The sequence below is a fragment of the Polypterus senegalus genome, chromosome 1 (assembly GCF_016835505.1).
Source record: "Polypterus senegalus isolate Bchr_013 chromosome 1, ASM1683550v1, whole genome shotgun sequence".
Taxonomy (NCBI): Eukaryota; Metazoa; Chordata; class Cladistia; order Polypteriformes; family Polypteridae; genus Polypterus; species Polypterus senegalus.
This window is the reverse complement of record NC_053154.1, coordinates 78,729,198-78,838,876: the sequence shown is the minus strand read 5'-3', so window position 1 is coordinate 78,838,876 and position 109,679 is coordinate 78,729,198. Positions and strand designations below refer to the sequence as shown.

General features: G+C 38.4%; 2 protein-coding genes across 5 annotated transcripts in view; both read left to right on the top strand.

Annotated features, from left to right (window-relative positions):
* LOC120527731 (membrane-spanning 4-domains subfamily A member 4A-like) overlaps window positions 1-3,109 on the top strand; it is a 52,336-nt gene extending 49,227 nt beyond the window's left edge. Inside the window, exons 6-7 of the mRNA XM_039751490.1 lie at window positions 41-151; window positions 1,931-3,109. Of these exons, the coding sequence (XP_039607424.1) occupies window positions 41-151; window positions 1,931-1,990 (171 nt within the window). The 3' untranslated portion in view covers window positions 1,991-3,109. The remainder of the gene's footprint in view (window positions 1-40; window positions 152-1,930) is intronic.
* A 28,219-nt stretch (window positions 3,110-31,328) lies between these two features.
* LOC120527699 (membrane-spanning 4-domains subfamily A member 15-like) lies at window positions 31,329-83,147 on the top strand. Of its 4 annotated transcripts, XM_039751438.1 has the most exons (8): window positions 31,331-31,502; window positions 40,030-40,312; window positions 48,710-48,897; window positions 52,825-52,932; window positions 53,935-53,991; window positions 71,315-71,470; window positions 77,193-77,303; window positions 81,146-83,147. In XM_039751438.1, the coding sequence occupies exons 3-8, from the start codon at window positions 48,733-48,735 to the stop codon at window positions 81,197-81,199; spliced, it is 651 nt and encodes a 216-aa protein (XP_039607372.1). In that variant the 5' UTR covers window positions 31,331-31,502; window positions 40,030-40,312; window positions 48,710-48,732; the 3' UTR covers window positions 81,200-83,147. The 4 variants fall into 4 exon arrangements, with proteins under 4 accessions (XP_039607389.1, XP_039607372.1, XP_039607364.1 ...); XM_039751455.1 differs by lacking the exon at window positions 40,030-40,312 and having other exon boundaries at window positions 31,329-31,502; window positions 81,150-83,147; XM_039751430.1 differs by lacking the exon at window positions 40,030-40,312 and having other exon boundaries at window positions 31,332-31,502.
* The last annotated feature ends 26,532 nt before the right edge of the window (window positions 83,148-109,679 follow it).

The following is a 109,679-nucleotide window of genomic DNA, read 5'->3' as shown; positions in this document are numbered from 1 at the left end:
TTTTTCTTACTAAAGTTTTCTTCTCATTCTGTTTTGGCAGATACTTCATAATGGAACAATAGGCTTGATGCTAGTTTTCACTATTTTAGAGTTTTTTGTGACCATCATCACATCTAGTTTTGGGTGCAAAGTTATTTGTGGCCAGAATTTGGTGGGTATATTTCAGTTTGCTTTGTCTGCATTTCTAATACTATACTATTGAAATTGCAAACTGTTTTACATATTGTAAGTATTTATATTGGTGTCATATTTTGAGGTTGGAGCAGATCAGTAATAAAAACATTAAAATACTTTTGTCAAGAAAAGGCCATTCAGACCAGCATAGGTGAATAGGCTTTGATGAACTAACTTTTGCAAAATATCTTCGAGTTGAAATTTGAAGGTCTTCAGAGGACTATTATTTACTATACCACTTGGTAAATTACTGCATGTACCATAGCTGTGTTTTTTTTGTATTAATAAAAACTTTTGCTAGAGTTTATGGAAAATGTGCCTTAACCTTATACAACTTAACCTGAACATCAATGTTCTAGGAGAGGAACACATTTTAATTATCAGATTCATCTGCCCTACCAATTTCCATCATACTGTTTACTATTTCTGTCATTTTAAATTTTTTTCCTAAATGCTTAAACTAAAAAGGGGAATCCTTATCTCTCATTATAGCTCATACATATTGAGAGCACAAATATAGACTTTGAGGAATGCATAGTATTTTAGTGACTTCTTTTGTTGTTTTCCCTAGATAGCATTGTCTTTTGACAGCAGACTCCAGACTCATCGCTCCACAATAAAGGAATAACAGCTTAAACTGAGAAGTGTCTGAGCTTCAGCAAACAAAATAAATTCCTTCAGAATTAGAGTACATGCTTAGAGTCTTGTCTTGTTGTGACCTTTGAGTCTAATTTTTGTCCTTATAAATAAATTAAATAATGATGATTTATCAGAAATTATACTGGTTAATAGCAATTCATTTAAACAGTTAAACTATAAAAGACATACTAAGTTCAGAATTTAATGCAAACAAAAATGTGACTTCAAAACAAATCCATAAGATGACTATCAAGTAATACTTGCTGTGAGAGTTTGGCTGCTACTTTGAAAATTGGAAAGGAAAAACACAAATCCATCTTGTTTAGAACTTTAATTCACCAAAATGTGTATATAAGTTCTTCTGCTGATCTTTCATTGGCTAATGGTCTTTAACATTTGATGTTAAGATGCAATAGATAAAAAAACCAAGGCATTCCCATATTCTACAGGATGTCGGGTTATAAATATTGAACATGTTTAATATTCACAATTTAAAATCAGGGAGACTACAAATGGATTGACAGTAAATTGGCAAGGTTAAGATTAATCACTACATACCTCTCATTACATGATAATCAGGGATGTTAGTTTGGGACCTACCAGAAATTTAGACACATTTTACAATTGCTGAAAGGGTTGAGTATTGACCAAAATCCAGTAGGTTATCCTGCAACTTGTGCTTAGCATTATATATATGTGTGCAATTATGTAGATCTTAAATGCTGATGTGAAAAGGCTCTGTGTGAAAATGAAGTCTGTAGCAACAAGATAAATGCCCAATACACACACCATAGAGTTATATATTCCCTTTATTAGCTACTTTCTGGTAAGCATGAATAAGAACTATGACCACGAATGAAAAAAAAAAAAACTGATCTCTATTTTTAGAGAGGTATGGGCACATGCATTATTGTTGCTACATAGCATTTTCTTATATAAGACTGCTTTATGTTTTGTAATAAACAAACATGGTACTATTGCCACTATAATTTAGTTAATTTAGTAAGTTATCTTTTATTTGCATTAATGCATTCATAAGCATTTTAATTTTGTGTGACCTCTAAAGGAATATATTATTCTAAATAGCTTATTTAAATATTTTTGTTTTTATTTCCAGCCAGTGATTATTGTCCAGCAAACCATCCATTCAAACACAGATCCTGCACCCAATGTTTAAATGTCTAAAAAGAGAAGAAATATTTTTGGATTATTTTCTTTTCCTACTTGGAGAAAACTCATTTACAAGAATCATATTTAATGGATAAAAATGTATTTTTTGGAGACTGAAATGATTATATTCAATTTATTATGTTTACATTGTGTATTAATCTTCTTATTTGTTTTAGCAAATCAAGCAGATATGCATCCACTGTCTGTTATGACAGCTTTATGAGGACCAATGCAAAAAGAAAGTTGTGATGTACAATAATAAAGCTAGCTTTAAAAAGAAAGAACATTATGTGTGGATATTAAACAGGAGAGAACGCACACAAGAATGTGTTTCTTTCTTTTCTTTTTTTTAAGTGTACAAATGAAGGACAGCAAAATATCACAGAAAAAGATATCAAATATGTGGAAATATCATCTATTACATTGTTTTGGAAGGTAATTAACTAAGTATTATTGATATAATTATTCTGCTTAAAAATGTTATAGCCTTCCTTAGTTGAGCATATTGAAGATTCTACAATAAAAATCTAATTATATGTGTAGATTTTCCATTAAACTAGGCAGACCATGTTGGCTGATATTCATTCAAAATTCTTTTATTTTTTTAAGGTGTAATTTTACCAATAAAATACCATAAACTGAGATGCATTGTGATTATCTGGAAAAGTATATCCTGACCTATAGAATTGTTAAGACTGTAAAATAAAAAAAAACTATATTATAAATACAAGAACCATTACCTATTCCTCTAAATTATCCTAACACAATATTTTTGAAGTCTCTTTCCTACCATGAAATATCTCTGGGTCAGCGGAGGCCACAGTTTTAGTTCCAGATATTTAGTTATCTGTTTATTTTTACAGGTATCTAAAAAGCTTTATAATGTAACCCAGTGGTCCATGGAGGGTCTATAGTTGAACGTTTAAAGTCAGGTCATTCAGCATTGTAAACCATGAGAAATTGTGGAGGTTAATTATTGAACAATACCCTGAAATGCTGTATTAATCATTTTAAAATAATCTCTGGGTATTCTGATTAGGCTGTTTCATTAAAACCACTCTGTATTATAAATGAAATAGTATTTTTCTGTGTTGATTGTTTCACCATTAAACAGAACTGCAATAAATATAGTTTGAAATTTTAATTTAGTTTGTATTATTTCAAAGTTTACTTTATATATAAAAAGTCACTGTATATTATATGTAATTACTTTAGATAATATTACTGATATGTGACTTACTGTATATTTCCCCCAGTAAGTGACAGCTTCTGCTGAAATTAAGTACATTATAATATTATTAAACTATATATATATATAGTATATATATATATATATATATATATATATATATATATATATATATATATATATATATATATATATATATATATATTTAAAATCCTAAGCCTAAAAGTGCAACAATTTTGTGCAACGATTTTATGTGATGTTTTTATGTCACTTTTTTGTCACGCTTTAAATCAGGCTTATTTTAAAACCTACGTATATATGTTTGGTATGATTCTTTTCAGAATTTATCAAACTTTAATGTGATTATGTTAGATTTTCAGATTCTTATTCCATTTTTAAATTAATTAAACTAAAAAATATCAAGAACTCACGTCAGGCGAGATGAGACTTTGTGCCAAGAGATTTAACAACGCCCAGGGCCAGAAATAAAAGACAAAGACTAGGATAGCTGCTGTACAGGCTTTTAAATGTTTGAAGCGCCGTGCGAGATGCAGATCACGTGAAACAGCAACAGCAGCAGCTAATCGAGCAAAGAGGAGGTAAAAAAAAAACGGTATTTGTTTCCCACTGTATCACTGTTTAAGAGGGGGTTTCGGAGGAGCAACCGTGTCTCTTTGGGGTCCGTTCAGCACCCCTCTTCACAACACGAGCAGCAGAGATGTGAAGTGGCTGGCGCGTAACGCAGGCCAGGGGGGTTGGTGAGCGAGCTGGGGGGCCCCCTAGTATATACTGTATATTATTTGAATTTGTTATCATTCTGACTGTTAAAAATGTATTTAAAGGCATACAAAATATATTTCAACTAAGAATAAAATTAAATGATTTTTGCTGAAAAAGGAACAGTGGATAGTGTTGCTACCTTATCCCAAGAGCTGTTAAGAAAGGAAATGACTTCAAAGAATATACAGCAGGATTTTTTTTACTGCAAAAATGCTTCAACTTTGAAAAAATCAGCAACAGTAGCAACTGTGAGTGAGGTTGACGGAAGCTATAGCAAATTCAGTGATGACTCTAGCTTTATAGCCATCAAGTTCATCCTGTGTCAGTTTAGAGTAAGGAGAAGAAATTGTCACAAGTACTACGCATCAGACTGCATGCTCAGGTTGTCTATTTTCCTAGGAATTCAGGTAAATCTGTTATAAGTAATACAGCATGAGTGGTTACAAATTGTTTCATTCTCATCTAATCGGCTCATGCATTTATTGTTAAAACTAGCTAAATAGCTATTTGCCGTCCATATATCCAGATGTTCCTGTGATATTTTATGTTCTGTAATTTGTGTTTGGCTTTTAAATGGTCATCAACAATTTCTGACAATTTTTGCATGCCCGTGTCAATATTGATTATAGTCCCTGTACCTGTTTCCTGTCAGTTGACATGGGAGTCATATAACATGTCTTGATTCTAAAGGTTATCAGCAGCCTCTGATAACTTTGTATTGAATTGCTTCCTTTCAGACCTCCAGTCTTTCTTGTTGACGTTAGAGGAAGCAAAAAGGTGCTTCCAAGAAGACTGTAGTGCGTGGACCTTTTGCTTATTCTGACTTTTAGTCTTCTTTTCATGCAATATGTTCTTTTTATGACTAAAACTTCTACTTGCACTTTTTCATTCCAGCATGCAGGCTATACCTTGCAATTCTTAACAGGTTATATCAGCCCATTCATGTCAGGATGATCTATACAAACCCAACACAAACTAATACCATATCTGTATCATTTTAAAAATGATGGATTAATTTGAAAGCAAATACTTTAATACTTACTGCAAAAATGTATTTATTACTCATATGCTGTTATGTAACACAATCTTAACAAAAAAATGTGTTTAGTCTTTTTAATCAGAATCAGAATAGGTACACTAATGTGCTCTAGGAATTTTTCTTGATAGTATGGGTGCAACATACAAGGACCAGACTGGTTACAAAAGATAAATATAAAATGATAAAGTATAAAATATGATGCAGCATACAAAGGCAATGCAAAAAACAAAGAGATAAAGTAAGATTTAAAATGCTCAGGTAGTCTAGTGTGCAGGTATACATAGATACTGGGTAGCAGCTTAGACCTAATCGGTCAGGATAACTACACATGGTAAAAAACTGTTTAGGTGATGTGTTATTTCAAAGCACAAAGGAGTTTCCCGAAGGGAAGTCTTTGGAACAGTTGATGCCCTGGGTGAGTTGGATCAGCAATGATCTTTGCAGCCCACCTCCCTACCCCGGTCTGTTGTAGAAATTGAATGCGCAGTAAATTACAGCCTGTGATACTTTCAAAGACTTTGATGAGGTCAGAATGGACTTTATAATGGCTGTGTAGAACTGGACTAATATTGCTTAGGGAAGATTGAATTTCCACACAAAAAAGAACGTTTTCTCATGGGCTTTATTAATAATAAATGTGATGTTACTGTCCCACTTGAGGTGTTGTGGCAGCACAGTGCCTAGAAACTTAAATGACTCTGTCATCCCAATGGCTGAGCCATTTATAGCAAGTGATAGGTGAGCAGGTGACTGTTTCCTGAAATCTATAGTCATCCCTTGTGTTTTTTTAATGTTAAGGTCTAAATAGCTGCATCGCAATGTCAGATGTCCCCCCTCTTGTCTGTAAAAGAACTCTTCATTGTTTGAAATGAGGCTGATTAGTGTGATGTCATCTGCATATTTAAGATGTTGACAGATGAATTACCAGAGGTACAGTAATTGGTATATTGTTAGAACAGTAGTGGGGAAAGGATACTGCAGTGCACCAGTCCTATGAGTTAATGTGCCAGACATGTGTGTTCCCAATCGCACATTCTATTTCCTATTTGTAAGAAAGTCTGTGATCCAATGGCAGGTTGGACTAGGTAAGTTCCTTATCTAGGAGCTCTACGATGATTATATTTAAACCAGATCTATAGTTCATAAACCAGATCCTCACATATTGCCCTGGCTTATAAAGGTGTTCTTAAATAAAGATCAGACCTAAATTCATTGCATCATCCACAAACCAGGTGGCTCTGTATACAAACTGAAATGAGCCCAAGATGTCTTTTGTAGCATTCTTGAGATAACTCAAAGATCTTCATTATCACAGAGGGTAAAGCTACTGCTCTGTCGTCATTCAAGGCTGTGACCTCTTACAAAGCATCAGAAAGTGGTTAACTTCACTTAGGAATGGTCAGGTGGCTCTAAGTGATATTGCATTTCTCAGTATGACATCCTTGAGTCCTGCATATTCACAAGTAATTTTACAGCAGATAAACCATACTGAAGTGGTAGTGCTGCAAGGCCTAGCATTACTGTCACTCCTTAATCAGTTGAACTGTCAGGTACCCCATAAAAACATTCGGATACCAGGGTCATAAAATAGTAATAATGGTATTTTATGTTTTGCATTATATTGTGTATTGTATTTTAGTGATGTTATATACTGTAGTTCATTCTATTTTTTATTTGTCTTAATCAGACTCTATTCTAATAACACTTTAGAGTAGGTACTAAATGCTAAGCACCTATTGTATTAGTTACATAGCAAGATATTAACAAAGGTTTCTTTTGATTTCATTATTACTCACAAGGTATTAATAAAGATTCTAGCACTGTAGGAATAACTTGTATCATCACCACACCATTGTTAACGTTACATTTCCTATCTACTGTTATAATGTATGATTAAATTTTTGATGAAAGCTTCACAGTTCTTTCCTAAAGTTTTGTTCTATTCTTAGTCTGCATTTTCATTTTGTTTTAAGTTTTTTGGATCTTACTTAATATTATGTTTTGCTTTTCTGTGTCATGGTTACAGACTTACAAGAAACAACTGATGGACACTTTCCTTTTTCCATTACATTCTTTCTATGGCACATTGCTGGCAACACCAATTTTTGCTGGTATTTAAAAGCAGCATTGCAACACTTTCAGCAGGATAAAAAAAATAAAGAACTATAAAATGAATAAAGAAATAATATCATTTAATGCTAGATTTCCTTGTAGTTTTGACTTTCATTTTTACTTCGTCAGTTCCTTCAGATTTTTGTCATTTTCAAATTAGACTCTCGGTCTTTCTGGCTTTGATCCTCACATGGCTCGGACTTTTCTTTTATTTAGTGGCATTGAAATTTATCTCATGGTCAGTTGTTCAGTTGTCCTCATAACAATTGTTGGGCTTTACATTATAGCCCTTAACACCAGCCATGCCTGACCTTCTCAATATAATGATGAAGCAAATGAATGGAGGGTTTTCTTGGGGTGGAAAATCATCCATTTTTAAAATTGCAAATTGCTTACATAACGTTTTAATTATTTTGCTCAAAGAAATCAGGATGAACTCAGTTTACAAGACTTTAATTACAGGCATCTTTTCTTTTACATTCTTCCAGTATTGCACCAGTAATTTATATCCTTAAGTCATCAGTTTCAATTAGTTTATAATCTGAGAATGGAAAATAACTAAAAACTAGAATCTGTTTCAAATAGTGTATAACCTGGTAAAGGAAAGAAGTACAGTACGAGGTTTGTGAAAAGATTAAAATCTTTGAGCAGGGTCATTTATTAAAAAAACAGCATGTCAATCAAATGTGTATAATATCATGTCCCAAAACCCCATGTGTGTATTTTAACATAAATATGGCTTGTCCAAGAGAGCAAAGAGGACAACAACTGAAGGACATCAACAGAGAAAGTGATGTCAGAGGTTGAGACATGTGCAACTATTTCATCTGGACTTCAGAGAACAGGGCGGCACTGTGGCGCAGCGGTAGCGCTGCTGCCTTGCAGTAAGGAGACCCGGGTTTGCGTCCTTCCTGCATGGAGTTTGCATGTTCTCTCCGTGTCTGCATGGGTTTCCACCCACAGTCCAAAGACATGCAGGTTAGGTGTATTGGTGATCCTAAATTGTCCCTGGTGTGTGTGTGTGTGCCCTGCCTGGGGATTTGTTTCTGCCTTGCACCCTGTGTTGGCTGGGATTGGCTCCAGCAGACCCCCGTGACCCTGTAGTTAGGATATAGTGGGTTGGATAATGACTGACTGACTGACTTTGGAGAACATAACCTATGAATACTGTAGCTACAATTGCTAAATCAAAAGCCACCCAGGAAAACATGCACTTCTTGACATTGCTGATTTTCAATAAGCTTTTCTAAAGAATATGTCTACACTTCTGCTTTCTCTTTTATTTTATTTTCCATTATATTTTTGTCTATTTGTTATTGTTATATGTTAATAAATACCATGTTGCTTTTATATTTTCTATAATTTGACTTTTACCTGGTGTGATAAAAATGAATAAAGGGAACTTAGTTTAGGAAGATTGCTGCTTTCTTGCCACCAGGGTTAAACAAGGCTGCGAGGTTGCTCCTCAATAATTAGAGCAACTGCAGGAAAAGTAAGACATTGCTGAGTTGAGCTTTTACGTGTGTCACAAGGATGTCCCTATGTAGAGAGTCCTGTGCGGAATATTGCAGAGTAACTGGCAATTGGACCACTCGAGACATTGTCTGGATAGGATTGCTTTGTGTATGTGTGTGTATCTGTGTGTGTTAATCTTCAAAGAGGTGAGTAGATGAACCTTGTAAACATACCTTCTGTAATAAATCTCACAAATTCTGTGATAATACAAGGGCTTCCTAATGCAGTGCTGAACACTGGAATACTGAATCTTGCAGTCATATGGAAAAGTTTGGGAACCCCTCTCAGCCTGCATAATAATTTACTTTAAAAAAAAAAACATAACAGTGCCCTTGTAATTTTGCTGATTTGAATGCATGTAACTGCTCAATACTGATTACTACTTGCAACAACAAATTGGTTGGATGAGCTTGTTAAGCCTTGAACTTCATAGACCGGTGTGTCCAATCATGAGAAAAGGTATTTAAGGTGGTCAATTGCAAGTTGTGCTTCCCTTTGACTCTCCTCTGAAGAGTGACAGCATGGGATCCTCAAAGCAACTCTCAAAAGACCTGAAAACAAAGATTGTTCAGTATCATGGTTTAGGGGAAGGCAACAAAAAGCTCTCACAGAGGTTTAAACTGTCAGTTTCAACTGTAAGGAATGTAATCAGGAAATGGAAGGCCACAGGCACAGTTGCTGTTAAACCCAGGTCTCGCAGGCCAAGAAAAATACAGGAGCGGCATATGTGCAGGATTGTGAGAATGGTTACAGACAACCCACAGATCACCTTCAAAGACCTGCAAGGACATCTTGCTGTAGATGGTGTATCTGTAATCTGTATATCGTTCTACAATTCAGTGCAGTTTGCACAAAGAACATCTGTATGACAGGGCGAAGCCCTTTTTGCACTCACGCCACAAACAGAGTCGCTTGTTGTATGCAAATGCTAATTTAGACAATCCAGATTCATTTTAAAACAAAGTGCTTTGGACTGATGAGACAAAAATTTAGTTATTTGGTCATAACAAAAAGCACTTTACATGGCGGAAGAAGAACACTGCATTTCAAGAAAAACACCTGCTACCTACTGTTAAATTTGGTGGAGGTTCCATCATGCTGTAGGGCTGTGTGGCTAGTTCAGGAACTGGGGCCCTTGTTAAAGTCGAGGGTCAGATGAATTCAACCCAATATCAACAAATTCTTCAGGATAATGTTCAAGCATCAGTCACAAAGTTTAAGTTACGCAGGGGTTGGATTTTCCAACAAGACAATGACCCAAAACACAGTTCGAAATGCAGAGGGAGAAGTACAATGTTCTGGAATGGCCGTCACAGTCCCCTGACATGAATATCATCGAAAATCTATGGGATGATTTGAAGCAGGCTGTCCATCCTCGGCAGCCATCAAATTGAACTGAACTGGAGAGATTTTGTATGGAAGAATGGTCAAAAATACCTCCATCCAGAATCCAGACACTCATCAAAGGCTATAGGAGGCATCTAGAGGCTGTTATATTTGCAAAAGGAGTCTCAACTAAGTATTGATGTAATATCTCTGTTGGGGTGCCCAAATTTATGCACATGTCTAATTTTGTTATGATGCATATTGCATATTGTCTGTTAATCCAATAAACTTAATGTCACTGCTGTAATACTACTGTTTCCATAAGGCATGTCATATTAAAAGGAAGTTGCTACTTTGAAAGCTCAGCGAATGATAAACAAAAATCCAAAGAATTAAGAGGGGTTCCCAAACTTTTTCATATGACTGTATATATAGGCATGTGTTACTTAGAATAATTTCAAGAGTATACACTGACTATACTTCTGCAATTTTTATCAATTTCATTAAGGCTTTTATGTTCACCTTCAACATAAAATAATAACATGCTTTTCTTGGCTAAATTGTTTTTTCCAGTTTTTTTTTATTTGGCTTATCATGAGTGATGCCATTTTCTTGTTATGATGCAGTGCATTGCTAGATGAATGAATCATACAGCGTGTGATGTCATGGTGGTCTGTTAAATGCAGATCACATGTTAAATTGTGCTCAAGTTTCATGCAAATAATGGAATAACTTCACGAAATAGCTGTATTTTTGAGTAATATAGTTAAAAAAGAAAAACAGGAAATTTAGACCTTTACTTTGCCCTTGAATTAGTCTGCTAAATATTGAATGTACAGGACCAGTCTTTCCCTTTCAGACTGCTCTCATCTGACCTTTAAAAGTGATTTTCTTATACTGAATCATAAGAAACAATTTGTAAAATTTTGCTGACTTCATGGCTTTCATTATAAAATCTGATATCCTGTATTCTCCAAGACCTTTTTTGTTTTGTGCCTCCCACTAAAGTTATGGATGAATTACCTGTAAAAATGTATATTTTTCTTTCCTTGGTTTTCCCATTTTATCTGGAAGGTGCCGTCAGTTTGCTTCTAGACTCTGGAAATCCTTTTGTAGTAAGTACGCTTAATTTCTCTTCATGTTATCACCCTCAGATTAAAAGTCAAACCAAACATGCAAACCAGGAGTTAGAAAAATATCTACACGGTTATACACTATATTGCCAAGTATTGAGACACCTGCCTTTACACACACATGAACTTTAATGACATCCCATTCTTAATAGGCTTTAATATGGAGTTGGCGCACCCTTCACAGCTATAACAGCTTCAACTCTTCTGGAAAGGCTTTCTACAAGGTTTAGGTGAGCGTTTATGGAAATATTTGACCATTCTTCCAAGAGAGAATTTGTGAGGTCAGGCACTGATGTTGGGTGAGAACGCCTGGCTCGCTCGCAGTCTCTGCTCGAATTCATCCCAAAGGTGTTCTATTGGGTGGTGGTCAGTGCTCTGTGCAGGCCAGTCAAGTTTCTCCACACCAAACTCACTCATCTGTTGCTTTACAGACCTTGCTTTGTGCACTGGTGCGCAGTCGTGTTGGAACAGGAAAGGGCAATCCCCAAACTCTTCCCACAATGTTGGGAGCATGAAATTGTCCAAAATGGCTTCATATTTTGTAACATTAACAGTTCCTTTCACTGGAACTAAGGGGCAAAGCCCAACCCCTGAAAAACAACCCCACACCATAATCCCTCTTCCACCAAATTTTACACTTGACACAATGCAGTCAGGCAAGTACCGTTCACCTGGCAACTGCCAAACCCAGACTTGTCCATCAGATTGCAAAACAGAGAAACTTGAGGGTAGAGGACACGTCTCCACTGCTATAGAGTCAAGTGGTGGTGTGCTTTACTCCACTGCATCTGCCGCTTTGCGTTGTACTTGGTGATGTTAGGCTTTGATGCAGGTGCTCGGCCAGGGAAATCCATTCCATGAAGCTCTCTGTGCACTGTTCTTGAGCTTTTGGAGGTCTGTAGCTATTGACTCTGCAAAAAGCTGTCGATCTCTGCACACAGTGTGCCTCAGCATGCACTGTCCCCGCTCTGTGATTTTACGTGGCCTTCCACTTCATGGCTGAGTTGCTGTTGATCCCAATTGCTTTCACTTTGTTATAATGCCACTAACAGTTGACTGTGAACTATTTAGTAGTGAGGAAATTTCACAAATGGACTTATTGCAAAGGTGGCATCCTATCACGGCAGCACACTTGAATCCATTGAGCTCCTGAGAGCAACCCATTCTTTCACAAATGTGAAAAGCCGTCTACATGCCTAGGTGCTTGATTTTATACATCTGTGGCCATGGAAGTGATTAGAACACCTGCATTCAATGATTTAGAGGGGTGTCCCAATACTTTTGAATATATACAGTATGTAGTTTCCACTTTACAGACCAATAAGAGTGAATATTTATTCTGGGCAGAATATGTAATTCTAGTGTCTGGCCTAAAACTATATAGGCAGTGTTGTCAAGTCTCCGTTTTTCCTGCCTAATTGGGCTATTTTTGTTCTTTGGCTGGAAATTTTTTCAGGATTCAGCAAACCTGTATATAAACCCTTATTAAATACTTAAGCCTATGGGTCCAGTTACCTTTAAATTAACATTGCTCAGCAGTTTAAGAATCCATCCCTTCTTCTATGTTTCCTGGGTGTTTTTCTCCCAGTACTGATATGTCTCCACCTGATGGTCAACCCAATTATACAATACAAAATATCCTGTATTCAAGAAGAATTGGTGGCCAGGTGTTTTATTTTTGGACAATTCAAAGGTTGTTGTCTGGTGGAAAGGCATCAGGTTTCTGCTTGATACTTGTGTTTAAAGTCCATGATTTAAGGGAGAATTTGTGTCAGGCTTTGCAGCCAAATATTCTACCAGAGCTGTAAAAAAATGGCAAGCCACATGGACAAGTAGGAAGGACAAGAAGATGAAATCAATAAACTAAACGGGTCAAAACCAGTAAGCCAAACTGGATTGTTTTACTAACTGGTAAATAAAGTAAATCTGTTATTCATTCTTTAGTGATTATTATGAAATAATAACACTAAATGGCAAAAGCTGTGTTGTCTGCTTTTTTGATCTTTTTACTGATCAGTTTTTCTGATCTAGTTGCTGTCTTTGTGGTGAAAGCTATTTGTATCAACAAGTTCACAATTTGTAAATGTATTATTTTGTGTACACTGGAGCTTGCCTCATTCAAGTTGAGATTACTTTCTGGCTTTGCTCAAGCCAGTTTACTTATGTAAGTGCTAGTAAGCTCAACTGCAGAGTTACTACTTTACCCCCTTTTTGCAAGCAGGCATAAAAGGCTTTGCAACAACAGAGGTTTTTCTGCTTCTTCTCCATGCTGTAGTTTCAGGAACAGCTAGCAGCACATCCTGTGCTTCAAGCCAACAATATATCTTATTGTGTGTGTCCTAACAACTTACCAAGTGCCTACAGCCCTTCTTTGTACTCACTGAGCATTATGACTACTTACCAGTTCCTTGTGGATTAGCTAATGACAGAGCTGTTTTCAAGTTATTTGTGAACAGCTCTATAGTTTTTACATATTAAATACTAATTTTTTTCAAAAATAAAACTGATCGTTTTCAACATACTATATTTGTGTTTTCTTTCTGTATCTTATTGTTATGAAGAAACAGACCAAAAAATACTTTAACACTACATTCAGTGTATCATTTATTAACATCCACCACTGCACCAATCTGACAGTCAGCCTAGTGATCATCTTTACCCTCAATCAGATCCCAAATTACTTGAACTTTTAAACATGGGGCAAATGTTTCACCCTAACCCCTAAACACCCTAATTGTATTGTGGGAATGAACCACTACGTAACGTAACGAAAAAGGTTATTGCATTATTTTGCAGAAGTGTTGCATTATTTCACAGCAATTATTGCATTCTTTAATTACAAATGTCATTATTTTGCACTAATTATTGCATTATGTCTCAAGAGAATTGCATTATTTTGCAATAATTACAGTAATCCCTCCTCGATCGTGGGGGTTGCGTTCCAGAACCCCCTGCGATAGGTGAAAATCCGCGAAGTAGAAACCATATGTTTGTATGGTTATTTTTATATATTTTAAGCCCTTAGAAACTCTCCCACACTGTTTATAAATATTCTCCGCACAGTTATACAGTAAACACTCGTTTATCACGGTTAATCCACTCCAGACAGATAAATGAATTTCCACGAAGTAGGATTCTTTATTTATAAATCTAATATTTTTGCAGTTAGAGCATAGAAAACCTGTTTACAACCTTCTAAATACGTTTTTTAATATTATTAGAGACCTCTAGACAGGAAATAACACCCTTTAGTCAAAAGTTTAAACTGTGCTCCATGACAAGACAGAGATGACAGTTCTTTCTCACAATTAAAAGAATGCAAACATATCTTCTTCTTCAAAGGAGTGCGCAGAGAATGTCAGAGAGAGAGAGAGAAAAGTAAACAATCAAAAATCAATAGGGCTAATTGGGCTTTTAAGTATACAAAGCACCTCGATAAAGCGGCTGCAATGAAGGGATCAATGTGAAGGTAGTCTTTCAGCATTTTTTACAGGTGCATCCGTATCTTCTAAGCAAACAGCCTCTGTGCAAACAGCCCCTCTGCTCACACCCCCTCCATCAGAAGCAGAGAATGTCAGAGAGAGAGAGAGAGAACGAGAAAAGCAAACAATCAAAAATCAATATGGTCTGTTACAGCTTTTTTTTATTTTTATTTTTTTTACAGAGACATTTATATCTATACTAATAAAAGGCAAAGCCCTCACTTACTCACTCACTCACTCACTCATCACTAATTCTCCAACTTCCTGTGTAGGTAGAAGGCTGAAATTTGGTAGGCTCATTCCTTACAACCTACTTACAAAAGTCAAACAGGTTTCATTTCAAAATTCTATGTGTAACGGTCATAACAGTCGACAATGTTCGCCATGTTGAACTTTCTTATTTATGGCTCCATCTTGACTAAATTTGGTAGGCGGCTTCCCTGCGCTAACCGAAACCAATGTACGTACTTATTTTGGTGGTATGATGCCACTGTCGGCTGCCATATTGAACTTTCCAACGGTCTTTGTTACTTATGGGCCTATCTTCAAGAAATTTGGTACGCGGGTTCCCAACGCTAACTGAATCCTACTTACGTACATATATACGTCCATAGCCTGCAGCTCGGTCACCGTGAGAGGCGGTGTTGGGTCCCCCATCCCAACGCCTCCCACGTTGTTGGCTGCCTGCCTATATAAGGCTGTCCGTCGCTCCGATCTCTACATTCCCTTCCTTGCTTCGCCACGGGATTCACGTGTCCCTGCTGATAACTACAGCCTTTTTATTTAATCCACGGCTTCTCCGCTGTTTTATTGTTCATTTATTACGATTATAGTTATTGTGTAGGTATTTTAGACTTACTTTACATTGTTCAGGTACCCATTTCCTTTATCGTTCCAACCATACCCCCATTAACATGTCTATCGAGGTGATCACCATCGATCAAAGAACTATCACTTACCGAGTGGTTTCCATGCCCAGAGATGCCGCCTGCCTTTTCCATTCTCTTTGTTACATATTGCACGGCTGTATCAGGCTCACTCTTGATATCCGGAGAAACATTGTGTCTTATGTATTGAATGACTGGGACAGGTTCAAGGTGTGGACTGATAATGGTACAGGAGAGAATTATACTACACAGGAGCACTATAAGATTGAAATGCTTAAGCCCTTCACCTATGGTTCTGCATGTGAGGTGATGGCTGCCGCTGAATTGTTCAGTTGTCGCTTTCAAGTGTACAACAACAACAACAACAACATTTATTTATACAGCACATTTTCATACAAACAGTAGCTCAAAGTGCTTTACATAATAAAGAATAGAAAAATAAAAGACACAATAAGAAAACAAAATAAATCAACATTAATTAACATCGAATAAGAGTAAGGTTCAATGGCCAGGGGGGACAGAAAAAAAAAAAAACTCCAGACGGCTGGAGAAAAAATAAAATCTGTAGGGATTCCAGACCATGAGACCGCCCAGTCCCCTCTGGGCATTCTACCTAACATAAATGAAACAGTCCTCTTTGGATTTAGGGTTCTCACGGAAGGGCTTGATGATGATGGTCACGTAGAGTTCTGCCTTTTAATCCATCCATCATTGTTGGAGCATCATGAAGCTTTGAGTAGGTGGAGGTGGCGCAGGCCACCACCACAAAGAAACCGGAAAAGAAACAGAAAAGAGAGTAGGAGTCAGTACGATTTTAGAGCCACCATGAATAGTTATTATGATGAATTGAACATACAGAGTATCAGTATTAAGCTAAAGTGAAGTTATAAAAAGGCCATGTTAAAGTAATGTGTTTTCAGCAGTGTTTTAAAGTGCTCTACTGTATCAGCCTGGCGAATTCCTATTGGCAGGCTATTCCAGATTTTAGGTGCATAGCAGCAGAAGGCCGCCTCACCACTTCTTTTAAGTTTTGTTCTTGGAATTCTAAGGAGACACTCATTTGAGGATCTGAGGTTACGATTTGGAATATAAGGTGTCAGACATTCCGATATATAAGATGGGGAGATTATTTAAGGCTTTATAAACCATAAGCAGAATTTTAAAGTCAATCCTGAATGACACAGGTAACCAGTGTAGTGACATCAAAACTGGAGAGATGTGCTCAGATTTTCTTTTCCTAGTTAGGATTCTAGCAGCTGCATTCTGCACTAGTTGCAATCGATTTATGTCTTTTTGGGTAGTCCTGAGAGGAGTGCATTACAGTAATCTAGTCGACTGAAAACAAACGCGTGAACTAATTTCTCAGCATCTTTCAGTGATATAAGAGGTCTAACTTTACTTATGTTTCTTAAGTGAAAAATGCTGTCCTAATGATCTGATTAATATGTGATTTAAAATTCAGATTACAGTCAACAATTACCCCTAAGCTTTTTACCTCCGTCTTGACTTTTAATCCTAATGTATCCAGTTTATTTCTAATAGCCTCATTGTATCCATTATTGCTAATCACTAACAGAATGTCTGACTAGTATCTCAGTTTTCTCTTTATTTAACTTGAGAAAGTTACTATTCATCCATTCTGAGATACAAGTCAGACATTGTGTTAGTGAATCAATAGAATCGGGTCATCAGGTGCTATTGATAAGTACAGCTGTGTGTCATCAGCATAGCTGTGGTAGCTCACGTTGTGCCCTGAGATAATCTGACCTAACGGAAGCATGTAGATTGAGAATAACAGCGGACCCAGGATAGAGCCTTGTGGAACACCATATTGGATATCATGTGTCTTGAGTTGTAATTCCCACAACTAACAAAATATTTTCTCCCTGTCAGGTAGGATTCAAACCAATTTAAGACACTGCCAGAGAGGCCCACCCATTGACTAAGGCGATTTCTAAGAATGTTGTGATCAATGGTGTCAAATGCAGCACTCAGATCTAAGAGGATGAGAACAGATAAATGGCCTCTGTCTGCATTTACCCGCAAGTCATTTACTACTTTAACGAGTGCAGTTTCTGTGCTGTGATTTGTTCTAAAACCGACTGAAATTTATCAAGAATAGCATGTTTATTGAGGTGGTCATTTAACTGCATAATGACTGCCTTCTCCAGAACTTTACTTAAGAAAGGCAGGTTAGAGATGGGTCTAAAATTTTCAAGAGCCGAGGGGTCAAGATTATGTTTCTTAAGAAGGGGTTTAACTACAGCAGTCTTAAGACAGTCTGGGAAGACCCCCGTATCTAATGACGAATTTACTATGTCAGAACATTATCAATTAGCGCCTGATACTTCTTTGAAAAACCTTGTTGGTATTGGATCAAGGATGCAGGTGGAGGATTTTAATTGAGAGATTATTTTTTGTAAATCAGGTAAATCTATCTTAGTGAAAGAGTTTAATTTGTTTATATTTGTTTATATATGCTGACGACTGCCAAATTTATTTCTCCCTCAAGCCAACTGACTCCACCAAACCTCTCCTCGACTGCCTATCTGACATTAAGGACTGGCTGGCTGTAAACTTCCTTCACCTGAACGATTCAAAAACCGAGGTCATTGTTTTTAGTCCCGACTGCAAACAGGCTCCACCCCTTGGCCTCGTTTCTCTTCCCATTCCAGTAACTTCGTCTGTCTCCAATCTTGGAATCAAAATGGATACGTTCCTGAAAATGGATGCTCAAGTCAACAGCACAGTAAAATCCTGCTTTTTCCATCTAAGGCGAATCGCCAAACTCAAGCCTATTCTTTCTAACCACCTCCTGGAATCAGTAACTCATGCATTCATTACGTCCCGGCTTGACTACTCTAATTCCTGCCTTTTTGGTATCAGTAAAGCCACACTTTCTAGACTCCAACTGGCTCAAAATGCGGCTGCAAGGCTTCTAACTGGAAGTAGCAGAATCCAACACATTTCACCAATTTTGAAAACCCTTCACTGGCTGCCGGTTAGATTCAGAATCGATTTTAAGATTCTCCTCCTAACCTATAAGGCATTAAACGGTCTAGCCCCGCCTATTTGAGTGTCTTGCTCCATTGTCACAATCCCCCTCGTGTTCTTAGATCCACAGATCAGCTGCTCCTAACCGTTCCCAAGGCACGTTTTAAAGCTCGTGGTGAAAGGGCTTTCTCCGTCTGTGCACCCAGGCTCTGGAACTCCCTGCCCTTAGTGGTTAGGCAAGCCGCTTCAGTCGCCACATTTAAATCTCGCCTAAAAACGCACTTCTTCACATTGGCTTTTAATTCTTAACCTGTTTCATTTTCCACTTGTCTTTTGCTATTTTCTCTATTTTATTTGGTCCCTTGACCTGTTTTTAGTATCTCTGTTTTAATTCTCTCTTAATGTTTATTTTTAATATTTTGCTTTTAGTCCTGCTTGTTGTAACTGTACAGCGCTTTGGTCAGTTGTAATGCTGTGTTTTTAAGTGCTCAACAAATAAATATGGTATGGTATGGTATGGTATAATAGGATGCTGGGGTTTAGGAGGATCCTTAGTGTTGGATGGATATACAGTACTATGTTATTTCTAATATCATAAATTTTTTGATTGAAAAATACAGTGATAGCCTCACAGGTTTTACTGGAAGAACTTTGGAGGCATTCCTTTGAGTTACCTGGGTTTAGTAGGCGATCAATTGTAGAAAGTAAGACTCTGGGATTACTAGCATTGTTATTTATAATCTTGGAGAAATAACAGCGTCTCTCAAGACGGACAGTGTTATTGTATTCTGTTATTTTGACTTTTAATATTTCGTGGTGGATAGTAAGTTTACTCTTCCTCCATTGACGCTCAGCTCTACGGCATGTTCTCTTTAAATCAGACACCCTTTGGGTCTTCCATGGTATAACAATGCTAGAAGATTTTTTCACTGTCTTTTCAGGTGCTACTATGTCAACAGCAGCTCTCACTTTAGTATTAAATCTTTCCACCTTACTATTTACATTATCCTCACTATTATAGTTGGCACTATAAACGGACTGATTGCTTAAAATGTTTGTAAGTTTTAAAGCTGCTGCCGAGTCAAAGAAGCGTTTTTTAACAATATGCTTCTCATGAGTGTTTTTTATCATTATTTCTATATTAAAAAGTAGAAGAAAATGGTCTGATAGACCAATATCAATGATCTGCTTTATATCAACTTTCAGTCCTTTAGTAATCACTAAGTCTAACGTATAACCTGCTTTATGTGTAGGCTGATTTATGAGTTGTCTCAAATCAAAAGAATCCAGAAATACCGAAATGGCCAAATATTTTACACCTTTTGACAACCGCCAATGCCTCTTCAACATCTGAGATTCACAGGTGACGATTTCAGTAGTGGACACTTTGATGTTTATGAATGTTTAAACTCTCAAAAGCTGGATGTGAAGTTATCGATGAAACCGGTTGTATGCTTACAACGCTTGACAGATGCTGAATGTCACTTCAACACAAGTCCTACAAATACTGTCATAACTGAAACAAACCATGAAACTCAAACCGATTATGACAGCAGCAATCCAAGCTGTGAGATTTGAAACAAGATTACTGTTCACATGGCCAACTGTACGTTGCATGCTCAAGAGTAAGCTCAGCGCACAGCTTGGTCATATTACAACCAGAGGGCCGAACTCACAATGTTGTATACAAAGAGATCCTTAAGAAATAATTATTGGTATATTTTCCCTCAGTTTAAAAAGGTTTAATTTTCTTCTTAATAAAAATATTAAGGCAGTACTTCGGCGCTGCGAAGTGCAGGTATTTTGCTAGTATTTACTGTATTTATGATTTTTAATTTATGATTTTACAACTGGCTTGGGTTTTTCTGCTTAGAAATAGCTTTTACCATTAAAATAATATGAATTGTAACAATGATTATAAAATTTTGCAATATAACAAAAATATAAAATGATCAAAATAGAGTTGGCGAAGGTAGATGAGTTCAAATACTTGGGATCAACAATACAGAGTAATGGGAATTGTGGAAGAAAGGTGAAAAAGAGAGTGCAGGAAGGGTGGAATGGGTGGAGAAGAGTGTCAGGAGTGATTTGTGACAGACAGATATGAGTGAAAGAGTGAAAAGGAAGGTCTACAGGACAGTAGTGAGACCAGCTATGTTATATGGGTTGGAGATGATAGCACTGACCAGAAAGCAGGAGATGCTAAGATTTGCATTGGGCGTGACGAGGATGGACAGGATTACAACTGAGTACATTAGAGGGCCAGCTCAAGTTGGACGGTAGGGAGACAAAGTCAAACAGACAAGTTTGCATTGGTTTGGACATGTGCAGAGGAGAGATTCTGGGTATATTGGGAGAAGGATGTTAAGGATAGAGCTGCCAGGAAAAAGGAAAAGAGGAAGGCCTAAGAGGAGGTTTATGGATGTGGTGAGAGAGGACATGCAGGTGACGGGTGTAACAGAATAAGATGCAAAGGATAGAAAGATATGGAAGAAGATGATCCGCTTTGGCAACCCCTAACAGAAGCTGCCGAAAGAAGAAGAAGAATAAAATATTATAGAAAAAGCTGTCATTACAGTTATTTTATATTTATGAATATCACGTCTCTTATTATATGTTTTCAAAACTGTATTTGCTGTATTTTCATATTATGTTATTTTTTTTACAATTTCTTAGTGATTTCTTTGTCAGTGCTTCAACTATCCTTTCCCTCTTTTGTGTCCATGTTCTTTAAAAGCTTTTTTAGACCAAATTAATGACATTATGGTCTTCCTCCACGTGAGTAGGAGTTCACTTTTTGAATAGGTAATAATAAGAATGAGGTATATGTTACAGTGGGGGACATTATGATTTTAGAGATGCCTAGGTGGGGCATGGCCAAAAAAAAGTTGGGAACCAGTGCATTATAGGTATATACTGTACATTTACAGTGGTGTGAAAAACTATTTGCCCCCTTCCTGATTTCTTATTCTTTTGCATGTTTGTCACACAAAATGTTTCTGATCATCAAACACATTTAACCATTAGTCTAATATAACACAAGTAAACACAAAATGCAGTTTTTTATTGATGGTTTTTATTATTTAGGGAGAAAAAAATCCAAAACTACATGGCCCTGTGTGAAAAAGTAATTGCCCCCTGAACCTAATAACTGGTTGGGCCACCCTTAGCAGCAATAACTGCAATCAAGCATTTGCGATAACTTGCAACGAGTCTTTTACAGCACTCTGGAGGAATTTTGGCCCTCTCATCTTTGCAGAATTTTTGTAATTCAGCTTTATTTGAGGGTTTTCTAGCATGAACCGCCTTTTTAAGGTCATGCCATAGCATCTCAATTGGATTCAGGTCAGGACTTTGACTAGGCCACTCCAAAGTCTTCATTTTGTTTTTCTTCAGCCATTCAGAGGTGGATTTGCTGGTGTGCTTTGGGTCATTGTCCTGTTGCAGCACCCAAGATCGCTTCAGCTTGAGTTGACGAACAGATGGCGGACATTCTCCTTCAGGATTTTTTGGTAGACAGTAGAATTCATGGTTCCATCTATCACAGCAAGCCTTCCAGGTCCTGATGCAGCAAAACAACCCCAGACCATCACACTACCACCACCATATTTTACTGTTGGTATGATGTTCTTTTTCTGAAATGCTGTGTTCCTTTTATGCCAGATGTAACGGGACATTTGCCTTCCAAAAAGTTCAACTTTTGTCTCATCAGTCCACAAGGTATTTTCCCAAAAGTCTTGGCAATCATTGAGATGTTTCTTAGCAAAATTGAGACGAGCCCTAATGTTCTTTTGCTTAACAGTGGTTTGCGTCTTGGAAATCTGCCATGCAGGCCGTTTTTGCCCAGTCTCTTTCTTATGGTGGAGTCGTGAACACTGACCATAATTGAGGCAAGTGAGGCCTGCAGTTCTTTAGACGTTGTCCTGGGGTCTTTTGTGACCTCTCGGATGAGTCGCCTCTGCGCTCTTGGGGTAATTTTGGTCGGTCGGCCACTCCTGGGAAGGTTCACCACTGTTCCATGTTTTTGCCATTTGTGGATAATGGCTCTCACTGTGGTTCGCTGGAGTCCCAAAGCTTTAGAAATGGCTTTATAACCTTTACCAGACTGATAGATCTCAATTACTTCTGTTCTCATTTGTTCCTGAATTTCTTTGGATCTTGGCATGATGTCTAGCTTTTGAGGTGCTTTTGGTCTACTTCTCTGTGTCAGGCAGCTCCTATTTAAGTGATTTTTTGATTGAAACAGGTGTGGCAGTAATCAGGCCTGGGGGTGGGTACGGAAATTGAACTCAGGTGTGATACACCACAGTTAGGTTATTTTTAACAAGGGGCAATTACTTTTTCACACAGGGCCATGTAGGTTTGGATTTTTTTTTCTCCCTAAATAATAAAAACCATCATTTAAAAACTGTATTTTGTGTTTACTTGTGTTATATTTGACTAATGGTTAAATATGTTTGATGATCAGAAACATTTTGTGTGACAAACATGCAAAAGAATAAGAAATCAGGAAGGGGGCAAATAGTTTTTCACACCACTGTAATCCTGCATGTGCAGTGGATAAATTTAATCCACGCAATTTACGTGCACAGGGAGTCAGCGATTATTGCAGCAGTATTTTGTGTAAGGCAATAAATAACCACAGTTGACAGTATACCAGTCTTTTGCAGGCCTCAATCACATAGCCAATCAGAAAAGAACATGCTGTGTGCAGTCCAGTCCCAAAACCTATAAAGAAAATAAAAGTTTTGTTTTAACTCAGTTATTTGCTATAGATACTGTCTTGAAACAGTGGCGCAACAGTGTTCATACATTGAATCTGCAGGGGGCTTAAGTTGGTAATAGAAAAAGAGGATGGATATTTTTTACTTCACCACACATGAAGGACTCAGTGTTTTTTTGGTAATTTCCAGTATTCAGTGTTAAAACTGCCAATCAAACACACTCACTGATACCAGTCAGTCCAGAAATGTGCAGAAAGAATGTACTAAGTGTACTGTGAAGCAGGAATGCTAGCTCTGCACTACCACTATGCCTATGTTTAAACATCTATGCTGAACTTACTACACTTAATTTAACCTGATTGAAATTAAATGTTTACCTATAACATCTGTTCACTTTCTCTTTCATTGTCTGTCACTAGATGACTGAAGCACATGCATGAACAGCCCAGACAGCAGCAGGCATTAACTTTATGAAATAACGCAATACTTTGTAAAATAATACAATAATATTTATGAAATAATGCAATAACATGGCAATTAGTGGAAAATTAAAGTAATTCTTTTCCTCCTCACTGTTTTCTCAAGTCCCGGGCAGAAGAATAGAGTTCAATAAATTTATTCTTCAATTAGTGTCATAAACTAAATCAAAATACATTGTGGCAATTCTCACCATACTCCCTTGATTGTCATTTAGTTCTGAAGATCAGCAATATATCTAATATGTGTAGCATTATCCCATGCTGTTCTTTCTTGCAGCTGCTTGAAGCTTTGGCAGTGACTCAAGGCATTTTGGTTTGACTTCCTTCCTGATCAGCTCATTGTTTGACTTTATGTAGTTATACATTGGTGTGATGATGTTTCCGACCCTGAGGTAATTCACCTCTCCAACAATTTTCACAGCATTCAAAATGAACATTTAAACAAAAAACCTCAGTACTTATAGCACCCTACAGTCCTGACAATTTTTGATTAAAGTAATTACCAGATTATTCATGCAGTTCTTAGAGCAAATCTGAGTTTCCCCATTATCACTACTTCTGTCTTTCTGGTTTTGAGGTAACCTATTGGGGCTCCTTAAACCCACAGAGACACCACCCACTTCCACAAAGTCTTCTAAATGTTCAAACACTTCCACCTCTGGACAGTGTGCACTACTTGCTTTCCACTTATATCTGACTATGACCCACCTACTGGACCTCTGTAACCACCTGAACTTACTGTTAAAGATACTCTCACTAATATTACTACATTTTTTTTTTTGTGGTGGCTCTGAGACCAGGGATCTGCAACGGAAGGTTGCCGGTTTGAATCCCGTAAACACAAAAACTGACTATACTTCATTTGGCCCTTAAAGTGCAATTGCTCTGTCCTGGGTATTATGTTAATCTGCAACCAGCCCTGCATGTAGGCCCTCCAAACTGCAGGAGAAAATCTGGGGGTTGGTGGCAGAATTGGCAGTCCAGCTACCATAAAAAACCTCACACTGGTTCCATTCCATCTGAACTGGTGGGGTGCTGAGGTGTCAGCCATTGAATGTCTGCACTCAGGTCCTAATCTGGTATCCTGAGTTGGTTTGTCATGTGGTGGGTGTGACAATGCACTGTATCAGTGTGTGCTCCTAACCTCTCTTTCTTTCTCTAACCCAATGCAACAATCAATACACTACCTGTTTAAATGCCACCCTTTTAAAAGTAAGTAACCTTTTGCTTCCTTCCTTACAGTGAAATTCATTCACTTATTTAAAGACATTATATAAATAGAATAGCTCTGTTACATTTTATAAGAGAATGGACCACAGGTATAGTGCCCTTTGTTAACTGTGTGTGTCAGAACAGCTATGTAACTAAGAAGTTTTCTGTATACAATGTTTGGCAATGTTTGGCTGTAGAGCAAATATTATTAGCAAGCAGTGTGGTGTACTGGTTAAGGCTTTGAAGCTAGGGCTTTAAACCCTGAGGTTGTGGGTTTAAATCCTGACACTATATGTGACCATGAGCAAGTCACTTCAACAGCAACAACATTTATTTATATGGCACATTTTCATACAAATGATGTAGCTCAAAGTGCTTTACATGATGAAGAAAGAGAAAAAAGACAAAATATAAAAAATAAAATTAGGCAATACTAATTGGTATAGAATAAAAGTAAGGTCTGACTTCACCTGCCTGTGGTCCAATTGGAAAAACAAATGAAATGTAAAGTATTATGTCTCAGATTATATAAATTGCCTTCAATAAACGCTTTATTCAAATAATGGTCCATAATGCCCTGCTGGTCTTCTGGGGACCTCCATGCTGCTAGGTACATGGCCGGCCATATCTTACAATATACATACATATACACACATACATACACACATACACATACTAAGGAGAAGAGGCCGGAAACACCTGGGGCTCATCCGGGGCATTATTTAAGGGCCGCCTCCCTCCAGTCATATATATACACATACATGCACTGAAGAAACGGAAATATGACTGAAACAGGACCTCAACACGTGCTGCACACACACACACACATATATATGGAGGCGCTTGGAAACTCAGGGATGCCAGGGGCCATGACCCTTGCCGGGACGCCATGAGGGACTGGATGAGGACGGCCACCCGGACGTGTGGCAGGGTCGCCCCTTACTGGTTGCTTTGGGGCCACGAGTACAGGACCTCCCAGGAGGAGGCTCTATAAGCTCCTGTAGGGGATCCTGGCGCACGGCCAGGAGGCAGGTGAGTGAATGGGGACTGGCATGACCCGAAGCGGTCCGAGCCAGGAACTCTGGGGAAAAATGGGACGGTGGCTACGGCCCGAGGGCCTCAAGCCCGGAAGGTCATTGAACAGGTGGCCTGTGAGGGCCGCCGCACTGCCCGCCCCTGCCCAGCAGGTTGGCGCCACCCCTATACGGACATACCAGGACTCCTGGAAGTCCCGCCAGCTCAGCAGTCTTCCGTGCCGGGGGCAGAAAGCAAGCTCGCGGAACCGGCCGGGACGGGCGGCCACCCCGAGCCCTCTGCCAGAAGCACCTCCCAGAGCCCAAGAAAAGCCGGACTTCCGCCACACTGGGGTGTGGCCAGAAGAGGAATGCCGGGAACACCTGGGGCTCATCCGGGGTCTGTATAAAAGGGGCCGTCTCCCTTCATTCGAGGCTAGAGTCGGGTGGAAGAAGGACAAGGCAAGAGAGGAGAGTGGAGGCGGCCCGAAGAAAGACATTGTGGCCAGGACTGTGACTTTGGGGTTTGTGCACTAATTTGGGGTCTGAGTGACCAATTATTATTGTATATATTTGTAAATAAACATGTTTGTGGGTGACATGAACGGGCCGTCTGCCTGTCTGTGTCCGGTCATACCTCCACAATATATAAATATATATATATATATATATATATATATATATACATATCTACATATATACACACATATATATATATACATATCCACATATATATATATACACATACTAGCAAAATACCAAGGCCAGCGGCCAAGTACTGCCTTAAAATTTTTATTAAGAAGAAAATTAAACCTTTTTAAACTGAGGGAAAATATACCAATAATTATTTGTTAAGGATCTCTTTGTATACCACATTGTCAGTTCGGCCCTCTGGTTGTAATATGACCAAGCTGTGCGCTGAGCTTACTCTTGAGCATGCAACGTACAGTTGGCCATGTGAAAAGTAATCTTGTCTCAAATCTCACAGCTTGGATTGCTGCTGTCATAATTGGTTTGAGTTTCATGGTTTGTTCCAATTAAGACAGTATTTGCAGGACTTGTGTTGAAGTGACATTCGGCATCTGTCAAGCGTTGTAAGCATACAACCGGTTTCATCAATAATTTCACATCCAGCTTTTGAGAGTTTAAACATTCATAAACATCAAAGTGTCCACTACTGAAATTGTCACCTGTGAATCTCAGATGTTTCAGAGGCATTGGCAGTTGTCGAAAGGTGTAAAATATTTGGCCATTTCGGTACACTTGAAAGCAACAACTGAACAATTCAGCGGCAGCCATCACCTCACATGCAGAACAATAGGTGAAGGGCTTAAGCATTTCACTCTTAAAGTGCTCCTGTGTAGTATAATCTCCTCTACCGTCATCAGTCCACACCTTGAACCTGTCCCAGTCATTCAATACATAAGACACACTGTTCCTCCGGATTTCAAGAGTGAGCCTGATATGGCCGTGCAATATGTAACAAAGTGAATGGAAAAGGCAGGCGGCATCTCCAGGCATGGAAACCACTCGGTAAGTGATAGTTCTTTGATCAATGGTGATCACCTCGATAGACATGTTAATGGGGGTACGGTTGAAACAATAAAGGAAATGGGTACCTGAACGATGTAAAGTAAGTCTAAAATACCTACACAATAACTATAATCGTAATAAACGAGCAATAAAACAACGGAGAAGCCGTGGATTAAATAAAAAGGCTGTAGTTATCAGCAGGGAGACATGAATCCCGTGGTGAAGCAAGGAAGGGAATGTAGAGACCGGAGCAACAGACAGCCTTATATAGGCAGGCAGCCAACAACGTGGGAGGCGTTGGGAACCCGCATACCAAATTTCTTGAAGATGGGTCCATAAGTAACAAAGACCGTTGGAACGTTCAATATGGCAGCCGACAGTGGCGTCATACCATTGAAATAAGTACGTACATCAGTTTCGGTTAGCGCAGGGAAGCCGCCTACCAAATTTCGTGAAGATGGGGCCATAAATAAGAAAGTTCAACATGCCGGACGTTGTTGACCGTTATGACCGTTACGTGTAGAATTTCGAAATGAAACCTGCTGAACTTTTGTAAGTAAGCTGTAAGGAATAAGCCTGCCAAATTTCAGCCTTCTACCTACATGGGAAGTTGGAGAATTGTGTGAGTGATTGAGTGAGTGAGTGAGTCAGTGAGGGCTTTGCCTTTTATTAGTATAGATAAGTAATAATAATAATATTAGGTCACTGGACTTGCTTTCTCTTAAACATGCTATACACAGTTGTCCAAGAGTAAAACATTCCTGCATTAGATCAATTCCTACTACTAGTGACTTGGCTTTTGTAAATGGTCACTGCAAAATATAATTTTACAGAAAAGTGTACTTTTGGAAATAAAAAAGGTGAATCAATAGGAATAATACAAAATTTGAGTAGGTATTGCGATGATAATACGCCAAAGACATCATAAAGGTTTGGGGCAGCCACCATATATTGTTTTTCCCAGCTGCAAAAGGGCTTGTATCAGAAATATGAAGTTCATTTCACAGAGTCCAAACTAGAACTGGCTATAGTAGCCCAAGATGGAGGCTTTAAAGGCCTGGAGAGGAACTTATGTCATCAAAATGGCCAGAACCAGAAGTGATGTCAACAAAGGGGCCGGCTTCGGAAGTGATGTCAGCAAAGGGGCCGGCTTCGAAAGTGACGTCAGCAAAGGGGCTGGCTTCGGAAGTGACGTCTTCTGAGGCGCCGGAACCTTGCAGGATTTCCCGGAAAAGGTCTGTAGGGAACTGAGAAAGACAGTCAGCACACTCCTCCGCCCCCGGTCAGATGTTTCATTAAACTTACTCAGGCCCTTTAGCTGCCTCCTACTTGCAAGTGTGTCACAGTATGTATGTATTATTATCATGATGTTTGCATTTTTTCATTTGTTTATATCATTGACATATATATATCGTTTTGTTTTTTTGTCAATTGCATGTGGTCCCACTTTAAAGTCTGCAGATCCCAATTTATATGTAAAGTATTTTGGAGTAGGGGGTGGGGTATTCATGTATGCAGATGCACATGGATATGTAAACAAATTATTTTTTTTGTGATCATTTACTGGATGGTAGTTCATTTCAGAATAAAGCAGGAACTTGACTACATTTGGACTTGGGCATGTCCTGTCATTGTTCTCTGCATATACTTACTCTGCCTGATATTAGGAATAGACAGAAACCATGTGGGCTAATGTTTTTCCAAAATACCGAGCATACTCGCAGTCTCTGCATTTTCCAGAAGTCCAGTAATTCTGATATTCTCCCTTCTGACTCTGTCTTCCTGTTCATTAAGTCTCAAAGAGATTGGGTTTTGGCATGTATGGAACATATTTTAGCGTCATGCTGCTCCACCTGAGTACAGACCTGCATAAAAACTGCAGAAAGCACTGTTGTTCATTTCTAATTACAACAATGTCAGTATACAAGTCCAAAACGCTTCTCTGTATTGGTCCATTCAAGGTTGCCTTAGAACTTCACTTTGCTCTAAAATGAAGGCCTTCAGTTGGTCAACAATTGAGACTACTACAGTGCTATCTGCTGCCATGCCAGCTTCTACCAAAGTTCTTTGGGATTTCTTCACAGAAATGTGGAGAACCTCGGTAATTCTTTCGCTGTGCAAGATAAATAACAACCTGGAACAAGTAAGAAGGTATGTTGAGGCTTTAATTTGAAAAAAAAACATGGAAATTGCAGGGTTGGGTCACCGAGTACTTTCAGAACACAGTCATACTCCACTGAGTGTCACATGATCCCCCCAAATGTAAATGATTTTGAAGGTGGGGATGAGTGTTTCCCTTTCAAAGTTCATATTAGAAAATGCATATTACAATGGAATAGCTTGTGGGGGCCCCATTAAGTTTAAATTAATGCTATTGATACTGGCATTTCTTGGATCTTTGAACACCAATTCCACCTCTACTTCACTCTGACTCCTTTTCCCTCAAGCTTTATAACTTGCTTGCTAACATTTGTCTTTCTTGAAGTTTGCCAAACTGGTCAGATCACCATTTTCCTGTCCAGGACACTGTCCTGTCTTCAGTTTTCCATCCACACTATTGGTCATTGCTACAGTTCAAGTGGCCTTCTTTAGCATAAAGGCTCCTGTACGAACAGTGAAGAGCATGTACATTAATATTAATGAATATCAATAAAAAAAAAAAAAAAATTCACAAATTAATACATGAAGGTCAGCTAACTTTCTTTTTCTATAACATCTCCAAATTTCAATCAAGTGAGTCACATTATTTTTGAGATTTCGGTGTATTTAGAATTTCTATTGGGGGGCGGATACCCCCAAATATTTATAAGGTCAGTTTATTGTCTGATTACTTCTGCCATAGTACACCTACTACTTCTGCCACTTAACCCACAGTTGCTGCTAAACTGCACACACACCCTTCATTCACAATACTGTTTGCTCTTGGGCAGCTAAAAAAACAGTAAAAAAAAACCCTTCTAAAAAGCAAAACATATAAAATAGTAAAACATATTGTCTAACCACTCAGAGGTAACAAGAAGCTAGCATTACGAGCAAACAACATGCAGCATTCAGTTCTCAGCACAATCCATCACACAGGTGTGACACCATTATGCTGTACATGCCCTGGACATCAGCAAAGCAAAGTCTCTCTCCTTATCAAGTATCTCCTTATCAAGCCTCTCCACTACTGAGGATTAGTTCCAAAGAAAAGGCCCTGGGCTTGTCTGGGACACTTACAAGCAACTGGCTGGTTCCTGTACAGATAAGAGTTTATACAGGTGGATAAGAAAGTTATTCTTACAGTGTGATGCTGAGTTGCAGGGTGAATATTTTTGACATGTATTAGTGTGTATGTGCCTAATAGCTATTCTAGAAGTCTTTTTAAAGTCAGTGGATTTAGTGCTTAAAAGAGTAACATATTCAGACGCTGTAGACTTACAGTGAGAATTTAGCATTTAGGATGCAGTTCATCAATGCCTCCTATCCTGGACATTTAAAGCAGAAAGACAAACAGACTAACTGACAGACAGACAGACAGACAGACAGACAGACAGACAGATAGATAGATAGATAGATAGATAGATAGATAGAACTTTATTTGTCCCCAGGGAGAAATTTAGCAATTTATAATAATAATAATAATAATATTTATAATAGTAATAATAATATTATTTTATTATTACTTTATTATTTTTATTTTTCATTTATACTGGTAGAGTAGTTACATGTAAGACTAACAATGCAATATCAATGCATTCCAGTGTTTTAACTGTCTAAGTCACTCAGTCATTTTCTAACCTGCTTAGTCCTTAAGAGAGTCCTGTGCATAAGAAGCAAATCATAAAAGCATACATTCAGAAAAATGAAGAAAAAACAGACATCATACTCTTGCAGGAACTGAATATTACAGGCAGTGCTGGAGCAGGGTGGCTGTGCGGGGGTCGCCTTGGCAGGTACCCAAGTGCAGTGAATGTCGGCTGCTAGAAAGGAAGCAAATGGTTTCGGAGCGCAGCTTCTGCCTGTGGAGTAAATAAAATCGGGATATTTTCTTAAAAGGGTGCAGTTACGATGCATCTTCCGGCTGTCGAGTAAATAACATTCAGAATATTTTATGAAAGGGTAAGTGTAACAATCTGGGTTGAGTTATTAGTTGGTGCTTTCCATGCAGTTTTGCAAAGGGGGAGCATTCAGGAGAGCCTCCGTGATTTAGTCTGTTCTTATGTTTGTTCTACATTGACTGTCCTATTAAAGTTTTTTTGGGGGGTTCCTTGTGCTGTTTAAAAAATGTCATCCATGGTTATATTACAAAAATAACGTATTAAAAATGTTCATACTTACCTGCATTTAAACAGCTAACTTAAAAATAATTAAAAAAATTGGATCATTAATGTGTTACATTTTTTACTCACTTAAACATTTTCTAAACTCCGCACTGCAGCATAGTGATGCAAGCGACATACTGTTAGCAGTTTAGAAGGGTTTTCATTATCTGTCAAGTCCGCAGGCAGACAGCAAATTGTGGGTGTAGTTTGGAGTAACAACCAGCTTCTTATCTTAATTGGATTCTTTGAATAATCAAGCTGTTATATTCCAGTTTCAATCATTTTTATGGATGTGTGTTACTGAGGGAAAATTGAAGAAAATCAACTATAGACATGGGGAGAACCTGTAGATTCCATACAGACAGCAGCTAGGCATGTAGTGCAGGGTCAAATAAGCAGCAGTCCTGTTAGAATGCTGTCTATAAAAAGTGGTATGTCAAATAAAACTATTTGTAACATCAAAACCTGCTGTGATATTGGACAGATGCACAGAGCTTATGGCTATAAGCACAAAGGAGGGATGAGAAAATGAAAAAATACCTTGTACGCTTACATGCTTCTGTGTACTGTATGCACATAACCAGCAGGCTTAAATGCTTGTTGTATGTATACTTGTATATTCTTACATAACCTCATTGAATTAAATAACATATTTAATCAAAAATACTTAAACACAATAATTTAATTAAACACTCTTTCTTTATTAGAAATTAGTTTTCCGTCCTTTTCTGTGTCAAGAACTGTAACTTTTGCTCTCTTTGCTTTAACTTATGCTTGGACATGTACAAACACTAGTGACAAAAAACACAATACTTATTTAAAGTTTGCTTAGTGATGGAAATGGAGGAAATGGCACACATGGTTGCACACTGAAATGAAGTTCAAAAATGATTGCAGTAATATGGCTATAAGCAGATATATTTTCATGAGCCTTAAAATGTGTATTCTGTACAAAGAAATTGGAGTTTCTGGTGAGTGTCTGTTACTAACCACTGTTCATATTCACTGCATTCATTTGCATATGTTGCACATGCCATTTATTTCCAACTATTGAGTGTGGCATCTGATTCCTTTCAAACCAGATTGTGCATTAAGATCTCAAGATGTCAGCCTACTGATGATTCTCAAAATTAAGAAAATAACACCGGAAGGTCAAGCTTTTAGCCAAAGCTGGGGAACAATCTGCTTCCTTACAAAAGAGATGCCCTTCTGATCTCAACTTTTACTCAACTCCTGGGTGTAGCACAGTGGTCCTCAACCAGTGGTACACATATCACTGGTGATATATGAGGAGTTACAGAGTAATACATGACGGAACACCAAAAAAAAAAAAAAATTGGAACCATAAGCAAGTGTGAAGGAAACAGAGAGAACTCAGCTGTACGAGAGTGAAAAAGAAGCTGTCACAGTTGTAGTTTACCTCAGGAAGCATATAAATTCTGCTGCATTTTTAAGACAAAGAGGTTTTTATTAACCACTCTTTTATCTGTGTATAAAACTGGTTTAGAAATAATAAAATACCTGATTTGTGCTTGCTTTTATAGCACATGTGTTCAGTCACCTGGTAGATGTTGCTGTTTTAACTTCTAATGTTCACATTCAAATAAGGAAGTTGTAATGGTGGCCACTTTAATCATCTTTTAATTCAGCACTACACATATTACAGTACATCAGGCTTGGCATTCATTATCTTATTGTATAGTTGTACATAAAACTACACATCCATTTTTTGAACAATTTTTCCAGTTCAGGAGCTTTGGGAGTAGATGCCTATCTTGACTGTAGGATGCATTGGACGTGTTTCTACCTTTACACATATGAGTGATCAAGTGAGCTGCTACATAAGTTCATTCCAAAATAAAATGTGTTTGTTGTTTCAATGTCCACATTGAATACATTTGTGTGGCTGTGCTTGAAATGTTTTGAAGCACAAGGCAAAGTATTGTGTTAGCAGAAGTGCATAACCTTGGAGATACGCAGTCAGCAGGACTGCTAAAATGGAATGTTTAATTGCTGAAATTGCAAGCAATTTTGTTCATTGTTTTTTTTTTAAATCAAACTAAGGTTCATTACTATAACAATTAAAATATGCAGTAACGACTCATATTTGGATGCTACAGATGTAACTGGGATACAGCCTCCAGTTAGTAGTAGTTATTGCTGTCCAGTTCAGTGGCAGATGCTGGATTAGTATACAGGCATGAGTGACAGCAAAATCTCATCAATTATCCGAGGCATTTTGAAAGAACAGATCAAAGGCTGTTTTACAGGAATTCTGAAGTAACAATCTTATATTGGCAAATTCTGTTTGGTTATGGGGCGGCATGGTAGCACAGTGGTAGCGCTGCTGCCTCACAGTATGGAGACCTGGATTCGCTTCCCAGGTCCTCCCTGCGTGGAGTTTGCATATTATCCCGGTGTCTGTGTGGGTTTCCTCCGCGTACTCCGGTTTCCTCCCACAGTCCAAAGACATGCAGGTTAGGTGCATTGGCGATCCTAAATTGCTTGGTGTGTGGGTGTGAGTGCCCTGCAGTGGCTGGGATTGGCTCCAGCAGACCTCTGTGACCCTGTGTTAGGATAAGCGTGGTATTGCTGGCAAGTGCTTAGTGGCTGTTGAACAAGTTTATCCTAATTAGGCCTAGTTTAAAGAAGCTGCATAGAGTTGTCAAGCATTAAAATGATAAGATAAGAATGAACTAGAAGGTTCCAAAGGAAACTGAATCTTGAGACTCTTGACTCTATAGTCATAATGGGAAACAATGGAGGGATTTGGAAAAAAGGGTTTGTCTGATCAAAATCAAGCATTTTTGTGCAAAGTCTAGATTGTCCCTGAAAAGGACTGTTGAACTGAAGGCCAGTGATTATTTTTGTAGCTGTGTTATCTATCTGTAACATATTGTCAAAAGAGAAGAATCCATGCTGCTTCTTTGTTTGCAGTAACACAAGTTGTTTTAAAAACAGCACAGAAATTATAAAAGAGTTAGGAAATATTAACTTCATGCTGTCACAGGAAGCACAGTGGCAGCTCTGTAGAATGGTGACTAGACTCTCTCAGATAGTAGGCATTCATTAGAATTCAATAAAAGTATTGTTCATCCAAGGAAAACTGAGGAATCCTCAGGAGCAAAATTCTAGCACAATCCAAAGAAGAGAAGCCTGATGGAGAGTTCAAGAGAAGAACCAGCCAGGAAGCAGAACAGAAATAATGCCATTGTGCCCTTTAAAAAAGCTAAATTCATCATGAGAGCGTGGAGTTGTTAAAGGTTGTGGGAATTATATGCACCTGATACAGCAATGTGTTTTTTCTTTTAGTTATGGTTCTCTTTAAAAAAGTTTCTACAAAACCTGCCATGCTGCCTTGCATAATCATATTAGGTGAATGAGGAAAAGAGTTTGGCCTTCTGGTTATACACGCAACCTCACCCACCAACTTTGCTTTCTTACTGAACGAAGCAATATTCAGTTGTCGGTTTAGCAAGACATGGCAAAACAGCATTAATATGCTGTCAAAACGGAAAGTGTTGCAGCAAAGAAAAGGTTGGAGTGATAGGAGCAACCTATTAAGTCTGAAGTTTGAGTCCTTATTCCAGTGCAGCCACTGTAACAAGAGTGAAACAATTGTCCCATTTGGCAATAACAGAGAAATTCAATTGCCCGTTTGATTGCAAGACATTTCTTTTCTATAGCTGAATACCTCACTTTCCTAGGCAACAGCATTCTGCTTAGACATGTGATGTTTGTTTCTGTCCTTCAGATATTTGCAAAAACTCACCCCAAATCTGTATCTGTAGGCATTGCTTAGGGAAAGATGTGAGGCATGATTTTGAGTGATTTTTTTGTAAACTTAAGTTATATGATTGTCTGGTCTTTTGTTACATCACTTGGTGGTATTGGTCACATTGCAAAAAATTGGAATAAATCTTATATAATAGCCACCAAAACCTTAATATACAAGTACTTGTTCCTGAGTTTCAAGAAAGAGATACGCTAGTGTTTTCCTGATTTCTTCATCTGTGTTTTTTTTTAAACCAATACCAATCAAATTGTCTAGACAGTGAGTTACTTGCATGCCAAGCTTGTATTTGTATGTGCTTACCCTCCTTTAGACTATTTAACATGGCCTTCAAACCCATAAGGTGCATATACCAGTTGTTAATACAATTAATGCATCATCCAGATTGTGTCATTGTACAGCCAGGGTGGTTGACCTCAATAAAGTTTATTATTTGTTTATTTAGTATTTTAATCTCCCAAATATTATTTTTATGTTATGAATTGTTTTTTGGTTTTGTTTTCTCATTATTATTTTACATACTATTATGATTTTTATAGCGCTTCTGTGAATTATTTTGTAATTTGTATGTTGTATTACTATTATATGTAGAAGTATTATTTGTTATCTGCCCAGTCTCCTTTATGTTGGAACCTAAGGATACAGATGCATCTAAGCATGCACCTGAGGAACTGGCCCCAGCAAATATTTAAAATGAAGTTGCAATGTTCAGCAGATAATTAAGGTGATGTTGCAATGTTCACTGCAACTTGGACTTTACTGGTTTATAATTCCTGATTTTGATTTGTGATTCTTTCACAATTGGTTGCCTGATGTTGACTTCTGCTTCAAACTTTCGGTTTGAGATGCTTTTCATTTGAATTTGGGTCTAGGCTGCCTGGGATGAGGCTCATTCATTGGGTTCAGTCCTTCAGAAGAGGGCAGGTTCAGGTTTTGTTTTTGTTTTGAGGGTAGATTCCCCCTATTTTACTATTTTTGATTGTAAGGAAGCACAACAGATAGGCACCCAAATATTCTATATAGGATTTTAAAATCTGTCCTACCATTCACTTAAGTGTGAAGAAGCTTCCATGAAGCCCACATAGCAATCTAAAGAATAAATATGATTCATCTGGTATAGAAAACTTTCCCATAGATTTGCTCCTCAAGTGTCACTTGTCATTATTGCTTTGTTAAGTTCAGGATGGAGATATAGTTTGCTTGTCGAGGCTTTTCAAACAGTTCATCAACTACAAGGGGTAAGCATCTAATTTGGACATTTGTTTCAGTTACCCAAAGTCTACAGAAATATATCAGGTTTGGGAACAATTGGTCATTCCCATTTGCAATTCCTTTTATCATGTCCAGGAGCATCTATGTATTTCACTTCTGCACAAAGAGGTATCTGAATTTTCACTCAGGGCCTTGTGTTCAGAAAATAGTTTTTCCAGGAAATCCAGAAAATATGCTTTTACTTTTTCACTTAGTTTCCTTCTGTACAACAGTGATAATATGGTTTCATCAGCAGATATATCTCACACCTGGAAGCTTTCTTTTAAATTACAGTGCATCTGGAAAGTATTCACAGTGCATCACTTTTTTCACATTTTGTTATGTTACAGCCTTATTCCAAAATGGATTAAATTCATTTTTTCCTAAGAATTCTACACACAACACCCCATAATGACAACGTGAAAAAAGTTTACTTGAGGTTTTTGCAAATTTATTAAAAATAAAAAAAAACTGAGAAATCACATAAGTATTCACAACCTTTGCCATGAAGCTCAAAACTGAGCTCAGGTGCATCCTGTTTCCCCTGACATCCTTGAGATGTTTCTGCAGCTTAATTGGAGCCACCTGTGGTAAATTCAGTTGATTGGACATGATTTGGAAAGGAACACACCTGTCTATATAAGGTCCCACAGTTGACAGTTCATGTCAGAGCACAAACCAAGCATGAAGTCAAAGGAATTGTCTGTAGACCTCCGAGACAGGATTGTCTCGAGCCACAAATCTGGGGAAGGTTACAGAAAAATTTCTGCTGCTTTGAAGGTCCCAATGAGCACAGTGGCCTCCATCGTCCGTAAGTGGAATAAGTTCGAAACCACCAGGACTCTTCCTAGAGCTGGCCGGCCATCTAAACTGAGCGATCAGGGGAGAAGGGCCTTAGTCAGGGAAGTGACCAAGAACCCGATGGTCACTCTGTCAGAGCTCCAGAGGTCCTCTGTGGAGAGAGGATAACCTTCCAGAAGGACAACCATCTCTGCAGCAATCCACCAATCAGGCCTGTATGGTAGAGTGGCCAGACGGAAGCCACTCCTTAGTAAAAGGCACATGGCAGCCCGTCTGGAGTTTGTCAAAAGGCACCTGAAGGACTCTCAGACCATGAGAAACAAAATTCTCTGGTCTGATGAGACAAAGATTGAACTCTTTGGTATGAATGCCAGGCAACATGTTTGGAGGAAACCAGGCACCGCTCATCACCAGGCCAATACCATCCCTACAGTGAAGCATGGTGGTGGCAGCATCATGCTGTGGGGATGTTTTTCAGCGGCAGGAACTGGGAGACTAGTCAGGATAAAGGTGAAAGATGACTGCAACAATGTACAGAGACATCCTGGATGAAAACCTGGTCCTCAGACTGGGGCGACGGTTCATCTTTCAGCAGGACAACGACCCTAAGCACACAGCCAAGATATCAAAGGAGTGGCTTCAGGACAACTCTGTGAATGTCCTTAAGTGGCCCAGCCAGAGCCCAGACTTGAATCCGATTGAACATCTCTGGAGAGATCTTAAAATGGCTGTGCACTGACGCTTCACATCCAACCTGATGGAGCTTGAGAGGTGCTGCAAAGAGGAATGGGCGAAACTGGCCAAGGATAGGTGTGCCAAGCTTGTGGCATCATATTCAAAAAGACTTGAGGCTGTAATTGCTGCCAAAGGTGCATCGACAAACTATTGAGCAAAGGCTGTGAATACTTATGTACATATGATTTCTCAGTTTTTTTATTTTTAATAAATTTGCAAAAACCTCAAGGAAACTTTTTTCACGTTGTCATTATGGGGTGTTGTGTGTAGAATTCTGAGGAAAAAAATGAATTTAATCCATTTTGGAATAAGGCTTTAACATATCAAAATGTGGAAAAAGTGATGCACTGTGAATACTTTCCGGATGCACTGTATTTCAGTATGTTATAAATCCGCTGAAAGTGGTTTAAGATGTTTAATTTATACTGTAATCCAATCTCAATTAAATCATGACTGCTATATAAATGGTTAGAGTGACACAACTTGACGATCAAAAGCAAAACCAAACAAACAAAAGCAGCAGACTGGAGAACACAAAGCCGCTGCATCAACTGAACCGCCCAATTACTTAGCGTAATCCAAATTTATAATTTATTGGGCTTTCTTCCTAATAGTAGCAGGCAGGTCCATACCATTTTGATAAAAAAAAATATTCTTTTGATCATATATAGCCATTTTCAAATTAGTTTTTCCCCTGATGAGTGCTTCCTCACAAGGTAATGTAGACAGTTTTTCTCTGTAAGCTTAAGGCTTTTGTCACTTTTCTCCATTTGTCCTCTTTTTGAAAGTTATCTTCCCAATCCCTGTTCAACATCATACAAGGCTTGCCTCCCAAACAGCCATGAGAACAGATTGAGACCCGTAGGGGTTTCATTGAATTACAGTTTTTCTCAATTGCTAAAACACTAAAACCCATTGGCTGAAGAAAGTTCTCAGTTGCCTGACCTCATTTAGCTAATTGTGCAGTCTGTTGTCAATACCTTAAACCATTTCACATGGTAAAACACAATATGCAGATCTTACTTAGACTTTTCAGCAAAACTCTAAACACATTCTCATTCTCAAAACACATTCTACACTCTAATGCACACGTCATCCATACTGGTAAACACAAGTAGCAACGCTCAAATACAATTAGAGAAAACATGTCATTGATTGAACACAACCACTCAAAATTGATGTCACCTGTTTCAAATGATGTGACACAACCAATATAAGCCAGTTCAGAGAGCAAACAGGTTGTTGAAGGTAGAAAGGAGAAAGTCTGAGCATGGATAGAAGAAACAATGTGAGTGGATGAGTGCGTATGCGAGGTGGGCGAGGAGGAGGAGGAGGAGGAGGAGGAGGACGACAAGATAGAGGAAGAGGGCGAAGGCGAGGAAGAGGAAGAAGAGGAGGGCGAGGAAGAGGAGGAGGGCGGCAAGGAAGAGGAGGAGGAGGAAGACAAAGAGTGGAAATATCTGATGAAATTCAAGCAACAGTCATAGACCATGTTCATGTCCCTGGACTGACAATGAGGGAAGCAGGACTAAGAGTGCAACCCAATTTGAGACGATTTTCTGTGTCCACCATAGTAAGGACGTTCAGAGAAGAGAACAGGTACAGTATACTACTCTATTTTTGTAATTGCAAATTTACTGTACTACACTATATGCAACTGTTTCAATAGACATTTGTAAAGTTCATCACTGTATGTATAGTACTGCATGAATATTTGTTGTAACTGCACATCTACTTTTTGTAGAATTGCGAGGCTGCCACATGCAGGTGGAAGGACGGCTTTATTCACTCAAGAGCAAGAGGCCGTTATAGTGGGCATGGTCCTTCAAGATAATGTAATACGACTCAGAGAAATCCAGGAACGAGTGATACAAGACAACACACACTTCCAGGGAATCAACAGTGTGTGCATTTCTACAGTTGACCGTGTCCTCCATCGTAACAGGATGCGAATGAAACAAGTATACAAAGTACCCTTTGAGCACAACTCACCAAGGGTGAAAGAACTGCGAGCTCAGTATGTGCAAGTAAGTGTACATTCAGAAACATTTACTGTAATCCAGATTTTCTACAGTACTAACACATACTATGTGAATGACATTACTCTTCAGTACATACAATGTATGTGAATCAGAAGTGCATACAGTAGGCTTAATTGTACTCTACAGTATAGCACTGTCTCTGTATGACTTACAAAATTCTAAATGCAGTATATTGTATTTCTACACAGACAATATTTGACTTGGAATCCTTGGACAGACCCCTGTTGCCTCAGGAGGGACAATATTGCTTGTGATGTTGACAAAGTGCTCTGGCCTAACCCAGCCCAAAGACGAGAAGAAGCAAATTGATCACGTTTACTCCTTTGATTTTTGTCCCTTTTAGTATTGTATACTGTAGTACAGTGCATTGTATGCTGTTTACTGTACAATGAACAAATTGTATGGCCCAAAACATTGAGATTAAAATTTGCTTCTTCCTGAGAACTATTTGTTTTGAACAATGTTTTCTGTTTCTTGTTGTATTGTTTACTGACTGCTTGATAGTGTATCATTTTGATCACTTTGTTTTTGATTTGAGAGCAGTGCTTGATTTTGAACACAGGTAAAACTGTTTTTAGGCGAAAGTTTCATTTTGCAAGAGGAGTCAGAGGTTTTGTAAATAGTGCTTGAAGATAAGGTTTTGCATTTAATGGTTTCAGAAAATGGAGCAAGGTTTCAGAAATTGTGTTTTAGCAATTAAGAAACTGTAATACATGAAAAAAAATAAACTGTTTTTGGCTATTCATGAATAATGCATCATATTATTTGCATCAACAACTTGTGAAATTATTTAATACTGTAATTTGCAAATGTTAGACATGTGGTTAATGTTCTTATAATAGAGTGTTTCATACAAATTCTTCCATTCATTTGGAAGAGTTTGCCGTGTGATATGAGGTGACCTCAGATTCTTGCATAATCTACAGTATTATTATCAGTATGTACTTGCAACCTTTCTTACTCCTTGAAAGTGGGCCTATGGTGTATATTCCCACTTTTTCAAATGGAACCTTGCTCATTTGAATTGGCAGGCTCTCTGCAGACATTTTCTGACAGTCCAGGCAACTATTACAAAACATGTCCATGTCCTTAGTGAGATTCATTAAATAAAAACACAATTCCAAAATGGTATCCTGTGTGAGTGAATGAGGTGCAAGACTGCTTCTCTAACAATGTGTGGCACAACCAGTTGTTCAATATAATTAGCAGTAATTCAATCAGCTACCACCTGATTGAAATGTCAAGAGCAGTAGAAACCTCAACTTCCAATCCCTGTTTCATTTTTCATCTGTGAAACATGCTTGCCTGAATGCAAAGTTGGGGTTTTATAATTTCTCAGCGTGTCTGACTGTCTTTGTGATACTGAATTGATACATCACCATAATTGGCGACGAGGATTTAAAGAGTCATTGTCGGCATATGTAGAATGCATGGAGCAGTTTTTTGTCGCTAACAGTGTAGCACAAGATAAACAGATCGCTACTCTCTTAAATCTTTGAGGGCTGAATATTCTTTCCGAAAAACATAGTTTCTGAAAAGCAATAGTTTCACACAGAAATCAATATAAAATGTCTGTTGCTGCATGCTGCGGCTGCCACTTTGCCAAGAATGTGCAGCAGTCTTGCTGCCAGACTGTCTTCTCGTGACTGGGGCAGCAGCAGCAGCGGTCACAGTCGCAGTGCATTGCAATCTGGTTTCTACCTCTTATCATTGTTAAGTGGCAGTCCTCCTGGCGAACATTGCTGTAGGCGTGTCAGCTACATGAACCCATTCAGCACCATGATTAGCTGGGGACCAGTCAGCTGAAGCTGGAACCTCACATTCGTTTTCGATCACTTGTATCAAATTTGGAGTCCGACAAGTCATAGTCCAGTTCAGAGATAACAGGCAAAACGTCGTCCATGGGGCTTTACACATTCGCTTTGATCTCTAGCCATTATGTCGGTGCCATTTTTGCTCTTGTTTGTGCCTTACTACTTACACAAGTGCAGGAAATCTCGGTCAAACCAATGAAACAACCTTTCCAGCTAGCAACGAGAGTCCAACTAAAACATAATGGTTGGCTTTGTCACAGTTTACAGTTGATTACCATCGTCAACTTCTCCTTTTGACAAAAGTCAACATCAGCCCTGAAAGAGTTAAGTGTAATGGGCGCTAGCACTTATGGATTACTGAGGAATTTAGTGCCGAGGACAAAACTTTTGTGCAAATTGTGGAAATACTAAAGGATCACTTTGAGTCCAAACCGCTGATAATTGTGGAGAGATTATTGAAAAGAGCACGTCTGAATACTCAACAATGCCATTGAATGTGTGAATGTGTGAAGCAAAAAATAAAACTCAAAATCATCCAGACGTGCTTTAAATCCATCAGCACAGCGCACTGTGTCCACATCATACTCGTCTTTATGCTCCAGAATGTGATGAAACAGTTCCTTTAGAGCATTAGTGATGGGTTGTTCTTGAACGATTCATTCATTTTGAACGAATCTTTAATGTGACTCGGGAAGAACGAGTCGTCTCGTGGGAGTGATTCATTCAGTCGCACATGTGCATTTGCACAACTTCCTATAGTTTCTGTATTGGAATAAGCTTAACCAACTCAGTTTGAGCCGGAAACAGAATTGATTAGTTCATCTCTCGAGTCTTCGGGTTCGAGTCGTTCGTTCATCACGTGAAAGCCCCATATGCTTAACCTATTCAGTCTGAGCCAGAAAGAGAATTGATAAGTTTATTCCTCGAGTCTTTCGAGTCGTTCGTTCTTTTGTCACGTGACCACTTACCAGCTCAGTACCTCAGTCAAATACTAACGTAAAATTCCATTTGTTGTATGTTGGATCATATTTAGAAATTATCATAAAATTATCAAAAATATCTAAAACGCATTTTCTTATAAATAAAAAAGGTCTGTCAATTTCTGTCACTATGAATTTGTTACTATTTCTTGAGGATCTGTGGTGTGTTATTTTATAAATAAATAATCCTGTTACAAATAAATTATTGATTAATTATTGTGATCAACATTTGTGTAAGCAGTAGATGTGTTAGGGAGGTAACAGGTAACATTTTAATTATATTTTGCTAAAATGAACGAAATCACTTGAAAAAAGATTTGTTCATTTTGCTGAACGAGACTCAAAGGTCAGAATCGGTAAAATAATCCGAACTTCCCATCACAATAGAGCATCTCTCTTCTCAAAGACCGTATTGACCATTCTGGATGTGTACTGCCACCATGTTGGTGCCACATGAGGGAGATGCCGCTGGCAGATTTCATCCAGTAGTTGCGTGCGCCGAGGCGATCTAGAAAAAAATGCAGCAAGGCCATTGAAGTGGCCGAAAAAGATCTTGCATTCTTTAAGCTTTGAGGCCCCTTGAGTCAGTACTAAATTTAGCCGATGTGCATAGCAGTGTATGAATAAAGCCAAAGGTTCTTTCTCTTTAACTTTAGCCTGCAACCCATTTAATCCAGAAGACATGACCGCTGCACCGTCAAAACACTATGCCACAACTTTACCCAGACATTCATTTTCCAACAAAAAACTGGTAACATCTTCTAATCTGACAAATCACTCCTTGACACCAGTGCCAGTTATGTAACACAGGACCAGTGCTAGCTGCGCTGCGTTACTCGCATCTGTCGTCTCATCCACCATAATAGAGACGAACGGTGCTTTTTTAACGTCACTTCTTATCTCTTCTCCCATCACTTCAGCAATAGCAGTGATCAGGTTGTTTTGTATTTTACCCGACATCCCACTAAACACTTTATTGGTGGACAGGTGGTAATGTAAATCCGTGTTGCTCTCAACAATGAGAGAAAGAAGCTTCACATAGTTCCCTCTGTTATTGGATCCCGCGCTTTCATCGTGTCCCCAAAATGAAAGTTCCTGTTTGCCCAAAAAAATAATAGAGTCTATCAGTCTTTTTTAAGATTTCTCTGTTTTTCTTCACCTTTTCGTTGTGGAGCTCCGTTTCCCTGCACACTTGCTCTTTCAGCTGTAGATCCGCTCTGGTTTCCCCAAAAGTTTTGGAAAGCACCGTTGCTTGTAAGTGTCCGGCAGTGCTTTGATGTCTCGTTGCTGCCTTGGTTAGGCAAGTCAAATTTACAAACCCAGTGTGGCTCCAAACACCACGTCAATCAGTGGCAAATAACAAGCACTCCCAGCAATACAATTTGCAGTGCTCCTCGGACCCTGTGAGTCAGGGGTACTGCTCGTAGTTGGTAACCTGAAAGTGGCGAACAAATCCTCTTCCTGGTTGTGACAGTTTAGCTAGCTTCGGAGTTGTCCAACCTTTCTTAACAATGTCCAGCTTTTCTTGAAAAGTCCGTCTTGAAAATGGCCTTGAAAGTAAATCTGCCACCAAATCTATTTCTTCTCCTCCTTCAGCCATTGTGGGGTGACAAAATAGCTATTACACCATCCTATCCAATCAATGGGTCTGAATGCGGTGACGATGCCATACACCTGCCCTACTGACACCAACTCAAAATCTGATTGGTTGAAGCAACTCGACATTTATTTTGTGTTAGAGGGCCTGCAGAACGGATTGGGAAGGCTTCTTTGATTTTGACTCTGCCTGGCAACAAATGATGGCTGAAATGTGATTGGTTAAATGCTTTAATACGAAAATACATGTCTGGAAGCAGCACAACCATCGGAAAAGCTATGAAAGGAAGCGGACAGACTATTTGGAATTATTTAATAAGTTAATAATAAAATATAATTAACATCAGTTTGTGATTCAGATATTTTTTTAGGCCAGCAGAGAAGGCCTTGCAGGCCCCGACGGCCCACCACTTTCTCAGAAAGGACATAAAAAGACAACCAGATAGATAGTTTTGATGTTAATGGGAAGGTGATCAGATGTTATGTTTTCAATGGGTAACACTGTGAAAATCTTAAATTAAGTTTTTTTTGATGGCATAATATGTTTACTATCATACAAAATGGGTATTTTGAAGGGTTGGGGGGGTGGTGTGGTATATTAAGATTGTATGTTTGTGTTTTTTGGTATTTTGGAGTTGCCGTAGTTGGAAGCTTAAAAGTAACAAAAAGGTGTTTTGGGGCATGGTTCAATAAAGAAGTAAGTAGAGAACTTAAGCTTCAAACAGCAGCGTGGCTGACTATCTTTGTGATATTGAATTGATACATCACACCGGACAAAGGGACTATTCTGCTCAACTATTATGATTGGTCTAGTTTGTGCATCTGAGACAGCAGTTCATGGTTTTACAATTTCCCCATAGAATTTAATTAGAAGAAGCTTGGTGTTGTATCTCTTCGCATTTTTACATATGCAGTGTATTTCTAACTATCTCCTACACTTACACTTGTGTCCCCCTTTCCTTTGAGCAGGAATGTTGCATCTCATTAACAGATCGTTTACTGTATATAAAAACATTTTTGGTTTTTTTTTCACACTTTTTGGTGAGATAGCATTTCAGTTTCCATTGATTCAGCTAGATAACATATAAAAGTCATGAGCAATATGCTCAGGTTTTCTAGAGTGTGCTAAATCAAGACTTCAGTATTGCTACAACATCAATGTCTATAACGGTTATTGGAAATGTGACTTAGAAGTCTCCCAGGAGACAAATCCCTGCAGAGAAGGAGAGTTTAGTGGAGAGCCAATCAGTGGGGCAGGCCAGTAAAGTATTACTGTACTCTCTTTTAAGGGCTTAGAATGCCTGAGTGTCAAATACTGTAACTGGTGAGTTATGCTTGTAATGAAAGACAAGCTCTCTTACATTTTCTGGTATGAAAAGTTGACCAGCTGGAAACCATTTTTAAAGGAGGAATTGCTTCATTATCTAAAATTAACAGAATTGACTGTGAAGAAAAGTCAAGTTCTATACTGAAGTTCAACATTCACACTTACAATGTATCAACTTTGTTGGTGTCAAGTCTTTATTTCATTAACTTGAGTCAGAAATTGATTGGCTCAGATAGCATTTAACCTTCTTTGCATTATGTTAGGTATATAAAATACATTGAAAAGTACAATCAGTTTTTGAGATACTTACTTTTATGTGAAAAGGATTATATTCTTTCTGACAAATATAATCATTCTTACAATGCTGGGCAATATTATCATGTCTCATAACTATATGTAGTTTACATAATGTATGTGTTGTTAATGGCACTGCACACACTAGCTGTCTGCGGTCAAGTGTCATATACAGTATTCCATCTTCAGTTTTGAGTTTAGAGGCTTTTTTATATTTATGAATTAAAATGTGTCTTTCAGATGCTCATTATTTTTAGATTTATACTTACTCAAATTTTGAAACAGATAAATATATAAATTTAAGGAACTTTTAAATATCATGCTGATTTAGCTTCTAATTGAAAGCTTTTTTCTTAACTCAACACATGTAAGAACATATGTGTGGATGATACGATTTCCCTCACCCTGTGTGGATGCTATTCATTGACTATAGTTTTGCCTTTAACACCAGTCTAGTGCTGAAGCTGAGAAATCTTGGTCTGAGCAATTCTGTCTATGCCACAGTGTTTGACTTCATGTCAAATAAGCCCCATTAAGTGGGGATCAGCAACAGGAACTCCTCCACACTGTTCACAGACACTGGCATTCAGCAAAAGCTGTTACCTCAGCCCTCTGCTATACAACCTTTTCAACTATGACTGTGTAGTAAAGCATGTGGGTAACGGCATTATCAAGTTTACGGACAACACCACCATGATTGGCCTCATCATTGATGATGAAGAAACCATTTACAGGAGGGAGATAAAAGACCTGATTATGTGGTGTCATGATAGCAACCTCTTTCTGAAAAAGACAAAGGAGGTCTCTGTCACTTCAGGAAGAACAACACAAACATGCTTCATTTTATATCAACAACTATGGGTGTCACCAACTGCCTTTTTTCTGCCTGCCAGCACCATCTGTGTCCTCAAAAATGATCAGCAAAGGGTGTTTTATCTGAGCTTTAGAGTAGAAATTAAAATCCTTACTAACTTCTACCGCTGTACATTTGACAGCAACCTTACTAGATGCATCATGGTATATTTTGGTAACCTGGCTTCATAAGCTCCTCCAAATGACTGTCCACACTGCTCCCAAACTCATGGGAGTTGATCTTCCACAGCTCCATACCATGTACTTCACCTGCGGTCTGAAGAGGGTTGAATTCATCATTACTGAAGCTGGCCATTCAGCCCATTACCTGTTTTCACTCCTGCCCTTTCCTGAACCTTATCGTATGTTCTACCTGCTTTAGGGACAGTTCCCTTAGACCTTAATGTCACTTAACCCTGGTTAAATCCGAGCTTACATTTGCTATCTGTACTCCACCTGTATACTTTATATGTTTGTATTGTTCTGTTTTGCACTATGTCCTGTAAATTTCATGTTATTTAATATAATTGTTATTACTGTCTGTATGTATTTCCCTACTCCTCCATCCCACCTGCAGCTGTGACTTAAGAATTTCACTATGCTGTTGCAGTGTATTTGACAATATATAAAGATAAAGTAAAACCAGAAAAATCCTCTCCTTTGTATCAGTCATTTTAATTTTATTTCTCAATAAACAAATGATATTAATCACTCTGCAGTTACAACACTAAAATCAGTGTTACCTGGCTTATTTTACAAAAACTGTATACACAATGCTTCCTTTGTTTCTAGTGGAAAAGATACATTGGGAGAAGAAACTATCCACAATGCTATCCAGAATTTGTAAACCTGATTATTCTCATGGTATGTAAACAGGGTTCCTGTTTTTCTGCTGTGGAACTTGTTAAGAATGTCTGAAGTAACAATATAAGTACAAGCACTGTTTGTTAAATTCTATGTTCAAGACACTGACTCAATAGATCCCACATAATATTTGAAATACCTAGAAAGTTCATTCTAAGACCATTTTTTAAAAATATCTTTTAAAAAGTAAGCATACTTGACAAGGAATCTGTTAAAGTCTGCGACTTAGTGTGTATGTCAAGAGGAGATATTTTTTAGACTAAAGATAACCTTAACAAGCTACTTCTTCTTCTTCTTCTTCTTTTGGCTGCTTCCATTAGGGGATGCCATGGTGGATCATCTTTTTCCATATCTTCCTGTCCTCTGCATCTTGCTCTGTTACACCCACAACCTTCATGTCCTCACCACATCCATAAACCTTCTCTTAGGCCTTCCTCTTTTCCTCTTGCCTGGCAGTTTTATCCTTAGCAATCTTTTCTCGATATACCCAGCATCTGTCTTCTGCACATGTTCAAACCAATAACCTTAACAAGCTACTAAATACTTTAAAATGACTGGTTGAAAATTTACTGGGCTATATCATGGAAAGGGAGTCCATAAGTGTTTTATAATAAATACATACATATCATCTTGCCTGGTTATTTTTTCTTTACAGAATATTTCTACTAACTGAGAAGGATGGAGAAGAGAGTAAATGTCTTTCAAGCCCAGCCACCTAAGACTACTGAAGATCAATCGGTTTCTCCTGTTGTAACAGCTACCTGCAAGTCTGAGAACTTACATAAAATTCAGCTCCCCAAAGTGTTTAACACATTTCAGAAAGGAGAACCTTGTATATTGGGGGTAAGTTTTATTTACTATTACTTCCAAAACTCAAGTAAGGAATTGCTGGTATACTGAGTAGTGCAAACCAATTTTCAAGTCCCTATGGCTGCACACTGGGGTGATAGCTAAATGCATACACAATTAGCCATGAGCCACAGTACCTAGTCAAACCTATTCTTAATGGAGCCTTCCATCACCCAGAGTCAAAAACACATGAGACCCTGTGAAGTAATAGTTTTAAAAATTATTTATTATTATTATTTACAAGGTGTTTCTATCGTTTTTGATGGAAGAAAACAAGTGAAAGGTATTTGCACAGCCTCTGCACATAGATTGAAAACAAAAGCAACATGCCAGCAATGTTGTGCCCCTTTCCTTATGTGGATGTGTGACTGCTGGAACCCCAAGATCAGTTTACAGTACCCGCTTTATGGCAATGTCATTCAGTACCATGAAGATTAGAACTCTATGAGCTCAATAATCTATCTATCTATCTATCTATCTATCTATCTATCTATCTATCTATCTATCTATCTATCTATCTATCTATCTATCTATCTATCTATCTATCTATCTAGTTTGTGGACATTCATTGTATTTTGTTTGTGGTTATCAATTCGTCTGGATCTTTTGCTTTTGATGCATGGGGGCACAGTGGTTAGCACTGCTGCTTCACAGCTCAGATCACATTTGCGATCACAATCATTGGTCCAGCACTATTGACAGGCATGGTTTTAGACCTCAGGGACACTTAAAGGACCATCACACCATTATAACCCTCTCTAAACTAGTTTAATTCCACCTTGTCCATTGATTTCAAAGAATTTCAATGAGCTCCTAAAAATTTTTGCGATTTCACCATATTCAAAGTAAAACTAATTCAGTCATCACCAATGAATGTCTACATCAGCCATAAAAGGAACAAATCTTACCTTGTCTGCTATCATAGTTTCATATATGCAGTATGACATGGACATATCATTTCTTGCTGGATAGAATTTCTGGTTAAAAATCTCTCACCCTTATCAATTTTTTAACCAGCTGCAGAGCATCAGTACAGATGTGTCATGTTTCCCGACACAACTGTAGCATCAGATCTTCTCCCCATTACCACATCCTGCATAATCATGTTACTTCATCTTTTCTTCTTTCAACATATTGCTACAGCATTACCATTCTTTAAACAATTTTAGTATGTAAGCAGTGGTGACACATATATCAAGATTTCATAGCTCATAAACCTTTACATAATTTATAACTTTGAATTAATATTGACTGATATACATTATGCACTGTATGTATTCCATCCCAATATCCATAAAATCTTCTGAATTCAATGCTTTCAGGTTCTGTTATATCTGCTCAATTGATATATCCAACTCAGCTCCTGAAAAAACTCATTACCAGAACTCATTCAACTATATTAGTATCTTCCAACCACAAGCAGACTTCTGAATCAGTGCTCTATCTCTCTTTACCGCTTCATTATGACCACCAATTAATTATCACTGAGAGGCTAGACTCTAAATATATCTCCCCATGCACCATATTAAGATTAGATTAATAAAACTACTAGAAGCTAAATCAAAATTCAGCATTGCTCCTGCTTTTGCTTTTCATGCATCAATCTGCTTAGCATCATTACTTACTCTTTTCCCTTGTTTATGTTGCCTCTTCCCCCTAAAGGGAGAAGTACTGCTTAGAATAAATAGGCTGAAATCTAACAAATCACATTGACCAGATAATATTCATTCTTGAGTGCTGCAGGGTGTTAACGATACATATATAAACCCTTGACACATATTTCTAGAAAGTCACTGAGCACTTGGGAAATTCCCAATGACTGCAAAATGGCAAATATTATCTCATTATATAAAAAAGGTGATTGGACAGATCCAAGTGATCATTGGCCAGTAAGCTTAATGTCCATCCAGGTAAATTAATGGAAGAAATTATTAAGGAAAGGATTAGGCAACAAATGGCAAGAACGGGATTGTTAGGGAGCAGTCAGCATGGATTTAGATGGGGGAGGTCGTGCTTTACTAGAATGCTAGGATTCTATGAGGAAACTACACAGAGATACAATCAGAGTAGTGCATATGATATTGTTTATCTTGCTTTTCAGGAAGCATTTCGATAAGGTTCCAAAAGAGGTTGGGCATTAAACTAAAAGAAGTAGGGATTTCAGGTTGCAGCGTGTAGATGAGTGCAAAATTGGCTAAAACACAGGAAGCAGAGATTTACGATGCGAGGAACCTTATCAGAATTGGGTGATGTTAAGAGTGGTATCCTTCAGGAATCAGTTCTGGGACTGCTGCAATTTTTAATATACAGTATATAAAAGATCTGGATTCAAGATGATAAAGTCTGCAGATGATACCAAACTAGGTAGACTGGCATATAGTTTAGAATTATTACAAAAGGACTTAGACAGGGCAGGTTTGTGACAGAGAAAATGTATTGTAAGTAAATGTAAGGTATTAGGTATATGAAGTAAAATGTTGGATTTTAATACAAAATATGAGATGTGAAAAGTGAAAGAACCACTTATGAAAAGGACTCGTCACCATCAGCAGGCCAGACAGTGTTCAGAAACCATTAATAAGGCTAGCACAATATAAGGTTATATAGCACCCTGATATGTAGATTACAAGTCAAAGGAAGTTATGCTTAAACTTTACAATGCAAAAGTAAGGCTTCACATGGAACACTGCATGCAGTGTTGGTCAAACATTACAGTACTAGGAAAAGTCCAGAGAAGAGTGACTAGGCTGATTCAAGGACTGCAAGGAATGAGTTTTGAGGAAATGCTAAAGAAATTAAACCTTTTCAGTTTAAACAAAAAGGAGATTAAGAGATGAAATGATTGAAGTACTTAAAATTATAAAGGAATTAGTACAGTAGATCTAGATTATTACTTTAAAATGACTTCAACAAGAACACAAAGACTCAGAGAGACTTGTTAAGGGTATATTTCATACAAATATTAGGAAGTTTTCCTTCACATTGAGGACCACAGACACATGGAATAAGTAACCAAGTAGGGCAGTAGACAGTAGAACTAAGTGGATAGGATTAGTGAGGTTTGTTGAGCTGAATGGTCTGTTCTCATCAAAATTTTTCTAATGTTCCAATGTTCTATGACCTCTGACTTCCTGCAAACAACATCCTGAAGCCCACTCACTTTTTATCTAACCATCACTTCCTGCCATCTCCACTTCGGTCTTAGCTTATTGCTGCTATCCCCCAGCCACTAATTCTCTAAGTCACTAAGTATAGATGCTTAAAAAGATTCTAGCAGTTTTCTTGGGGTCTTTGTAGAATTTAAAAAGGGATTCCACCTTAGCTGCTGTATTGCAGGTGTTGTAATTTTAATATCTGGCTCATAGCCTTGTGTATTTGTAATAGAGAAATTATTGCCCATGGGAATTTATCAATCAACACACATTTGTCGTTGTGCTCTTTTTTCCTCTATTCTTTTGTCATTGTACTATTTTGTTCTGTGTTCTTATATCGTTGGTGCATGTTTGTCCTTTGTGTTTACGTAATTCCACAGCAGCAATAGTGGTCCTCAAAGACCATGGTTCCCCCACATATGGGCTATAGTAAGTAAGTGAAACATTGCTGAATTAAAGGAATAAAGTGGCCTGTGCTTCTTCTGTAGTTAAGCAAATATCTATTGTGTTAGTCATTTGCTTTTAATACATACTGCCATCCACGCTGCTGTATGTGTGTTGTACACAAATACAAAACCATTTGTCAGATTTTGTACACAAATGAAATACACCGGCTACTATATATGTCGACTGACTTTTTTGTTCGAGGATTATTGTGTTGAACATTTGCAATAGGCTAGAGAATACATACATGCATTTACTAATGTCTTTGAATTTAAATCTACAAAGAACATACTACTGCAAATATTTGTACTTTTTCTTTTTACAGATATTACAGTTGACATCTGGCATAGTTAACATAGTGTTTGGTTTTATTTCTGTCTTATCACCATATACTTTGGCAGAACTTGCACTTCCTTTTTGGACAGGTTTGCTGGTAAGATATCTATATATTCTTTCTTTCTTTTCTTTTTTTATAATTTTATTGTAATCATTCCATACAGATAGATAAATTTTTACAAAAAATAGGATTGAAAACAAATCAACCCCCACCCCCTGAGAATGAGAGTATGGCCAGCGGAGTAAAACTTAAAGCTTGTAAAAATACATAAACTGATGAGTTTAATAGGCGGATAAAGATAAATGGAGAAAAAAAAAAAAAAGAAATGGGAAGAGAATCTATTTCCTCAGTGCTTTAAGACCTTATTCTAAAATATTATTGATTAGAACCTGCCAGGTTTTGAAAAAGTTCTGCACAAATCCTCTAACTGAGAATTAAATTTTTTCCAATTTCAAATAGTATAAAACATCAGTTATCCACTGACTTAAAAGAGGAGAGTTAGGATTTTTCCAGTTTAGCAAAATAAGTCTGCATGCCAATAGTGTAGTGAAGGCAATCACTACACTATATATACACTACATATATTCTTACTTTCTTTTATATTGTAAGTGCAAATTTTCTACAGTAAATTCAATATTCTTCAATCATTCTAAAAATCTTTGAGATTACCCTGGCTTAGTTTATGGCTGAAAATCAAGACAAAAGTGTACCTGCTAGACAAAACATTATTTCTCAATCTGTATAAAGCACAACATTAATTATATTATCAGAGAAATGCTAATTTGTATGCATCTGCAAAAGAAATAATTTAGGTGAAGTTTAATGTAATATATAAAGAAACAAACAGACTGGAACTTCTGCTGGAACTTTTTTTGAAGTAGACGTGCAAGGAAATTCCACACAGAAAGAGATTTTAAATTGACATTGTGTGAGTGCAGTTGTAGACTCATGTCCCTCCTAGTGTTGGTTCAGCCATTCAGGTATGCTGCCAGGAAAGAAGCTTCAGCCCTGTGAATCTGAATAGGGTGGTGTTTGAAGATGTTATGAGATATGTTTATTTTTGTTAAAAATTAAAAAAAAAATTTTATCTTTTAACAGTACATAGTTTCTGGATCCCTGACTATTGAGGCTGGCAAGAATCCAAAGGCATCACTGGCAAGTACAACAGTCAGTCACTGGTTGTAGTTCGGGCAATTTCTACTTTAATAACAGTGATGTGAAACCAAAATTTGTTTTTTTTAATGTACTGTATGAAATATACACTCTATATAAATATATTTTACAAGTGGTTGTTATGTTCAGTCCATGTGAGCCCTTTGGTTCAAGGTTTTTATTACAAACAATTTCACAATCATTGTATCATTTTTACTTTGTATTGGTCTCTGTGGTTGGTTTTCTTGCCAACAAATATTTCTAAACCGTTTATAAATATGTGTAGGCTTTGCCATCGGTTTCAGTGCTTACAGTTTGTTTTCCTTTTTCTGTTTAGTTTACACTTTACTGCAGATTGTACACCCTCAATTATATCCAATGTCGATGGTTAGCAATTAACACTGCATTGTATGCTAAATGAAAGGAATTACCTCATAGCCATGTGCACTTGTATGCTGCACTGTCACAAATGAAAAAGGCAGAGAGGGAATAACTTTAAAAAAAAGCAAGATGTAGGGGACTAAGATCAAAGTCATGAAAAAACATGCAAAACATTGTATAGCACCCCTTCCTAAGGCAGAAACCCCAGATAAAACCATCTGGATTGGAAGGATCCCACAACTGAAATTATTGCACCAGTCTCAGGGCCTGAATATACTGTGTATCCTTAGGACCATACCCACAGCAAAGCACAAGATAATATACTCCTGGACAGCACCAACAAGAATCCAATAATTCTTTAACCTCAAACATCTGTTCACCATCAACTTCAATCAAGGAAGAAGGGGAGGGATGTATCCTATGAGAACTAATGTGAACTGGCTTGAGCTGTGAAACATGGAATGACAAGTGAATGTTAAAAAAAGGCCAGATGAGCCAGTTTATACATAAAAGTTATACTTTTCTTAAGAATCTTGTAAAGCCCTATTCATTTTGGAGCAAGTTTTTGGGATGGTAACCTCAGGTGGATGACCATCTGACTCTCCTGAACCTCTAGGTCAAAGCAGTTCACGTGACATATTATGTCATTGCTCTCCACCTATATAAGATGGTGGCACAATACTTTCAGTGTCCAGGTTTGTGGATAGTATGCAGAAAACATCATTAATGATTTGATGTATAGCATTTTCAGGGAAATTAATTTTGGCATGTTTATTTATTCAGCTTATTTACAGTTAGTGTTTACAGCTTTGGTTTTTAGGTTCTTATGGTCTTTTGGCCTCTGGCCTTGTGCTCTTATTGATGTTTATCTCCCCTTTCCTGTTCCTACTGCTTCTTTCTGATTGTAATTTTCTATGGCAGAACAGTGACCACATAATGATTAATGGTCACATTCCCCTGCTTGATATTTAATTTTACTTTAAAGTTTACTGCCACGTCACTTCTTACTGGTTGATGAAATTCTCCTCTAAATTCTATGTTTCATTCATTTATATTGGGCATAATAAGTTTTGAATCTTGAAGTTTTTCAGTTTATCTTTATAATTTGAATTTAGGCATCTTGTTGCATTTTAACATCAGGTTTTACAAACACAATACAATTTTCAGGTCCCCTTACACAATGGCTGGTTGTTAGAGTGCGATTCCCAGAAGATGTGCCATATGATGTCATCAACACAACCGTATTTAAACCAATGTGGCACTGATACACATCTACCAATATTCTGGATACTTACTAAAATTTTCAAGTGCTTAGTTATATTGTCTGGCTACAAAACTCTGGAAGTTGAATTTTTGACTTTGATTATAGGGATTTCTTTTGGCTTCGATGCATAGCTGTTTAAGTATTTGGAGAAATACTTTTGTTGCATCTTCAACACTTTTTAGGATTACTGGAAGTCTATGCTGTATTTGGCAGACTTTGCCAGTAATGTCCTTTATCACTCTTCAATCAAGTTTTCTATTATTAGTGTTTGTATTGAATCAAGCCTCCTTTCTTGGAACTGGGCTTCATTTATTCCTCAGGAATATTATAGAAACATTATTAAGGAAAACCTAAAGACAGCAGAAACATCTGCCAAGTAGTTTATGGACTGCAAATGTCATAAAACCTCAGATTTTCAGGCTATGTAGAAGATTTCTGTTACTACAAAGGACATCTGCCTAAGGGTTTCATCTTCTAAGTTAGCTGTGTCCAAATACTGTTAGTTTGGACTGGTTTACTGTTGGTGTCTCGTCACCAGTCCTATTGGGATTTTTATGGACAGGATATCCTGGTGAATCTGAGGATGTGAGGATGTCTAGTTGGGAAGGCTAGGAGTAGCATCATTACTTTAAGTAAATTATATTGTCCTCTTTGTCTCATCTGACTGTGACCTTTGCCATGCACTTGAGTGTTTTACTGCAGAGTGTAAAATGGCTGTGATGAGAATCAGTACCTGCAAGTTTGACTTCATGGTTCGCTCTAAGAAAAGAGTGATTGCTCACTTCAGATGAGTGGACAACAACTGCCCTTAGTGGAGTAGTTCAAGTATCTTGGGATTTTGTTCATGAATGATGGAAAAAGGGAATGTGGAGCAGCAGCAGCTGTTTTGCAGACACTGTACTGGTCCATGGTGGTAAAGTGGGAGCCAAGTCTAAAGGTAAAGCTCTTGGTTTACCAGTCGATCAACATCCCTCTCCTCACATATGGTCATCAGCTTTGGGTAATGACAAACATAAGGAGACCAACAGTACAAGAGAAAGAAATTAAGTTTCCTTACAAGGTTGCTGGTGTGACACTCCATGATAGGATGAGAAGCTCAGCAATCTGTGAGAGGCTTAGAGTAGATTTGCTACTCCTCTGGACTGAGAGAGCCAGTTTAGGTACATTGTATATGCTTTAAGAATACCATCCTGAGGGGCTGCCCCTGCTCCAAGGATGTCCTACTGAGTGAAGACCCTGTGGCAGGCCCAGGACACTCTAGCTGGAAACACCATGGGAAATCCCCAGGTAAGAGCTGGAATTTGTAGTTTAGGACAGGGAAGTCTGATGTAAATATAACAAGACCAAAAGTGTTGTGTGTCACGCACGCATGTTACTCGACTCTTATGACTCTTGTTCAGCTTGATAAATGTTATTTGTTAATTAAATATTTTATGTATTATTTATACCTCTGACATGAAGTTAAGAAGGGTTGAAAGATGGAAATATAATAATCTTTTAAAGGAAACATAGTTTTTTCAAGTTAGAAGTAGTTGTTGTATAGTTCAGTAATTCATTATAGCCAAATAAATAAAACCTACCAGCAGATTTCATTTTTAGAAGAAGCCAATAAAATGTAAGAGGTTTTATCCTTGATGTTCTCTACATTGTACATCAGTGGTTCCCAACTTTTTCTATGTTCTAAGCCCCTTGAAATTTTTAACTCAGTGCATAAAATTAAAAATATAAATTGAGCAATTTACCTTTATAAATCTCAATAATCTTGTAAATTTGTCCTATGTGAAGATTAGATACTCGTTTTACAATTAGATGTTGGGGTATCCAAAGAAGCATCAAGCACTGTGACACACAAAATAACATATGATCAATGATTGAGGGGTTTGGGAGATCGAAGACCTGTAACGCAACAGGTGCCCACATGCCACTAGGCACTCATATTCACACAGTTGGCAAGCTTTGTCCCTCGATAGCACTTACACTGAAATTTAAAAACAGATATGCCGCTCAGTTAAAATTGCTGTGTTACTTCCAGCACCACCAGCAAGAGAGTTGGGCTGAGTGTAACCACCAGGCAAACATGTCAATCAAAATCAATTATGTTTCATGAAATAGGCTTGCACAGAAATCAATATTAAACATTGCCTTTCTCTAAGGATCATTTCAATTCCATTCTATTAAAAAAGGTTTTTCGCATTTATGAACTTTCCAACCGCAGCAAAGAACCCATGAGAACATGCATTTCTAAAGTTCATTTACAGCTGACAGTTGTGTGCATAATGTTTGATTCTTTTCATATTATTGAACAGGAGCACTAACTAATGCAGTAAATGACCAACAAATGATGGCACACTGCAAAACACTGACTGCACCATGATAAAGATTAAAAGTAATTTCTAAAAGGAAGAGGTAAAATTATATAAAATCCCTGGTCCCTAGTGACAGCAAAGTTCTTTTAAATATGCAGCATTAGTCACAAAAGAGAATTCAAAACAAGAAAGAGATGAAAAGATATAAACAGGGATGCCTAGAAGGCAATCCTCAAAGTGAACTCAAAGTTCATGATCCAAAAAATAAATCCAGAAATACAAGCAAAAACAACAATCACAGAATCCAAAAAGTACTTCCAAATTGGAAATTCACAAAAAGCAAATATTAAATGTTTCAATGATAATGGAAAATTGAACATTTGCGGTGGTTGAGGCTTACAAAGTCCTGGGGGCAGCAGTAGCATTAAACAGTCCTGACTCCTTAGGCTCGACATATATATATATATTCATGAATGCCCAACTCCAGGCCCTGCAGCAGGCGCAAGCCAACACCACCCGGGAGTTAGAGGGCCACGAGGCCAGGCTGGCGGCGCAATGCAACAGGCAAGAGCCGACCAAAGCAAAGCCTCCCCACTGGTGGTTCCAGTGACCGAGGCGGACGACATAGAATCCTACTCGGGATATTTGAAAGGGACGGCCACCCGAATGCGAGTGGCAGCGGTCCAGTGGGCGTCCATTCTGGCGCCCTACCTCAAGGGACCCGCATAAAGCGGCCTACTATGACCTCCCGGAGGAAGAGGCAGCGGACTACGACCTCTTGAAGCCAGAGATCTTGGCCCGCTATGGCATAACGCCGGGCCAGCAGGCGTAGAATGGCGGAATTGGCAGTTCTCCCGGAAAAGCCTGCCCGCGCCCAGGCGTTCGAGTTCTGGGGCAAAATGGGGCTGGCTACGGCCGGAGGGACCCCAGGCTCGGAGAGTCATGGAGCAGGTGGCCTGTGAGGGCCTGGTGAACGCTATGCCCAACCTCGCCCAGCAGGTCCGGGCGCCAACCCTATAAAGATATGCCAGGTCTCCTGGAAGTTCTTGGCGACAGCTGCGGTCCTCCGACTTGGGAGGCAGAGCGGTCCGCCCGTGGGAACCGACAGGGGCCAGGCGGCCAACCCGAGCCTACTGGCGCTGCGAGCAGCTTACCACCCAGACCTAAAGACAAACCGGGCCCGCCGGCGCTGTTACAAGTGCGGTGAGCCCGGCCACCTGCTGCCAGCCTGCCCTTTAAACATCTCCGCGGAGCCGATGGACTGCACCTTGGCGTTCACGAAGGTACTGTACCCGCCCCGCACTCCTTGGCGACTTCGAACATGGGGTGGTTTTTGAATGGGCACATGGTGATGGCTTTGTTTGACTCCGGCAGCAACATAACCATTGTTGCTCGCCGTTATGTGTTGCCGCGACAATGGCTGACTCGGCATTTGCAGGTCACTTGTGTGCATGGAGGGACCAAGTCTTATCGTTCCGCACAATGTTATATTACCTGGAAGGGGACCCAGTCAAACTGGCGGTCACTGTGTTGCCCGAACTCCCCTATCCGTGATATTGGGACATGACTGGTCAAAAGAACATGCGGTAAAACACTTACCACTCGGGGCCTCGCTGGATCTAGTAATGAGGGGCAAAGGCCCCTCCCGTCTCCACGCGTGCTCTGGGGCACGCGTCCTAATGGTGTTGCACCCAGGCGATGTTTCCTCTGTGGCGGGCCCTGACCGGACGACTCTCCGGGAAGGGGCGACGCCAGGGAACACTCCGGTGCCCGAACACAAGACCCTCTCGATAGTTTGGGATCACCAGTTTCGGGTCCACGCCGGCATCATTCAAGAGGAGCAGTGGAATGGCGATTCCTGCGGGCTGCCGGAATGCCGTGGTTTTGCCTAACAGCTCACAGGCGACGGTTCCTCACCACGAACCCTTCTTTGTCCTCGAGAATGATCTGGTGTATCGGGTGGCGCACGAGGGCTTAGGTGCGGAAGTTGTTGCTAGTGCAGCGTACCTTCCGGCGCGGAGGTATGCAAGCTAGCTCACTCCACCTCCTAGGCGCCCATCTCGGCGCCGAGAAAACTCTGGAGAGGATTAAACTCCGGTTTTACTGGCCTGGGATTAATGAGGAGGTCGGCGTTTCTGCCAGTCCTGTCCGGACTGTCAGATTCGCCAGATTCCTAGGAGGGACCGCGCCTCTTGTCCCTATTCCCTCATTGATGTCCCTTTGACAGAATAGGGTCACCTAGTAGGACCCTTGGAACCCTCTACCGTGGCTACAAATATATATTAGTCATGGTGGATTGGCACACCGCTACTCCAGAGGCGGTTCCCTGCGCTCCGCTAATACTAAAACCATCGCGCGGGAGTTAGTTAATGTATTTTCAGAGTGGGTATACCCAAGGAAGTCCTTACGGACCAGGGTACACCCTTCACCTCGGATCACGTTCAGGGAAGTGGCCAGATTACTGAGAATAAAGCACCTGAAAGCGTCTGTCTATCACCCTCAAACTGGCGGGCTGATCGGCGGTTTAATCAGGCGCTTAAGCAGATGCTTCGCAAGAGGTAGTCAGCGGACGGTAGGAACTGGGACCAGCTTCTACCGCTCGTGCTGTTGCTTATCGGGAGGTACCTCAGGCCTCCACAGGCTTCTCCCCATTTGAACTTTTATGGACGTCAACCCGAGGAATTTTGGACATACTAAAAGGGGCTGGGAGGCGGAGCCCTTCCTTCCTCCAACATATTGGAGATACGTGGCGCAACTGCGCGACCGCTCCAAAAATCAGGCCAATCCTTAAAGATCACGTGACTGCGTGCGTAGCAGCGCAGGCCGGTGTTACAACCGAACTCCGTCCTCAGGGAGTTCCGCCCTGGGGACCGAAAGTTATGGTGCTCGTTCCTACCTCCCACTCTAAATTGCTCGCTCACTGGCAAGGACCTTACGAGGTTAAGGAGAGAAAGGCCTCGTCGATTATCTGGTGAAACAACCCAATGCGTCGATCGAAAGTGAGAGGATCTATCATATCAACTTGTTGAAACCTTGGAAAGAAGGGAGGAGCTTCCCGACTCCCATAGGTCACTCTCCCTTTTACGAGCGTGAACTTTGAATCTTGAAGTTTTTCAGTTTATCTTTATAATTTGAATTTAGGCATCTTGTTGCATTTTAACATCAGGTTTTACAAACACAATACAATTTTCAGGTCCCCTTACACAATGGCTGGTTGTTAGAGTGCGATTCCCAGAAGATGTGCCATATGATGTCATCAACACAACCGTATTTAAACCAATGTGGCACTGATACACATCTACCAATATTCTGGATACTTACTAAAATTTTCAAGTGCTTAGTTATATTGTCTGGCTACAAAACTCTGGAAGTTGAATTTTGACTTTGATTATAGGGATTTCTTTTGGCTTCGATGCATAGCTGTTTAAGTATTTGGAGAAATACTTTTGTTGCATCTTCAACACTTTTTAGGATTACTGGAAGTCTATGCTGTATTTGGCAGACTTTGCCAGTAATGTCCTTTATCACTCTTCAATCAAGTTTTCTATTATTAGTGTTTGTATTGAATCAAGCCTCCTTTCTTGAACTGGGCTTCATTTATTCCTCAGGAATATTATAGAAACATTATTAAGGAAAACCTAAAGACAGCAGAAACATCTGCCAAGTAGTTTATGGACTGCAAATGTCATAAAACCTCAGATTTTCAGGCTATGTAGAAGATTTCTGTTACTACAAAGGACATCTGCCTAAGGGTTTCATCTTCTAAGTTAGCTGTGTCCAAATACTGTTAGTTTGGACTGGTTTACTGTTGGTGTCTCGTTACCAGTCCTATTGGGATTTTTATGGACAGGATATCCTGGTGAATCTGAGGATGTGAGGATGTCTAGTTGGGAAGGCTAGGAGTAGCATCATTACTTTAAGTAAATTATATTGTCCTCTTTGTCTCATCTGACTGTGACCTTTGCCATGCACTTGAGTGTTTTACTGCAGAGTGTAAAATGGCTGTGATGAGAATCAGTACCTGCAAGTTTGACTTCATGGTTCGCTCTAAGAAAAGAGTGATTGCTCACTTCAGATGAGTGGACAACAACTGCCCTTAGTGGAGTAGTTCAAGTATCTTGGGATTTTGTTCATGAATGATGGAAAAAGGGAATGTGGAGCAGCAGCAGCTGTTTTGCAGACACTGTACTGGTCCATGGTGGTAAAGTGGGAGCCAAGTCTAAAGGTAAAGCTCTTGGTTTACCAGTCGATCAACATCCCTCTCCTCACATATGGTCATCAGCTTTGGGTAATGACAAACATAAGGAGACCAACAGTACAAGAGAAAGAAATTAAGTTTCCTTACAAGGTTGCTGGTGTGACACTCCATGATAGGATGAGAAGCTCAGCAATCTGTGAGAGGCTTAGAGTAGATTTGCTACTCCTCTGGACTGAGAGAGCCAGTTTAGGTACATTGTATATGCTTTAAGAATACCATCCTGAGGGGCTGCCCCTGCTCCAAGGATGTCCTACTGAGTGAAGACCCTGTGGCAGGCCCAGGACACTCTAGCTGGAAACACCATGGGAAATCCCCAGGTAAGAGCTGGAATTTGTAGTTTAGGACAGGAAGTCTGATGTAAATATAACAAGACCAAAAGTGTTGTGTGTCACGCGCATGTTACTCGACTCTTATGACTCTTGTTCAGCTTGATAAATGTTATTTGTTAATTAAATATTTTATGTATTATTTATACCTCTGACATGAAGTTAAGAAGGGTTGAAAGATGGAAATATAATAATCTTTTAAAGGAAACATAGTTTTTTCAAGTTAGAAGTAGTTGTTGTATAGTTCAGTAATTCATTATAGCCAAATAAATAAAACCTACCAGCAGATTTCATTTTTAGAAGAAGCCAATAAAATGTAAGAGGTTTTATCCTTGATGTTCTCTACATTGTACATCAGTGGTTCCCAACTTTTTCTATGTTCTAAGCCCCTTGAAATTTTTAACTCAGTGCATAAAATTAAAAATATAAATTGAGCAATTTACCTTTATAAATCTCAATAATCTTGTAAATTTGTCCTATGTGAAGATTAGATACTCGTTTTACAATTAGATGTTGGGGTATCCAAAGAAGCATCAAGCACTGTGACACACAAAATAACATATGATCAATGATTGAGGGGTTTGGGAGATCGAAGACCTGTAACGCAACAGGTGCCCACATGCCACTAGGCACTCATATTCACACAGTTGGCAAGCTTTGTCCCTCGATAGCACTTACACTGAAATTTAAAAACAGATATGCCGCTCAGTTAAAATTGCTGTGTTACTTCCAGCACCACCAGCAAGAGAGTTGGGCTGAGTGTAACCACCAGGCAAACATGTCAATCAAAATCAATTATGTTTCATGAAATAGGCTTGCACAGAAATCAATATTAAACATTGCCTTTCTCTAAGGATCATTTCAATTCCATTCTATTAAAAAGGTTTTCGCATTTATGAACTTTCCAACGCAGCAAAGAACCCATGAGAACATGCATTTCTAAAGTTCATTTACAGCTGACAGTTGTGTGCATAATGTTTGATTCTTTTCATATTATTGAACAGGAGCACTAACTAATGCAGTAAATGACCAACAAATGATGGCACACTGCAAAACACTGACTGCACCATGATAAAGATTAAAAGTAATTTCTAAAAGGAAGAGGTAAAATTATATAAAATCCCTGGTCCCTAGTGACAGCAAAGTTCTTTTAAATATGCAGCATTAGTCACAAAAGAGAATTCAAAACAAGAAAGAGATGAAAAGATATAAACAGGGATGCCTAGAAGGCAATCCTCAAAGTGAACTCAAAGTTCATGATCCAAAAAATAAATCCAGAAATACAAGCAAAAACAACAATCACAGAATCCAAAAAGTACTTCCAAATTGGAAATTCACAAAAAGCAAATATTAAATGTTTCAATGATAATGGAAAATTGAACATTTGCGGTGGTTGGAGGCTTACAAAGTCCTGGGGGCAGCAGTAGCATTAAACAGTCCTGACTCCTTAGGCTCGACATAAAGACGACAACATATATATATTTATATACTGTATATATATATATATATATATATATATATATATATATATATATATATATATATATATATATATATATATATATATATATATATATATATATATATATATATATATACTGCTCAAAAGAATTAAAGGAACAGTTTTTAATCAGAGTATAGCATAAAGTCAATGAAACTTATGGGATATTAATCTGGTCAGTTAAGTAGCAGAGGGGGTAATCAGCTGCTGTGTGGTGTTAATGAAATTAACAACAGATGCACTAGAGGGGCAACAATGAGATGACCCCCAAAACAGGAATGGTTTAACAGGTGGAGGCCACTGACATTTTTCCCTCCTCATCTTTTCTGACTGTTTCTTCACTAGTTTTGCATTTGGCTACAGTCAGTGTCACTACTGGTAGCATGAGGCGATACCTGGACCCTACAGAGGTTGCACAGGTAGTCCAACTTCTCCAGGATGGCACATCAATACGTGTCATTGCCAGAAGGTTTGCTGTGTCTCCTGCACAGTCTCAAGGGCATGGAGGAGATTCTAGGAGACAAGCAGTTACTCTAGGAGAGCTGGAGAGGGCCATAGAAGGTCCATAACCCATCAGCAGGACAAGTATCTGCTCCTTTGGGCAAGGAGGAACAGGATGAGCACTGCCAGAGCCCTACAAAATGACCTCCAGCAGGCCACTGGTGTGAATGTCTCTGACCAAACAACCAGAAAGACTTCATGAGGGTGACCCAAGGGCCCCATGTCCTCTAATGGGCCCTGAGCTCACTGCCCAGCAGCATGCAGCTCGATTGGCATTAAGCCATAGAATACCAGAATTGGCAGATGCACCACTGGTGCCCTGTGCTTTTTACAGATGAGAGCAGGTTCACCCTGAGCACGTGACAGAAGTGAAAGGGTCTGGAGAAGCCATGGAGAACATTATGCTGCCTGTAACATCATTCAGCATGAGCAGTTTGGTGGTGGGTTAATGATTGTCTGGGGAGGCATATCCATGGAGGGTCACACAGACCGCTACAGGCTTGACAAAGGCACCTTGGCTGCCATTAGGTATCAGGATGAAATCCTTGGACCCATTGTCAGACCCTATGCTGGTACAGTGGCTCCTGGTGCACGACAATTCCTGGCCTCATGTGGTGAGAGTATGCAGGCAGTTCCTGGAGGATGAAGGAATTGATACCATTGACTGGCCACCACACTTTCCTGACCTAAATCCAATAGAACACCTCTGGGACATTATGTTTTGGTCCATCCAATGCCACCAGGTTGCACCTCAGACTGTCCAGGAGCTCAGTGATGCCCTGGTCCAGATCTGGGAGGAGATCCCCACAACACCATCTGTCATCTCATTAGAAGCATGCACCGATGTTGTCAGGCATGTATACAAGAACACAGGGGCCATACAAAGTGCTGCGTGCAATTTTGAGTTGCTGCAATTAAATTTTGGCAAAATGGACTAGCCTGCCACATAATTTTTCACTCTGATTTTTGGCGTCTTTGAATTCAGGGCTCTGTAGGTTGATCATTTTCATTTCCATCAAACGATGTGGCATCCTTTTGTTTCTAACACATTACCCAGTCTATATCAGTATAGATATCCAGGAGGATTTCTTTTTCCCATTGAGATCTGATGTGTTTTCAAAGTGTTCCTTTAATTTTTTTGAGCAGTTTATATATATATATATATATATATATATATATATATATATATATATATATATATATATATATATACACTAGCTGTTCCCTGTGGCTCTGCCTGCGTAGTAGTGAAACAGGACAACTTTTAAAAATCAATATAAAAAAAGGTATAGCTAACTAAGCGGATGCGAGTTATGCTTCAAAACACAGAGGTAGACTGACTCCCCACTTCTGACGTCACACTTCCCCATCCCCTCTGTCTCAGATTAGTGCAAATAAGTCATTACCTCAAGCAAACTATGATACTAAGCGCAATGAGAGAGGTCGCAAAATCATCTGGAATGTTCAAGTAAATTATAGAAAAAAACAATCTAAATCTGTTTAGTTCTCTCATGAAAAGTGGACAGACATACAAACAGACGTTGAATTTCATATACATACTGTACATATATATATATCTTCTTATACAATATGCTACTGTGGTTGCCCATTTGTCTGTCCAGGATTTTAAATCACCTGTAGCTCGCAAATTGTTTGACCTATTGACCTGAAATTAGGTCATATTAGGTCATGGTACACATATATTACATGACGTCTACTATCTGCTTTCGGGGTGATGATTGAACTCCAAGGTTATTCGCCTTTTTATTTTTATTTTATTTTATTGTAGAATCAACTTTTAGCAGCGGCCAAGCATACATATGGGCGCCATTCTCATCCCTACCACCTTCACCATCACCTCCCCTACCTCTTCATATCTTAAATCATTCTTGAGGCATCATTCTTAAGTGAAAAATTAAAGAAAACTTACTAAGTAATTGCAACACAAACACTGACTTAATCAGTTTTAATGCGAAAAGACTGCAATGAAAGAAGAGAAGAAGCAGGCTGCTAGGGTGGAGGAAAGAAGAGCTGCTCAGGAAGCAGCAAGCACATCAACCTCTGAGCAAACGAATGTTTAACAAACAGAGAAAGAGTATGAAAACCATGAATGCTCAAGTCAAGTGTATTCACTGCATGTTATCGTCCCGTTACTGGTATATATATATATAGTCAATATTAGACATTAAATAAGCAAAAAAATTCAGAAAGAAGTAATATAGAAAACAGAAAACAAAGCCATATTCTATAATGACATATACAAAATAATTTTTAAAAGATAACAAAAAGTTAAATAAAATTATAAAATTTAAACAATCTAAATACAAATCCAATTGATATAGATGCTTTCCTTAAATATTTTATAGACAGTTTGTTTGTTTAAGCCCTGCAATGAATTGGCATCCCGTCCTGGCAGGATTTCTACAGAATACTTGTGCCATATGACTTAACTCCATGGTTCTTGTAACTCAAAGTTCACATACAGTAAGGAGCTAATAAAAATGTCAAATTTAATGGAATCTTCCATTCATTTGTATCTCCTACTCTGTTCAGTTTTGGTTTGTGAGAAAGAGTCTAATGAACCATTATGGATAGGGCGGCAGTCTATCACAGTGTTGGCACTGTGCAGGAAAGTTTTAATGGATGACCAGGAGCCTCATTTATAAAACTTTGTGTGGATTTGGATTTGAAAATATGAGAATATCAAAAATTCAGGAAAATAGATATGCCAAAAAAAAATCAGATTTTTAAAATCATGTGCAATTTACCCTCTTAAATCACAATCTCCTTGTAAATGTGTGAAATGCACCTTGATATCCATCCCAAACCATCCATATATGGAATATGCTAATCAGGGTCAAACACACGCATTTACAATGCTGCAGAACTTCATTAGCTGGTAGAGCATCATCCACCCAGGTGAGGTATTGACACCCCATCACCTGCATTCAACAGCATCTACCTGTGCTATGCAACTGAGGGCACAGGTTAATGCACAGGATTACAGTGCCTCTCCTCTGCATTCTAGGAGTCAGGGAAAGGCATAAGGTCCCAGGACCTGAGTGGGTAGCCTCTGTTACCAGGCACATGTAATGACATAATTGATGTTACAATTAATAGTACAGGGCATATGAAACACTACGGGTTTAAGCCAGTTACCTTACCAAACAGACAGCGACCAAGTACAGTACTATCACGTATATCAAAGCTACTTTGCCTCAAAAAAAATGAATCATGGCTTGACCCAGGCCACTGAGCAATGACGTTTGTCAGTCTAATCTTGGCATCACAGATGACTTGTGCATTTTGTAAATCCTGACATTTTCATGGGACGTTGCATGCATATACACTCACCTAAAGGATTATTAGGAACACCTGTTCAATTTTTCATTAATGCAATTATCTAATCAACCAATCACATGGCAGTTGCTTCAATGCATTTAGGGGTGTGGTCCTGGTCAAGACAATCTCCTGAACTCCAAACTGAATGTCAGAATGGGAAAGAAGGGTGTTTTAAGCAATTTTGAGCGTGGCATGGTTGTTGGTGTCAGACGGGCCGGTCTGAGTATTTCACAATCTGCTCAGTTACTGGGATTTTCACGCACAACCATTTCTAGGGTTTACAAAGAATGGTGTGAAAAGGGAAAAACATCCAGTATGCGGCAGTCCTGTGGGCGAAAATGCCTTGTTGATGCTAGAGGTCAGAGGAGAATGGGCCGACTGATTCAAGCTGATAGAAGAGCAACTTTGACTGAAATAACCACTCGTTACAACTGAGGTATGCAGCAAAGCATTTGTGAAGCCACAACACGCACAACCTTGAGGCGGATGGGCTACAACAGCAGAAGACCCCACCGGGTACCACTCATCTCCACTACAAATAGGAAAAGAGGCTACAATTTGCACGAGCTCACCAAAATTGGACAGTTGAAGAAAAATGTTGCCTGGTCTGATGAGTATCGATTTCTGTTGAGACATTCAAATGGTAGAGTCAGAATTTGGCGTAAACAGAATGAGAAGATGGATCCATCATGCCTTGTTACCACTGTGCAGGCTGGTGGTGGTGATGGTGTAATGGTGTGGGGGATGTTTTCTTGGCACACTTTAGGCCCCTTAGTGCCAATTGGGCATCGTTTAAATGCCACGGGCTACCTGAGCATTGTTTCTGACCATGTCCATCCCTTCATGACCACCATGTACCCATCCTCTGATGGCTACTTCCAGCAGGATAATGCACCATGTCACAAAGCTTGAATCATTTCAAATTGGTTTCTTGAACATGATAATGAGTTCACTGTACTAAAATGGCCCCCACAGTCACCAGATCTCAACCCAATAGAGCATCTTTGGGATGTGGTGGAGCAGGAGCTTGTGCCCTGGATGTGCATCCCACAAATCTCCATCAACTGCAAGATGCTATCCTATCAATATGGGCCAACATTTGTAAAGAATGCTTTCAGCACCTTGTTGAATCAATGCCACGTAGAATTAAGGCAGTTCTGAAGACGAAAGGGGGTCAAACACCGTATTAGTATGGTGTTCCTAATAATCCTTTAGGTGAGTGTATTTCAAGGCTCTTTTTGTGTACACAAATGCTGCATCCTTTTTGGAGAAAAATATCTCTTTGTAGTGTTATCAATACTTTTTAGAATGACTAGAAGGGTAAATTGCATAGAAATATGCATAATGTATTTATAGTGTACTCAATTTCCTGTTTTTTTGTGGTGCTGCACATATTTTTATGCTCAAAACCATGCAAAGTTTTATAACTGGGGAACCTGGAGAGGAAACATAGAAAGCAGAAAGCCAAAACCAAAGATCAGTCCTACTGAACACCAATACCAAAATCTAAACCCAAGAAACACTGTGACACCCCGTGTATTGGCAAGGTCAGAACCAGGTTACACAGTGGACCTACCAGGATCAGACCTGAGAGAAGTCAGACATGGAGACACAAACATAAAAAGGTGGTATTTTCCAAAAACACAAGTGGGCTTTATTTACAGGTACATAAAAACAATGTCCCAATCAAAAATAGTGAATCATATTTACATTGAATTTGCAAGGAGCAAAATGAAAAATAATGACAAAAATGTATATACACAAAATGGCTGTCTTCCAAAAGAAAGAAAAAAATCAGGAAGAAACTACACACAAAGTCCTAAGAATACCAAAAATATTTTCAAGAAAAAAACCAAAGTGCACCACAAACCCAAAATATATATTAATACCTCCACCAAAATAATTCTACAACTAGAAGATATCTATATCTATTTATATAAAAGAAAAATATTTAAAAATAAAGGCACAAGCCACTGTTTATTATACTAAAGTATGAGCTATACCACCACAATATCCATACCACTAAGCCAAAAAAGCACCCCTAGAGACAGGAAGTGCCTCTTATACTCAGGGAACAAATCATCACCCAATCCTGCAATATGCCATTCTCTTCCACCTATAGCGGATGACACACAGGTGCTACATTCAACCCCTGCTGCAATGCAGGTATTAAACAGGCTAGCGGCCTTGCATGCACACGAGCGGGCATCATGCGCGCCATTTGGACGAGCCGTTGCGTTGTATTAAATTAAGTTAATTTTTTCTTGAGACTTTATTCTGCGACCCCCTTCTCAAAGGAATGCATACACCAATTTAATTAAATGCTCCACACCTTTCTCTTTGCTAATGGCACGTGGCCTTTATGAAAGGGTACCGGCAGCATCCTCCAGCAAGCCTGACCTGGAGGCACACCCGACCTATGGCTGGCGTCCCGCCACGTGCACCTGCCTTAGTTAATAATGATCTTGAAAGCGCACCCTGCACTTCAACAATTTAAACAGGTAAGTACTTTTAACATTTTATTCGGTAAAAGTCATCTCTACCCTATTCTTAGGCCTCTTTTCCCTTTACAGTGGTAAGGCCTGGTAGGCGGATTACCACAATAATAAAAAGAGAAAATCAAAGCAAAAGTCAAGAACCAGGAAATCCTAATAGCACAACTGGCAACAGTTGATAACAATTTCTATGATACAAATAATACAAAAATCTGATTCAGTGCCTCAAAAGCCCATAATGAGAAGTAACCATAAATAAAAAGATTTAAATAAGAGTACAAAAATATTCCAACATTCAGATTCATAACACACATGTTCAATTTAGAATTGCAATTTTATGCAATATGCATATGTCTTTAATGTGGGACAAACACAAAAGTACATGGATTTCAACTAACATCCTAGTGTTGTGTATAATACTACTTCACCACCATACTAGCAATGGAAAAACCTAGGCTGAGAATTAACTACCCATTTAAGATTCCATTATAGCAACTGAAATAAACTGTGGAGTGTGATATTTGTAGGGACAAAAATTAACTCATTGTGAGTGGATATGGGTTCAGGCCTGAGAATGTCCTCCAAAGAAGTGGCATCCCATTCAGGTTTAGTTTCTACATTGCTTGTGATGCTGTCAGTGTAAATGTTAATCTCTTTACAAGCTAAACATGGATTAAGTGGGCTTATGTAATAAATAGATGGGTGGATGTTTTAACTTCCAAGTATTAATTAAATCCACAAGCATAGCTCAGCTTGGTCCTTTTTCTTCCAAGACAATCAATTTTAATAAGCATAAAGCAATCAAAATAATTTTGTTCTGCGAACATCATTTAAAATTCAGTTGTCAATGTGCCTCATTTAAAGAAACCAATATTTAAAGTACTGCATTTATAGTACTAGTTATCTAAACATATTGCTAACAATTTCTAAATAATTTTATTTGTTTCAGCAGATGAGGGCCATGTTAATCATGAATATCATCAGTACTGTTGCAGCTGTGATTGGAATATCTATGTATTCCTTCATTTTAGTTCTTCAGATTTATACCAGTGTGTGTTCAGAATACGATGATTTAACTAATTCTGATTTTATACAATGCAAGTTTGAGGTAAGTACTTTTTTCAGATTCTTCTTCCTAGTGTTATTTGGTTAAATTTTGCTTTGGGTTTCTAAATAAAAGCAGCTGATATTAGGTACAAATTGCTGATTTTTTTAAAGTTAAGTTATATTGACCCTTTAAATTGATATTGAAACTACAAAAAACAAATAAACAGCTACAGCATAAATTCTGCTATGCTCATCCTGGTCTGCTATTAGCAGCATGGCATACCTGTTGACAGAAAAACAGAATATATTTATTGCAATAAAGTGCACACTAAAATAATTACACTCAGCGATAAATTGTTACCATTACCAACTAATATTGAAATCAGGAAACTGAAATATTAACTGCCTTATAAGACTCAGTATTTTTATTATGGAAAGCATTCTAATTTGCTTATATTGTTTCTCAAATTGTAATTTTGTGATTAAGTACCATTAGATCTAGGTGGATATTTAATTTATAAATTAGTAATTAATGATTATTCTCTAAAATCTATTACTGTCTAGACTGTTTAGAAACTCTTTTTACTTGTTTACATGGTTTACTTTGCTATAATTTAAAAGCTGTAATCAGTCATTTGAAAGGGAAGTTTAACTTTGGAAACAAAAATCTAGTCAATCCATCATCCTCTTTAATAAAACCCTTGTGTGCATCCAGGTGTCCGTGTGTCTTCTGGTGAATTCCACTTTTGACATTTTTATAAAATCAGACTGTTTATGAGAGTGTTCACAGCACATGTTCAGTCTCTACTTGTGCATTCCCTGTGCAGACCCACTGACAGACACTGTACAAATCACACACACAGGTGTCCGTGTGTCTTCAGTCACACACACACACACACTTGCGCATTCCCTGTGCAGACACACACACACACAAACAGAGGCGTGCACGAGTCACACACACACACACAAACAGAGGCGCGCACGAGTCATGCACACACACACAGGCGCGCGGTGTCCGTGGGTGTGTCTTCTGGTGAAGTGCACATGCGCGGGGCCACACAGCACGTGTTCAGTCTCTTCCTGTGCATTCCCTGTGCAGAGAGAGAGACAGACACACACACAGGCACTCACACACGTCACACCAGTCACGAACCCACACAGGCGCAGCGCGAACCCAAGTCACGCACACACACACACACAGCGAGTCACACACACACACACAGGCGTGCACGTCACACACACACAAGTCACATACACACACGAGACACACACACGCTAGACACACACACACAGGCCCACGCGACAGACAGGCAGACACACACACACAGGCGAGAGACAGACAGACAGACACACACACAGACACAGAGGCGCGTGCTTAATAGACACACACGCGAGAGACACACACACACACAGGTGCGCGCATGCATTGTTGCAATGTTACTTTTCTTGGTTGTTTATTAAATTACAGATTTTTCAAATGTTCATTTTTTCCCCTGTGCTTAAAACTCATTAAAAAGGGTCATAAGGCTATAGCGCAAATTCTTGCAGTGTTTGTTTTCTCTGTTGTTCAAGGTTTTCTTAGTGTTATTCAATGATTTTACATTTAGTTTACTATCACGCTCTGCTTTCTATGGTATAGTTAACTATATTTTTGCTTAAAAACTTAAAAAAATATATATTTACATACAGTTCAAACGGAACTAATTAATTGTACGGAACGGATTAATTGTATTTATATACAATCCTATGGGGGAAATTACTTCGGTTCACGACCAAATCGGGTTACAACCAGAGTTTTGGAACGAATTATGGTCGTGAACCGAGGTGCCACTGTATTACTGTCAGACAAAATTACAGGCATTTTACGGAAATACAAACCAGTATTACTGAGAGAGAAAATTAAAGGCACACAATACAGTGACACATATTACAGCCACATACAAGGTCACTTGCCATTTAATATAGACTGTTCATACAAATGTTTATGCACTACTGTTCTAGCGCCCGTTATTGTAACGGGCTTAATGTCTAGTATGCATTAATACAAAAATGAATGCCGTCAGGAAACGTTTTGACAGGGTGGAACATTTCTTAACATGTATTCATAAGTCTTGCAAAAACTGGTAAACCGTATAGAAAATTCAAGAAGAAAGAATGTTTTTTTATGCAAGTTAATCTTTCCTTTTCATCAATAAAGAATTTGTGCTGTTTTCCCGTTGATGCAGTTAGAACATAATCACAAGAATAAACATAGGTGTCACAGCAAATTCTCAAAGTTGTGAAAGTCTGTTAAATCGAGGATCCTTATTGGTAGAATTATTAGAAAACTAGTCACTTACTTGTCTCACATAGACTAATTCAATTTGTTCTTACATTTATGTATGTCTGTGCTATTCTTCTTGACATTCTAGCCTTGTGGCTGTTGTAATGAAAAGTGCGTTATAAAGGACAGAGTCTAAGCAATCGATGCCTTAAAAGTTCAGCAGATTCAGAAATGTAAAACCTGACTCTGTGTGTATTTACATTGAAGGTGTAAAATGCCATGTATTAAATCATGCTGTATCAGTGTATTTTAGAATCTGGTAAGATACAAAAATTAAAACTTGGCTGTAAAATTATTATTATGGGGGAGAAATAAAGTCTATCTACATGTACATTAATTTGCTCTGGAGTGAACAAAATGGTTAACATGTTTTATTATAATAGAGGTACTTCAATTTTAAAAAAGACTAATGGGCAATAAGTAAAGTGGAATACTCTATGTAGGTTTAATTTCTTAACCAGAACGTCCCCCTCTCTAACTTATTTGCTTTGATCTATTATGTGATTCTCGTAAATATTAAAGTGTGAAGAATTTGTACGTAAATGACGTTTTTCCTTTTCAAAGCCACTCTGATACATTAGAGTGAATGCTCTGAATGACCTTTGAAATGAAGTTTTTACTGAGCACCGTCCACAGGTTCAACGCCAATATTTCAGTATTATATCTAGGGATGTTTGTCCCTAGCAATAGTGACAGATGACAGAATACATTCCTGCAGCATAGGCAAGGTAAAAAAGAAAGTTGCTTTCTATTAACAATAGATTGGAGTGACATAACAAGTCACCTACTACACACAACTGAAGGAACGCTCGGGAAAAAAAATCGTTGTCGCCTCACCTACCACTTGAATGGTTGGTTGGATTGTTGAAATTTATATACGACCGTTTCAAACATAAGCAGTGGAATATCAATTTTAGACTGTTTTAAAGTCATTGACTACAAATGCAATGTTATTTTTTATTTTTGATCCTATACTAAGGATCTATCCATAGGCTGCAATCAGAAGGTAAAAAATGACCATTGTTTTTCAATTGAGAATATTTTGACTTATATTTCAAATACGTGAAGCAACAATTCTTGTTTATTATGTATTTCTACCTCATCAAATAACTCATTACATTTGAAAAGCAAACCCTTTCTGCTAATTCATACTTTTTTCTTATGTTTTATTGACAGGTAATTCATATTGGGATAATTGTTTTGATGTTAATTTTCACAATTTTAGAGTCCATTTTGTCCATCATCACATCCGGTTTTGGGTGCAGATTTATATGTAGCTATACTGTAATTTGTAAGTCAAACTTTGAGAGGAAAATTCCCTTCCACCCCATACTTGAAACTGTTCATAGAAGCAACATTTTGAGAAGATTGTAAAATGTTATTACCTTAGGAGCTTATCATAATTCACAGATTAATTACTGTGCCTTTTCACTTAAATCATATCTGCCATTCATTGCCATTAAATTGTCATTTAAATGCAATAGATTGCCAATCAATGTACAAATGAAACAGCACCCTGAGAATTGCCTGCTGTATTTTAGCACACTACCGCACTTAGCCCATTTTAAATACCGTACTGGATAGTTCAGCCATTTTCTTACTTGTATCACGGTAATAAAATAACCATTAAAACTTTATTCTTATCCAAACTGTTTATGTTCGAGTTTATTTATTGCATTGCTTTACGAGAGTGTTAGTTTTGTACCTCAGCCTCTTCTTTAGGTGCTAATAATAACACTGTAGGTTCAGTATTGCAGTATAGTAATGCACTGGATACCACAGGACTGCCGAGTACAGCTCATGCCCCATCCTACTATGTGGCCGTATGAAGACTCCTTAAATGGACTGTGCAAACAGTAGCACAAAGGAAAAAAAATTATCAGAAATTCTATTTTATATATATATATAGATTTGAGTATAGTATTATAGCAAAACAAATCTCTTCTTGTTGGATAAGTAAACCAAATCTCTCTCTTCACTTCACCATGCTGCAGGGTGCTGATTACAGTTATTAGGAGAGTTGAGTATAAGTCATTTAATGTTAATTTTTCCTAAGTATGTAAAGTATATTTTATCAAGTAAATTTTTGGTGCATTCATTTTAAAATACATTTTAAACATCCATCCATTCATTAGATCTTCCTAATTTCCTTCAAAATCACATGAGCAGGGTCTATTGTAGGAGCACTGAGTGTAATACAGGAGCTAACCTTGAACAAGGTGCCTGTCCATCAGCAGGCATACTCAAACAGGGATAATTTGCAGTTACAAATTAACCTAAAATACACATCACTGGGATTTAAAGAAAAGCAGAATATCCAGAGATTATACTACACTACTTCATTGTGAACTTCACACAGAATACTGTATATAAAAAGAATAAAGAGTATATGTCCAACACACAGACAGACAGGACTGCCTCAGTATGCAAACCTATAAGCTATGTTAACTCATGAAATAAAATATTTTTGATTTTAAATGGCAGATTGAGGAGTAAGGTTTAACTGAATAAACATTTCATTTTTACTTGAGAATGATGTGACTACAAAACAAACAAAACCTTCTTAAACTTTATGTGGCATTTTCTGATGACTGTACTATTTACAAAATAGTGATCAATATGTTCCGGAACTGTGTCGATGTGACTGCATACAATAATCATATTTTTTTTAATTTGACAGAGTCATGAATTAATACCAGTGCTACATATTGTATAGAAGGAAAAACAAAATCTGGAAAGCAAAAGAATAGTTGCTAACGTTTGACTTATTTTTGTGTTCATAACAACTACTTATGAACATTTTGAAATCACTTCAGTTTCTTTCTCTGGTTCCTTCTGACTCACAAGTATGAAAAAAACGTAAGATATACCATACGACTCATCTTAATGTCTACTCATGTTAGACAAGCCTTTTTGGCCCTCTAGACCTGAAAAATGCTCATTTTTGACAAAATGATGAATTTCAAACGGGTCTGTATTGAAGGAATGACATAACAAAGGAGTGATATAAATACCATATTAAAGAAGTGACATTTTATTGGAGTGACATAACAAGTCATGTACCACACACAACTGAAAGTACGCTTGCCAAAAAATTGTTGTTGCCTCACCTACCACTTGGATGGTTGGTTGGATGGTTTTCACTCCTTTGAAATTTATATCTGAGGTTTCACTCCTTCGTTATGTCACTCCTTTGAATAGGACCGTTTTAAACATAAGCACGTGGAATATCAATTTTAGACTATTTTAAGGTCATTGACTACAAATGCAATGTTATTTTTTATTTTTGATCTTATACTAAGGATCTATATATTTAAATTGAAGTGTATATTTCAAATACGTGAAGCAACAATTCTTGTTTATGATGTACAACTACTTCTACCTCATCAAATAACTCATTATATTTGAAAAGCACACCCTTTCTGCTAATTCATACTTTTTTCTTATGTTTTATTGACAGGAAATTCATATTGGGATAATTGCTTTGATGTTAATTTTCACAATTTTAGAGTCCTTTGTGTCCATCATCACATCCAGTTTTGGGTGCAGATTTTTATGTTGCTATAATTTGGTGGGTATACTTCAATTTACCTGTGTTTACATCTTTATCGTGTATTATGGTAAAAAAGCACAGAAATATTATTTTAACACTGTTTTAACTAAGCTATGACTGCTGTTAACAATACTGATGATTAGTATATCAGTCAGTCAGTCATTGTCCAACCCGCTATATCCTAACACAGGGTCACGGGGGTCTGCTGGAGCCAGTCCCAGCCAACACAGGGCACAAGACAGGAACAAATCCCGGGCAGGGCACCAGCCCATCGCAGAGCACACACACACACACCAAGCACAAACTAGGGATAATTTAGGATTGCCAATGCACCTAACTTGCATGTCTTTGGACTGTGGGAGGAAACCCATGCAGACACGTGAACATGCAAACTCCATGCAGGGAGGACCCAGGAAGCAAACCAGGGTCTCCTAACTGTGAGGCAGCAGCGCTACCACTGCGCCACCATGCTGCCCAAGATAAGTACAGTATATAAACCCATTTAATGCTCTGTTTGGTATGGTTCAACCATAAGGCATCAAGGAAACGGACATGGAGCTCACCCGGAGATCGAACCCAGCAGATGATCGACTACATCATGATCGATCAGAGATGGCGTAGCTGTGCCCATAACACACGCAGCTTCCCAAGCGCAATAGTGCCGAATGTGCACAACGATCATAACCTTGTGATGGGCAACTTCAAGTTAAGATTCAATATGCAAAAAAGAACAGTCACAAAGAAGGTGGATATCGAACGACTGCGAATACCCGAAGTCAAAGAAAGTTATAAGATTGAACTAAAAAATCGTTTTGAAGCGCTTGGCGGTCTAGTTGAAGAAACAAACGTGGACGAAGCACTGGAGGCCGTCAACGACACGATTAAGAGAACAGCGGAGGAGGTAATTGGCCTTAAGAGATACAGAAAGGCCCCATGGATTAGTGACGAAGTGCTCGACCTGTCTGACCAACGACGAGCTGTGAAGGCAATGAAGAACAATAATCCAGGGGACGAGAATTTGAAACAACTATACTCACAGCTCAGGATCATCATGGACAAAAAGATTGAGGAGTGCTGAGAGGATTGGTTTAACAGACAGTGCTGCGAGGTAGAGGAAGCAAGCCGAAAAAATTATATGCGCACTCTCTTTCAAAAGGTCAAAAAGCTCAAGAAAGGAGTTTAACTGAATGAAAGGTGCAACAACATCAGAGACAAGGATGGCAACCTGCTCACCAAGGACATCGACATTCTTAAGCGATGGTATGAATATAGTAGAGGCCTCTACAATACAAACATTGAAACGGATGGTGATGTTCTTGAACAATTATGGTCTAATTGCAAGAGAGAGGAAGAAGAGCCAGACCTTCCTGAAAGCAAAGTAAGAGCAGCCATTATGAAGGTCAAGATACGGAAAGCTCCTGATATCGACGACATTGAAGGAGAGCTAATCAAAAGCGGCGGAGGAGCAATGGTTCAAATCATGTACAAGATCTGCAACAAGATATGGGACACAGAAAAATTTCCGACGCTTTGGACTAAGTCTCTTATAGTTACTATTTCAAAAAAAGGGGACACCACTAAATGCGAGAACTACCGCATGATAAGCCTTATCTGTCACGCAAGTAAGATCATCTTGGAGATTATCAGGAGCCGGATGAAGAACGCGATAGAAGTGCAAATGGCGGAGGAGCAAGCCGGACTCATGTCAGGACGTGGTACAATTGAGCAGATCTTCTCACTCAGACTGTTATGTGAAAAGTATCTCTCATTACAGGATAAAGAGCTTCACTTGATTTTCATCGACTTCAAGAAAGCATTTGACCGAGTGTGGCACCAAGGCCTCTGGAAAGTATTACATCACTACGGCATACACCCAAAGCTGATCAGTCTGATGGAGAACCTGTACAAGCGAACGCAGAGTGCCATAAGAGTCGGAAGAGAGGTGACAGAGTGGTTCAAACTAGCAATCGGAGTACGCCAAGGCTGCATACTGTCGCCGGATCTCTTTAACATCTATCTAGAGCACATTATGCGGGAGGCACTCGACGGACTAGAAAGCAAAGGAGCATGCGTGAATGGCAGAACGATTAACAATCTTCGTTTTGCTGATGACATCGGTCTTATAACTGAACTCCGCAGTCACGCATAACTCCTGCTAAATAAGGTGGAAAGCGTCAGTTCTAGATACGGACAAGAGATAAGTGACACCAAGACAGTATGGATGCTGCTGAGCTCAAAGCCTGAGCAAGAAACAAAGAAAAGAGTTGAAGAGGGCATGTTGCTCAGAGGAAAGAAACTGCAGCATGAAGACAGTTTTAAGTATTTAGGATCAACCTTAACCACAACGTGCGACAGCTCAAAAGACATCAGAACGAGAATAGCCATAGCCTTAAGTTCAATGAGTGACCTGGACAGTATCTGGAAGAACAAGAACATCAATAAGATAACCAAAATGAGACTATACAACTCGCTTATAGTACCGATTGCCCTGTACGGATGCGAAACGTGGACTCTTAGAAGTGCTGAAGAAAGACAACTGCTCGTGTTCGAGATGACAGTGCTCAGAAAGATACTTGGAGTATGCATCATAGACAAGATGAGAAACGAAGACATCAGGAAAGCCCTCAACTAGACAGAAACGATAGTGCAACGAGTGCACGAACAACAACATAAGTGGCTAGGTCATGTACTCCGGATGGACAAGAACAGGATTGCTAACATCACACTACATGGAAGAGTGGATGGAACCAACAAGAGAGGGCCCAAGAATGACATGGGTGTCGGCACTCTCAAGATATGACATGGGACTGCAAGATATAACGCGGACGGCCCAAGACAGAGATCTGTGGCGTTTGACGTCTCCTCATGCTAGAGCCCACGTCGACGTGTAATTACAACACTGAGATATGGCAAAAGAAGAAGAAGAATGCTCTGTTTTAGACATACTAATTGCAGCTTTAGCAAGGTTATCAATAGTTATATAAATGGTTAAAGTGGTAAATTTATTTTAAGGCACCACAATTTAAAATTGTAAACAGAAATAACAATGTCTGACATCTGAAGCAAATAAGGAGCAAACAGCTAAAGAAACAGGAATGGAAGATACAATGGCTTGATAAAGTCAAATAAAAGAATTAAAGTGAAAGACGTGCTAAGATGCATTTCCTTTTACTGGGAAAGATTATTAGCACATAGTGTAAAACAGCTCTTAGTCAGTTCATCCATCACATCATATTCTGAATTAACATAATACATTTCTAAAGCTGAATCTAGAGCTGAAGCCTATACCCTAATAGCACTCAGTGCAGTGCAGCAGCCAACCCTGGACTAGGACCAGCTCCTTGCAGGGCATGCTCTTGCACACACCCAGTTTGCATTAACTGTGATATTCTGTATATTTTTGTAAATTGTATATAGATAGTTCATGTGCTGGCTTCAAGCCCAGGATCACTGCAGCTATAAGACTGGAATGGTAAACACTGCATCACCAGTCCACAGCAAATGAACCCAAGTAAAAAAAAAACAAAAACAACGTAAAAACAGCAGTCTTGGAATGTTTTTACAGAGGTACAGAGGGACTCTAAATAAGCATTTATTAGTGGCACTGTAGCATCACTAGACATGAAAGCTTAAATCAGAGTACAACTTAAGCAATATTGGTGCTGATCAACCTTTTATGTACTGAAATTCTGCCTAATTAAATTAAAGAAAGTGAAATGCTCACTCTGCCCAGTGCTCCAGGGTTATGACTTCTTTTCACTCTTGCACACTTTACACATATTTGGTTATTAATTTGACTTCAAGGAACATGTTTGCCACTGTAGATAGTCTAATAATATCCTTCTTCCTTTTCTGTCTAGCCAGTGATCATTATCCAGCAACATTTGACTGAAGATTCGGTGCCTGATATCTAAATGCCAAAAGTATAAGGAAGACCATTTGGAATCTATGCATTTGTTTTATTTTGCCTCATTGTCACCTTCTGGCTGGCATGTTTTTATTTCTGAAAAAAAAATCATTTATGAGGAGCATATTAAAGAGATGAAAGTTAATTATTTTGGAAGGCTTATTTTTTGCATTGTATAATTAACTCCATATTTGTTTTAATAAAAAAGAGAGCTGCACTTGATGTATGTAAGGTTTTAACAGGATACATGTAAATAGAAAACTTTCCTCTAGCAAAGCTTGCTTTTAAGAAGGAAATGTTATGTAACTAAACCAAATGTAACACTGAATATTATGCATTGCTAACAAAAAGGTAATGCATCTAATAACAGTATTGCTTGATTGCAGATTCATTCACATGGTAATTTTATTCCAGAATATAATTTGGACAGACTTCTGATTATGATTTATGAAAAAACTGCATTTTTATCAGATAACTGATACTCTTTAGTTGACTATATGGCAGTTTCTCTACTTTTTGCTTTTTATTAAGCAATGTGGAAACAGGTCTCTATTATAATTTGTATTTCTGTCATCTTTTCAGCTAACCTTTCCAAACACACTTACTTATAGGTCACATTTTTCCCATATAATATAAAATTCATTCAACAATACACATATTTTTACTGTACTAATAAATAGACCTGCTGAAAGCATACTTTTATAGTCTTCCCTATTTGGTATTATTTATTTAAGTTGTTGTTAGCTCTGCTGTTTTATAGCTCCAGAATCCTATGTGTGAATCCTGTGTCTGCCTAGGAGCGGTTTGTACATTGTCCTGGTGTCCACATAGGTAATCTACAGGGGCTCTGGCTTTCAGTAAAAAAAAAGGTCTGGTTTTGTTAACTGACAGTTTGAGATTAACTGGATTTGTGGGGAATATGACAGTAATGGTTTTAGTGATGTCAGGATAGTTGTGACTCCCTTTGACCCCAAGCTAGGTAATCTGGTTAAAAATGGATCAGTGGATATTTTTAATGAAAGAGCTGTATTTTCAGCTTATAATATTTCTAAGAAAGTGAGTCACTATTTTGAGTACAGTTGGGGTATTCAAACATTAGCTGTTAAAAATTGTTTTTAATAAATCAAAATAGCTAAAAATGATGAAAGTCATACTTTTATTATTAAAAAAAATAATAGAGACACACTTTGTATGGCTTTTTATTGAGAAAATATAAACGGAACAAAAATTAGCACTCAAATTGAACTTGGTTATACACATTTTAAAAGGGAAAACCACCTTTTTGTAAACATGAATTACTGTATCATGCTGCATATTTCTAGTTGAAATGGAAACTTTTGTTTTCAAGATTCACCATAGGCTTTCAGTGGGATTCATGCAAAAGGAAAGGATAGTCTTAGGGCTGGTACATCGATTGTAATACCACTCTGGGATGTGAGAGGGTTGCTGTCATTTGAAAATTCCCCTCTACAGACCAGTTGATCCAAGAGTTAAGGCAACTGTAGACACATGTGGAAAAATACAAGACAGCTTGGTCAATGTGGTGTACGTGACAAGGGCCATGCAGACCCTGCTTGCCCATGGTGTATGTAACAGAAAGCATGTTCTATGGTGTATGTGGCAGGAGTCATGCAGATCCTGCATGCTTATAAGTGTACGTGACAAGTGCTACTTCTTGTTTCTGGACGTCTACATGGAAGGCCATGGGTGTGACTCATCGAGCCCCAAACTAAGGAAACTAACAGATGTACTCCACCTTTTAGGTTTTTGTAGCGCTGATTCAGGCTAATGTTTTGAAATGCTTGTATAACTAAAGTCATAAGACAAGAAACCCTATAAAAAATCTTGAACACTGACCCCTCGGTGCAGATAAAGGGCGGTGTCCTAGGACTGTGCTTCTCTGTCATTTAACCTTTGCCTGGTGTGTATGAATAAAAGATTTTTACTAACTTGAATTCTATCTCTCTGTCTTCAGTCACAAGAAACGACACCATAGAAAAAGTGTCCACACACACCTATTTCAACACCAAGTACATCCCCTTCTGTGGAAAAGACATAAAAATGCCAACACTTCCTGAAAATGGCAGTATAATACATGGACTTACATCTGGACAGACAAACTCTTTTTGCTTGCAACTTTTTATTTGTACATTTTCTTTCCCTCGATATATGGGGATGGGCTGGTGCTCCCAACTCTTCATCTGTGTTATGTCTTATCTTTGTATACTACCGACTATCCTAAAGCACTTCAGCATTTGCTCTTGCACCATTCTTTGGTAATTTCCTTGATAATTTTTAGATTTCATCTACTGTATATGTTCAATACCTCTAGTATCAGGGGCAGCAGAGAAGTCTCACAACCTTATGGAACCTCTATCCATTCATGACTATAAGGAAAGAGTGCTTTTCTTTGAAGGTCTGGTTATAATATTATATTGTTTTGTCTGCAAAATTACTTAGGCTTCCTCCAGAATACTATTAACCTTGCCTTTATGAGCCTTACAACAAAGTAAGAAGGCTATATATTTTTTCTATTTCCAAAAGAAAGGCTAAGTGTCAATCGATTTCACATTAACCACAATGAATACATTTCGGAATCTTCAATAATATATACTACAGAATGCATCTACAGTAGCAAAGGCCCAGGGGGTTATGAACATCCTATTATTACACAGTAGGAATATTCCATAATATAAGGATGATTCAATATTCATTTTAGAATGCTACAAATTACAATGCTGTATATCAAAACCTAACATTATAACAGCCTCATCATAAAATTATCTTGAATAAATTTACTAGCACGAAAAACTAAAAGTCACGTTATTTTCCGTCAGTCTCTTTTTATCATGTTCTGAACAACAGCATTCATTAAACAAAATGAGATTCATTCTGTTTCATCTTACCTTAGCTCTATTGCATTTAATAATGATGTGCAGGTCTGCTACAGTATTGACTTTTTCATAAAAGTAAGGCTTTGCTCTGATAAAAAAATGTTTATTTTAGATTTATTGTCACATGTACACAGTACAATACAATTTCTCCCAGTTTGACCAACACAAACACACTGCCACTCCTTGTCTGTCTGAAGCTCACAATGTAGGTTATGTAAAATAACATCACAAAAATATGATAAGTAGTGGGGTAGAAATCGACATCTTAACTAAAGAAAGAAACTTATCCTCTAACAGGACAAATCTGATAAAATCTTTTAGTCAATAATCAGGCAGGAGAAAATCTTGTCCATTTGTGTCATTTATTGCAACTGCTGCACCAAGCACTCTGTACAGCAGTAAGTTACAGCATGATGAGAATGGTAAAAACACAAAGGGTGGAGTCTCATTTTATAAACTATCGAATGTACATACAATGTCAATCAATGCATGCATTTCATAGTCGGATTGGTTGAAAGACATGAGTTGCTTCTGCATAGAGCACAACCAGCCTAAATAAAATTCTTTCTCTATCAAAATTCTTTTTACATCATTGTTCTTCAATTTCTCTAAGTTTAGATATTACCCTTGAAATCTCCATGTATGTGACAACTGTCCAGTTTTGTTGTTTACATGACATCTGCTGATCTCTTAATCATACATTAGATGTATTACATTAACCTGCTCCTGGTACATTCTTATCTCTGACGAAATGATTACTCTATAGGAAAGCATCAAAAATTTGAACATAATATGTGACAGTACAGGAAGTAAATATAGTGATCTGAACACCAGATGTGCATTTTTAATTATCTGCAGTGACTTGGTGACACATGCCAGTACTCCTTCCAGCAAAGAGTTGCAGTAGTCCACACAAGACAAGACCAAAATCTAGACATGGGGTTTTGCTGAATACTCTATCAGATACAATACTGTGAATATTGTGTGCAGTGAACATTCAAGATCAAGATACTGTAGCAATATGGTCTCTGAAGAGCAGCTGGTCATGGTACCAACATGGCAAGTGTTAGTGAGAGTGAGCCAAGCTAAACAGAGATGGAGTGCTGAATAGACAGATGGGTTGGGATAACAAGAAGGTCTTTGCCAGGGTTAACTGGAGACGGGTGCAGAAACTAACTGATAAAAGGGGGTCCTCTGGAGGGAACAACAGTAACAGCTGCATGTTATAAGGCATAGCACTAAAATTTCAATCTAAAAATGTAAAATATCTTTGTAAAATAAGATTTTGTGCTTTTGATAATTACAAATGTCTTATTATATACAATGAACTATAATAGGATCATTCTTGCATAGGTTTTCTTCAGAATTATGTTTGTTATTTTGCTATATAATTTTAAATAATGTTTTTTTTTTTGTTTGATTGCTCTTGGTCATTACTTTGTATTCTGCAGCCGCTAACTCTTGTTTTTTAGCTATGAATATCATTAATACCACTGTAACTGGATTTGGGATCATAACGCACTGGTGTGGCTTCACCTGGAGAACTGTGTGCAGTTTTAGTCTCCAGGCTACATAAAGGACATAGCAGCACAGAAAAGCTCTAGGGAAGAGTGACTAGGCTGATTCAGGGCTACAGGGAATGAATTATGAAGGAAGACTAAAAGAGCTGAGCTTCTTCAGTTTATGCAAAAAAAGATTAAGTGGAGACATCATTGAAGGGTTTAAATTATGAAGGGAATTAGACCAGTGGATCGAGACTGTTATTTTAAAATGAGTTAATCAAGAATACGGGGACACAGTTGGAAATCTGTTAAGCATAAATTTCACACAAACATTAGGAAGTTTTTCTTTACACATGGAAATGTAGGCAAATGGAATTTGATACCAAGTAGTGTTGTAAGCAATAGGATTTAAGAGACTTTAAAAACAGGACTTTATATTTTGTTATAGAAGAATTAAGTGGATAGGACTGGCAAGTTTAGTTGGACTGAATGGCTTGTTCTTATTCAGATTATTCTCATGTTCTAATGTTCATTCAATAGTTTATAGGTTTCCAGAACTGACAGATATTGGCATTATATTGCCATGGATAGTGTGAGATATTATATTCTTTTCCTAGTTTTTCCTTTTGGAAGTCAAAGACATTTTTATTATAGAAAATTACATTATATGCTTGTGTGCAATGTGACCAACATCATAAAAGAATGGGGTCATTAATACAGGAACAAATAGAGAGTCTAAAAACATAATATGGCAAAAAATGAATGCTTTCTTCTAAATGCCAATGTTTATAATGAAGGAAGGTTACTATACTTTTCCATGTTAACAGAGACATGGCAAGGCATCGGAAATTATAATGGCACATATTGTCAACAAACAGAATGTCAAATGTCACAGGAGACAAATAAGTCTTTAATTCAGATATGATATGGACATCTAAAAGACAATGACTGGAGATTGTCACGGTGGAGGTTCTGTTCATGAGAATCCACAACTGAAAGCAGCTTTGCTGCCATTCTGTTACCTGCCAATTTAATTTGTTACAAGTAAACTTAATATGTAAAGCTGAAAGTGTGCTTGTGTGGTATGCAAGTCCACACTGACTGTTGAAAAATCCGGATTTTGCAAAGTTTACCCACTTTTACAGTGGAACATTGCAGACAATGTTTTGTTACAAAATGTAGATAGTACTCCCACCCCAGGCAGCACCTCTGCTAATATTTATGATGAGGTACAGTGCTAGAAGTAAGACCTAAATTATGACCCCATCCCAAATTCCTTAAACCATGCAATAAACTTTGAAGATAATTGAATCTAACTGAATAATTTCATACTGGTCACAGATGTGAGATTAGTTTTAATGATTTGTTTAATGAAGGGCTGGTCATCATGGCCACTTCTCACATTCTAATTTACATTATCATACTGGCCCATTTTACATTATCTATATATATAATTCACTAAGGCAAGACAACCATGGAAAGCACGCCGGAAGGGGCGTGGATTCACTAAGCCGCCAACAAGTGAGACACCTATGGCGCACGCAGGAAGGAGCCACGCCCACCAACTCCAAGACCATTGGATACGACAACTCACAGAGCCACGCCCACCAACTCGGACGCGACGACACAGAAAAACCGGCGTCATTTATATTCGTCTGTCGTAGAGGTCACATGCAGCTCCGACCCACGTTGACTGTTAATAGAGGCATGTTTCTCGCGGAGGTGAATCGCCATATGTGGCGTGTAAAACTTTTTGCGAGGGGTATCCCATGGGATCCTTAAAACGTTCCTTTACAACTGAGGTTAAAACACAATGAAGTGAGCAGTCTTTAAAAAACGAGTTTTGATTCGACGCACAACGCGTGCACTATAGCAAACTGTTTTACACGCTACATACAGCAATTCGCATCCGCGACAAACATGCGTCTTCTTAGATACTCCTGCACTTTGTACACACCCCCTTCCCACCGTGGTTGGGTGTTTTGGTGGATTATATATAGAAAGGCAGCCAAAATCGCACAGAGCAATGAAAAGTCTACATGAGTCACAGGTGCATCTGGACTGTACAAAGACGACAACGACTCGAGTGACGAGTTGGAGGTGGGCACATGAGCAGGCAGTGTATACTGAACGAGAAATCAGCAGACTAGCATGGCGGAGGGAGCGGAGTGGATGTCCTTCTCCCGTTCCACCCTGAGCGCCGCACGGACGATTGTGTGTTGGTTCGTTCCGTGCATTGGTTAAAACCCAATGAAGGAAGCAGTCTTTAAAAACCAATAAGCCCTGTGCCTCTGTTTCATTACCGTCTCACCTGCTTCACCAATGCAGGCCCCGCAACAGGCGATCCAGCGGCGTCATTTCCATGACCCGCCGGGCAGCCAACCGGGTAACCAAAGTCTTTGGGTTCAGGGGGGAGTATGGTTACAAAGCTGAAACTTAAAGGAATTGACGGAAGGGCACCACCAGGTGTGGAGCCTTTCGCTTCATTTGACTCAACACAGGAAACCTCACCCGGCCCGGACACGGACAGGATTGACAGATTGATAGCTCTTTCTCGATTCTGTGGGTGGTGGTGTATGGCAGTTCTTAGTTGGTGGAGCGATTTGGCTGGTTATTTCCGAAAACGAACGAGACTCCCGCCTGCTAAATAGTTACACGACCCAACAGCAGTCGGTGTCCAAATTCTTAGAGGGACAAGTGGCTTTTAGCCACGTGAGATTGAGCATTAACAGGTCTGTGATGCACTTGTATGTCCGGTACTGCACGCGCTACACTGAATGGATCAACGTGTGTCTTCCCGGCGCGGGGAGGCGTGGGTAAGCCGTTGAACCCCATTCGTGATGGAGACCGTGGCTTGCAATTGTTCCCCACGAACGAGAAATTCCCAGTATGTGCGGGTCATACGTTCGCACTGATTATGTCCCTGCCCTTTGTAAAGCCCCCCATGGTCGGGTGACTTGCTGGATTATATATAAAAAAAAGCAGCCGGAACCGCAAAGAACAATGAAAAATCAACGTGGAAACCAGGCGGTGTTTGGAAAATTAACGGTCAACGTGACTCACAGGTGCATGTGGACTGTACACAGACGAAAGCGACTCAGGTAGGGAGTTGGGGGCGGGCACATAAGCGGGCAGTGCGCACTGAACGAGCGCCGTTCAACCCCGTCCCGCGCGGAAGGAGAAAGCGCGGCGCTCCTCCGGTTTTCAGTCACGGACAATTGTATGTTAGTTCGTAGCGTGCATTGTTGCAATGTTACTTTTCTTGGTGGTTTATTAAATTACGGATTTTTCAAATGTTTATTTTTTCCTCTGTGATTAAAAATCATTTAAAAAGCGGCCTGATTATGCGGCGTATGCTACGCCGCGGGTTGGCTAGTCTATTTTGTTAGCATGCAAGGAAATGGATTGTGATGGGAGACTACAATACCTAAAGAAACCCCACACAGTCACAGGAAAAACGTGCAAACTGTGCACACACACTCACTCACACACACTCTTACTCACACACACACACACACACAGTAAGAAAACAAGTGATTAAGCTCATTTCTGTTCACTTTTGCACTGACAACACTAATCTGTGTTTTTACACAGAACCCAAACACTCTTACAAATGGCATAAAGATTTTAAAAAAATAACACTGTCCATAACTTAACCAAATGAGATTTTGCCAGAGTGTAAAATTTCTATTTAAAGTTACTTGTTTTATACTTGTTAGGCAAACTATTTTAATTCATCACTGTTTTTAGAGCTATGTCAGAAATTCAGCATTAATCTGAAAAAAATTAAATAAACATGCTGAAAAACAGCTGCATTCAGTACCCTATCCAGTTATGGTAATGTAAAGGAAACAAGAATGAGATCACTGCAGTTATGTCTCTTAAGTCCACATCTGTACACATCCTCATAGAAACGAAACAGTTCATGACATAAAATACTGTTGAAAGTCATAAACTTTAGTTCCTGGGAGTAAGAACAAATCTGGCACAGAATTACAAACAGAAATCTGGCACAGCATTGCAAACAGCTGTTTAAAGTAACTTTTGCTGATATGAAATGAAGAAGTTGTGCAATCCGTATTTCTCAAGAGTACACATTAAAAAAAAATTCAACTGTTTATTCAAATGTTGGCTTTGATTTTTTGGAAACACAGTTCAGCCTGGCTTTGACTTTTTTGAGGGACGTCTCTGCTTGCTTAAAGAGAAAGTTATACATTTCAGGTCTTTTGCCAGAAGGGATTAAAATGATTGCTCTAAGTAAATTATATACACATTTATTTAGTGTTTTTTGACTAGCAAGAGGTTGGCACTGATAAGATAACCACTAGGGAGACAAAGTGAAAAGGGAAATCCTGAAAATAACAGAATGAATCACCTTAGCTAAAGTGAATGCTTTGAATATGGAGGAAAGCTTTGGTAGAGATAGCAATATTTTCAGTCATTTGTGATGTGCCAGAACATACATGGAAAGAGGTGTCAGTGTAAAAAAGAGAGTGCGTTGGCCAGGAGATTCTTCAGGCTCTGTAGAGAACAAGTAGCCCAACAGATGCCAGGAACGCCTGCTTAGAAACAGAGAAAAATCTTGCCCGATCAGGAAGTGTTTCACAGGCAATGCACAGGTACATAAGAGGGGTGCCACACAGTCATTAACTGCCTTTAACTCTTTTAACCTAGAATTGGGGAGAACAACTTGGATGACCTCTGATATCACATCTGGTCCAGAAATTGATTTCTCGCTTCTTCCACCTCCACTGCTATTTAAACAATTGTCAGACCCAAGAGTCATCATTCATAGCTGAACCAGAATTTCACAGAGATGGAGATACCTCATCAAGAACCTTTCTTTCAGAGAATGGTTATCTTAGTCCAGTAGGATCTTGTATTTTTGTTATTGCTTTTACTTCAATACATAAGTATTATGAAGGGCACCCAACATGAACTCCAACACTTCATTCGTTTGTCACACTACAGGATAAACAATAGGAAGCCAGAAGATGTTCAGGCTGCTGAATGGCAGGTTGGAGTGTATACTCATGCAGTGGCAATCAGAAATATTCAATCACCTCAACTCAAAAGACATGATAATGATAAGAAGTGAGGTTAGTCAAAATATATGACAAAAAGCCTCATTAAAGATAAAAAAATATTTATTGACACATTTTAGTGTTATTTTCAGAACATAAATTGACTTAAGTTTGAGCTCAAATGGAAAATATAACTCTTTTCATTAATGTGCATGTGCACTATTATGCAACACCCAGTTTCAGTACTTTGTGGAGCATCCTTTAGCCTTTATAACTTAGAAAAAATTTTTCGGTAAGCTCCTTACACCTCTCTGTTGGAATATTTGCCCACCCTTCATGTGCAAAAGTCTCCAGTTCACTGATATTTGATGGCTTCCGTGCTGCAACTGCCTTCTTTAAATCCCACCAAAGGTTTTCAATGGGATTTAAATTCTGGAACTGAGAAGGCCACTCCACTCCAGAACATTCTAGGATCTATTAATGAACTAGGCCTTGGTTATATTGGAGGTGGTCATGGGATCTTTGTATTGCTGGAAAGTCCAATGATCACCAAGATTTAACTTCTGATCAGAAGGCATCACGTTAATCATTAAAATGGCCAGGTATTTCAGGGAATCCATGATACCAGTTACACGGGCAAAATTACCAGTTCCTGCAGCAGAAAAACATCACCATATCATTAGTGACCCACCTCCATGCTTGATTGTGGGGATGGTATTCTTTTGGTCATAAGCCTGGCCTTTCACACGCCAGTGATACCGCTTACCATGTGTCCAAACAGTTCAAATTTAGTTTCATCAGTTCATAGAACTGTTTCCGAAACCTCTGCAGGCCTATCCAAATTTCTTCTGGCATATTCTAGTTGACCTTTGATGTTCTTTGTGGTCAAGAGTGTAGTTTATATTGGAGTGCGGCCATGAAGTCCTTGTTTTTTTAGTGCTCATCTTATAGTTGAATATTTCTCTTTGCAACTGTAGTAGTATTATACAGTACAGAGAGAGTGAAGCCCTGATGGACATAGGATCCCTTATTAGGGATGTTGGATCTAGATTGTCCATTAAAGGGTGAAATGAAGAAGGATTGACAGAAGGCAACCATTAGAAGTCAGCAAATAGTCACTAATTTACCGGACTGGCGCAATGTTGCCCCATATAGGAATGACAGGCCAAGAGCTACAGCTGTAGGGGCCATTCATGATTCAGGGATCCAGAGATACCAGGATCTGCTAGAGAGATTTCTACAATTCTATCCTGGTGTCTGTGAGGCCAAATAGCAGACACATTGACAACACAAGTCATTCTTAAGGTTTTCCCAGAAGATCCTTAAAGCCCTGTCCACATTACACAACTTTCCCAGAAATATTTAATTTCAGACTTCACTTGCATAATCCTGTTGGGTCAGAGGCTAGTTGTGTAGTCTGACATACTCAGTGACTCAGTCCAGCCAGTTTGCAACTCACACCAGGTTGGATTTTGTCTTAGGTTGTAGTGGTGGCTCTGTGTGTATGAGAGCTGGCAACCAATGAGGCCTCAAATGAAAGTACAATGCATAAAATAGAGCTATAAAGAATAAGGAACACAGGTGTGTTGGACCTCACAAATCGAAAACAAGCTTGTTTGTCCGATTTCATATGTTTTATGTATCGTAGCAGAATGGAAAAAGTAAAATAAGGGCTGAGATCACAGCTGAACCCATTGTACCTAGATAGCTTTTGTGCAGCACCAGTGCCCTCAGACAGCACATTATTTTTCACTATCAGAAAAATGTGAGAGCTCTCCATACTTTGAAAATGTTAAACTTCATGAAAGACATGTTCTTTGACATCCACACTGATATCTAGGTGAGTAATCTGAAATTCTTCAACTTCAAGATCAGCAGTTCAGTTGTCAAGTTTGATATTGCCTCTGACTAGAAGCTGTGTAATATGACACCAGCCTAAGGGTTAAAGCCACATGGGTCCAAAGTAGAATTTCACCTTTCACATTGAAAAAAAGCTGAAACAAATGATCATTGGAGGGAGACTTTTTACTTTCCTTGGCTGTACTGTAGGTGTGGAGTGAGACCATGGTGGCAGTACTGCATAACAAGTAACATTTTATAAAGCATTCTTTTCAATATTAAGAATACTATCAGCATAATGAATGTTCAGTTTAACCAGATGCAGTAGAGGAGAGAAAAAAAAGTGTAACTTCCTGGGAAATCCAAAGATCATGAACTCTTTCACAATTCAGCAGCTCATAAAACTGACTGGCGCCATTTAGCTCTAGGTCAGATAGGTTAAACATTTCAGTTGTTCATATTATTTATGCATTTTAGGAATTTTTTCTTTTTCAGTCATCTTTTATTCACTGGTCTGTCTGTAACGCCTTTTTGGGATAACAGGATTGTGGTGTTACTTTGGGTTTTTTTACATTTTAATTTATTACAAAGTGAGTGCTTGTCAGAAATTTTAATTTCATCAATCTAAAAAGGCAAGAAAGATAAGGGTGCACAAAATGGAATGTCTTTAGTGAAATAATCAGAGAATTAAAAGAAGGAAATTAAAAAGAAAACTTAGTTAAGCACTATTCTAATATGTGGATAATTACTTTTTTTGTTAATATTCACATTTATAGAGCTGAATCAGTGACACAATTATTTGTTACAGCGCTCTTATAAGAACTATAGGAAGATAATAGAATATCTTAAATCAAAAATGCCAAGAGACATCAGGATTGTAGCCAATTTTTCACCGCTTTATCGCAATCTGCAAGTAGTGTATCCATTCTTAAAGTATATATTAAAGAAAGAAGTATTTACAAAGTGACTACCTAAATTTAAAAATAAAAACACACACACATACACACTGCATAAATGGCACCTTAAAATTATGGTGGCAGAAATCTTTTGGGTACCATAAGGTGCAAGCCAGAATTCAACTTGAGAGATGACATTAGTCCTTTGTAGGGCACACTCATTTATATTTGATCACTTCAGAGTTATCAGTCAACATAAGTGTCCAATGCCTATTAGGACAGGTTTCAGCTTCACTGCAACCCTACTCTGGATAAGTAAGCTTAGAAGATGGATGAATGGATGGATTGATGGAAAGATAACTGCACATATCTCATATGTAGATACCTGGAGTGATCTACACAAGCATTCACCCTGGTCTCTTACACATTGATGCAGTAGCAAGAAATACAGCAACACCATTTAACTAATTTTAAGACCCCATTCGAATGCAAGCTAGAAAAAATCCTTGATGGTGGTGTGTATATGTTAGTGTGCCATGCCCCGTGGCATGGAACATTCACACATACACATCACCAATTTTAGAATAGCTAAGTCTTTGGACATGAGAGGGTAAAACAGGAAAAAAAAATTAGACATAGAGATTATGGACAGAGTATGGGGAATACAAACTCAGGCAAGCAGCAGTTATGTTTGATTTAAGCTGATTTATAAAATGGGTGAATGGACTATACTAGTTCTGCAATAGGGCAAGAATTAGCATCAAAAGAATTAACATATATATTAGTGGGTGGATCAACCTGTTTTACTATGATAAATGATTTTATTATTTATTCAAGCTATATAGTAATGAGCAAATAAAAGTATATTTGTGTGTTACAGTTCTCCTGATAAAGTGGAATGGGTAATATTTGGATGTGGAAGCAGTTCTACTGAACTGCATCAGAAAAAATTTAGGAACCACAGTGTTAATGAATGCTGTCACACACGTGCGCATGGGAGGCTGCTAAAGAGCCTGAGGAAGGGCAGTTCCAAGTCGTACCGGGATGTGGCAGAGTGCACTGACTCTTTTTCTCCCTTGCCTGCAGACCATTCACTGGAAATTCCACCTGGCCCTCTTGACGTCACTTCCGGGACCAAGCCTATGGAAGGAGACCTTGCCAGCTCCGGCCCCTGTGATGTCACGTCCGGGCTTAAACCTATGGCTGAAGACCTTCATGAGCCCAACCCCTTTGATCTCACTTCCTGTCTTCCCCTTTAAAAGCCTCCACCTTTTCCCTATTCCCTTAGTTCTGTTTTGGACTCAGTTTTGTGCACAGCAGTGCTATCATTTAAAAAGACAATCTGCAGCCAGGAAACCAAATACACAGGTGGCTCCCCCAAACCTTCCTATGGCTCTTTGTGGCTTTTGTGAAAATGCAATTTCTGAAGAAAACCTGATAAATAATCGCGTGTAAGGCTCATAAATTGGAGATTTTAAATAGAATTCAGAAATACTGCATAACAGGTGTTTACCTCTTAACAATGGTGCAGGTCTTGGCTGGGGGTTGTAGGTAAGAAATTAATGTTTAAAACTGAAGGCAAATTGATTCTTTCAGTCTCACTATATTATACGCTGTATGGTTTTTAAATAAAACACATAAAACTGAAGCTATTATTTCAACTGAAAATGGATGATTGCTATAAAAACAGCAAATGGAAATATACAGTATGTCTCAAAAAATATCTTCAAAGTGATCTGAAAGAGGTATTTAAATGCATTTTGAACTGATGCATGCTCATGGTGTCTTAATCATTGTGTAATGTATGACACGGCTTGCATTTTGAAATTCTCTGTATGAGTTATATACGGTATATATAAGCATTCCATTGGACTTCTCATCTTGGATATGTGTCTTTTAGTTATTGGGTAGTTCAGTATACAAGGAGCTCCTCACATCCTTTGTTGGGAGATGCATTATGAAATGCAGTATACTAATACAAATAATAATAGTATAATTATCTTTTAAATATTATGATACCCAAGACATTACATAGTTGGTGAGAAATAGAATGAAATGAGCATCCACATTCTATCAGATATTTAGATATAGATATCAGAAATCTCCAGCTGCTTCATATGTGTTTTACTTCATCACTGATTTAGGATTTTGTCATTGAAGCCTTGCTTGCTTTTTATACTTTAGTGTAGGGGTGGGCAACATTGGTTCTGGGGTCCGCAGTGGCTGCAGGTTTTCGCTCCAATCCAATTGCTTAATTAGAAATCAATCCTTGCCAACCTCAGACCTTTTGTTTTGTTTTATGGCTTGTTAGATTTTTATATTGTAGATTTTTTTTCCTTTCCAAGGATATCATGCAAATGATTTGAAGCCTAAAACAGATCATTTTCAGTCTGTCACATTTTTTCATTTCTAATTATTTTATTTAACCAAATAGTGCACAATGAATCCACACAGTTCTAAATGGAAACAGGTTAGACAGATTAATGCTGGCTCCTTTGTCATTGACATCTTATTTTTGATAAGGAGCCATTAAAACAGTGAATGCAGCTGTTTAACACTGAAATAAGCAGTTAAGGGTGGGGAACCATAACAAGCGAGACCACTAAAATGTCACTTCAGCAATAATTGACTTCTCATTAACAAACAGCTGGAACAAAAAAATGCAGCCACTGCGGCCCTCCAGGACAGACACTGCTCACTCCTGCTGTAGTGGGAAGGTATAAATGACCAGTTTGCAAGATGGATTACCTGCCACCAGGAAACTGCTTTGTTTTTCTTCTTTTCCTGATGCATGCTTTTGCAACAAGTTGTAATAATTATTGGAATGTTCTTTACACAAGCCTGACCAAATGTTTTACAGAACATCTGCAAATCGTTGAAAATTTAGCAGCACAATGGCTGTTGAGGTCAAATAAAAGAATGTATATCACACAACTCTTAGGAAAGTGGATTATCTTCCTGCAAACTTTAGGAATAATTCTATTTTAAGTTTTTTTATTACTTAAAATGACCCACATTTCTTAGATTTTCAGTATATTAGAGGCTGCCTAAATATGTATCAGCCCAGAAGGAAACTTTGTCCTAGTTGTGCTTCTTTTTAACAGTTTTCACAGTTAATTTAAAACTTAGGGAGAAAAGGCACAATTTATATGGAGAAATATTTTGGAATAAATAAGTAAGTAAATAAATAAATAAATAAAAGTACTTTGAAATGCAAACATAAATAAATAAATGTGTCACTAAATGATTTCTGTTCTCTATTTATTTATTTAATTAATTTTGTCCATAATATTCCTCCCAACATATCATGAAATACAGCTTGAAATAAAACTCACTTTTATTCCTCAAAGTTGAGAAGATGGGCTCTAGAGAGGGTGGGCTCTAGCTCATACTGTGTTTTGATTGGTCAATCATCTTTCATAGATTGCTCATATCTAGTTCAACATGTCTATGGTGGGAGATAGATGTTAATGAAATGGATCAAGAATTAATTATAAAAATGCTTATTACTGCCAAAGAAATGGATTTGGCTGAAGTTATTAGGTATTTCAGACAGAAAATTGAAGATCTATCATAAGAAATTACAATGTTTGTATCTTTTTAGCCACTTTGACACAGAAAGCCCAAATCAGTGATTACCCTCAGCTGTTATCTTTCAAAGCAGACAGAATGTATATTGAGTATTGGATTTTCTGGTTTATTAAAATTTTTGGTTCTGTTCTTGGTTTTTGACATCTGGATTTTTTTCCTTGGGACTTGATCAGCTAGGATTGCCTTTAAGGCAACTCTTTTTGATTTTTTGACATTTTTGCTCTCTTTGAGAATTTCTGAATACATATTTTCATCAATTAAGATTCTGCTTCTGCTTTCTGCCCAAATTGTTTAAATTGTCTTTTCCTGAAAGAGTGTATTTAATAGATTTTTCACATTATAAGAGTTTGTAACTTGGAAGTCAATGCCTGTTTTTGGGCTGAATTCTCCCTGTGTAGTCTGGAGGTCAAACTGATTGGATTGAGACTTGAGGCCAATTCTAGGCAATCTGAGAAGGCTTCAGAAGGCTTTTGGAGACTTTGGTAGGCCCCGCACCCTCTTGGCTATAGATATTCACTCAAATCATAATACAATCAGGCTGATAAGTTTGACTTAATAGAGCAAAAGTCAAGGGATTGGGACACTCAGTTCTATATGGAAGGTGTTAGGGTCAGGATAGGGTCACCATCGGACCCTTTCACAGCTAAACAGGTATCAGGATTAAACTCAGGCTGCACATGAACTGCTTTATTGGCCTATTTAACAGAGAAAATCAATTATGAATTAGTCTGTTCATAGAGATGGGCGTCTGAAGTGGAGCTCCGCTAGCAGCGGTGTTATTTTTCATATTATTTGCTTATTATCCTGAGATATCCTGTATCTATTCAACCCAAGGAGACTGCTACAGTATATGTAAGCATATATAAACATGGCCAACAAGAAAGGGGGTCCGAAAGAATCGAAAACTAAAGCTGTACCCAAGCTTAGATCAGCAAGCCCTAGTTCAAGATACGGCCTCTCAGAGACAGACCTGGATCAGATGGGCGAAAGTACAGACTCCTCGGGACCACGGTCTGCTACATCGTCGCCGGCTGAGATCGAAAAGGGGAGCGAATGTACAATTGTAGCATCAGATGTAGTATTGGATCCTGAAGGGAGATATGTAATGGTCATGGGAGACTTATCTAACTGTAAAATGATCTTGATAAATGTTTATGCACCTAATGTTGATGATAAGGAATTTATACAAAATTTATTTGCATCCATTCCCAATCTGAACACTCATAAAGTTATAATGGCTGGGGACTTTAATTGTGTTCTAAATCCACTTTTAGATAGGACTTCTTCCACAGGGGGAACGGCATATAACACCGCAAAGATAATTACAAAGTTTATAACTGATCACAACTTATCAGACCCCTGGAGGTTTTTAAACCCAAATTCAAGAACATATTCTTTCTACTCACCAGTACATCATTGCTACTCAAGGATTGATTACTTCTTTATAGACAATAACTTCTTGCCTAAGATTAAATCTTGTAAATACGATGCTATTGTTATTTCTGACCATGCACCTATGATCTTGGAGCTAAAATTACTAAGCCCCATACACTCACCCCGCAGATGGCGCCTCAACCGCTTCTATTAGCTGACGAGAATTGTACGGAATTTATATCCAAACAAATCAATTTTTTTCTAGAGACAAATACATCCTCCTAAGATCTCTGCAGGAATACTCTGGGAAACTCTTAAGGCCTTCTTAAGAGGACAGATTATCTCATATCTTTCCCACAGAAATAAAAATGAAGCCAAGAAAATAGCAGAGATAAAAAGCGAAATTACTAAAATAGATGAAGAACATGCCAGACTACCAAGCGAGACTCTACATAGGAGGCAGGCTCTACATTCAGAATTAAACCTCTTGACAACTAAAGAAACTGAACAACTAATTTACAAATCCAGACATCATTACTATGAACATGGAGAGAAAGCTAATAAGCTTTTAGCTCAACAAATTCACAAGCAAGAAGTGCAACACAATCTCGTAATCACCAACTAACGGAGATAAAATCATCGAACACAAAAATATAATGCACACTTTCAGAGACTACTATAAATCCTATATACTACTGAGTTTAAAGAAGACAATACACAATCTAATGCATTTCTGGATACATTACAGATACCACAAATAGACGCTTTTAGTGTGGAGGAACTTGATAAACCTCTGTCATTATCAGAATTACTAGATGCTATAAAGTCACTCCAAGGTGGGAAAGCAGCAGGCCCTGATGGCTACCCTGCAGAATTTTACAAGAAATTCTCCCTCAGCTAGCTCCCCTCCTATTAGCAACATTTACAGAAGCCAGAGATAACCAATCTCTTCCACAAACCTTTCGCCAAGCACTAATCACTTTTTTCCAAAACAAAATAAGGACTTATTACAATGTGCATCATACAGACCAATTTCACTTCTGAATAACGACGTTAAAATACTCTCTAAAATCATAGCTAGAAGGATGGAGAAAGTGCTCCCCTCGGTAATATCACAAGACCAAACTGGATTTATTAGGGGCCGACACTTATCTTCAAATCTTCGAGCCTGTTTAATGTAATATACTCACCAACTAAATCAAACACCCCAGAAATATTATTATCATTGGATGCAGAAAAAGCATTCGACATGATTGAATGGAAATACCTTTTACTACATTGGAGAAGTTTGGGTTTGGCCCAACATTTGTGCATGGATTAAATTACTGTATACTAACCCAGAAGCTTCAGTTTGCATCAACAACATTTGCTCAGACTACTTTAAACTAGAACGTGGCACTAGACAAGGATGCCCTTGTCACCGCTGCTGTTTGCAATTGCCATTGAACCACTGGCAATACATTGTCGAAATACTGATCAGATAAAGGGGATTAGCAGAGAAGGACTGGAACAGAAAATCTCATTATATGCAGATGATATGGTACTGTATATATCGGACCCAGAAAATTCTGTGCCTGCAGTCTTAGCAGCACTCACAGAATTTCAAAATCTCTGGTCTCAGAATTAATCTGAATAAAAGTGTACTCTTTCCAGTGAATTCTCAAGCATATAATATTAGATTAGACACCCTACCTTTTATCATTGCAGAACAGTTTAAATACCTAGGGGTAAACATCACAAGTAAACATAAAGCTCTTTATCAACAAAATTTCGCCGTCTGCATGGAAAAAATTAAACAAGACTTGCATAGATGGTCAACCCTTCATCTCACACTAGCTGGAAGAATTAACACTGTTAAGATGAATATTCTTCCTAAGCTCCTTTTTATTTCAAAACATCCAATATACATTAATAAATCATTCTTTAAGCAATTAGATTCAACAATAACCTCATTTATTTGGAATTCAAAACATCCACGCATCAAAAGAGCGACCCTACAAAGACAAAAGCAGAAGGCGGCATGGCTCTACCTAACTTCCAGTTTTATTACTGGGCAGCAAATATACAGGCGATAAGAACCTGGACACAAATAGAAGAACATACACAGGCTGGACCGCAATAGAAGTAAAATCCTGCAGTACTTCTTTGTATTCCTTGCTCTGTGCTCCAATAAACACACGTTATCGGCAATACACTAATAACCCAATTGTGCTCCACTCACTTAGAATCTGGAACCAATGTAGAAAGCATTTTAAGACGGAGAAGCTTCAATCTGTGGCACCTCTGCAAGAGAACCACCTCTTTCAACCTTCACAAACATATGCAGTTTTAATATCTCGAATAAATTTGGAATTAACTTGCTTAGAGATCTTTATATAGACAACGTCTTTGCATCCTATGAACAATTACATTCCAAATTTAACATTCCAGCTACACATTTCTTTCACTATCTTCAAATCAGGAACTTTGTTAAACAGAACCTTCCAGATTTTCCTCATCTTGCACCCTCATCCATGCTGGAAAAATATTGCTCAATCTCAAGGACTTAGACTCCATCTCTACAATATATAAAATCATTTTACAATCCCTCCTTTCAAAGATCCAAGAGGACACTGGGAAAAGATCTCTCAATTAATATATCAGAAAAGGAGTGGAAAGTAGCAATGCAGAGAATTCACTCAGCTCCATATGCAAAGCATACAATTATACAACTCAAAATTATATATCGAGCACATCTGTCTCGACTAAAACTCTCCAAAATGTTTCCAGGGCATGATCCAACCTGCGAAACTGCAAAAGTCCCAGCCTCACTGGGTCACATGTTCTGGGCCTGCACCAAATTAACATTATTCTGGACAAAAATTTTAATTACCTTCAGACAGCCTTGGACTCACAATCCCTCCTAACCCATTAACAGCTGTGTTTGGGGTTCTTCCAGAGGGTTTAAAGTGGAGAAAGACTAACAAATTGTGGTTGCATTCACTACACTGTTGGCACGCAAACTTATTCTGATAAACTGGAAGAACCCAAACTCTCCTCTTTTAAGTCAGTGGGAAACGTATGTGTTATACTATTTGAAATTGGAAAAAATCAAATACTCAGTTAAAGGATCCGTACAGACTTTTTTAAAACATGGCAGGATCTAATCAGTAATATTTTAAAATAATCTCATAAAGCACAGAGAATTTATTAATTTAGGTATGTTTACAAGCCTTAAATTTCACACGTTTGGCTTGCTCTCTCTCTCAGGGCTGGGGATCGATTTGTTCTTAACTTAATTTTTCTTTTTGTAAAAACTTGATTGATTTGTATGGATTGTAATAAAATTAATAAAAAGGAAAAAAAATGAATTAGTCTGTTTTTCAGGTATCTCATAGCTTGTTTAATTACATCAATGGCTACTTGCAAAAACTAATCATTCATTGTAAGAACTCATTTCTAAATGGATCTCTGAATTGAGTGATAGTTTTTATATTTAGTATCACATCTTCAGGTTGTGCAACATAAAAGCACTTCATCAGGAGGATTTTCGTTCCACAAACTTTGAACTATTCCACTAAAAAATATGTTATTGGACATGTGATTGACCAGGAATGTGTGGCCTTTGGAACTGCAGCGTAAAAGAGAGGGGGCTTGCTGACCTACGTGCATTTTGCCGCATTGTTTATACTACCAGCAATTTGTACACACTTTTGCAACCATTTTGCAAACAAAGGCTGTCTTTTTGAGAAAAGTGTCTTTCCAGGCATCCCCCCAGACCCCAAGGGAACTATTTATGGTATTTACAGATGCCAGCAATATGTGGGGCTGAGGAACATATAAATGCAGAAGGGAAAGAGAGGCAAACTATATACTCATTATAAACTATATTCCCAGATACAAGTACAGGCAATTTCCACACAATTCTGACATCTTTTCCATCAATTCAATGCATGACAGAATGAGCATAAAGGGTAAAAAAAAATAATGATTATACTACAGTATCTGCGTTCAGTGGTGCAAATGACAACAGATGACGCAAGCAGATCCTTCTTTTTTCTTGTAGCATTACTCCTAGAACAGAGTAAGTAAGATAAGTAACTGACACACCTGTCAGTAGAGAAGTCCAATGAAACCCTTTCTGACTGACACACACAGAACCAGAAAATATAAGTTCCCTCATAAAATACAGTACATGATTCTGGCATTTTTTGAGTACTGGACATGAATTCTGACAGTGATGCAAAGACTGTCAAAGTGATGCAAAGTCATTTTATTTTATTTTTCTAAAAACTTGATGCGGTAGAATTATTCTGGTGAGAAGCAGACTAGATGGATGTGACATATAAAATGAAAAAGAAGATATACTTGAATGAAGAGGTTCACTGTTTTGAAGGTGAGGGGGTGATGTTGAGGGTTCAGAGGTGGGGAGGAATGACTTGATAAGTATGGGTCTCATCCCAAAAAACACTCAGGAAAAAAATTTAGGGGCAACTGACTAACTTGGGTAAACCTAGAAAATGGAAAATTTTGACAATGATTGTGTTGATGATGATACCTACAGATTTCTGACAGTTTTTCTCAAATATCTTTCCATGTCATCATTGTATTTTGAGATTAAGACTGTTATAATTTGTTTATTGGGATGTGTTGTAACCCAAATGTTATTTATTTATTCTTGCTGTTCCTCTTTATTATTGTGTTTCATTATTTTCATGATGTAATTTTACCACCATTTTGTGTGGCATAATGATGGCTGCACCTGTATTATTGCTAACTATTTGACGTAATCCAAATGCATGTGTATAGTCATTGCATCGCCATTATTTAAAGATGGCTGTGTAAATCTTCAGGCATCTTCTTTTTGTTTTGAATTACTCTCTATAAACAAACTGTTTCTGTCTGTTACAAATGAGTTTCCAAGAAAATATTAATTTTAGGACCCTTGCTTTGTTCTCTTGACTTTGACTCTCTTATGCGTATTAGATTAGACATTTGGTTCTCTACATTCTCTCTTCCTTTGACCCTTTAGTCTGGCCTGCAACTTTGATTCTGTCTATTTCCACTGCTTTCATCTCTCAGTGTTTTGCCTATTCTTTCCCTCAAAATGCTTTTAACAGAGATCAGAGATGATGTGCCTCAGTGAAAATGCTTTCCCACCACGAAAGAGCTGGAATGACAGCTGATTAAAGGATATTTTAGCTACTCCTGATGTTTATATAAGGATGTGCCATTAGCCATAATAAATAACACCTTTGATCACTTGACATAGCACACAATTTAGTTAGGATTTTCGTTATGCACATATGTGTAAAGTATGTAAAACACAGTTAAGTTGCATCTTTTGTCTAAAAAATTGTTATATGGTTAAATATATTTCTTGAGAATAGCAGCCAGCAAGTAAGATATAACTCTTTTCTGTCATCTTTAAAAGCATTTATGACAGGGGCCCTGCAAGGCTGAGTTGTACTGTCAGTAGTATCCATTTTAAATAAAAAATTACTGTCAACTTTCATTTCCAACTCACATATTATTTTACATATGTTTGTGATACTGTGCTGGTACAGATGGATCAGCTGCTGGCTTGCTGCTTCTGAGCTGTGGGACTTTAAAGTGTCTCTCCGAGATGATCACGTCTCGACCAAAGATTTTTTTACATAGTATATATACACTATATAGTATGCAGATCTCCAACAAACAGCTTACCATCCAGTCTGTTGCTGCAAGCAGACGTTTAACAGATTTAACTTTAGATCTTGACTTATGTTTTTTAAACACATTTTTTTTTTACATAATATTACAATGTTACAATGTACTAAGCAGTGTGGCAGCTGTCCAGGGACCTTCCCCCACGGCTGAAGAGTGGAAGGACTGGGAGAGAGGCAATAGCTTCCCCAGGACACGAGCGGCCAGTCCCCCTGGATTGCATAGGGTGCTACGGGACTGGAGCTTGGAAGCTTAATCCTGTTGGGGATGTGGAAGTGATGTCGGAAGAGCATCAGGGAGCACCTGGAGCACATCTGGGTGCATTATAAAAGGGGCCGCCTCACTCCATTCGAGGAGCCGGAGTTGGGAGGACAGAGGACAGAGCTTGTGGGAGAGGAGAGGAGGCAGCAGAAGAAAAGAAAAGAAGAGAAAAGGAAAGAAAAAGAACTATGAGCAATATTTGAGCATTGTTGGTGGTTTGTACACTGTGTGTGCTGTGAAGAAATAATAACGGTGTGTGCTTTTGGACTAGTGTGTCCTGGTGTCTGTCTGTAGTAGTTGGGCTGATCTTCCACAGCAGTTATATGAGAATAATATATTTTTTAACAATATTTTCATCTTGATTTTCATTCTACTTTTCCAAGTTTTCTGTTTAATTAATCCTGTCACGCATGCGCGATTAGGAGACCGCGGATGGATCTTAAAACACGTCGAAAGACGTTCGCTGGCGGGGTACTAACCTTGTTTCTTTGTTTTCTAGAACTAAAGACGCTCTGCCATAAAGACCTTGCCCGCAGTATGATCACTTCTGCCCTTCCTCCGCCATCTTCAATAACGTCAGCAGTCCCATCATCCATCACGGCTCCTTCCCAGCATTCCTGCACTTCCGGCAACTCCCATATAAAAATGGCCGCAACGCCTAGTATGGCGTCGCACATGAAACTTGTTTTGTTTATGTCTGACCGATTTATTTTCTTTGATAAAGTCTGGAGTGTCGACAATATAAGGGGCCGGAAAACCCCAAACCTTTTTGTTGCCTCCTGTTGCATCTTTTACAATCCATTATTTTGTAATTAGTGGTTCTAATGATAAAGTAGTTGCCACCTTCAAAATTAAGTGTTGTGTGCCTGGGTGTCTGCTCTGCTCATTTTTAATTGCCATTATTAAGATATAATGAATGGAGCAAACTGTACAGAGAAAGGGAAAAATATAATACAATCAATAAAAGAAAGTTAAGTATTTAAATATATAGCAAAAATAGAAATATTTCTAAATGACTTATAAATATAAAAATCATGCCGATGTGCTTTTCTGAATGTAGAATAAGAGAAGAGATAAAAAATACCAACCAATTAAATAAGATCAGTGTTATCAGTTGTTGTCACTAATTATGAATCTAGTTGAAACAAAAACCTGAAGCCAAAATGGGCCCCTAGGATCGACTCTGAGAACTGTTGCTTTAGTGGATTTTGATCAGAAAGATCAAAATACAGGTGGATATAGTGAATAAGAGTAATGTCAGAGTGTAAGGTGGTCGATGGGTTCATGAAATGCTGAACTCATTTTGGTTTCTCATCTTATGTGTAATACCCTCTTGTGCTTAGATCAGAAGATTACTGCTTAAATATAGGCAGGGATTTTGCTTCTTGCCAGATCAGACACAGAGAGAGAGCAGACTAGTGCCAACATTTCCTATAAAGAAAGCAGATGCTGCTTATATTTGACTTCACCACTGACATCAGTCTCATTCCATGCATACCCCTGTTGCTAGAATATTTTTTGAGACCTCATGTAGTTGGAAAAGGCTTACTGTGCGCTGCATATACACACAGTTTTGTAAGTACTACTCTAATCTCTAAAAAAAAAATCAATAGGATTTTCAGCATAAGAATGTGGAATTTCTGTCTCTCTATTATAAAAAAAAATAATCCTGTGGAATGAATGACTAGGAGACGATACGTGATCTTCACGTTAAGATCACGAAAAACAAATAAAAGAACCACGAGACGAAAGAGAATGGGCAAAAAAAAAATCAGTAGTGTAAAAGGAAGCAGCACACACAGATACAGGTGTCTCAGTGCATATAAAGCATATAAAGGACAATATGTTATAAATGAACGAATAAAAGATCTTATTTGCGCAAAAAAAAGGAAATTAATCATCAGGACCAGGTGTAATTGAAAAAATAGCATGACAAAGCGAGGTCAGAAATAAAAGGAAAAGAGCAGAAAACAAAGTCTTTTTTGTATTCGCATCATTCAATGCACAAAACGTATATTTACACAATAATGGAACATACACTATGACAATATGTGGACATGCAACAGTTAAAGCAACGACAAGTTTAATTTCAAAGAAAACACAATTCGGTCAGGTGTATATTTATGATCACGGAGAAGCGATCACAACATGAGCAGCAGAGACACAAAGTATCAAAAAGGACAGTGGCTGGACAGGCTTTAAAAACATTGAAGGGCAGCGCGACAATGTGCGCAGCGTTATATGTCCTGCACGCCCGGGGCCGGAAATAAAGGAGAAATATTGTTTTTACAACATCACGCGAGACCAGGCAGTGAGCCATCATTTAAAACAAGTCCACAGACATCTAACCTAGCAGTTGTTGGACTGCTTTTGCCAGACAAGCATCATGTGCTCCCACCTCTTAAAACAACGACATGCGACAAGCAGAACAGGCAGCTCGCAAGCAGCAAAAAGACAGCAAATGATCCAAAGGCATATCCTAAGCCTTAGCCGCACCCACAATGCACAACACGAGCAGCATTATATGTCTGGCAAGAAAGAGATTAAACCACGCACAGGGCAGGAAATAAAGGACAAATATTGTTTTTACAAAAGTTTTTAAAGTAAAAGTGAAAATAATGTATATGTAACAATTCCCAAGAAAAAAAAAACAATCTCTTTAACACTAGAATTACCAGAGCCTACGAAAAAACTTGTAAATCTGTACCACCTTAAATCGCTTCTTAAAACCGTTCTCACCTCTCCAATAGCGTCTTTTGTCATCTAAATGTGCTGATAAAAGAAAAGCTGCAAGTAGCCGGCTATTCCATCCCCCCACTGACTTAGAACGTGCACAAATTTCTCCCAGCTCATGCCTTGATTGATTTTCTGGGAGTGAAGTGGAGTTTTAGAGTGGAAATAATAGATCGTTGTTTAGAACACACACATTTCATGTCTGTTCTGTTTCTATAGTAATCTGTGTAAACACATTGTTAAAACAGAAACATTTTTTATATTCTAGTAGTAGATGACAAAATGTAGGCATAAACTATTTAATGTATGAAGCCTGAAGTCCAAATATCAAAAAAATATTTTCACAGAAGGTACAAATCTAACACAACAATTGCGCTCTTATTCAAAAATATAACTCCGTGGAGCAATAGAATCAGCTGCTGACTGGGAATCAGAAGGTTGCGAGTTCGATCCTGCACCACTCTGTTTTGAGAAGTAAACTGCTCTTAGTCTTACTATTTTAGAATAAAAACATACATTTGATTTCAGTCTGTAACAGCCCGTGTAATTTATGATACTTGTAAAGGTTAGCCTTTTTATTTTTATTTTTTATTAGTCAGTTTTATTATCTCGGCCGTGTTCACGAGCCCAAACACACCCCACCCCTGCATCTGATACTGCTGTTTTCACATAGACGCGCTATAACAGAGGTAAACTCAGCTCCCTTCTACATCGGAGCAAGAATGCACATACCATTGCTTGCATATTAAAGTGTCAGCAGGCACTTTTCGTGGCATTACACACATTTTTGAGCATGCCCTCTGCACACTACTTGTGACTTTAGGCTTTGGGAAGTAAGTAAATAAATAAAGGTAAATCGTGTCATAAAATGATTTCTTCAAAACGTCACATATATTTGTCTCTTTCTTTTTAAAAAATGTGCGTTGATCACCGCCAGCATGTTGTAGCATACAGCATCTGGCCACCTGTATGTTCTTGCGTGCACTGAATAAGAGACAAATAGACAGTCTGACTGAGAGAATCAGACTGAAAAAAAGCAAACATTTAGAAATGCCATACTTTTACAGCTGATCGGACGCTGTTCGTTTTCAAATAATATTGCATTTGTGCGATGGTGTTTTCACATATATTGTCTCTTTCTTTCAGGTGTGTAATAGAAACCACAGCATAGAGAGAAATGCAATATTATTTGAAAACGAACAGCGTAAGTTAAAGTCATCCCTGATGTAGGATTGCAGGAATCATGGGAAAGAGGGGTCCTTTCATCGGATTAATGCTGTTTCAGATGTGGAATGGCAAAATAGAGGAGGCAGCTTGATGAATGAGGTTTTCAGGACTTAAAACAAATCCAAATCATATTATGTGATATCATCTCATGTGAAATTCTACTCCATACTTGTAGAATTTTTATTTTTATACTGTATTGAGGATTTATTCTGTTCTATGTATTGTATTGTACTGTATTGTATTGACCCCCTTCTTTTTGACACCCACTGCATGCCCAACCTACCTGAAAAGGGGTCTCTCCTTGAATTGCCTTTCCCAAGGTTTCTTCAATTTTTTCCCTACAAGGGTTTTTTTTGGGGAGTTTTTTCTGGTCTTCTTAGAGGGTCAAGGCTGGGGGCCTGTCAGGTGGCAGGGCCTGTTAAAGCCCATTGCGGCACTTCTTGAGTGATTTTGGGCTATACAGAAAATAAATTGTATTGTATTGTATATCCGGTAAACCAAACACGGGGGTGGGCGAGCGAAGCGAGCAGGGGCGAGTCCCCTAGTTTTTTATAAATAAAACAAACCTCTGCAAGTCAGAATGCTGAACATTGTCATAATTCACACTTAGTCTTTGATACTTGAAACTAAGTAATTACCTATAAGGGAATAAACTTGAGGAGGTAATGCATACAATCCCAATATCTAGACTAGCATCCTGACCGGGATGGATACTGTTCCCTTACCTTGACAGGGGTCTAGTATAATGAAAGGTGATGAAGAGAAACATGGCATTCCCTGCCTCAGCCAGGAAATTGACATGGAGGGCCACTTGCACAGAGGGTACACTAGGACTGGCATCCCAGCAGGAAAGAAAGGAAACCCCTCTCATAGTCATTAGGCCAATATAAAGATCAGACCATGGGAGATTACCTCTCATTCATATGTCACTCACTCATACATTGGGTGGCAGCATCCATCTTGGCAAACCCCTATCTGGACAAATGAAAGGCAGCAAGGGAATTGAGCTTCTATAGGGCTGCACTAAGTGTCTTCCTGGACGCAATGATTTGGCCCTTGAAGTACTCTCTGGTCGGATATAAAGGGAACCTTTCATGTCACCCAGGGAGTCAGAGTCGAGAGTTCAGTTGGGCAGACCTCACCTGGGAGAAGTGATGGAAAAAGAGAAAGAAAAAGAATTGATCAAGAAGGAGAATTGTTGGAAAAGAAAGCCTGTACAAAGGTATTTTCTGTAAAATAAAAGAACTAATTTGCACCCACGACCTTTGTATTGTAGGTGTGTCAAGGGTTTGGGACTCAGTTATGCAAACCTACAGGCCACTTGATTTCATATTAAAAATGATAAACATATTGGTAACCCCATTAGTAAGCATAAGGAACTGATTTCTAAGTGCAATGAAAGCACTAATGATATAGACCTTTACTAAAATGTAAAGGCATTGCATACTGTACCTAGATAGG

What these genes read in the sequence shown, in the direction of transcription:
- LOC120527699 (XM_039751438.1), top strand. Translation starts at nt 48,733, where the DNA reads ATGGAGAAGAGAGTAAATGTCTTTCAAGCCCAGCCACCTAAGACTACT. An exon ending in GAGAACCTTGTATATTGGGG is followed by an intron (nt 48,898 to 52,824) that starts GTAAGTTTTATT and finishes TTCTTTTTACAG; the next exon opens with ATATTACAGTTGACATCTGG. An exon ending in CTTTTTGGACAGGTTTGCTG is followed by an intron (nt 52,933 to 53,934) that starts GTAAGATATCTA and finishes ATCTTTTAACAG; the next exon opens with TACATAGTTTCTGGATCCCT.